The sequence below is a fragment of the Myotis myotis genome, unplaced genomic scaffold (genome assembly GCF_014108235.1).
Source record: "Myotis myotis isolate mMyoMyo1 unplaced genomic scaffold, mMyoMyo1.p scaffold_m19_p_1, whole genome shotgun sequence".
In the NCBI taxonomy this organism is placed as follows: Eukaryota; Metazoa; Chordata; class Mammalia; order Chiroptera; family Vespertilionidae; genus Myotis; species Myotis myotis.
Genome location: NW_023416313.1, coordinates 150,056,464 through 150,184,290, shown reverse-complemented (window position 1 = coordinate 150,184,290; position 127,827 = coordinate 150,056,464). Strand labels below are relative to the sequence as shown.

The 127,827-nt window shown below is 42.5% G+C and overlaps 7 protein-coding genes and 1 pseudogene across 9 annotated transcripts; 6 read left to right on the top strand and 2 right to left on the bottom strand.

Annotated features, from left to right (window-relative positions):
- Positions 1-6: 6 nt before the first annotated feature.
- Positions 7-7,261, top strand: LOC118649101 (annotated as a pseudogene).
- A 17,849-nt stretch (positions 7,262-25,110) lies between these two features.
- RNASE1 (ribonuclease A family member 1, pancreatic) lies at positions 25,111-27,785 on the bottom strand. The gene is made up of 2 exons (XM_036324062.1): positions 27,571-27,785; positions 25,111-25,772 (listed from the first exon to the last, which is right to left on the bottom strand). The coding sequence occupies exon 2, from the start codon at positions 25,745-25,747 to the stop codon at positions 25,280-25,282; it is 468 nt and encodes a 155-aa protein (XP_036179955.1). The 5' UTR covers positions 25,748-25,772; positions 27,571-27,785; the 3' UTR covers positions 25,111-25,279.
- A 20,357-nt stretch (positions 27,786-48,142) lies between these two features.
- On the top strand, positions 48,143-69,201 carry LOC118649079 (ribonuclease 4-like). 3 transcript variants are annotated; one of them, XM_036295877.1, is made up of 3 exons: positions 50,096-50,141; positions 60,345-60,442; positions 68,523-69,201. In XM_036295877.1, exon 3 carries the CDS (start codon positions 68,540-68,542, stop codon positions 68,978-68,980), a length of 441 nt encoding a protein of 146 aa, XP_036151770.1. In that variant the 5' UTR covers positions 50,096-50,141; positions 60,345-60,442; positions 68,523-68,539; the 3' UTR covers positions 68,981-69,201. The 3 variants fall into 3 exon arrangements, with proteins under 3 accessions (XP_036151779.1, XP_036151761.1, XP_036151770.1); XM_036295886.1 differs by lacking the exons at positions 50,096-50,141; positions 60,345-60,442 and adding an exon at positions 48,143-48,257; XM_036295868.1 differs by lacking the exon at positions 60,345-60,442 and having other exon boundaries at positions 50,061-50,141.
- On the top strand, positions 48,159-56,575 carry LOC118649094 (angiogenin-like). The gene is given in 3 exon segments (XM_036295898.1): positions 48,159-48,257; positions 55,939-56,070; positions 56,073-56,575. Coding segments are annotated over 2 exon segments (432 nt in total). The 5' UTR covers positions 48,159-48,257; positions 55,939-55,955; the 3' UTR covers positions 56,390-56,575.
- Positions 69,202-69,333: 132 nt separating the features above from the next.
- Positions 69,334-73,237, top strand: EDDM3B (epididymal protein 3B). The gene is given in 5 exon segments (XM_036344770.1): positions 69,334-69,343; positions 70,654-70,758; positions 72,777-72,801; positions 72,803-73,188; positions 73,191-73,237. Coding segments are annotated over 5 exon segments (573 nt in total).
- Positions 73,238-91,436: 18,199 nt separating this feature from the next.
- On the top strand, positions 91,437-92,980 carry RNASE6 (ribonuclease A family member k6). The gene is made up of 2 exons (XM_036295856.1): positions 91,437-91,692; positions 92,054-92,980. Exon 2 carries the CDS (start codon positions 92,058-92,060, stop codon positions 92,520-92,522), a length of 465 nt encoding a protein of 154 aa, XP_036151749.1. The 5' UTR covers positions 91,437-91,692; positions 92,054-92,057; the 3' UTR covers positions 92,523-92,980.
- Positions 92,981-106,705: 13,725 nt separating this feature from the next.
- On the top strand, positions 106,706-108,164 carry LOC118649068 (tubulin polyglutamylase complex subunit 2-like). The gene is given in 2 exon segments (XM_036295843.1): positions 106,706-107,448; positions 107,450-108,164. Coding segments are annotated over 2 exon segments (999 nt in total). The 5' UTR covers positions 106,706-107,164.
- Positions 108,165-114,385: 6,221 nt separating this feature from the next.
- LOC118664196 (ribonuclease pancreatic-like) lies at positions 114,386-115,769 on the bottom strand. Its single transcript, XM_036324048.1, has 2 exons — positions 115,613-115,769; positions 114,386-114,926 (listed from the first exon to the last, which is right to left on the bottom strand). The coding sequence occupies exon 2, from the start codon at positions 114,899-114,901 to the stop codon at positions 114,434-114,436; it is 468 nt and encodes a 155-aa protein (XP_036179941.1). The 5' UTR covers positions 114,902-114,926; positions 115,613-115,769; the 3' UTR covers positions 114,386-114,433.
- Between the last annotated feature and the right edge of the window lie 12,058 nt (positions 115,770-127,827).

Below are 127,827 nucleotides of genomic sequence, written 5' to 3'. Positions count from 1 at the left end.
GCCACAATGGCAGATACTGTGAAACCATGATGAGGAGATGAGGCCTAACTTCACTCTGCAAAGACACCAGTAACAACATCAAGGTCATCTGTGAAGATGAGAATGAAATGCCTTACAGAAAAAAAATTCAGAATAAGGAGGTCTCCTTTCCAGGTCACTACTTGCAGGCATAAAGAGGGTCCCCCTGGCCTCCCTGCCGATGCAGAGACACATCAGGATCCAGAGACATAGATGTTGCCTGTGAACATGGCTTGCCTGTCCCTTTGATGAATCTTTATTCCATTCCTGGCATTTTCCCCACACACTACAAAGCAGTGGTGACTACATTCATTGCCAGGGGCACAGAAAATGAGCTGCCTTTTGTTTTCTGTTTTATATGTTAATAAATAAAAATGTCTCTGAAATCAGTTAGAATCAAAGTCTTCTCATCAATTCTTGGCCTATTGATTTCTTTCCCCATTTTCTCTACTCAGCTGCCCCCAGAGAGGATGGCATGGAATACAAATGCCCTTTTCCCTATCAGTTAGTGCCTTCTCAGGCAATAGGGAGGTAGACTTTCCCTTCCTGTGAGTGGAAGGATGGATGTAAATTCATCTTACAGAGAGAGATGGGAAATTCCAGGGCTCATGGGTGCTAAGCAAAATTTTCAGGAGGGGCAAATTGTCCTGGCTGTCAAATAAGCCAATATTAGTTTTACAAAAGTTGAGCTTTGAGGAGTAGTTTTTAGAACTAAATAACAGCAGACTAATTAAACTTTCTGTCTACCTCCCTCTTAAACTCTCTCTCTCTCTCTCTCTCTCTCTCTCTCTCTCTCTCTCTCTTTCTCTCTCTCTCTCTGTCTGTCTCTTTCTCTCTAACACACACACACACACACACACACACACACACACACACACTCCTGCATGAACACCAAAATTCACTCCTAGTATGCACCTCTTGTCTTAGGCAGGAGGTAATTTTGAGTTGCTTTGACTAGACTGCTCCCAGGGTATTCTCCTGGTTATAAGCATAACCAATGAACATAAGACACTGGGGGGTAGGGGAGGCCAGGGGATTATCAAGGGCGGGGGGGGGGGGGGAGGACACATATGTAATACCCTTTGTAATGCTTTAAGCAATAAAACACACACACACACACACACACACACACACACAAATAAAAAATAAAAATAAAAATTTGATAACTTTACATTATTTTCTCTTTAAACTTTTACTTTATCAACGGATGTCAGGCAACTGTGAGGTCTTTGGGAATTTATAGAAAGATTCCAAGCTTATCTTTTATTCTTCTTCATCTATATTTGTTTTCAAGTAAACACATACTTAGGTGAATAGACACTTTCTTTATAAAATAGACTAATCTTTATGAAATAGACTAATTCACAGATTTAATGGTTAACTTCCCCTTACCTAATTTCTATCAACAGGTGCCTGAATATTTTATTTATAATTTATAAAGTGGTTGTTAGTATATTAAAGTTATGAGTGGTCACTAGTTTTGCTGTCTTGTGAACATATGACTGTACTAGTCATGGTATTCACAATGGTGCCCTCTCCTGCTGCCTACATTGCCCTGAAATGGGCCAAAAGCCTTGCTTCTTCAATACCCAGGTTATAGATCAGTGTCCAGGTGCCACCTGGGAGAGCCCAGTCTCACTGAAAGTATTTAAATTTATGGAGGAAGAAATGGAGAAGTAAATTACTGGTGCACACTCAGCACATGAATCTTTCTTCCTTGAGTGAACCTATTTCAAACTTCATATCACTGTCATTTCCTAAGAAAGTAGGAAGAAGAGTTTTCCAAACCTCTCCTAATAGAAAATTTGCCTTATTGTAAAATCTCAAAAATCCCTTAGGAAGTGAGAAAGGTTCAGATTTTGGCAGAATATTTGGACCCTTTGCTCAGGTTCTCCAACCAGTACCTCCACCTTGATATGATGCAAGATGACTTCCATAGAGATCATTGACCTACTCCAGGCCTTGATAGGAAAGGCCACAAGTATGGACCATTATTATATTGAGTGCCATAGCTGTGAAAACACATATCTTCTCCAAACATCTGCTTAGGGTATTATCATTGGATTCTCTGCTCTGGTGTTAGGGCAAATGACTGTTTCTTAGGAAATCACATGGCAATGGGATGGGGCTGCTTGCTGACCTGCTGATGGAACTAGCAGCTGGGTAGCCAAGCCTAGCACTTTTTGCTCTCAGTCTCTTGTGCTCTCACAACCTAAAGCTGCTTAAAATGAAATGTCATGTGACAGGCAAGTCAGTCTTTATCTCAAGTGAATTATTTAAGGAATTGAAGTCCTGGTCAACTTTGCAAGGAAAAGAAAACAAAAACCTCAAAATGCCCAAGCCCTTTGAAGAATGGTGATATGCAAGGAAGAAAATTCCACTCAATGTGCCAAGGAAATTTTTCTGGAGGACACAGTATAAAATCTAGTAGCTGAGATATTTCAACATAAAAACAGCCTTCTAATTTGCAGGTACTCTACACAATAAGGGAGAGGGGAATAATACACATCTTGGTGTAGTCATTCATTATTTTATCCAGATTGAAGGAAGTAAAGGAAACCAAGAAAAATGGAAATTGCAAAAGTGACCATTGCCAACACTTACTGTGTACTTACCATGTACCTGGCATTATGATAAGCACTTAACATTGATTTTATCATTTATTCCTCATAACATCCCTAGAGGTAGCTATTATTATACTCACTTACATGAGGAATAATGCTGAGTGAGGCTAAGTAATCTTCCCAAGATCATATAGTTAAAGTGGCAGAGCTAGGTCTTTGGGATCACAGTATCAAAAGAAGTTCTTATTGAGAATCAATGTGGTAGAGTGGAGAGAGCCTTTGAGGCAAGCTCTGACCAAAAAGTATGTGTTGGGATGGTTTGGGGATCATTTCATTTTCTGTTGTAGCTAGAATCTTGAGATACACCCATTGATGGCTACATTGGACTTCTGTTGGCAAATATTTGTTGATGTCTTGTTAAATCAGTTGGTTATTGTGGCTGAGGCTGTGGGTTTGCTCTTGCATGAATAGTTTAGGTCTTCTCTCTAGCCAGTTATCTTTCTAAATCATATCTTGGACACAAAGAAGCAGGATGAGAAAAAGATAGATAAAACCATGCAAAATCAGAGGTGCAAGATTAACCATGCAAGATTAGATTTGGGGAAAATAACCCAAAGTACATTGTTGTGATGAAGCTATTACCCAAGTGCTAAGTGTACCTTCAGAAGTTCTATCCATTAGTCTAAGGATGAGGAGTTAATCAGCATCATTTCTCCCTGTTACTCTTCTTCCCACAACTGTTCCCTTCTCTCTCTTCCTAAGCCCATATCTCATATCTATAGCTGTAGGCACTGAAATGTGACCTAGAGCTTTCTAGCTTTTTGTATACAAGCAAAAGGTGGCTGTGACTATAGGAGATAGCGTTTTGAAGAATGAAGTTATGTTTGAAACTGGTATGCAGGTTCTTAATCAGCCATTTCAGTCACCCAGACAGTGTGACCTGCCATCATGAAGCAGCATCTTTGAAAAAAGAGGACAGTAGTACCCATATACATCACACCAGGACTTCAGCTACTATCAGCCCTTGGACTGCATATGTAGAAATGGGCCTGTATGACCCTCAAAAAACTGTCCTTTCTGTTTTGGGTTGCTCACTTCCTGTTGAGTCAGAGATTAATTTTATTTGTTCTAGTACAGCGATTTTCAACTGGTATGCCCCAAGAATTTTTAAAACCTGCAATACCTGACTATTTAGTCAGTAGCACTGACCTCTTTTCCCTTAGATTGTCAAATTAAAAAATGACAACCAACACAATAGCTGCCTGGTGTGAATGAATCAAAATTATACCTATTTATTTTGTCAGCTTGACAGATAATATATTTTTCAGTGTGCTTCAGAATTTAATAATTAATTTATGTCTGCCATGAGATGAAAAAGGTTGAAAATCACTGCTCTAGTGAGTCAGCCCTGCCTCATTGTCACGGTCGAGATTCAGTTCATGAGTTCATGCCAATCCCAAGAGAGACTGTCAGATGGCAGCATCTAGCTCAGTGGTTCTTAACCTTCCTAATGCTATGATCCTTTAATACAATTTCTCATGTTGTGGTGACCCCCAACCATAAAATTATTTTTGTTGCTACTTCATAACTTCAATTTGGTATTGTTATGAATCATAATGTAAATATCTGATATGCAGGATGTATTTTCGAACGACCCCTGTTAAAGGGTTGTTCAACCCCCAAAGGGGTCGCTACCCACAGGTTGAGAACCACTGAAGCTATTCGGTGTTGGTGAGCGATTCTCACTTCCACTCCTCCCCTATTCCACCCAGGATTAAACTCTGTTGCTAAAGAGAAGCAACTCTGAACATAAATGTCTTTAATATCCTGATTATTTGGGGAGTGGAAAGAGAGAGGGAGTAGAAGATGTGGAAAAGGCACTGATTTTAGAGTCAGATAGGTCTGGGTTCCTTCCTTTCCTAGATCAATAGAAGCAATGTTCTGACACTATATGGCAATGCTTTCTTTGTTGTAGCTCTGAAGGTTTTTGTTTAGTTTTTGTATTGTTTTTAGAAAAATATATTTAATTGATTTTTTACAGAGAGGAAGGGAGAGGGATAGAGAGTTAGAAACATCCATGAGAGAGAAACATCCATCAGCTGCCTCCTGCACACCCGCTACTGGGGATGTGCCCGCAACCAAGGTACATGCCCTTGACCGGAATCGAACCTGGGACTCTTCAGCCCACAGGCCGACACTCTAGGCACTGACCCAAACTGGTCAAGGCTTGTGTTGTTTTTAAACTCTATAAAACTTATGTTTATTTTCCACTGCCAAAAGTGCCAAAAGGATTCTGCAACTAGAGACAGAAAACTAAAAACAGCTATTGACAAGATAGACACAGCATGAAGGATACATGCATGATGATGGAATATATCACCAAGGCCTAGTTTTTGGTTGTGCATAGAAACAGCAAGGAAAAAAGACAGTCTAAGTCCTCTTTTGTGGAGATTGTGCTGTTGAGATTTATTTTTTAAATTTCTTTTATCAGTCAATTCCACAAGCCATTTTGTTTCATTTGTTCACTAGTTCACTCAACCAATATTTATTATATTCAGAACACTTTGGCTGGATACTCTGGGGTATTCTTTTTTTATATAGGATTAGCAAGATTTCCAAAAAGACTTGATTTTAATACCATTAAAAGAATGCCAACTGGGTGAAAAAGGTGAAGGAACTAAGAAGGACAAATGGCCAGTTTTAAAAATAGCCATGGGGATGCCAAGTCAGCATAGGGAATATAGCCAGTAGCATTGTAATAACAACATATGATGTCAGACGGGTGCTAGACTTACATGGTGATCACTTCTTAAGCTATATAAATCACTATTTAGTATACCTGAAACTAATATGTCAACTGTAATTGAATTTTTTTTTAATTTAAAAAAATAGACACATGAGAGGAAAGGCTAACCCTAAACATTACTCTATCCTTTTTTCCCTACACCTTCCTCAATTCCCAGATGTCAGGAATTAAAATCAGTTCACAAACTCTCATTGGCATATCCTATCTATCCAACCCTTTGGGAATCAGAGTCTCTAGGGAACAAAACACTCTCTAAAGATCACATGACTAGATAATTTCCTCAAGAGACAGACAACTCTAGTGTCATTTGATCTGCCTTTTCACACCCTGGCCACACAGGACATATATACCTGGGCTTCCACTTGTTCAGTCTCTGCCCTGAGTCACTGTGTCTCTATGAAAGAGTAAAGCTCTTGCTTTCAGAGATCATATTTGCAAACTTTTAACTCTTGGGGAAGCTGTGATGAGAAAAGTTGTGAGCAGAGAAGTGAGGAGGAAAGAGTAGACTGTAGAGTTGAAAAATATCAACTTGCCATTCTCCATACCTCTCTCTGGTGTCCATTTCTTACCTTCCTTTCTCCTTCCCCTTGGTTTCTCTCCAGGCACCTCCAAGGCAGTGATGGCTCTCCAGAAGACACTTTCATTGCTTCTACTCTCACTGCTGACCCTGCTGGGGCTGGGGCTGGTGCAACCTTCCTATGGCGAGACTATGTACGAACGATTCCAGCGGCAACATGTGGATTCTAAACAGAGAGGTGTCACCAGCTTGTACTGCAACACAGTGATGCCAAGACAGGGGATGACCAGGCCTAGGTGCAAGAAATTCAACACCTTCATCCACGAAAACATCGGGACCATTAACCACATCTGTAGGACCACCAATATCCAGTGCAGGAATGGCAGGATGAACTGCCATGAGGGTGTACTAAGAGTCATAGTCTGCAAGCTTACAGCAAGTTCCCGGCAAAACTGCAGATATCAGGGCAGGGGCAGCTCTATGCGTGTTGTCATCGCCTGTGAGGGTAACCCCAGGTGTTGCCTGTGCACTTTGACAGCTAGATGCTACCCTGCAGGGGTTATGGCCCCGTGGTTGACCTTTTACTTATTCCTTGAATAGCAATGAGTAATGCATTTGAGCTGTCTCAGGCTCTGCCTCCTCTGCTTATTACTCCTCTTCTCTATATAATCCATTCTGTTAAATGCATCAAAGAGAAATGGAGACATAAACCTATAATGGGACTGGGCTTTCTGTAATAAAATGTTCGATAAACTCTTCTGCTTCCTTTTATAATACTGGTCAGCTTAGCTCTCTCAAATCCTATCCTCTGGAATGTAGTCATTATATGTATGATATAGCATTTCAAGTATTTTAAGGTGCTTCCATCTCAGTTATCTCATTTTAATACCACCACACCCCTGTGGTGCTCATGTTGCTACAAAAAGGGCCCAAAGTTAAAGGATTTGCTGAAGATCATGAAGATAGTGGAAAAGCTGACACAAAAAATCCATTCAAAAAAAAAATCCATTTCAATTGGCTACTAATCCAGGGCTTTTCCTACTTCATCACAGGGAGTGCTTTAAAAGTAACTGCTTTTTTATATTCTCAAAAGTCAGCTGTTGAGGGAACAATTAAAAATTTAGGAATATGAACTAGCAAAATGAGAGCTCTGTCTGTATAATTTGACAACTTTGTTTGTTTGTAACTAATAAGATTAAGAAATTATACAGGACTTTCTTTTTCTCTTCACAAACTTGAATCACTGTAGTAAGTCAGAGTATTAACAACGTAGTAGATCACTAAGACTCACTCACTCTTCCTGACTGGAAATGTTTTTCATGTTTTCTTTGCAATAAAGAACTCCAACCACAGATACCTGTGAAGATGGTGCTGTGGTTCTTGTGTGGAATTTTTTTCTTTTACCCTCTTTTAATCCTTTTCTAGTTTATAAACATGCACCAACAACTTAATAGCCTCATAAACTGGTCCTGATTGAAACTATTGGATCAATGACCACAACACAGAAATATTTATGTCATTTACTAAAGACAATTCTCTTACCTCTCCCTTTTCCCTTTGATTATTTTGAAACAAATTGGGGAACAGAGATGTATGAAGACACTAGAAGTTAAAAAATGAAAGTATGTATGTGAGAGTGTATGTGTGTGTGTGTGTGTGTGTGCACGTGAAAGGACTAAACTGAAAATATTTGAATTGCAGCAGATACAAATTATTTATATTTAGAGTGTGCAACCTGATTCAGTATACATTTGCATTGTGAAAGAATCACTACAATCAAGCTAATTAATGTATCAGTTAACTCACATGGTTACCAAAAGTGACCCCATTTTGGATTGTTTTCAACCATTCTTTTCAACACTACTGACCATCATAGCTTAGCCCACCAGTTTCTTCTGACTACATATTGCTTTCACACCATTGTAAAGTTAAAAAACCATAGGCATGAAAATCTTATATAATAAAAGCGTAGTATGCAAATTGTCCCCTCGACCAGGAGTTGGAATTATCTGATCAGCACTGGTGAGGTAATCTGGCTGATAAGACCCTCTGCCTTCCCCTGAATGAAGGTGCCCTTGCTTAAAATAATCCAGTCTTCTAACTATGTAGTCCCACTGTGCTGGGCTGCATATCTGGTGCTTTGGCCAGGCGGGGCACACTGTGCTCTCTGTTCCTAAAACACATAGATAGGAAGGTAGTCACTGCACTGATGCTGTACTGTCAGGAACACATTGTGTAAACAAGGCTTTGTAACTGACTTTGTAGTTTTTGCAAATAAAAACGCTGTAACTCCTATAGTCGGCAAAGCAGTTCAACCCTTACTTCAGCAGGGTGCTGTAGCTGTAGTCGCTGGCCAGCTTAATAAAGGCTCCTAAATCTTGATCTGAGTCCCTGGTGGTCATCTCCGCGGGTTGCCCCATAACATTTGGAGGCCCCAGCAAGATCCACTCTGGCCAAGTTGCCGGTGGACATCCTGGATGCCCCAGGCGAGGACACTCCAGTCTCCGTCCCGGGTCCCAGGGAGGCAGAGTGTTTTCCTCCCAAAACTGCAATCTGAAAATGATGAGCCACCTGGACCTCCAGCGGGGAGGTAAGAATCTGGTATCTGTCTATGGAATGTTCCCTTTAGAACTCAAAAGAGGGCTGGACACAGCGGAACCTCGGAGTCCGACCGCCCAGACGCTACGGCATCTGGGGGTCCTAGTCTGGGCAACCTTAGGTTGCATTTGTCTGGTTTGTTTTGTCTTTGTTCCTTGTTGTCTTTGTCTTTGTCAAAATGGGTCAGGGTCAGTCGTCTTCGTCGACCCCCTTACAATGTTTTCTTGAGAAATTTCAGGACTTCAAGAGACGTGGAGAGGACTACACCACTCCCGTTAATTATTTTGACTTACAGAAATTTTGTTTCATCAGGCCCACTCCAAGTGAGTGGAAGGGGAGCTTGATCACCTCCCTGGAAGTCAGCGACTTCCTCAGGCAAATTAATCAGGAATCAGTTGGACTGTTTAAACTCTCAGTAAATATCTGGTAGAAGTAAAAAACTCGGACTTTCTGGTGTATGAATGTAAGTGTGAGAGTCTGTGTGAAGCGAAAGCTACTTTGTGCCATCTGGCTGTACACATGAGAGTATTTGTTCTGTTGTTTAATTTGTTTAAAGATAGGGCAAACCCTGCTTTAAGGAGAAGAAAGTAGAGAACTTTTAGTTGCTTTCCCCTAATGTATAATTTTGCAGTGTTAGGTTAAAATTTTAGAAGTCTAGCGTTAATTTAAAGGTATAAGTTTGCAACCCCAACAAGTTTAAACAAAGGCTTATTAGGTTAAGATTAGTACATTTTCTCATGGCCTGTATAGGGTGAGGGAGAGGGACTGCTGGATTTTTATCATGTGGTCCCAAGACCTGCGACCTGCCTGTCCTTCCTGATAGATTTACAGTAGGTCTCTGTTGGGGACAGCATCTGCTCTGACTGGGGGATGAAGAAACCCAAAAACTGCTCCGGAGCAGGTGTGAGATGGGGTAGTGGTGGTAGGATTTGCTAGATAGGGTAGTAGGCTCTCATCCTGCTGAGATAGAGGAACCTTAGGCTGGGGGGCAGGGGGATAGTCAAAGAGGTCAAAAGTGGTAAAAGAGGAGAAGGATTTGAGCCTCTGGGGCTTAATGTAAAGAAGGAAAATCTAGGAGGGAGAGCAGCTAAGGACAGAGTAAATGGTTAATGCAGAAAAGGGGGGGGGGGTGTCGACAGGAAGAGCAGGGAGAGAGAGTTTTTGTTGATTTTTACTTATCTGAACTATGCTGGACTCAAGGCCACAAGCTGCTACTAAGCACAACAGATTTTTCTCTGTCCTGTTTTGCTCTCTTTAACCCTTCCAATACTAAATTAGACTTATACAATATAATTGAAATTATATAAGGAAACAGTTCTTACCTGCTCTTAGTAATCTAAGAAATGCTAGCTGTTTACTTTACAGTAATCATTAAAAGATTGAGGTTTCTAAAAATAAGGAATTAGTGAATAGAAGGTCTGAGGCATAGTTATGCATTTTTAAAGGACATAGAAAAAAGGTTTAAAGGATTATTTGAAAGTATAAAATTTATAAAGGTTGTATATATAATAAGAAGGAGAAGAGAAATGTTAAAAAGGAAATTAATTAAATAATACAGGCCAGTAAGCCAGAAAGAGTAAATAACTTATATTCTGCCTCCCTAAACAGAGGGTAAATAGTTATGCCAAAGTACTTAGGGGGGACTGATAAAAGAAATCCAACAGTTACTGTTTTGTTATAACTCTGGAGAATCCATAAAAAGTACTGACAAGAAAAATCAAAAGATCTTAAGGCAGGTCAGTAGCTTTTTCTCCTTATATAATTCCTCTGAAATTTGGCAATGCTAAATAAATCATGGCAATACATTTCTTTGCATAAATTCAATAAGACCGGTTTCCAATAGTGGTTTTATTGACCGAAAACTTTGACTGGAGTATCATCTTTTAAAGAGCCCTGTCTGAGCTGTAAAGACTTGAAGCCAATTAGAGTGCCACAGAGAAAGCCTGGTATCTTGCTTGGTAGCCCTGAAAATAGCTGGGGCTGGAGCGTCAGGCCCATGCCCTACCCATCACTGGCTGTTGGTCAGAGTACAAGGGGAGCAATAAGGGCACCTCTGCATCCCTGCAGAACCCCCATGCACTCTGGGCTGTAATGAGTAGGAGGGCTACTGAGAAGGGCCTTAAAGCAAGGACAATGGGCCCAAGCAGAGCCACTGCAGGTGAGGAATTCACCTAACTCAGCAGATACTGCAGGCAGGCCTGATGGCAGCTAGATGGCTTGGCTTCCTGGCCCTATGGGGCACATTAAGATTCAATCATAAAATTCCAGCAAAGGTAATCAGTTACCATTCTTGTTGTATTTATGCAAACAATCAGGCCAAATTGAATACAGTAAATAAATTAGTATTTTAATAAACAGAGGGATAATTTTAAGGAGAAAAGCTCTATTTCAATAGAGGTTATTAAAACTGAAATGTTTTCTTTCCCTCCCATCAGACCATTTGTTAGTTTGTCTCTGCCAGGTCACAAGCCCACCTCCTTCTGTGCCCAGGCCTCATCGTCCCTCTGACAGACAGCAGGGATCTCTTGGCTCTGAGAGAAAACGCCGTCCCTCCTCAGCATAAAGCCGCTACAGAAGAAATTCAACATCCATTTTCCCTGAAAGAATTCAGAGCCAGAATCCTTGAGGTAATATAGTAGGCAGTTAGACAGACATGAGCAGAGCAAGGATGATGGGCCAATTGGCACTGCCAGATGTAACTAAGTCTTTCCACCTCTATGTATGTAAGACAAGGGGACTCCCCAGAAGCAAGAGGGAACTAGGCTGCAGACGACGCAGACCGGGAGGCTCCCCTAAAACCAGTGGGGCCTCTACAGATTCTCGTGACTCTTCCAGACCCTGAACTACCCATCTCACCAGCTTACATGGAAACCCAATCTAGAAAAGCTGAAATACATAACCAATCTGTACTCAAGTTCTTACAGGCTTGACAGTCTACCCAGAAAGCAGACCAGAAGCACATCCAAGATACTCTGCCTGTATCCGGTTCATCCCTTCCAATCTGGTGACTCTGTTTGGGTAAAGAATTTTGCCACCCAAGGACTGACTCCTACCTGGAAAGGACCACTCCCATGGCAGTCAAGGTCGATGGAATCCTGATGTGGCTTCATCACACCCGGCTCAAGACAGCCCAGGCAAAATAGAGAGTCTAGGACTCTTCGCACCCTCTTGAGATTACTCCTGGCCCTCATTCCAGGCCCTTATCTTATAAACAGGCCCACTGACTTTATTCGGCAAAGAATTAATTCTATCAAGCTTATAGTCCTCAGGGGTCAATATAACTCCCTTCCCATCAATGACCCAAAAGAGTCAATGATTTAACTCATGTACATAAAACCAGTGGAGAATGTGCTGGGCTGCATATCTGGCGCTTTGGCCAGGCTGGGTGCGCTATGCGCTCTGTTCCTAAAACACATAGATAGGAAGGTAGTCACTGTACTGATGCTGTACTGTGTCGGGAACAAATTATGTAAACAAGGCTTTGTAACTAACTGTAGTTTTTGCAAATAAAAACGCTGTAACTCCTATAGTTGGAACTGCAGTTCAGCCCTTGGCTTCAGCAGGGTGCTGTAACTGTAGTCACTAGCCAGCTTAACAAAGGCTCCTAAATCTTTTTTTTTTTTTTGGTTGGTCCAATTTTTTTTTTTAATTAAATCTTTATTGTTCAGATTATTACATTTGTTCCTCTTTATCCCCCCATAACTCCCCTCCTCCCAGTTCCGGCCCCACCCTCTGCCCTCACTCCCCACCCACTGTCCTCATCCATAGGTGCACGATTTTTGTCCAGTCTCTTCCTGCATCTCCCACACCCCTTTCCCCCCCAAGAATAGTCAGTCCATTCCCTTTCTATGTCCCTGATTCTATTATAATCACCAGTTCATTCTGTTCATCAGATTATTTATTCACTTGATTCTTAGATTCCCTTGTTGATAGATGCATATTTGTTGTTCATAATTTGTATCTTTACCTTTTTCTTCCTCTTCCTCTTCTTAAAGGATACCTTTCAGCATTTCATATAATCCTGGTTTGGTGGTGATGAACTCCTTTAGCTTTTCCTTATCTGCGAAGCTCTTTATCTGACCTTCAATTCTGAATGATAGCTTTGCTGGATAAAGTAATCTTGGTTATAGGTTCTTGGCATTCATCACTTTGAATATTTCTTGCCACTCCCTTCTGGCCTGCAAAGTTTCTGTTGAGAAATCAGCTGACAGTCATATGGGTATTCCCTTGTAGGTAACTGAGTTTCTTTCTCTTGCTGTTTTTAAGATTCTCTCTTTGTCTTTTGCTCTTGGCATTTTAATTATGATGTGTCTTGGTGTGGTCCTCTTTGGATTCCTTTTGTTTGGGGTTCTCTGGGCTTCTTGGACCTGTAAGTCTATTTCTTTCACCAGGTGGGGGAAGTTTTCTGTCATTATTTCTTCAAATAGGTTTTCAATATCTTGCTCTCTCTCATCTTCTGGCACCCCTATAATCCTGATGTTGGTATGCTTGAAGCTGTCCCAGAGGCTCCTTACACTATCTTTGTATTTTCGGATTCTTTTTTCATTTTGCTTTTCCGGTTGGGTGTTTTTTGCTTCTTCACATTTCAATTCTCTGACTTGATTCTTGCGCTCCTCTGGTCTGCTGTTGGGTGTCTGTATAATATTTTTTATTTCAGTCAGTGTATGCTTAATTTCTAGTTGGTTCTTTATCACAACATCGAGGGTCTCATTAGATTTCTTGAGGATCTCACTACATTTATCGGCAGTTTTTAGAAAATTATTGAAAGACCTTAAAAGTGTGGTTTTGAGCTCTATATCTTCCATTTCTGACATCTGCATCCTGTTTCTTTGTCTCCGCATTTTTTATGTTTTCTTGGTGCAACCCCTAGTGGTCTTTATGCGCAGTCTTGTTGTAGTTAAGCCTAGATTGTTGTAGGTAATACTGGCAGGGATTTGACCTCAAGGCCAACTGGCTATGAGAATCAGCTGTGTCTGCAGTGAGAGAACTTCTGTCCTCTAGGGAGGTGCTAATCTAGCCTTTGCCTGAGGCTATCCGGCAAATGCCTCTGTGAAGGGCTTGGGTGGGGCGGGTCGCACAGGATCAACAGGGTGGGCCGGAGCGAGCAGTTATGGCTGCCCTTAGTCCCGTCCCCAGAGGCTCTGCCTCTCAGAGTGCCAGCAACCACTGCAAACCTCAGAGAAGAAAGCTGCCCTCCTGTTCCGACTGATGCCAGACAGTCCCACTTCTCTCATTTGAGTCTGGGTCCCTAGAGACTCTCCCGGAACTGGAGCTCAGCGCCTGAGCCACCCTCCTAGTTGAAAATGACAACCACGCCCTCAGCCACCAGCCCGCTCTGCGTGCACCTCCACACCTTTGTATTTTCCGCACTGCGCCTCCTCTGAGTCTCGGTTTGCTGTTCTCTTTCCTTCTAGTTGAATAATTTCCCCTCAGCCAGCTTTCCTGTGGTTCTGGGTGATGTCCATTCCGTCTTTTAGTTGTATTTTTTGAAGTGGTTGTTCGAGGCAGCAAACTCCGGCGTTAACCTATACCGCCATCTTGGTTCTCCCCCAAGGTTCCTAAATCTTGATCTGAGTCCCTGGTGGTCGTCTCTGCGGGTTGCCCCATAACACCACCCTCTTTCTGCCTATAAAAACCTTCCATTTTGTACAACTCACCAAAGCACCTTTCTAGTTGCTAGATGGCATGCTGCCCAATTCCTGAATTGTTTAATACAGCCAATTAGATCTTCAAACTTACTTGGTTAAATTTTGTTCTTTAACTCCTGCCTCCAGGGCCTTGCCATTCCTTTGTACCCAGAAGATTGTCTTTGATGTATGACCCCTTTGCTCCAGGATCTTCTCAGAGTGACCCCCAGTGTTCTAGATGAGGAGATAAACAGGTGCACAGAGTAAGGCTGTCCCCTCTTCCTCCACCACTGCCAATCAGTTGGAACACTGCACTTCCCTCATCTATTCCTTTCTTAGCTCTAAGAAACAGGAAAGGACCTGGCTTTGCTCTTTAGATTCACACACTAATGCCCATGGACCTGTGAATGTGAGTATGGAATCGGAATAGGGCAAGTTAGAGTTAGGAGGGGTGGTACTGAGCATGGCTGGGGGAAAGGCACAAGAACAGTGGAAGGGGTTTGCTTGACCTTCTAGGTGGTAGAGTTGAGAATGCAGTGATCCAACTTGTAAGAAGCATAGACCCGAATTTAACTCAGCATTAATCTCACTAATTCAACCTCCCTCCCTCCCCAATAGTTTCAAGCATAATTCATTGAAGCAGCTTAAATCTTGGTCTTCTCCTCCTGTTTAGGACATTTGAGCTAGGGATAGGGTGCCACAAATGAGAACTTGCCTATCCCTTATTCTGTGTCTGATAGAGCACTGGAGACCCTCAAAAGTGCTCTCACGCAAATCCCATTAGACTCTCACAGGTCAGTAAGGGAGCTACTATTAGGCTCATTTGAGGACACCAATTCTGAGATATTGAGAATCAGGTTAGAGTTTCTGTAGGGCCAGGTTAACTCCTTGTGGTCACTGAGGACAGAGAGCGGGTTTAAAGGGGAGACTATTTCAAACATCTCTAGTCCCTAATTTTGACCAGAGTAGGTCCTGTGAGGGCAGTTTCAATCTTGGTACTTGGTTGCTTAGAATACTATTTAAAAACTTTATGATGGTATTCTTACTGGCAAATCAGATCATTCAGCATGATAATAATTAGGAAAATGGCCTCAGAGAAGGCAAGTGGGCAGTGTGAAGTGCTACCATGTTTCAGGCAGACATTGGGGAAGTGCTATGAGGAAGTCAAGATGAGCTAAGCACCACTTGCAGAGTCAGTTTTAATTGCAGCCTGGGATTTCAGGTTTCCAAAGCTTCCTGCTTGCAAAATGTTTCCCAAGTCTACTCATCTTCTACATTCCCTTAAAGCAGTGGTTCTCAACCTTCCTAATGCTGCGAATCTTTAATACAATTTCTCATGTTGTGGTGACCCCCAATTTCATTGTTACAAATCGAACATAATTAAAGCATAGTGATTAATCACAAAAACAATATGTAATTATATATGTGTTTTCCGATGGTCTTAGGCGATCCCTGTGAAAGGGTCATTCGACTCACAGGTTGAGAACCGGGGTCTTAGAGGAACTTATTAAACACCCTTGGTTACCACAGCAGTTTTTGTAAAGGCAAACTAGCTCAATCCCTGGGGGACAGAGGGATCCATGACTATAGGGAAAACCCTGAGCCTCTCCACTTCCCTCCTTCCAGATGATTTTGGCTGGCTCCTCACTCAGGGTCCTTGCCTGCCACACCAGAATCCAGTGTTGTCATCCTTCAACTCTCAGTCTGAAAACAGTGTAGGAATGGCCATGGCACTGTCCACCTGCCACAAAGCACACTGGCTCCAGGCCAGCCCCAGGACTCTGACTGCTCTCTGATCCCTTTAGAGGGGTGTTAAGCAATGTTTGCAACATTAATATTTAACACAAATCTGCTGAAGGACTGCTGTTGCAAGTTACTGTCCCAGGGTGAAAGACAGGAAGTTGGGAGCTGGCTAGAAAGTGGGCTATTTGAGAATGTCTTGTTTTAGAGCAGCGGTTCTCAATCTGTGAGTCGCGACCCCTTTGGGGGTCGAACGACCCTTTCACAGGGGTGGCCTAAGACCATCGGAAAACAAATATATAATTACATATTGTTTTTGTGATTAATCACTATGCTTTAATTATGTTCAATTTGTAACAATGAAAATACATCCTGCATATCAGATATTTACATTACCATTCATAACAGTAGCAAAATTACAGTTATGAAGTAGCAACAAAAATAATTTTATGGTTGGGAGTCACCACAACATGAGGAACTATATTAAAGGGTCGCGGTGTTAGGAAGGTTGAGAACCACTGCTCTAAGTAATTCTTTTTCTCTTGATTTTCTCTTATTTATTACAAAACCTTGTCTTGCATTCTGGGCAATTATCAAAAGTCTAGATATGCTTGGAGGAAACTATTTTTTCCTTGGTGGAGGAGTAAAGAATTTTTGTGAGTTTATTTGAGCCAAACTCTTGACATATGCCAGGAAGCAGAACCTCAACAAATTGAGATAATGCTCCAGAGAATGGTGGGTTACATCTATATTTATACACTAGTGTCCCAGTGCATGGATTTGTGCACATTGAAAGGAAAGTAATTAGAAGAAATATTTTAATAACACTATTCTCCTTTTCTCTATAATAGAAGTGTCAACCAAATTCACAATTGACAATGACAGATTGAAACACGTGTGCGATTGGCACCAACGAGAGCTTTATATGTATCGCGCATGCACGAGTCAACATTTATTTTTAAATTTCCAGTGCATGTCATATGTGCTGGCTGGTCAGTTGGATGGTCAGACTGACATACAGTCGGTTGGTCACTTAGCCTTTTATATATATAGAGGTCGGAGGATGAGTTATTTTTATTGGAATTATGTTTCTCAGGTTGCAAAGTCCCATGCCCCTTAACACAGTCCTGAAAGAAATGTAGCTGGGGGTCCAGCAGAGCCAAAAGCAGGGCCAGTGTTCAGAGCCTCTGTTCTATGTTGCAGCCTGGCACAGTTCAGGATCAAGGAGAATCAGTCTATTAATCCATTGTGTAGAGACAACATGGCCATGGGCCTCAGGGAGGAATGCAGGAAAATGCACCCCATGAAACAGGAGTCCCAAGAAAGCTAGAAGGCCAAGGGCCAAGAACCAACAGAGAAGGCTCCTTTGTCCAGGAGTTTAAATATTCAGGTTTCTCAAATTTGCAGTGGCCACGCCTACTCTGGCCACTAACTTGTTTCCTGGTGTGACTGACAGATAAGCACCTTCTCACGTCACTCAGACCTTACTGGGTATGTGTCCAAACTGCTTTTGTCCAGCCCCTTACCCATTGATCTGTGGGGAACAAATTTGCAGAATGTTAAATTACAGCTATCTAGCAAGGCTGTATAAAGGGCATGCCTATATTATCTAGTCTTCCCTTTATTCCTTTTCTGTTACCTAGTAACCATCCCCCCTCCATGCTTATCTTCTTTCTCATCCCCTTAAGGTCTTCTTAATTAACAACAACAAATAAGGTATCATTCATCTGAATGGTCATAGTCCCACTGTTACATACCTTAAACACCAGGTTCTTGAGTCTCCATGTCATAGAAATAAGCACTGAACTCTGTACAAGATCAGGCATATTGATTTTTTGCAGACAACTTGTACACAAGGGAGGGACCAGTAAAGAGAAGTTGAGCTATCTAAGGGGTTCTTGTGGATGGCTTATATAGGGGCCTTGGTGTGGATGTAGGACTTTGGAATGAGGATGAGATCAGTTATCCATGATCGATAGTCACTTGGTAGTAGTTGATCCCAGGGAACCATAAGAAGGTTTCCATGGTCAGTGGGCCACTTGGAGGGCATGTGAAATAATGTTTGCACAAATATTCTAGTTACTGATGCAGGTTGAGGGTCCAGGACCTGAAGGTCTGAGACCCACTGTGGGTTCTCAACTTCATACAGGAAAGAATTCAAACACAAGCCAGCAAAGAGTTTAAAGTGAAAGTGAGTTTACTAGTGAAGCCATGAGACAGAATGAGTACTCCACAAATAGAACAGCCCTCTTTACAAGAATTGCTTCCTGTATTAGGCTCATTTAATCAGGGGTTGGATATTCAATAAGAGAGGAAATATTCAGGATCTTCTGGGGAAAGAGGTGAAGCTCTGTCAGACACTTTGTGTTCTTTTATGGGCTTTCCATGCCTGATCAGGGCAGCTCAGGGTATGTTGTTTAGCATGCTAATGTATTAAAATGATAGCATTTTGAGGGTAGGGATTACCTTTCTCAATTCTCGACTTTCCCTAAAATTAACTTAATAAAATTTACTTAAAGTTTTAAGTCTTAGTTAAACTATAGGTACATTGAATAAAACTTGATATCATACTTAATAACAATATTATTTATTGATAAAATTAAATTCCTTACAATTTACCTTACAATATCCATAAAATTAAATCATGACAATGACTGACAAACACTAATGTATACAATGGCCTTGAATCTCCTTGGAAAGTTTGGGTAAGTCAGGTTTGTATGTTGTTGTTTTTAATTTTAGGCACGATTCCAGGTTCTCATCAATAAGATGACTTCTCAATTTACTCTTGATAAGGTTCATGCTTGAAAATGATTGTTCAAATAAATATGTAGACCTGTTTAAGGAAAGAACAGCAAACGATAGTTTTTTCAGTTGATTATATGAGTCAGGAATACTATTCCAGGTGTTAAAAATCAACATATCTTCCTTCTCAAGGTCTTTCAAAGTAGACCACTTGTGCTGTGAACTAAGTTCACATTTGTGTTTCTCCAATATTTCTATATCAACACAAAGACGTTCAAAGTTTGAGCTCCACAGTTCTTTGTTTTTTAAATCCAGCAATTGGATTTCAAAGTTGCCAACGTCAATATTAAAGGGAGAAAAATTTAATTCTGTTACAGTAGCATTAAGAGGTTTTTTAACAAAGGCTAACATTGCTTTGCTGTCTCTGAGTTCCTGAAACCTGTTGAGAAAAGCTTCCCTCATATTTAAAAGTGTTGTTTTGAAATAGCAAATGTCAATATCAGAATTATTTTCTTGGCGATGTTTCAACAGGCTTGGAAAGTGAATCAAAGTTTCTCTTTCAAAATCTTGAGTAAAAAGAGGTAATTTGTTTTCGAATGAAATAACTTCTTCTAACATCAAAAAAAAAAGTTTCATTTTATAATAATAAAGCCACCAACACAAAATAATTACAATTCTTAAATTGATGACAAAAATACCTGTAGGATTTGCAGCTGGTTGGAAAAATACAGGTAACTTTATGCTTTGAGTAGGTACTTTTGTCACACGTGCGCGATTTGGGGACACAACTAGCACTAACCACTGCACAATGAGACTGCTGACTGACTGGCTCACTCAACTTGTGCATGAGTCGCACGCGCCTCCCCCACGCTGCGTACCCCACTGCACGCCTGCGCCGTGTCTCCTGTCGTCTGACCAACCCACACCCCCCACTTCTTCTAACGCCACTTCTTCAAAATAGACTCGCCCAGGCCGAAAACCGACTTCTGCGCATGGGCCACAAAGTTTCAATCGCACTGTACGTGCACGCCCACATGTGGTATTTTGTGGAAGAGCCACACTCAAGGGGCCAAAGATCCGCATGTGGCTCACGAGCCATGGTTTGACAACCACTGGGATAGGGAAAGGTATGGGAGAAAGAGAGACAGAGACAGAGAGAAGAGAGGGGGGAGGGGCTGGTCCTTCTTCATTTTGAGGGCTTCTATTGAATTTCCAAAGGCGTGGGTTTTAGAAGAGGTCTCAGGGGAGGATTTCAATACAATCTTCATCAGCTTTTCAAGTGTGTCCTTTCAAGGAAGTGATCTCTACTTACTGATTGACTGTGCTAGGGTAAGAGATCCTTAGTCATTGCATCTGGTCCCAAAGTCAGGATGTCATTGCTACTTCTGGTATTGCTGCTTTTCTAGGCCTGGAGCTGAAACACAATTGAGGCCTAGATGTTTTCTCTAGTTTGATGAAAACTCTCTCCTTGGTCAACAGATCCAAGGCTTTGTTCCTAAGATTATTAGATGCGGGTCAGAACCTCATTGTTCTGGGGGCTTAATGCTTAAGGGAACGGTCATACAAGGGTCTTATGGGAGTTGTATGATGCTATTCTCTGGCCTCCTTGTTCTGTCTCCCTCATGACTAGCAACATTCCAAGGAATGAAAGTTCAGGGGAGAATCTGAACTGCATGACCAGTGCTATGAAAGGTCAGGATGTGTAAACTGCATGACCAATGATATGTCAGGGGAGGAAAGGTCACCTTGGGGGTGAAGTCCCACCATACAATACTTGTTTACGAAATTTTCCCCATTGCTAGACACCTGAGACTTTCTATCCTGGTAACTTTCTGTACCTGGCCTGTAGTTTCTACTCTGGTCATATCTGTCTAACTGCCTACTATATCAGATACACTTAAAGTTGCAGGGGTAAGGAAGAGCTGGGAAACTAATATGTGTCTATCTGTGTACTGAGAATGTAGAATTATTGAAGGTTGTTTGATTTAAAGAATATTATGAAAATTAACATTATTCTTCATTGGATATGATCATTTCAGCCTGTAAGCAGATTCCCATGTTAGTACCTCCATTTTAATGTTAATTTGCCTGGGTTAGTCTTCTAGTAACAGAGTAGGCATCTAGACAGGCATGAGCAGAGCAGGAACCAAAGGCCAGAGTGGAAATTCCTGGGTGCCTAACAAGGGACAAAGCTAGAGAAAACAAGTGTTATAGGCTTGGACCATACCCCCAAGGTGACCTTTCCTCTTCTGGCATGTCACTAGTCATGCAGTTTAGATCCTTTGACCTTTTGTATCATTAGTCATGCAATTTAGACCCCCTTGCAGGAGGAACAAGGGGGCCAGAGAATAGCATCATACAACTCCCATACCAGCTCTTGCATGACCGTTCCCTTAAGCATTAAGCCCCCAGAACAATGAGGTTCTGACCCGCATCTAATAATCTTAGGAACAAAGCCTTGGATCTGTTGACCAAGGAGAGAGTTTTCATCAAACTAGAGAAAACATCTAGGCCTCAATTGTGTTTCAGCTCCAGGCCCAAAAAAGCAGCAAAATCAGATGAACCAACAACATGGCTGACACCAGGACCAGAGGTAATGACTAATGATCTCCTACCCTACCACCAGTCAATCAGTAGAGACCATGACCCTGAAAGGACACACTTGGAAAGCTGATGAATATGCTATTGAGTTCCTCCCATGAGACCTCCCCTAAAATCCCCACCTTTAGAAAACAAATAAAAACCCTTAAGATGAAGAACCCAGCAGGTGTTCTTCCTCTCTTGAGCACACTCACAACTCTCCACACCCACTTTTGTCCCCAGACACACTCTCTCTGGAGCATAATAGTGTCTTCCCCCATCTTCCCTCAGGTGCATTATCTTTACCTTTCTTTCTCCTAAGCTCCAAGGGCCCTTCTTTTGCCACTGCAATTTGTTTCTTAAGTCATGCAGCACATTTGACTCATTTCTTCTACCCCTGTGACTTTCTAAATAAACATTTGCTTGCATTTCAGTTCTTTGGCTCTGAATTCTTTTTCAGCTGAACTCAAGGACTGAGGTGTATTTCTGACATTAACATCAGGAGGAACTAGTACTCCTTTTTTTGTGGGGTAGCAATAGGCTCCCCACAGAACAGAGACCTCTGATTTGTCTCCTGATGGCTGTTTCTCTTCTTGACTGAACTGGACCCCTCCAGGACAAGACCCCATCTTTCTTCTCCCAGTCTTCACCTCTTCAGACCACTTTCCTTCCCTTTGGCTCCTGGCTGTGCAAGTCTGAACCTTGACCCTCTGTTGTCACTTATCACTTTTTTCCACAAATGGAGGTCTGAGCAGTCTCATGGCCCAGGTAAAAGATAACATGAGTGGAGCCATATTAAAATAGAGTCTAAGCAGCCATTTCTGAGGAACTGCTCTGCATGTCTTATTTTTCTTTATCTTACAAGCTGATCCAAATCACCATAATTCCAAGAAGGCCAAGACTATCCTATTTTTAAAGACTGATGAAATTAGACTTTGAGAATGACCAAATTTCTAACCAACAAATTAAATACAATTTCAGGTGAATCTCAAGTCAACCCATGAAGTACAAATCTAACCCTACCTCATCTAGTACCAATAAATCTTCTTTAATACAACTTTTGTCATCTTCCTCCCTTTTCCCTATAAAACCCTGAGTCCCTATAAAGGGGGAACACTATTTGGGTTTCTGCCTGAATTTGTTCTCCCAAATTGCAATTCTTTTGGATCTTAAAGAAATACTTATTGCTTCTCATTTTTTTTTTTTTTCAGTGAACACCCAGGAAGCACAAAGACCCAGAAACCAGAGATGGTGATATGCAGTAGCAAATGTAGCAAAACACCAAGTTAGCATTCTTAGAAGTTCCACTAAGAAGGAGGAAAACTGAGGATCTTCAGGCTTGGGAAGAAGGGTGAGATAAGAAAAATTCTGTCTCCAGAAAAAAAAACTAAAAACTTAGTTTCCTTTTTTATACCCTCCTGCCAGAAGCCGGTCCATCCTTGCTGCTTGACACAGTCGCTGCAGGGAAGAAACATCTGTTTCAAGGGACCTGGTGTATATGGCATACTGTTCTTAATATGTTTGCTCCCCTTCTTAGTGCTATGTGTTTTAACCAAGGTCACCTCTCCGATAAAGGTTGTTTCCCCACGTGGGGATTTTTCCCTGGAGTTAGGGATTAACAGGACTAAGGAAGGGAATAAATCAGTAAAACCCCTTAACTAAGTGCCAGGCGGGTAGTTAATCACTTTAACTATGAAGAATCATGCTTAAGCTACATAATCTTTACTTAGGATAATCTCCTTCAGTTACTTCCTTGTAGCTTAACAGAACAATAGAGTGGTGACCTTGGAATGGAGATAACAAACACCCTAAACTTTGGAGTAGAATGGATAGGATTAACATCAAATGGTATAAATACAGATGTAACAGGAGAATAAAGAGAGAACCTGGCTAGAATCTGTCTAGAGAACCTGGCTAGGCTGCTGACCAACTGAACCCTGTCTCCATGTCATTCCTTCTTGGCCGACTCCGTCCAAACCTTTGGGAACCCTAGGCCTGCTGGGGTTGGACCCCAACACCCTCCTGCATCCTCACTGCTGATAAAGAGTGAGACTCCCATTACCTCAGAAATGCAGGTATATCTGACCACTCTCACCTGCAGGCTTCCTCCTTATATAGAAGCTCCCAGGGCTAAGAATTCAGTTTACAGGAGAAAATTAGCCATTTCCAACATTTATAAGTGTAGTATATAAAGACAATGACAGAAGTGGTGAAACTGGTTGGAAGTAGGTCCTTTCTCTCCCTATGACCTTGTCTAGAGTCAGATACAGCTGTAAACAAAGGGACAAATAAAATGACTAAGTGATGACAGAAGCTGAGTCTAGTCTGTTCAAAAAATGAAAGGGATCTTTGCCAAGAACTAAACAGACTCACAGGCCAAGTACCCTGGGAATCTGTGAGAGCCACCAGCTCAGGAAGAGCCACAAGTCCACAGCATGTAGTGAAGCAGGAAGACTCAGAATTTTTTTCTTGAGTTGACTCTGGTGGCAGAAAGGATGACTGGGAAGCAAGGAAACCTAGGGTCTACTCCCAGCTGTGCCACAAATTAGCGGAAGCCCTGAGCAAGCCACTTAACCTTTTTGAAATTCAGCTTGTTCCTCTGTAGAAAGCAGGGGTTACAATAGACCAGGGGAGGCAAATGGGAGGCATGTATATCCTTACTTCTCTCCTGCCTTCCGCAGAGGCTACTGTTCAACTACATTATGGCTTAGAAGTTCTCCTACAGCAGTCCAAATAGGCACTTCCAATTAAAGTTTGCACCCAAGTTGAAATCTAGTTATTTTATCCTAAAATTCCTTCTAGCTCCTAAATGGAAGGTCCAATTTTCCAAGTCAGAGAGGACTATTTTTCTGATTTAGTGGCAAAGAAAGAAAGAAAGGAAGAAAGAAAGAAAAGAAAAGAAAAGAAAAGAAAAGAAAAGAAAAGAAAAGAAAAGAAAAGAAAAGAAAAGAAAAGAAAAGAAGAGAAAAGAAGAGGAAAGGAGAGAAAAGGAGAGAAAAGAAAAGAATATTTAACACTCCTCCTCCCCACCTTGAGGCTGGGCAGGGTCTTCCTGATGTCACACTGTCCTTCTTTATATGTCAGAGATTTTAGTGTTTGGCCTTCTCCTTCTGTCAGTTCACCAATCAGGAGTGTCCTCTGCAGCACGCTTTTATCTAACCAGCCCACACTTGTTAGTACATGCAGGGAAAGGTCCTGGGACTGAAAACCTACTTCCCTAAGGGAAGGGCAAGAAAATACCAATGAAAGAGGCTGGTCACTCCAGTCTGGTAATTAATAGAATTCACTAAGGGAAACTTACATACAAGGCCCGTCTCGGGTGGCTGTGAGACAGAGTGGATCTCCAGGACACCTGGCAGGTGCCAATGAATTTACTTAGGCTAAAACTGGTAGGGGGTTAATCAGGGATAATAATACGTGAATGCTACCAGGTACAGAAATTACTTTACATGCTTGACCAGATCAGGACAATGGCCTGTTCCAGGAAGGAGCAAGTCACTGGAGGCAGGGGAGGGGTCCTGATTTATTTCAGAAAGGACATCAATTATGATCTGACAGTCTCTAAGGGGGATTTCTGGGAAGCAATCTCTCTTCTGGCCCAGGTCCAGCTCACGGGACAGGAATCATATCATGGAATAGTCTTTCTTCCACACTTAAAATTTTATGTTTGGCATCAAGGAATCTACTTGAAAAGAGATTATCTCCAAAAAGAATTCTCTAAAAGCCAAAAGTCAGAAGAGGAGACATTTAATGATTCTACTTGATGCTCACCAAAGTTAACCAAATTTACAGTTCTCACTTTTTGGCAGGAAAGCAATCACATTAACAGTAACCTGAATGGAGACAGCTTCAGGAAGCCAGGTAGTTGCAACTGAGTTTTATTGAAAGAAGCAGTAAAGCGGTTCACATGGTTCCCACCTCACAACCCACCCCTCACCCTCAAACCACGCAGGACAAAGTCTCAGGCCAGGGAAACACTTTAGTGTTGGATAGGAGCCCTAACTTGAGTCATTTCCCTCAGTGGTAGCCAGGAGGAGGGAGAGACAGGTGACATGATGAGGTGGGGCATCTCACTGCTCTGGTCTCAGGTGGAGACCTCTACTGAAGCATCAAAGTGGACAGGCACGTACGGGTTTCCCTCACAGGCCACGATGATGTGCCTCTCTTTCTGGCTGGTTCGGTAGTCACAGTTGGGGTACTTGGAGCCACTCGTCACACGACAGTCTGTGATCTTCATGCTGGAGCTGCTCTTGTGGCAGTTGGGCTGCCCATTCTTGCAAGTGATGTTTCCCTGGAAGCAAATGGCCTGGACATCTACCAGAGGCTCGTGCACAAAGGTGTTCACTGGCTTGCACCGTCCTTCTGTCATATTCCGGCGCCTCATCATTTGGTTGCAGTAGTTGGGGTTGTTGCTGGGGCCGTCTGGGTCCATGTGTTGCCGCTGGAACTTCTTGGCCCGTGATTCCTTGCCCAGGGAAGGCTGGACCCACCCCAGCACTAACAGCACCAGGACTAGCAGTGGGAACAGGATGAGGGACTTCTCCTGAGCCATGGTGGCCTCAGTCCCCTGGAGGAGCCTAGTCAGTGAAGGGAGAGAGGAGGAAAAGCATCACTTTAGACGAGAACCCCAGGTGCCACCTGTGGTCTCCCTGGATTACAATCTCCCTTCAGGTCAGCCAGAAAGACACTCTTCTTCCTGCAAGATTTTCCAAGTGGTGTGACACTCACATGTACTCACCTCCAAAAGCATTTGACCCCTACTAGTGACAGAGAGGTGGGTCTTCCCCTCAGGGTGGTGACCCACAGAGTGACCTAAAATCTCAAGGGTCCTGTTTTTGAATACTGGAGGTTTTTTATCTAAAACTAGAGGCCTGGTGCATGAAATTCATGCATGGAGGGAGGGGAGAGGTCCCCTCAACCCAGCCTGCACCCTCTCCAATCCAGGACCCCTCGGGGGATGTCTGACTGCTGCTTTAGGCCCGATTCCAGGGATCAGGCCTAAAGCGGCAGTCAAACATCCCTCTCACAATCCTGGAGCGCTGGCTCCTGATCACTCACCTGTCTGCCTGCCTGGTTGCATCTCACTGCCTCTGTGTGCTGGCTTGATCATCCCTAACTGCCCACCCACCAGCCTGATCACCCCTTACTGCCCTCCTTGCCTGCCTGGTCGCCCCCAACTACCCCCCTCTGCCAGCCTGGTCACCCCTAACTGCTCCATGCTGCTGACCAGGTCGCCCCCAACTGCTCCCTCCCTGCTGGCCTGGTTGCTCCTAAATGCCCCCCCACCAGCCTGGTCACCCCCAAGTGCCCTCCTTTGCCAGCTTGGTTGCCCACAACTACACCCCCCACTGCTGGCCTGGTTGCCCCCAACTGACCCACCTGCTGGCCTGGTCTCCCTATGCTGCCTGCTGTTCAGTCGTTCGGTTGTCCCTCACTAACCCCCTGCTGGCCTGGTTGCAGCAGCCATCTTTGTGAGGGTGTGAGGGTTAATTGCATATTACCTCTTCATTATATAGGATACTTTTTAAAAAATGTTTTTATTGATTTCAGGGAGGAGGGGAGAGGGAGAGAGAAACATCAACGATGAGAGGGAGTCATTGACCAGCTGCCTCCTGCACACCCCCTACTGGGTATCAAGCCCATAACCTGAGCCCACAACCCCGGCATGTGCCTTTGACTGGAATTGAACCCAGAACCCTTCAGTCCGCAAGCGGATGCTCTATCCACTGAGCCAAACTAGCTAGGGCTAAAATACATTTATACTCAGTGTTCTAGTGGGTCAATAGAAGATCTTTTTTTAAAAATATATTTTATTGATTTTCTACAGGGAGGAAAAGAGAAGGATAGTTAGAAACATCGATGAGAGAAACATCGACAGGCTGTCTCCTGCACACTCCCCACTGGGGATGTGCCTGAAACCAAGGTACATGCCCTTGACCGGAATCGAACCTGGGACCCTTCAGTCCACAGACCGACGCTCTATCCACTGAGCCAAACCGGTTAGGGCAATAGAAGATCTTTTTGTATAAACCATGAGCCAAATTGTATTGCAATTATTGTCATGACATACAGGGTCATGGTGGACAGAGCTCTGTTATCCTACAACACTAGGGAAACTCAACCCAGTGCCTGGCACTGGCATCATAAAGGAATACCATTGTATTCCAAAGAGAGATGTTTGCCTCCCCAATGTGGGACTGCTCCTTCTCCAGCCCCATGTGTTCTCTGCAGCCAGAATGCTCGCTCCCATCCCAGCTATGCCCCCAGCTACATTTGCCTAGCCCAAGCTTAGGTTTTAGCCTTGCCCACCCTGCCTCCCTCCTCTCCAGACCCCAAGCAGAATCTGTTCCCAAGACCACCTCTTGGGCCTCTTACCTGGGACTCTAACTTGGATTCCAGGCAAGCGCAAGTGGAAGGCCGGTTTCTGCAGTCACTGGATCCCTGAGGAGTGGAGCTTATGTAGATTACAAAGGGGCTTGGCTTCCAAGGTGAAAAGGGTGGGAGGAGCATTTGGGTTTCAGTCCAGAGGAAAACAAAGGCACCCTGAGGAATGAGTCTGCCTATAGGAGTCTTCCTTGCCATGGGAATCTCATCTCCCTGCTGGTTCACAGGGGTAGCAGGGAAAGTCACTAAGGCCCTGATGCTCAAACCCCAACCAAGTCTTTGTTATCTCTTTGGGGGCCATTTCACCAAATAGCCTTTGGAAGTTAGCAAAGGGCACATAATATGTAATCAAGGGAGAGTGAGGGGGAAGGGAGGTCCTCTCTCTCCCCAGGAGTCCTGGAGTGGTTTTGACCAGAATTACCAATCTCCTAACATCAGCTCTCCTGTGGAAAGTAGGAGAGGTATCCAGCTGTCTCTTGCTGGCAGGCTTCCCAGATCTGGAGAAGGAGGGGAGAGAGCCTGAACAGTTTGGGTAAGAAGGAAGCCTCTACATGGCCTCACCCAGTTCTGGTCACTTCAACATTCCTGAGGTGAGTGTGTGACAATTTTTATCTTCAGTGACCACTCATCCTGTAGGTCAGAGTTAAGTAGAGAAACTGAAGATAAATCAAAACCCAAATTCTCTTTCAGAGAAAACATAGAGAGCATCAAGTTTCTTAGCAGCAGAATTCCCTCCTAGGTAGAGATCTCTTTTTGTTGTGACAATTTTGGTACTGTTTGAGTGAGAAATAGCAAAATCCCCTCCATGCTCTAGATTTATTATTTTTTTCTAGGAAAATTATTTTATTTAGCTATAATAACAATCTCCAACAGCTTGAAATAAAAATTTCCATTCTTTTACATGGAATGGTATGGTTTGTATGTCATTTTCTTTCAGAATGTCCTGTTTTTCATTAAAATAACTTATATACCATTCAATGTGTTTCACTTTCTATTTAACACTCAGATATGGGCTTTTGGAAAAGACATGTTAGTTCTGATTAAATAATTGAACCGATACTCCCTCCCCTGGAAAATGACCTTGAGGCCACTTCACAACCGACATTCCCTCTTGCTTAGACCACATTCCACTTGCTAAGAGCTAAGACCATTACCTCTCCCCTCCAGATCTTCCTAGGATCTGGACCACCCAGAGATTTCTCTGCCCCAAAAAGTCCGCCTAGAGTCCTTTAAAATCTCTGACTCCCTGTCCCTGTGTGCTGGCACCATTTGGGGGCTCAGCCCATCTGGTATCCAGATGACCTAATAATTTTAGAATCCCTTGCCACTTTGGCTCCATGTGCTCCTCCTTTGGCGCCCTATCAGGCCACCGGTCACCAGCTCCATGAAGTAGTGAACTGGTCTTTGTTTTGGAAAGTACTGCAGGTATTTATCCAGAAATTATGTTCATTAAATTCTGAACCATCATCAAAACTTGTTTCATTGTTAATTGGCAACTCCCACAGTTTCCCCTCTTTAGTTTACTGGCTCATCTTTTCAAAACCATTCCGAAAGGGCTGTTCATTCACTGCAGCTAACTGCTTAGAAATTCCACATCCCAACATGAAGGTGCTGTTTCTGTTTCAGGTGCCTCTTCAGTAACTGCTTTAACATAAAAAACATTAAGTTTCTTATGAATATATTTTTCCTAAAACAGCTGACAGACTCACTGGCTCTGAACTGCAGGGGCATTCGGGGAGGAACTGGCCTCAGGGTGAGGGCTGTCCATGCTCTGGATTGAGACTGTCTCCGTCCAAATTGTAGTTTAGCACCTTAAGAGCTGGGCAAATTACACAACTTGACTTATTTCCCTGCTTCTCAGTTTCCTGGTCTCTAAAATGGGGATAATGATATGTACCTTTTAGATTTGTTATTACACTGAAATAAGGTCAAATGTACAAAGCACTTCAAGTAGTGCTTAGAAAGCATTTATCAATGGTAGGTCAGTGATTGTTCATAGGGAGTGGTGTTGAAGTTCTGTGCAAAGGAAACTGTTTAAATAACATTGGGTGATCTCTGAATTGCTTTTTACAGGGGGTGGAGTCAAGTAATAGGCAGACCTTGGTTTTGCTAAAAACCTGAGCTTAAAATAGCAGGCAGTTTTGAAATCCTGGAGAGAGGAGGAAAGAAGTAGAAGAGAGAAGAAAAGGACCTTCTTAGAAAGAACAGAATTCTTTTAAATCAAATTTCAAAATTGTCTTGCCTGTGATAGCCAAGACATCTTTAGTCAAGTCAACATTATTGGCTCAAGTATAAAAGTTTGAAAGTAGCAGTGGGGCTAAGGAAGCCATGGCATAGCATGAGCTTTTAGTTTCATGTTTCTGTAGTTCACCCACCACCTCACCCTCCACCCATGTTTTGTTTGTCTTAGTCCTTAGATCAGTGGTTCTCACCTTCCTAATGCCACCAACCTTTAATACAGTTCCTCATGTTGTGGTGATCCCCAATTTCATTGTTACAAACTGAACATAATTAAAGTATAGTGATTAATCACAAAAACAATATGTAATTATATATGTTTTTTTCCGATGGTCTTAGGCGACCCCTGTGAAAGGGTCGTTCCACCCCCCAAAGGGGTCGCGACCCACAGGTTGAGAACTGCTGCCTTAGATAGTACTCTTATCATCTTGAGTGGTGTTGGGAGGAAAAATTTTCCTACCCATTTAGGTTCCTGCTTGTGGGCCTGTGAATTAGCTGGTGAAAGTCAGATTAACAGAAGAGACCAGTCAAAGTTTATTCGCGTGCAGATGAAGATGCACAAAAGAGTGGAAAGAGGATGAACTGAAGTGTTCAAGGCAGGCTCCCAAGACCACAGGACATTATGAAGCCACATCAGTGACTGGCCTGATCCCAGGTGCAGGTGGGAAAGTGAAGGGAAGTACGTTTTTGCCCCTTCCATCGATGCCTGGAAATTAATCTCTGAAATCCTCCTAGAGCAGTGGTTCTCAACCTTCTGGCCCTTTAAATACAGCTCCTCATGCTGTGACCCAACCATAAAATTATTTTTGTTGCTACTTCATAACTGTAATGTTGCTACTGTTATGAGTCATAATGTAAATATCTGATATGCAGGATGGTCTTTGGCGACCCTTGTGAAAGGGGTCGCGACCCACAGGTTGAGAACCGCTGTCCTAGAGCCAAGGATAAAATGCTTTCAAGGCTGTGCAGGTTATCATTCCTGTTGATGATTCCCATTTTATTAGACTTCCCATTTCTCTTTCCAAGCCCATTTCACTTCCATCCATCCAACAGTGTGAACTGGGAAAGAAAGGGGTTCCAACATCTGAGCCCTTGTTTGAGGCCAACAAGGTACAGGTTGCACTTTCCCAGAGGGCGGCTCTGACCTGTGTGTGAGTCCACCAGGTGCAGTCAATAGTCTGATCTCTAGAACACACAGAGAAGGGCCCAGTCTCCTCCCTCTCACTCTAAGCCTCCCAACACTATCAGTTTTCCTCAGCCCCAAGGACAGAGTGCATCTTCCCTATGTCCTTTCCCACCCGAGTGCCACCCTGGGTCTTCTGGAGGTAATGGAGGTCAGATATTGCTCAAGGTGTCTGAGGGAAGACAGAGACTTGGGAGAAGACCTAATTACCTTTCAGCCTAGTTCATGGTCCTCTTGGTTCCACCCATTTTAGGAGACTCTCCCCTGCCCTTCCCTTGTAGGGTGGAGCACCAGTACTCCTTTCCTTATTTAAGGGTAACCCACTTGTGCCAGCTCTTGTGATAGCTTATCACAGTGGCATTAATTATTGACCTGGATTTCTGAGTGAAAGAAAACAGCTGATAGCCCTGGCCTGGTGGTTCGGTTGGTTAGAGCATCATCCTGTGCACCAAAAGGTTACGAGTTCAATCCCTGGTTGGGTTGTGTGTTGGGAGGGGAAGATGGGGGATGACCAATGGATGTTTCTCTCTCACATCAATGTTTCTCTCTTTCCCTCTCTTCATCTCCCTTCCTCTCTCTCTAAAAAAAAAATAATCAATAAACACATATTTTCAGGTGAGGAAAGAAAGAAAGAAAACAACCGATAAGAGAGGAGAGCAGGACACCTGAGGGAGCTGGGAGCCTGGACTCTGCAGTTTTCACGAGAGCCACAGACCTTGTCTTCTCCTGAGAAGAGCTCAGCAGTGAATGCAAGGACTTTGTTTTAGATCCAAGTGCTGAGAATTCTCTCCGCAGAAGCAGCCCCTACAGTTGTAATGCAAATTAGACCTTGATAGGAGCTCAGTACAGGTGAAGATGGGGTTATCAGAAAGCAATGGGAGAAAAGGGGTTGAGTGGGGGAAATCAGGGAAGATTTCAGAGCAAAGATTACCTTGGGAAGACTTTTAAAGATAAATAGGTGATTTTTTCTAGGCATACAAGAAGGGCAATTCAGATTTTTATTTTTTTTTAAAGGCCAGAAAGAGAAGAAGACGCTCATGGTAGAGCACTGTGTATTTCCCTGCGACTGGGAGGAGGTGAGGGATGGCACAGAAAAGAAAACTCTGGGCCCAAATAGAAGTACCTTCAATACCAAGCAAAAGATTACAATATGTAAGACATATAGACAGTTACTTTGAACTCAAGGAATGGAAGGACACAAGCGATGGAAGGGAACTTCCATCATTTTCCCATTATACACACAAGGAGACTGAAGGTCACAGCAGTCCCAAGGTCAGACAGCACCTTGGCAGCAGAAACAGAAACCAGCCTCAGGTCCCCAACTTCCAGGGCAGTGTCCTCACTACACTGTGCTGCCTGATGTGCCCTGGGTGGGGAACATGTCCCCAGGATGTGCATCCAAAGGACTGCAATATCTCGTGAAGTTGATCTCTTCTTCTAGTTCTGATTTACCCCAGAGTTCTCCCACTGCCCTTCCTGCTATGAAGTGTGGTGGGAGAAGGCAGGATAGCTTTGCTGCTGCCCCACCCTGTGGAGTTCTGGGGGCTGGGGACTCATACTGAGGTACCATCAGGTGTAGTTCAATTGCAGCAGCTGGGGTGAGGGAAGTGGAGGCAGGGAGGGAATGAGTGGCTCGGGGCTCCCACCTCCAGGCTCTGGGGGCATTGGTTGATTCTACTAGAGACGCTGGAGGAAGGGGAGCAGCTTAGGAGGAAGAGGTTCCCAGGAGAATATCTACTCCAAGCAGTATCTCTCTTTCTCCTCTCTTTAAGAAGCCTCACATGCTGGCTCCATCAAGAAAGCAAAGTCTTGAGAACACACATTTGCTTAGAAATTTTGGGGTCTTCACATCTTCCATCTCCTGCTTTCCTCCTTGAGTTAATCATCAAGACTGGCACAATGAGCACAATAGTGCTTCTTTTCCCAAAGCTGGGAGATATTATCAAGAACAAACCACGTGGATGAGTTTGTTCATGCAGGCATATCAAGTGAAGAAAGTTCAGCTTTAACCTTTTAAGGGGACGACTCTTACATCTGTTAACATAAAAACCATTTAAACCTGTAAAGAATTTTTGTGAGTTTATTTGAGCCAAACTGTAGACATATGCCAAGAAGCAGAACCTCAACAAATTGAGATAATGCTCTGGAGAATGGTGGTTTACATCTGTATTTATATATTGCAATCTAAGGAAGGGACATAGGTGAGTTACATGAAATCCATTGGTGATAGATTAGAGAGGTTGGAGAAAGCAAAGCAAGGGGTGGGGGAAATCCCTGTGATGGATAAAAAGTAAAATGATGCACACATACTTAGGTGGGTGCAGGAACAATACTATCTAATAAAGAGGTAATATTCAAATTGACCATCACTCCAACACACAAGATGGCCTCCCCCATGTGGACACAAGATGGCCTCCAGAAGATGGCCAGCAAGGGAGGGCAGTTGTGGGCAATCAGGCCTGCAGGGGAAGTGAGTTGGGGGCAACAAGGCCTGGAAGGGAGGGCAGTTGGGAGGGACCAGGCCTGCAAGGGAGGGCAGTTGGGGGCAATCAGGCCTGCAGGGGAGGGCAGTTAGGGGTGACCAGGCCATCAGGGGAGGGCAGTTAAGGGCAATTGGGCCAGCAGGGGAGTGATTAAGGGGTGATCAGGCTGGTGGGCAGAAGTGGTTAGGGGCAATCAGGCAGGCAGGCGAGCTGTTAAGAGCCAGCAGTCCTGGATTGTGAGAAGGATATCCAAATGCCCATTTTGGATATCCCTTGAGGGATTCCAGATGGGAGAGGGTGCAGGCTGGGCTGAGGGACACTCCCTCCCACCCCACATGAATTTTGTGCGCCAGGCCTCTAGTTAACATGATAATAAAGGAATTTGTGGTATCTGTCCTGGCGCCCAGCACATTTGGTTGTGCCCCAGGGGGTCCAGAAAAAGGGAAGTTACAAGTTACTCAGACACTTCAAGGGTATGTTATCATAGATGCAAAAAGACACATAGGCTCAGTTAAGGTAAAGGTTGACCTTGTCAGTGAAGATACCGGCCTAGGACATAACTGCCCACCAAAACTGCTTTTAGTTAAACTTCAATTTTAGACCATCCTTTGTGGTTACTTTACGTCTCTGCCCTGCAGGCCTTCCCTGAGCTTGTCAGGTTAGCATGTGGCCCCTTTCATCCACACATCTAATTAAGTGGAGCCTTTTATTGACTCATTAAGTCCAACCTTCTGACCAAATGGCTGACCTGCTTTAAGTTGTGTATTAAACATTCCTGATGTCATCTTTCATTGCACAGTGATTTGGCAGGAGTTCCCTCTTTCTAAATATGGGCCTCACTTCTCCAGAAAGGCTAACACTAAATCCCTTTCTGTTATTCTGTACTGCCCCAAACTGACCTCTACCTTTCCCCCCTTTTTGCCAGTTTATCTCTCACAGAGGATCTAGAAAAGCAGATCTCAGCAGTGCTATGGTTGTTTTATAGGAGCAGGAGAGAGTATCCCACTGTCAGCAAGCGTGTGTGAGCATAAGTGTTGGTGCAGGACACCCAGCCCCCTCCACCAGCTGGGACACAAGGCCTCTGTCAGCAGGTCATGCAGTGACTGTGGCCCAACCATGTGACTTCTCTGAGCCTTAAAATTGTTTTCTGAGAAATGAAAGCTTGAAGAAAGATGATTTCTAAGATTGCACTCAGTTAAAACAATTTTTCAGTGTTTTCTGTTTCTAAAGATCTTCCTATCAATACTTCCCAGAAAGAAAGATTGGATCTCAATATAACATCTACAGTATTTCCATAAGATTTTTCAAAGAGCCAATGTGTTTCAAAGAGCCAAAGTTGCTTTTGTGGCAGTACTCACCAAGTATTTGCCTTCAGTTTAAACAAAAAAGAAATTCATTCACACAGAAATGCAGAAAGGGAGAGAAAAATTCTTATTTACCCCCACTCCCACCCTCCTGAATTCCTGTCAAAATACCAGCAAAAAAATGAATTTTTACCCCAATATGGATATTAGTATTTTTTTCTTTAAAAATATGTTTTTTCATTGATTTCAGCGAGGAAGGGAGAGGGGGAGGAAGAGAAGCATCCATGATGAGAGAGAATCATGGATTGACTGCCTCCTGCATGCCCCCTACTGGGGATCAAGCCCACAACCCTGGCATGTGCCCTGACTGGGCATGGAACCTTGACCTTCTAGTTCATAGGTCGATGCTCAACCATTGAGCCACACCGGCCGTGCTTAATATTTTTAAAAAGGCACAAACTCTGACCTTTTATTTAAAAAAACAATGTCTTCAGAATAGAAGTTTAAAGCTTTAATTGTAGAGCTGAGGTGCACAAAAAATAAGTATTGCAATTTAATACACTAATTTATTACATGTTGATTTCTATAGTAGGAGAAAAACAATGCCAGCCTGTCTATGGTTCCAGCATCAATTCAATGAGTAAATGAAAATTTCAAGAATACAGTCTTATCAGAGACCCAGAAATTAGAGATAAATCTAGGAATAGATTTCATAGAACTAGAAGCTCTCATTAATTAATTTTGGGAACAAGTCAATAGTAAGTAATTATTCAATTAGAAAGTTCCAGTATATATTTCTGTAAGTTACCAAGTGGGTGGTAAATATTGAGAAGGCACAAAATAATAAAATACCTGATAAACAAATAGAAATATGTTACTTGTATTTTCATCACCTATAAAAACATTGATGTTTTAGTGCCTAATTCTCCACACTTTTATCTATGCTATGTATATGTTTTTATAAAATACGGGATATTGTATACTATGTATATACTACTTTAGATTCTGCTTTTTTTTAAATGCATCTGGGCTTTTGTTAAAATTAAGTTTCTTAACTTAGATAGTAGTGAACAAATATTATGTTCACTTTGGATTAATTTATTGAGTTTTACACTTAAAATTGGTTCATTTTTCTGCAAATATGTTATATTACATATGACAAAAAAGATTATTCAAAAATATGCATCATAAACATTTATTCCAAGTCAACAAATATCTATATTATTCTGAAGGCTCTGTAGTATTTCATGTTAGGGATGTAGCATGATCCATCAAACAAATTCTCTATTGTTGGACTTCCATAACATTTACAACTTTTTACATGTATGCATTCTAAAAATAAAAACCCATCTAATCTAGCCGGTGTGGCGCAGAGATTGAACATGGAACCATGAACCAAGAGGTCATGGTTTGATTCCATTCAGGGAACATGTCTGAGTTGAAGTCTGGATCCCCAGTTGGGAGCAAAGAGGAAGCAGCCAATCAATGTTTCTCTCTGTCCCTCTCCCTTTTACTAATACTCTCTCTGAAATCAATAAAAAGATATTGAAAACAAACAAATAAAATAAAAAACAACATCTAGCCCTCCCCGGGTAGCTGTTGGTTGAAGTGCCATCCCACACACATGACGTCTTTGTTTCTAAAGGACAGTAAAAGCAGTCTCAGCACCATTGTGGGGACTAGGGAAATCTTAACTTAGCCAAGACCCTCCCTTTGTGTCATTAAGAACCTTATAATCAAGTCATAAATGTAATCACTAGAAACCCAAGTGATTAATTATCTGAACAGCAGGTAGCCAACTTCCCAGAAGCAGCCTCAGGTATTCATAGAGCTACTTAAACTGCAAGGCTACTAACTAGTTAGTGCAGAATGATAATTGTGTTACACTTCATTTCAAGCAACTTTATTTTTTTAAGATAAAGTAAAATATTTTTTGAATTCAGGGAAATACTCAAAGTAGGTTTCCCTTAAGCAGTAACTTTCACAGGCACCTTTAAACAACATTAGCTTTATTTTCTAGAAATTACTAGTTAGAAACTGAAAGCTGTTTTGTGCATTGGAAAGCTTCTACTCCTAGGAATCTTAGATGTTCCTTGGCCATACATGTTGTCTCTCCCTGTCCCTCAGTTTCCTCATCTGTAAAATGAAGATTTAACACAATGGTCTCTGAGGTCTCTCTTTCTTATTCTATGACTGCAGGGAGTGGCCAGGTATTGTAACAGGACTCATAGAAAATAAAGGTATTCCAGTAATTAAGGAGAAAACTATAATTTGGCAAAGAGGATAGGAAAAGCCATTCCAGGAAAAGTGGAATTTACCAGTGTGTTCCACAAATGAAAGTAGGTGGCTAAGAAAGTGGGCCAAAGCAGGCTGGAAAAACCCCTCTTTAGGAGTTTCCATTATTCTGTATTTGAGCAAAAACACGATCTCTGTAAATAGTTATTCTCAGACGAACACCTTGAAACATTTGGTTAAAAGAGAATGGGCATAAAGCCCAGAGTTTGTGAAAAAGTGAATGATTAATTATTTTCTGTTTGGAAATAGAGCCATGTCAGCAGGCCTGTGCCCCATTCTCCCTCTATCAGAACTGTCTCCCCTTCCTGGAAGTGGAGGCATGATCCTTCTTTTCACATGAGCTTCATCCGCTTTTAACCATTACTTCTCTTCTTAAGTAAGTTTCATGCCTATAGACCAAAACTATGTAAGAGTTATAAAGAAATGTGGAGATTAACCTCTTCCCTCCATCACAAAATTTTACTATTAGTTTTTAGGACAGAATTAAACATGTGTACTCTGTATAAAGGGGGAAAGTGCACCAGCACTAGAGTCCTTAGAAGGACAACCCAAGCTTCCCCTGTCTGTGCAGGGAAACTATTGGCTTGAAGAAGAGACATAGAAAAACATTTTAGTAAAAGGAGAATAACTTTCAAGTTCAAGCTGTCAGAACATTTTTAAATATATGAATATATTTTTCAATTGGCAATTGTTTCACATTTATTACAATCACTGGCAAAGATATAGTGTTTATTAATCATAGACTATAATTTCTTATATTTTGAAACACAAATGGATAAGCACTTAGATGCACTTTAATAAAATTGTAAAACTTTTTTGTCAAAAAACCTAATTTTCTGTTTACTCCTCATAACCTCATTGTGCCAAGTTGAAAATAAAACAATTAGAATGAAAGCAACCATTCACCATTCACTTGACTGCACTGTCAACTGTGTAGGCAGGTTGTGGGTTTCCCCAAGGTTGCTCAGTGAAATCCCAGAGGCAGAGAAGGGATGTGGCTGTGTTCAGAGGCTGGAGGCTGCTCCCCGCCATCACTGCCAAACTAAACCCAGAGGCTGATCTGTCTGTGTGAGCTGGGCTGGAACTGGTGTTTCAGGCCATGGGACTGTTTGTGTGTGAATGTGACATTGGAGTGGAGTCCCTTGTCTCTGTTGTTAGGGGATTCATCAGAGAAGGGTTGTGTTGATCAAGTCCTCTTGTCCCCAAAGGCTGTGGGAGGTGGCTGCTGCCTCAGTGTCCTGGGACTGCTGAGGCAATCAGGGTGTTGGAATGGGCCTGGCAGCCATCTTCCCTAACAAGTGACTGGTTGATAACTTTTTAAAAAGAATAATACTTTATTGTTGAAAGTATTACACATGTCCCCTCCCCATCCCCCATTGACTCCTTCCAACCTTCCCCCACTCCCCGCCCTGGCCTTCAGCACCCTCTTGTCTGTATCCAAGGGCCATGCATATATGCATACAAGTTCTTTGGTTAATTACCTCCCACCTACCCACTCTCCCCCGCCTTCCCTCTGAGATTCCACACTCTGTTCCATGCTTCCATGTCTCTGGATCCATTCTGTTCATCCATTTATTTTGTTATTTAGATTCCACATATAAGTGAGATCATGTGATATTTGTCTTTCTCTGACTGACTTATTTCACTTAGCATGATATTCTCCAAGTCCCTCCATGCTGTTTCAAAGGGTAAGAGATTCTTCTTTTTTTACTGCTGCATAGTATTTCATGGTATAAATGTTCCACAGCTTTTTTATCCACTATCTCCTGGTGGGCACTTGGGCTGTTCCCAGATCTTAGCTATTGTAAATTTTGCTGCTATAAACGTAGGGATCCATACATTCTTTCTGATTGGTGTTTTAGTTTTCTAACGATATATTCCTAAAAGTGGTATCACTGGGTCAAATGGAAGGTCCATATTTAATTTTTTTAGGAACCTCCATACTGTTTTCCATAATGGCTGCACCAGTCTGCATTCCAACCAGCTGTGTACTAGAGTTCCCTTTTCTCCACATCCTCCCCAGCACTTGTCATTTGTTGATTTGTTGATGATAGCCATTCTGACAGGTGTGAGGTGATACTTCGTTGTTGTTTTAATTTGCATCTCTCTGATGATCACTGACTGAGCATTTCGTTTTCATATGTCTCTTGGACATCTGTACATCTACTTTGGAGAAATGTCTATTTAGGTCCTTTGCCCTATTTTTGTTGGATTGTTTGTCTTCCTTTTGTTAAGTTGTATGAGTTCCTTTTATATTTTGGATATTAACCCTTTATCAGAAGTATCATTGCCAAATATATTCTCCCATACAGTGGACTCCCTTTTCGTTTTGTTGATGGCTTCTTTTACTGTGCAGATGCTTTTTTATTTTGATGTAGTCCCATTTGTTTATTTTCTTAGTTTCCTTTGCCCTAGGAGATGTGTCAGTAAACATATTGCTATGTGAGATGTCTGAGATTTGCTGCCTATTGTTTCTTCTAGGATTTTTATGGTTTCATGACTTACATTTAAGTCTTTTATCCATTTTGAGTTTATTCTTGTGTATGGGGTAAATTGGTGGTCTAGATTCATTTTTTGGCATGTATCTGTCCAATGTTCCCATCACCATTTATTGAAGAGACAATCTTGACTCCATTGTATGCTCTTGCCTCCTTTGTCAAATATTAATTGAGCTCAATGGCTTCCATCAATTTCTGGGGTCACTGCTCTGTTCCATTGCCTATTCTTGTGCCAGTACCAGGCTGTTTTGATTATGGTGGCTCTATAGTATAATTTGAAATATGATATTCTGATTCTTCCAATATTGTTCTTCTTTCTCAAGATTGCTGCTGCTATGTGGGGTCTTTGTTGATTCCATATAAAATTTTGAAGTATTTGTTCTAGATCTGTGAAATACACCATTGGTATTTTAATAGGGATTGCATTGAATCTATAGATTGCCTTGGGTAGTATGGACATTTTAATGATGTTTGTTCTACCAGTCCATGAACATGATATATTCTTCCACTTCTTTATATCTTCTTCTATCTCTTTTTTCAATGTTCTGTAGTTTTCTGAGTACAGGTCTTTTGCCTCCTTGGTTAAGTTTTTTCCTAATTAGGTTAATTTTTTGTTGCAATGGTAAATGGGATTATCTGTTTAGTTTCTCTGAGGATTCATTATTGGTGTATAAAAAGCCATCAATTTTTGGGTGTTGATTTTGTATCCTGCTACATTGTGATATTAATTTATTAAAACTAGTAGTTTTTTTGTGGAGTCTTTAGTGTTTTCTATGTATAATCATGACATCTGCGAATAATGAGAGTTTTACTTCCTTCATTCCAATTTGGATGCCTTTCATTTCTTCTTCTTATTTGATTGCTGTGACTAGGACTTAAAGTACTCTGTTGAATAAGAGTGGTGAAAGTGGACATCCCTGTCTGTTCCTGTTCTTAGGGTAAATGGTTTTAGTTTTTGCCCATTGGGTATGATGTTTGCTCTAGGTTTGTCATATATGTCCTTTATCATGTTGAGATATGCTCCCTTTATTTCCCCTTTGCTGAGAGTTTTTATAAAAATGGGTGTTGGATTTATAGAATGCTTTTTCTGCATCTATTGATATATCACACGATTTTTGTGTTTCAATTTGTTTATGTGATGTATCACATTTATTGATTTGTGAATATTGTGCCAGCCATGCATCCCTGGAATAAATCTCACTTGGTCTTGTTGGATAATCTTTTTAATATATTGCTGGATCCAATATGCTAGTATTTTGTTGAGGATTTTATCATCTATACTTATTAGGGATATTGGCCTATAATTCTCTTTCTTTGTAGTGTCTTTATCTGGTTTTGGAATTAGGATAATGCTAGCCTCGTAAAAAGAGGTTGGAAGTATTACTTTATCTTGGATGATTTTTTTTTAATAGTTTTAGGAATATAGGTGATAGTTCTTCTTTGCATTTGGTAAAACTCCCCTGTAAAGCTGGCCAGACCCGGGCTTTCGTTTACTGAGCGTTTTTTGATTACTGCTTCTATTTCATAAGTTGTTATTGGCTTATTAGGTTTTCTGATTCTCCCTGATTTAGTGTTAGAAGATTGTATTTTTCTAAGAGTTTCATCCACATTGTCCAGCTTGTTGGCATATAGTTGTTCATAGTATTTTCTTACAATCCTTTGTATTTCTGTGATGTCAATGGTTACTTTTCCACTTGCATTTCTGACATTATTTATTTGGGTCCTCTCTCTTTAATTCTTAGTGAGTCTGGTTAATGGTTCATCAATCTTGTTTATCCTTTCAAATAATCAGCTTATGGTTTCATTAAGTTGTTGTATTGTTTTTCAGTCTCTGTGTCTTTTATTTCTGCTCTAATGTTTAGTATTTTCTTCCTTCTGCTTACTCTGGGCTTTTCTTGTTCTCTTTTTAGTTCTCTAAGTTGTAGGGTTAAATAGTTTATTGTTATTTTTTCTTGTTTTTTGAGGTAGGCTTGTAGTACTATGAACTTCCCTCTCAGGACTGCTTTTGCAGAGATTTTGGATTGTTGTGTGTTCATTTTTATTTGTTTTTAGAAGGTTTTTGATTTCTTTCTTGATCTCATTGGTAACCCATTCATTGTTTAATAACATGCTAGATAGCTTCTATGTGTTTGAATGTTTTTGGGTGTTTTTATTGCAGCTGATTTCTAATTTCATTCCACTGTGATCTGAGAAGATGCTTGATATTATTTCAATCCTCTTGAACTTGTAGCACTTGCTCTGTGTCCTAACATGTGGTCTTTGTGAATGATCCATGTGCAGTTGAGAAGAATGTCTATTCTGCAGCTTTGGGATGAAATGTTCTATGAATGTCAATTAAATCCATCTGATCCAGTGTGTCCTTTAGAGTCACTGTTTCCTTGTTAAATTTTTGTCTGGAGGATCTATCCAGTAAAGTCAGTGGGGTGATAAAGTCCTCTACGATGACTGTATTATTAGTTCCTTCCTTAAAGTCCTCTAGAAGTATATATATATATTTAGGTGCCCCTATATTAGGTGCATAAATGTTTACCAGGGTTATATCCTCTTGTAGGATTGATCCCTTTAGTATTATGTAGTGACTTTGGTTGTCTCTTGTGATGGCCTTCATTTTAAAGTCTATTTTGTCAGATATGAGTATTGCTACTCCAGCTTTTTTTCTTTTCCATTTGCATGGATTTTTCCATCCCTTCACTCTCATCCCATGTGAGTCTTTTGTTCTGAGGTGGGTCTCTTGTAGACAGCATATAGTTGGGTCATGTTTTTGTATCCATTCATATATCCTATGTCTTCTGATTGGAGCATTTAAGCCATTTACATTTAAGGTTTTTATTGATAGGTACTTACAGATTGCCATTTTAATTCTGTATGCCTAGGTTTGTCTCTTTATTTTTTCTTCTCATTACAGCAGTTCCTTTAGCATTTCTTATAATGCTGGCTTGGTAGTGATGTACTCTTTTAGCCTTTCTTTGCCCAGAAAGCTCTTTTTTTTGACCATCTATTTTGAATGGTAGCCTTTCTGCATATAGCAATCTTGGTTGCAGATCCATGCTTTCCATTACCTTGAGTACTTCATGCCACTCCCTTCTGGCCCATAGAATTTCTGATGAGAAATCAGGTGTCAGCATTTTGGGAGTTTTTTTGTAGGTAACAGTTTTCTTTTTTCTTGCTGCCTTTAAGATTCTCTCTTTGTCTTTAGTTTTTGACATTTTATTTTTTTTTTTTTTGTATTATTCCTGAATTTAACTGCTAAAACGTTAATCGCCCCCGCCTCCCCGCTGCCGGAAGCCGGTCCATCCTTGCTGCTTGACACAGTCACTGCAGGATAGAAACATCTGCACAGCATATGTTTCAAGGGACCTGGCGTATATAGCATACTGTTCTTAATATGTTTGCTCCCCTTAGCGCTGTGTGTTTTAACCAAGGTCACCTCTCCGAGAAAGGTTGTTTCCCCAGGTAGGAATTTTTCCCTGAAGTTCAGTTTTTGACATTTTAACTATGATGTGCCTGGGCATGGGCCTGTTTGGGTTCTTCTTGCTTGGGGTTCTCTGTGACTTCTGAAATTGTGTGACTTTTTCCTTTATCAGGTTAGGGAAGTTTTCTGCCATTATTTCTTCAAACATGTTCTTTCTTCCTTTCTGCCTCTTCTGCTATTCTAATATTGTTACATTTCATGTTGTCTCACAGCTTGCCTAAGCTGTCCTCCTATTTTTAATTGTTTTTTCTCTTTGAGTGATTTTTTTCAACCCTGTCTTCTAATTCACTGATTTGATCCTCAGCTTCCCCTAATCTGTTCTGTCTTCCTTCCAATGTGTTCTTTATTTGTGCTATGTCATTCTTAATTTCTGTATTCATAGTTACTATATCTTTTCTCATGCTGTTGAGTATCTTTACCATCATTACTCTGAACACTATGTCAGATAAATTTCTTTTTTTAATAAATCTTTATTGTTCAGGTTATTACAGTTGTTCCTCTTTTTTCCCTCCATAGCTCCCCTCCATCCTGTTTTTCACCTCACCCCATGCCCTTACCCCCACCCCTCCATTGTCCTCATCCATAGGTGTAAGATTTTTGTCCAGTCTCTTCCCGCACTCCCCACACCCACTTCTCCCCAAGAATTGTCAGTCCACTCCCTTTCTATGCCCCTGATTCTATTATATTCATCAGTTTATTCTGTTCATCAGAATTTTTATTCACTTGCTTTTTAGATTCACTTGTTGATAGATATGTATTTATTGTCACTTTGTTGTTCATAATTTTTATCTTTACCTTTTTCTTCCTCTTCTTAGAGAATACCCTTCAGCATTTCATATAATACTGGTTTGGTGGTGATGAAATCCTTTAGCTTTCTTTTTAATCTGTGAAGCTCTTTATCTGACCTTCAGTTCTGAATGATAGCTTTGCTGGGTAAAGTAATCTTGGTTATAGGTTCTTGCTATTCATCACTTTGAATATTTCTTGTCACTCCCTTCTGGCCTGCATAGTTTCTGTTCAGAATTCAGCTGACAGTCGTATGGGTACTTCCTTGTAGGTAACTAACTGTTTTTCTCTTGCTTCTTTTAAGATTTTCTCTTTGTCTTTTGCCCTTGGAATTTTAATTACGATGTGTCTTGGTGTGGTCCTCTTCAGATTCCTCTTGTTTGGGGTTCTCTGTGCTTCCTGTACTTGTAAGACTATTTCTTTCACCAAGTAGGGGAAGTTTTCTGTCATTATTTCTTCAAAAAGGTTTTCAATATCTTGCTCTCTCTCTTCTTCTTGCACCTCTGTAATTCAGATGTTGGTACACTTGAAGTTGTCCCAGAGGCTCCTTACACTATCTTCATACTTTTGGATTCTTTTTTCTTTTTGGTTTTCCAGTTGGGTGTTTTTGCTTCTTCATATTTCAAATCTTTGACTTGATTCTTGGGATCCTCTAGCCCAGCGGTTCTCAACCTGTGGGTCACAACCCCTTTGGCAGTCAAACGACGCTTTCACAGAGGTCGCCTAAGACCATCCTGCATATCAGATATTTACATTACAATTCATAACAGTAGCAACATTACAGTTATGAAGTAGCAACAAAAATAATTTTATGGTTGGGTCACAACATGAGGAACCCTATTTAAAGGGTCAGAAGGTTGAGAACCACTGCTAGTCTGCTGTTGCATCTCTGTACATTATTCTTTATTTCAGTCAGTGTATGCTTAATTTCTGATTGGTCTTTTTTCATATCCTTGAGGGTCTCACTAAATTTCTCGGAGGTTTCTAGAAGATCCTTGAGTAACGTTATAACTGTGGTTTTGAACACTATATCCAGTATTTTGCTTTCATCCATTTCTTTCATTTGTGATTTGTTTCTTTGTCTCTGGATTTTGGCTGCTTCCCTGTATTTGTTTCTATGTACTGGGTAACTGCTAAGTCTCCTTGAGTTGATAGAGTGGCCTTGTGTGGTTGGTGTCTTATAGGGCCCAGTGTCTTAGCCTCCCTAGTTATATGAGGTGGACGCTCTTGGTGCACCCCTTTGTGGGCTGTGTGCACAGTCTTGTTGTAGTTAACCCTTGATTGCTGTTGGTATCACTGGGAGGAATTGACCTCCAGGCCAATTGGCTGTGATGACCAGCTGTGTCTACACTGGAAGATCTGTTGCGCAGGAGACACCCTTATGGGGCAGGATTTGCTTCAGTAGGGCTTTGGTGTTCACTGAGTCTGCCTCTTGAGTGTGTCTCTTATGGATGTGAAGAGTTGTAATCTGATATGGTTTTACTCTGACCACTGGGTACACTGGCTCTTGGATCTCCAAGGAGGCACAAGGTCTGCCACTGTCTGCGGCCACCCAGCAGGAGCTACAGAGAGATCTGAAGATTCCTCCTCTTTGTATGGGATTTGGAAGTTCCCAGATGAGGCACAGTTGTGAAGCAAGGCCACTGCTGCTTCCAGGTAGTGGGCCTTCTTTTGGAATCTCTGGGGCTCTCTCACCCAGCTGCAGTTTGTTTTAGGCAAAAGAACAGGCCATTCATATGCAAAAGCCACTTCTCACAGCTTGGGTGTGGTTGTAAATTGGGTGGGGCAGAGTCTCTGGAAATCACTAGGGTGGAGCAAACAGCAGTGGCTGCCCTGAACCAGAGAAGTCCCTGGTTCTCTGTGTCCCATGCCCCTGTGCAGGAACAATGATTGCTGAGAACACCTCTAAGTGTAAGCTGCCCTCCTGTTCCTGTCCCAATGCCAGACAGTCCAGTTTCTCCCTGTATGTGTCTGGGTCCCCCAGAGTCTCACCAGGAACTGGAGTTTAGAGCAACGGGAGCTTGTATCTCCTTCCTGGCTTAAAAAGCTGCACATCCAGGTGCAGCACTTTCCATGCCTCTGCACCTCTTACTGGTTTCAATGAGCTTTCTTCACCTCTCTAGTTGTGGAACTTCCACTCAGCCAGCTTTTCCACAGTTCTGGGTGGTAGTTGTTCTTCTGTTTTGTGGTTTTGATGTGGTTGTGAGAGGCAGCAAGTATAGGTAATTACCTATGCTGCCATCTTGATTTCCAAGATAAATTTCTTATCTCCGTTTTTCATTAATCTGTTCTTCTGGAGAATTCTCTTGTTCTTTCATTTGGGGGTTGTTTCTTTGTCTCCTCATTTTGGCTGCCTGTTTGTGTTTGTGACTATGTATTAGGTAGATCTGCTATGCCTCTCAATCTCTAGTGCAGGACAGTGTCAAACTCTATTTCAGACTAATTAGATCAGGCAAAGATTCAAAGCCTCCAGAGAACACTTCTGTCTACAGATAAGATTCTGTCTTGAATTGCCCTCAGGCAATTGTCCACAAGTGTGGCAAGAGTTTTTTTCAACCTGGTGGAGCAATTGCTTCTGCTGGGAAGCTAACTGTGATTCTAAGTGTCTTAATTGGCCTCATTATCTCCCCAACAGAGAGGCAAGGTGTTTTCCAATAGGGTGTGTCAACTGTCTTCTCCCCAGGCAAGGCTGCCTGAATAGCAAATGTCTGCATGAGAAAGATGACCTCTGCAGCATGAAGGAATGACTCAGCACAGGAAACCCAGTGTCTGCCTTCTGAACTCTAACCTCAGAGCCCCCAATCCTGGCTTCTGCTCACAGAGCTCTAGTCCATTCTGCCCTCCCTCTGCCAGAGCACAAGGTGAGTGGCTCCATAGGAAATGTTGTGCCTTGGTCCTTTGAGAGGGTGCCTGAATTTCCAGCCATTTATCCCTGGCAGACAGCAACCCCACTGATTTTCACAGCCAGATGTTATGTGGTTCCCTTCTCAGTTCCAGTGCTCTCTGCTGGAGGGCCAGCTTGGGGATTAGACCCCAGCATTCTCACTGGTAACTGCCCACAGCTGAGATATCGCTCCAAAACTTCAGTTGCTTCCAAGCCAGCCCTTTGGTGACTCCACCCCTCTTACCAGTCTCTATGCAGTTTCCACTTTTAGTGTTCCTTAATAATTTCTTAGAGCTCACTTATTCAGTGTCTCTTTAACCCTTTGTATGCCATAAGCATCTATAGACACTTTAAAAATCATTTTTCATGAGAATTTTCAACTGAAAATATTCAAGTACACCTGAATTGTGAGTTATATTTATTTTTATAATATTCATTGCAAATTGATTTTTTAATTAAATTCAAAATATCGTGGCATGTGGGGATGGTTTCCATTTTGGACATGTGGCAGTTAACTGGTTAAAAAGTGATATGTGATTAATTTAAAATAAGTTCCACTCTCAAGTAGCTTGTCTGCCCACAAAAGGACAGTGAGGATTTGGGTGCTCTGCTAGGTGCCAGTAGAGGCCCCACTCTATGAACCCCATATCCTGTTACTTCTCTTTGCTCCTAAAAGACATTGAACTTTGGTGTTTGGTAAAACAAATGTTCTGGTTAAGTCATGCCTGTCCCTTCCTCTAGAGCAGTTGTTCTCAACCTTCTGGCCCTTAAATACAGTTCCTCATGTTGTGACCCAACCATAAAATTATTTTCGTTGCTACTTCATAACTGTAATGTTACTACATGAATTGTAATGTAAATATCTGATATGCAGTATGGTCTTAGGCGACCCCTGTGAAAGGGTCGTTCGACCGCCAAAAGGGTCATGACCCACAGGTTGAGAACTGCTGCTCTAGAGGCTTCAGTAACCCTGAGGCACCAAGTACTGAGGGAAAGCTGTTTATGGCAGTTTGCTTGGTCCTCTTCTCACTACCTTCAACTTTTTTCCTTTTAGCTCAGGATTTGGTTGGGGATGCAGGGAAGAAGGGAGAGGACGGGAGTTGGGGGGATAGTGAAGCTCAGGTAGGACTGTATCCCAACACAACTGAAAAGAAGGTGAAGTTTGTCTTTTTTGGGTTCTCCATGCTGCCCATGTCACCAGAAAGGGATAGGACTGGGCCAAGGCAGGTTTGCCCAGGCACGGTCTGGGATTTGTGGGTTTTTTACTTCATGTAGGAAATAATTCAAGACACAAGCCCAGCTGATTTTGCAACTATGTTTAATAAAGGTTCGGTTAGTAAAAAAAAGGAAGGACTTAGGATAGAAGAAGCAAGATGACAGTAACAGAAGTGACCCTCGACTGGGCTTGCCTAGACTCAGGAAAGGAAGTCAGAGTAACAGAAGTGAGCCTGGGCTGGGCTGCTAGATCACTGAGAAGTAAAAGTCTGAGTGACAGAAGTGAGCCAAGTGGGGACTGCTTTTGGCTCACTGAAAAGGTAGGCAAAAGGAGGGCCCACAGAGCTTCGGAGAAAATATTATTACCCACATGAGGAAAGGGAGGAAAGGGTGTGCTCAGGGGAGAGCATGCACTCGGTCCTTTGTCTTGAGGATTTTATGTGTTTTCTGTAGATGGGAATTTTGGGGAGGCCTCAATCAGATTATTCATTACCTTTGTAGGTGTGTACTTTAGCATGCTTATGTATCAAATGAGCATATAGTGGGCTTTGGGATCATTCTCTGATCATCTTTATCTCTATCTTGGATTTGTCTGGCCATGATTACTTTTTTGTTGTTGTTATTTATTCCCCTGACTTCCTTGGTTCTTGGGTTTAGTTGGCACTAATGGCACCACAGGGTCTCTGTTATTTTTCTACCTGACTGGGTGATTTAAGCAACTCACTCTCTGGTTGGGGAGTAGAGGTGTAAACCACTTGCTCCTACATGTCCTTGATTGGGGAAGATAGAGTCTTATGATTTATTAGCTGGCTGTTGATTGCTTGGCCCTTTGTTTAAATATTTTGTCTCCATTTCCCTTATTCTATTGGCAGAGAATTTTCCTAGTTTTTTATTAACCTGCCTCATCCACTTTTCTTGCTCCTTAAATCCTCAGGCCCTTCCAGTTACCAAAACTGTTCCTAAGATAGGCTCCAGAGCAGGTGCCCAAGCATGTGTAACCCACTGAAAGCTGTTTAAAGAGTTAATCTCTCCTGGGAGAGAGTGCTTTGGAACAGGGAACAATACCTCCAAAGCGAAGGTATATCCGTGGGTTTTAAGGGTTTATCAGTAAGCTAGAAGCAGAGCTTCCTGGGACTCTTGGAAGTCTTTCTACTCTACCTGCCTTGTTTGGTAACCATTACCAAACCCAGTTGTGCTGATGAGCCCTGAGAGAAGCCAGGAGAGTTTGCATGGTTGGGGTCCCCAAAGTGAGATCAGAGAATGCATTTTTAGACCATGAAGATGATAAAAAGCCCTTGGGACCTAGGTGTCAGCCACTGTTTTAGAAACTAAGACTGCAGAGATGAAAAAGACAATTATTCTTTCTCAGGGTGTTCTATCTAATAAAGAGACAATGAGATCAATTAGCCATTAAAGGAGTGGTGGTTACCAGAGGAGATAATCAGTTTTGCAGCTGTGCTACAGGGAACAGAATTGGGACGGGGGAGGGGAGAGGCTCCTGGTTAGTCTCTTTTGAACAGCTGAGGATGAAAGTAAGAAGAAGCCCAGGAAATATGGCAAGAATGTTTCTGAGGCTTAGTAGCTGGGAGGTTGAGGTCAAGGGCAGTGGGTACTAACCACTCTCACATAACCTTCTCTACAAGTGCTTTCCTGGTTCTGTGAAACCTATGAATAACCTACTTATTGGCATGGCATCCTTTCATGAAATCAAATTATGTGGGTAAATAGACAGGGCAGGGGAACAGCATTCTGCTGGGAGACCAGTTCTTGGAGTGGGCCCATAGATCAGAAACAGCCTCGTTTGGATCCAGATCATTTATGTAACAATGAAACCTTGGTCCTGTCATGGGCAAGAGTAAGAGCCATGAGCATCAGAAAAAGGGCAGCTGCAGGACAAAGGACCATGCTTATCAATATCAAACATTACCTCCTGGAACAAATCTTTAATCCACTCCAATGGGTAAATATTTGATCCAGTCATGCCCAGAGAAAAGGTGAATGACTCTCCTTGTTGTGCACAAGCAGTGTCCTTAGTTTTCATATCTCTGCCAGGATTAGGGGTCTTTGGAACTAGTTTCCCCACCCAGTTCATTTGATAGCTATACAATCAGAACCACAGGGGTCCAGTTCCCACAGCTGGAACCCATCTACAGGAACAAAGAGCTGGAAACCATCTTCAGTTGGAGGGACTCTTCCAGATTTTTGTAAGATTCTTACCCCTGAGTAACCTATTTCTGTTTGTTTATATATACATACTATTTCTAGCCATCTACCAACTTCAATGAAACATTTTTTCTTCTCCCTTTAAAGATTCTGGGTCTAAGCTTATGAATTAAGAAAAAACATATATCAGATTGTAAAGTTTAAAATGAAAGCAGATTTCTTTTGGGATTGTCTATATATGTGTGTGTGAAGGGACATTAGTGAGACTGGGAGCAAGTGGAGGTTTAGGAGGGATTCCTGAATTGTGATAAAATCCCCAAAGTCCTGGGGAAGCCATTTGCTGAAGGGCATCTGAATTCCCCCAGGGAATAGGCATTAAATCTCGCACAGTGAGGAAAGAAACCAAAAGTATGCTTTTAGTTCTGTTTTCTTCTAATCTTCCCTACTAATTTTTTTCTTTAAAAAGTTTTCATTACTCTTTAAGAGCCAAGTGGAACACATCCAAAATCAAAAGAAGGTACATTGGCAGGTTGAAGGGAAGAAAGAAGGAAAAGAGATAAAGGGAGGAGTATGCATTGGGTGTTATGCTTTCACTTTGAGGGATACTGCCCTAGAATATATAAAATTGTGAAGCCATGTGTATGGAAATTATAACCATAGTTACTTATCATAGACTGTCAAGTTAAATCCCTAGTGTGTCAAGTTGGATGGACCTCTTGAATACAAAACATTGCCTGTGGAGAGAGGAAGAGAATATTAATTCTTGTGAAGATTAAAGGGTTGGTTTGAGACAGATGATAAAGTTAGTGTGAAGAACAGAGGGGACATATTTCACTGACAAAAAGCTGACTGACACTTATGTGCTTGAATATGGAAGGTTATGTGTGAGTGAGTTTGACGACCAGATGTGAGGTTCTAAACCCTTGGCCTAGGCAGATTCACTTCAGCACCACAAATAATCTGTCTCATACTTGTTTTCTCCCAAATTCATTTTACCTCTTTTGGGGAAATTTAGGATTGAATATATGAGTGTGCAAGTTGTGAGTGGGGGAGCAGATATTAGACACTGGTGGCCATGGTGTGTACCAACTGGGATTTGCTTTCTGGATGTCTTAGGAAGTCAAGATTACAATAAGTCTGAGAAAAATTTAGCTGAGTTCTTACAGAATTAATGTGCAAATACTGCAAGTTAGAAGCAAACAATGATTTTTTCCTTTACCTCACCAGGCTGGGATGGGAGGCCTTCAACCTCCTACCAGCAAGTTGCTTTGTAGGATAGAAGCCCCTGTGTGGCATCAGTCTAGGGCCTTAATTAGAGGTGGTCTGTGGATTTGGCTTATACACTGAGACTTAAGAAATGATACATTTCAGTGATATTGGATCACAGGTTTTCTTATCACCTACTAGAGGCCCAGTGCATGAAATTTGTGCAGGAAGAGGGTTCCTCAGCCCCTGCTGGCACAGTCTCCAATCCAGGACCCCTTGGGGGATGTCTGACTGCCGGTTCAGGCAGTCAGACATCCCTCTTGCAATCCGGGACTACTGGCTGCTAACCACTCACCTGCCATCCTGTCTGAACACCCCTAACCACCTCTGCCTGCTGGCCTGTTGCCCCTAACTATTCCCCTGCCAGCCTGATCACTCCATAACTGCTCCCCTGCTGGCCTGACGCCCCTAACTGCCCTCCCTTGCCTGCCTGATCTCCCCCTAATTGCCCTCCCCTGCCAGACTAATCACCCCCTAACTGCCCTCCCCTGCCAGCCTGATTACCCCATAACTGCCCTCCCTGCCAGCCTGATTGCCCCCTAACTACCCTCCCATGCAGGCCTGATCGCCCCCTAACTGCTCCCACCTGCCAGCCTAATTGCCCCTAACCACCTCTGCCTCGGTCCCTGCCACCATGGCTTTGTCTGGAAGGACGTCTGGAAGATGTCTGGTCTAATTAGTATATTACCTTTTTATTAGTATAGACTTTTTTCACAAGGTGTCTACCAACTAAACTTATACAACCTTGTGTCTGTAATTCTGCTACACTTTCACTACTAAAACTGGAAAAGATTCTCTTATGCTTAATGAGAACCATGGAATTTCAGACTTTAGAGATAGCAAACCTCTCTTTCTATAGATGAACAAACTTAAGTCTTAAGAGAAAAATTAAGTCAATCACTAAAAAAAAATTAAAAATATTGTGGGTCTCCTGTGAGGCAGGCACTGTGATTCAAGGTGAATAAGATGGGCTCCGCCCTCCTGTAGCTTATACACCAGTAAAAAACACTGACAAGCAGACAGGTAATTGTTTGCCTGGAATACATGGATTAAGGCTTGGAAATTATACCCAAGAAAATTGGAAATAGGTATATCTTTATTTTGTGACATCCTTGTGGGCAGATCCTGAGCTTTATGACTTTTGCTTTCACACTGTATCTAATGGGGTGTCCTTGGTCTTAATATTTAAGCATAGAGTATTTAGACAGAAACTCCAGACAGGCCCAGCAGCTCAGACCCCCTTCTTTGAACAACAATATCCCCACGACCTGTACAGCACTGGCACCTTCTACCAGGAACCCTGGTCTCCAATACAGCATGGAAGACATTGGCAACATTTCTATCCACCACTGCCACCTAAGGACTCTTTTGGCTACTACAGCTCTGGTTCTATTTCCTGATTTTGAACTCTGGGTTTCTGGCCCCAGGCAGAGAGGTGTTGACTTGGTGACCCTAAGGTCCTGTTCCATCTTGGGAGTCTGAGATTCTATAATTGCCTTTGACGTTAGAAGACAATATTTGTCTGTCGAAGAACAAGAGACCTTAATGAATCCAAATCAATAAAACTTTGATGAGGTCTTCCACAAAACTAGAAAAAGAAAACACACCCAGAAGACTAAAAAGCACCATGTAAATGTAAAGAGCTTGGCAAATGGGGAGCATGGCAGGCCAGCAGCTGTGCTAAAGCAGTGGCCATGTATGAATACTTGTTATTCTTTTAGGGCTGGCTCTTCCCTCTTCAGTCATGTACCACATTTTTGCTCAAGTCCCAAGAACATGCTTTCACTTGATTCTATCATAAATTGTAATTGATGTTCTTAATGGAATTTTTCTCAGCTGCTATTTATTTCAGTATTGTGGAATGACCAAAAATTTTCTTAGTGTATAATTTGGTATTCTTCAACAGTGTGCCAAATTTGTGTATCATTATTATGAAACAGACAAGATGTATCACTGCTAAATGATGATGAGAAAGAGTATTCACTTTGCTCCCTCTCTCACATGCCTTCCCATGAAATCATCAGATCCCTGGATTTACTGGTCTTTCTAGATTTACAGTCATACCCCAAGGGCTGTTTAGTAATACCACAGGCTTAATGCTAGAACCTGTGGCATTTTTAAGTATGTAAAAATATTTGACATAAAAATGTTTATTGATGTACATATAAGAAACATTCAAAATAAAGATTACTATTTAATTTAATGTACATGAAAATGTACCATTTGTTTTCTTTTAATTCAGGATTTATATGAATCACATCACACTTGAGAATAACTTGAAGGTCAAATTTTTCTTCCGTAGTAAGAATTTCTTATTATGTGTGATGGTTGCTAAGAAATCATAGCCAATCATAAAGTAAATAAGTTGCTCATTCACAAACAATTTGAAAAACAAAATTATAAAAATCAGTTTCAAATTTATAGTGAAAAGTCACTTTTATTATTGGATGTGGGAACACTGACATATATTTGATATAATGTGGGGGAAGATATGACAGTTTTTTTTTAAATATATTTTATTGATTTTTTACAGAGAGGAGGGGAGAGAGATAGAGAGTTAGAAACATCGATGAGAGAGAAACATCGATCAGCTGCCTCCTGCACATCTCCCACTGGGGATGTGCCCGCAACCCAGGTACATGCCCTTGACCGGAATCGAACCCTGGACCTTTCGGTCCGCAGGCCGACGCTCTATCCACTGAGCCAAACCGGTTTCGGCGATATGACAGTTTTTATAGGCTCTGAATGTTCTTTAAATTTTTATCCAAAGAACTGAAAATATTGTTATAACTTACCAAATATTTTTCTGGAAACACCAAATATTTTTCAATTCTCAAATCTTCACATTTCTTAACACATAAAGTTTTTAACATTAATATGAAATTTGTTTTCTATTTTGTTATAATCTACTAGTGGCCTTCTGCACGAATCTGTGTGTGAGTAGCTCACTGCCGCTTGCCTCAGCTGGCCGCCCCCTCCCCCCACTGCTGCTCATAGCTCTTGGCTGCAAGTAGCTTGCTGCCCCACCTTCATGTAGCTCTCAGACACTTGTAGCTCGCTGCCTCTCCCTCCTGCTGTTTGGTCGTTATGTGATGGTGTCCAGGCCAATTTGCATATTATCCTATTAAAGTATAGATGCTTGTTTAATTCTGTTTTTAATAGCTATCATTGAGATGAAATCATACTCCAGAAAGAAGCATTCTATTTACTTGATCGGTACGTTTGAGTGTGTGTGACACACTACCCCTGGGAAGGGAGAGTTCCACAGTTTAGACAGAATTCGCTTGAGAGATGATGGCAGCAATCCTCTTCTCTTTCTTATTCTTCTTTTGTGGAAGATGTTACAAAATCATTACAGCAAACTGTAAATGGCTTGATGAAAGCTTTCTTTGTTGTTGTTTTATCACATAGTAACATCATTTGCCTATTGTGTAACAGTGTATGTACATTTATTGGGAAAACTAGAAAATATGAGTGTTCTCTGAGAATAGTCCACCTTGTTCCTAAGAATAAGCTTGAATTCCTCTTCCTCCAGTCTTCTGTAAAATTTGACCCAGACCCACTTCCAAATATTGCATCAATTCTTCCATGCTCCTCTCTGCTTTTTTTCTAAGTAGTATATAATAATTCCACCTTTGGCCACAAACCAACTAATTCTTAGGGAATTGGGTTTGTCTCCCTTCACCTCAGGGCAAAACTGCTCTCAACTGCCCTCCTTACAGCCAGCTGATTTATGGACTTGAATACTTAGAATCTTGTCTTTAACAAACCTCTGATTGACGCTTCCCTGGGCTAAGAAGACCCTCTTTGCCCTGGCCAGTGTGGCTCAGTTGGTTGAGTGTCATCCCATCCTCCAAAGGTTGCCAGTTTGATACCTGGTCAGGGCATATACCCAGGTTGTGGGTTTATTTTCAGTCTTGGTGCATACAGGAGGCAGCCAATGGATGTTTCAGTCTCACATCAATCTCTCTCTCTCTCTCTCTCTCTCTCTCTCTCTCTCTCTCTCTCTCTTTCTCTCCCCTCCCTTCCTTTCTCTCTAAAATCAATAAAACATATTTTTTTAAAGTCCATCTTCTTTATAGGCTTCCTATCTTACTGTTTTATTTCAATGAACTGGAGCTCCTATTCCTTCCCCATGGATGCTACATCTCCTTTTAGGGAGGATTTGGGTATATCTTAATGGTCTCTGTGTGCCAGGACCTAGCACAGTGCCTTGTACCCAGAGGAGCTTATGTAACGTTTTTTATTCAATTAATTAACAAATGAATTTAAAAGACTGTGAATGGATAGTGCATGCTATGACTGATAGAAAGGTAAGTACTCAGTGAGTCTTAAGGAATATGAAAGAATGGTTGGGACAGGAAGTTGTGTTCAGGAAACATTGATTTTCCAAATGAATGGATTGACAAGAAATGTGAGATTAATGAAGAATAGAAGAGAAAAGATATAATTTAGGTGACTGAGGATACTGGACTCATGATGCGCTGTCACTAGCCCAGCAGGTCCCTGTCCTTTTAGTCTCATTTGCCCTTTTAGCCTAATTTGTCCTACCATACCTTTTGCCCTGGGCAGGAGCCTTGTTGGAAGAGATGATGATAGGCCTGGGTCCCCTGTTGTTGGTCTTCATGCTGGGGCCCTGTCTGACCCCACCGACCCTGGCTCAGGATGACTACAGGTACAGACACTTCCTGGACCAGCACTATGATGCAAACCAAGTGGCCGGAATGACGCATACTGTGATACCATGATGAAGAGACGAGGTTTGACTTCACCCTGCAAAGCAACCAACACCTTTATTCATGGCAACAAGAATAACATCAAGGCTGTCTGTGGAAATAAGAATGGAGTGCCTCATGGGGCAAATTTAAGAAGAAGCAAGTCTCCTTTCCAGGTCACTACTTGCAAGCACAGAGGAGGGTCCACCCGGCCTCCCTGCCGGTACAGAGCCACAGCAGGGTCCAGAAACATTGTTATTGCCTGTGAACATGGCTTGCCTGTCCACTTTGATGAGTCTGTTTTCTAACCATAGCCAGCAGGCCACTAGCCCAGAGTTGGCTCTGCTCTCTATCCCTGGCATTTCCCCTCCACACTCTAGAACAGGGGTGGCCACATTCATTGCCAGGGGCCCAGAACATGAGCTGCCTGGATCTTTTGTTTTCTGTTTTACAATATATTAACAAATAAAAATGTCTCTGAAATCAGTAAGAAACATCAAAGTCTTCTCCTCAATTTGGCCTATTGATTTTCCCCCATTTTCTCTACTCAACTGTCCGCAGACAGGATTACATGGAATACAAATGTCTTTTTCCCTATCAGTTACTTCCTTCTCAGTCAACAGGGAGATAGACTTTCCCTTTTTGTGAGTGTAAGGATGTTAAATTCATCTTACAGCAGAGCTGGGAAATTCCAGGGCACATGGCTGCTAAGCAGAATTTTCAGGAGGAGCAAATTATTTTTGCTGTCAAATAAGTCAATATTACTTTTACAAATGTTAAACTTTGAGAAGTAATGTTTAGAACTAAATACCAACAGATTAATTAAACTTTATCTACCTCTCTCTTAAGTTTTCACAGTTTTAAAGATATATTTCAAATAAAACAAAAGGCATATTCATTAATGGATTCAAATATATCCTCTAAATTCTCTATATGAGGCAAACTCAGATGAATATTTCAGTATCCCATTATTCCAACATACCTAGATCTTTAAATTTTTTTACTATTTAACCCAGCAAACTCCAAAGTTTTAAGGTACCAAAATACTTTGGAAAACTATATTTAGGTATGTATATATATCATTGAAAAAGCTTTATCATAAACCCTTTATTTTAATTACATCTGTTTATTATGTTTTAACAATGTTGTGATTTTAAAACTAATTGTTTTTATCCAAGGCATTTTCTTGGCAGATTTTGTAACAGGGATAACTCATTGGCCTTCAGTGGATTTAATGTGAAAATGCAATTTTATTTTATTTTCCTTTATGAAAACAGGAGTTGCCTCTCCCCTGCCCACCTTCACTGCTATTTCTGGAGGGTTTTTCTATAGAGCTGTTCGCCCCAGTGTTATGGGCAAAAATAGAACATTGGGGACTAGTAATTGTTATGGGAAATATTAATCTGTTAGACATGATTGCCTAACCAGGACATACCACCTGGTTGGGTGTCATACATCCCCTCCCTCCTTGGAATGTGGTACATTCTTATTTAAGAACTGCCTATTACCATGGAAACATTAACCTTGTTGCCCAAACAATGGAGTCCCAACCCAGACTGCATTGCTCACTTCCCCATGCCCATAATTCCTACTTCCCTGTGTAATCTTGGTCCCTATATTCATAAACCAGTGAACAGAAAACTAAAGTCCCCAAAAGATAGAAAGCCACAATTACATTAGACACACAGACAGAAATCTCACTAGCTAAGAGTTTCTGGTGACTGACACTCTGAGAGGAAGAGCAGGAAGAGTACATTCTGACAATCTCTGTCCCGTGTTCATCCTCGATACACATAACTGGGCTTCCCCAAAGCAGGACATGCCCCACCTTTAAACAAATTAAACTAAACAATAAAGAAACACAAAACACCAACAGAACCGCTCTTATCCAGGTGCGCACAATGCACTAAAATTTATACCACAGGGTGCCCTGCATTAAAAAAACCACCAAAGCAAAGCAATATCTCCTGACCCTGGTTCAGGGACTGTCCCTCCACTGAACCTCAGCATTCTCCAAAATAGACTATTTGGGGAAGAATTCTATCTAGGCCTAGATAGAATTTTTGTTCCCCATCCTCGGAAAGTCCCTTGTGACTCTGTTCCTGCTCAGTCCCCCATATTGAAGATGTCTCGCACTGTGCTCAATCCCCCAATTAGATGTCTCACACACCCCAAGATCCGTTTTGTCCCTCTCTGGCCATTTCCCTTGTGGGAGAGCAGAAGAGCAGATCAGAACTCCGCACTTGCTTTATGTGTCAGACATTTCCCAGTCACATAGACCCAACCTCCAAGGATACCCAACCACCAAGATGGTATTTCCACCTTGGCCCATGCATGAGACTTGCCTGGTTGCTGGGAATGTACCCTCTTTGTATCATTTTCACCACCTTCCAAAGAAAAACAGTCTCGGACTTATCTATGGCCACTGCAAAGAGACAGGGCCCAGGCAAAGGGCTACCCAAAATTGGGTGGGACGTGCCTACCCTTCAACCAGGGTCCCTTCCTAGTCTGGGCACAGATATCCCAGACACGCCCCCAAATTTTGAGAAATGGCTCACCTGTCTGAATTTGAAATGATAGACTGAGAAACAGAAACATGGCAAAAATGAGACTTTTAATAACACTCTCAAGAGTGGGTGTCCATCATATGGCACACAAGTTGGGAGGGGAACATAGACTATTTATGAGTCCCTCCTTTGGTTCCTCATTGACTGAGTCCTTTGTGGTCACCTGTTTCTTCATACATTGCCTAGGTCTTGTTGTCTCCCATTTGCCATTTAAAATGTTGGCTGAGACCCTTTTCTTTTCTTCTTTTCTTTTCTTTTCTTTTCTTTTCTAATTTTGGCTGAGACCTTTCTAGTTGACTCCACCTCCCTTTGTTTAGGGGTATCTTCTTGGAAAAATGTGCTATCAGCCACGTGCACAGTTCTCATACCTTCTCCCCACTCCCCACAACCTGTTTGCTCTAGGGAAATTCAGTAACTGCCTGGCCACGTGATATTTCTTTTCTATAAAGTCTGAATCAGAGGCATGTTTCTGACACTGAGCACCTACCATATACCTGGCATTATGATAAGTACTTAACATTGATTTTATCATTTATTCTTTCTAAGATCCCTAAGTGAAACGTATTATTATGCTCACTTACTTAAGAGTAATAACGCTGAGAGAGGTGAATCAATTTCCCCAAGATCATATAGTTAATGTGGCAGAGCTAAGTCTTTGGGATCACAGTATCAAAAGAAGTTCTTATTGAGAATCAATATCATAGAGTGGAGAGAACCTTTGGGGTAAGCTCTGACCAAAAAGTATATGTTGGGATAGTTTGGGAATCATTTCATTTTCTGTTGAAGCTACAGCCTTAAGATACAATCATTGATGTCTACATTGGACTTCTGTTGGCAAATATTTGTTGATGTCTTGTTAAATTAGTTCGTTATCATGGCTGATGCTGTGGGTTTGCTCTTGCATGAATAGTTTAGGTCATCCCTGTAGCCAGTTAACTTTCTAAATCATATCTTGGACACAAAGAAGCAGGATTAGAAAATGTAGACAAAACCATGCAAAACTGGAGGTGAAAGATTAACCATGCAAGATTAGATTTGGGGAAAATAACCCAAAGTGTATTGTTGTGATGAAGCTATCACCCAAGTGCTAAGTGTGCCTTCAGGAATTCTATCCATTAGTCTAAAGATGCGGAGATAATCAAGCATCATTTATCCCTGCTCTCATATCTCATATCTACAGCTATAGGCACTGGTATGTGGCATAGAGCTTTCTAGCTTTTTGTATATAGGCAAAAGGTGGCTGTGACTATAGGAGATAGCATTTTATTTTATTTTTTTTTTTTTTAAATAACACCAAGAAAAATCCATTTATGTCTTATTTACAATTTACACTTCACTTAGACAGTTCCGAATCATAAAAGCATCCACAGAGAGAGATTTAAAAATCATTATTTGACAATATTTGTATAATAGAAAGTGATGGCTTAAATGTTACAATATGTTTCTTGAATAGCTCCACATTAAATAGTAATTGAACAAAAAGCCCCCTGGTTCTGCTCAAGGGCAAGTCCCACAAAGCTCCTCATTATTGGAATTTCCAACTTGGAAGCCAAACTAAATAACAAGGAGTAATTTGCCAATTAGAACTTCCTGCTCTTTTCTCTTTATTCCTTAAACACCATTCAGAGGCTGAACCGGTCAAACACTTTTAGCTTCAAAACAGCAACTGAAAGGATTTAATTTGTGTCTCTCCAAGGTGAACCTGTCAAGAGGCAGTGGTGATGCAGTCCATGTCCCCGGCAGCAATTTCCCTTAAAGACAGAGAAGTGGATTTCCACTCTGGCAGACTCTGAGGTTTCCTTTTCTCATTTCCCTTTATTTCGCTTCAATTAATGACCTCCAAATTTTATACTTGCGTAACGCCTGGGCTTAAGAATGTTGAGTCAATGTGTCTCTGGAATCCAACAGTGCCTTCAGACCAAACCTGTATACATAGTGGAAGGACATCAGTACCTCACGGGGGCCTGATACCAAGATGGAAACAAGAACCACAAAAACTGGGTAAAACCCCAAACAGTGTGGGCCTACAGCAGATCACAGTATTTTTATTAGCACCAGCCATGGCAGGAGATCAAATAACCCTTGACACTTGCATTTCTCACATGCATTTTCCTCATCGTAGTCCGACCTTGCATCTCCGTCTGGTTTTCAACTTAAAATGCCCAACGACGCACAGAATTTAGATGCAGACTTCTAAACTGCAAACATGTTCACAGATTAACACTAAATCAGTGAAATCCGGTCATCTTTTCCAACCTAAGGAGACCTGACAGGAAGTCCTGGGTTCCCCCTTGCTTTCCAAGTTCTGGGGGCTCCTTCTCTTTAGCATGATATTCAATGACTCTTCACACTCCAGCTTTAACCTCTAACTAGTTTCCTCTGCTGCAGGAGATAGCATTTTAAAGAATGAAGTTATGTATGAAACTGGTATGCAGGTCCCTAATCAGCCATTTCAGTCACCCAGACAGTGTGACTTGCTGTCATGAAGCAGCATCTTTGAAAACAAAGGACAGTAGTACCCATGTACATCAAACCAGGACTTCAGCTACGATCAGCCCTTCAACTGCATGTGTAAAAAATGGGTCTGTATGACCCTCACAAAATTGTCCTTTCTGTTTTGGGTTGCTCACTTCCTATTGAGTCAGAGGTTAATTTTATTTGCTCTAGTACAGCGATTTTCAACTGGTGTGCCGCGAGAATTTTTAAAACATGCAATACCTGACTATTTAGTCAGGAGCACTGACCTCTTTTCCCTTAGATTGTCAAATTAAAAAATGACAACCAACACAATAGCTGCCTGGTGTGAATGAATCAAAATTATACCTATTTATTTTGTCAGATTGACAAATAATATATTTTTTGGTGTGCTGCAGAATTTTAGTATTTAGTTTATGTGTGCCATGAGATGAAAAAGGTTGAAAATCACTGCTCTAGTGAGTCAGCCCTGCCTCATTGCCATGGTCAAGGAGATTCACAGTTCATGAGTTCATGCCAATCCCAGGAGTGACCATCAGGTGGCAGGATCTAGCTAGCTGGTGTTGGTGAGCAATTCCCACTTCCACTCCTCCCCTACTTCACCCTTAATTAAACTCTTTTCCTAAAGAGAAGCAACTCTGAAGATAAATGTCTTCAATATCATGAATATTTGGGAAGTGGAAACAGAGAGGCTGTAGAAAATGTGGGAAAAGCACTGATTTTAGAGCCAGATAGGTCTGGGTTTTCTTTTCTTGGTCAACAGAAGCAATGTTCTGACACTATATGGCAATGCTTTCATTGTTGTGGCTCTGAAGGTTTTTGTTTAGTTTTTGTGTTGTTGTTTTTAAGCTCTATAGAACATATGTTTATTTTCCACTGTCAAAAGTGCCAACAAGCCCTGACCGGTTTGGCTCAGCGGATAGAGCGTCGGCCTTCGGACTCAAGGGTCCCAGGTTCTATTCAAGTCAGGGGCATGTAGCTTGGTTGTGGGCACGTACCCACTAGGGAGTGTGCAGGAGGCACCTGATCGATGTTTCTAACTCTCTATCCCTCTCCTTTCCTCTCTGTAAAAAAATCAATAAAATATTTTTTTTTAAAAAAAGTGCCAACAAAATGAGTCTGCAATTAGAGACTACAGAAGACTAGCAACAGCTATTGATAAGACAGACACAGTATCAATGATACATGCATGATGATGGAATATATCACCAAGGCCTAGTTTTTAGGTTGTGCAAAGAAACAGCAAGGAAAAAAAGACAATCCAAGTTCTCTTTTGTGGAGATTGTGCTGTTGAGATTTATTTTTAGAATTTATTTTATCAGTTAATTCCACAAACCTGGGAAACATCTTCATTCTCTATACCCATTTTATTTCATTTGCTCATTCCCTCATTTTGTTTATTAGTTTACTCAACCAGTATATACTGTCTTCAGAACCCTTTGGCTGGATACTCTAATTTTTATTTTGTGAGGTTTTTTATAGGAGTAAGAAGATTTCCAAAAAGACTTGATTTTAATACCATAAAAAAATATAGCCCATGAGTGAAAATATCAAATAATTAAGAAATACACATGGCCAGTTTTTAAAATAGCCATGGGGGTGTCAAGTAAGCATAGGGAATATAGTCAATAGCATTGTAATAACTATGTATGATATCAAGTGGGTACTAGGTTTATGGAGAGACCACTTTGTAAGATATATAAATGTCTAATCATTATGTGGTACACCAGAACTAATATAATATTATTAGTGGCCCAGTGCATGAAATTCGTGCACATTAAAAGGGAATTAATTAGAGAAATATTTTAATATTTCTATTTGCCCTTTCTCTCTAATAGAAGTGTCAGAGATGAAAGAAAATTAGTAAAATGTATATAAAATAATATATAAATTTATTAATAAATAAACAATAACAAAATGATATAATAACAACAAAGACATGATATAAAAACAACAAAAACATGATATAAAAACAACAGTGATACAAAAATGACTGATAAATTGACTAAACTTATTCTAATATCTCCCTGTATACCACATTAAGAGTGAAAACACTTTCAGAGTGCTTGACTAATTTCCCTTGTGATGAAGTATTTACAACTTTAACTTTAACATCACATGTTCTTTGAACTCAAGAGAAAGCAACATATAACTGACCATGTCCAAAAACATGGGTTCAGGTAGGAATATTCCTACTCTGTCTAGAGTTTGTCCTTGTGATTTATTAATAGTCATCGCAAATTCTGGCACCATGGAAAACTGTTGTAGAATTAATTTAAATGGGAGGTCAGTGTCAGATGGGGACAAATCAATTTTTGGAATCAGAACAACCTCTCCCTCTGCAGATCCTGTTAATACATCAGCTTTGATAATGTTAGGTCGTAATCTTTTTTTTTTCTTTTTTTTTTAAATATATTTCATTGATCCTTCACAGAGAGGAAGGGAGAGAGATAGAGAGTCAGAAACATCGATGAGAGAGAAACATTGATCAGCTGCCTCCTGCACATCTCCCACTGGGGATGTGCCCGCAACCCAGGCACACGCCCCCGACCGGAACCGAACCTGGGACCCTTCAGTCCGCAGGCCAACGCTCTATCCACTGAGCCAAACCGGTTTCGGCAGGTCGTAATCTTTTGATAATAAATCTAGTAACATTACAAAGACCCCATTTACTACTAAGATTTCTCAATAACATGATGATTTGCACCCACTTTCAATTTTAATTTATGACACGGCATTCCCAAAGGAGTGATACTATTAAGAAATTCAATGGGAAAAATTTCCTTTTCATCATCTGTTGAATCAATGGAATCATCACTCAATTATGTGTGAAAATCTCCATCGAATATATCCAAAATTTCTTCATTTTATTTTTGAATGTGCTCATTTTTTGGATAAAGAATTGCACGTTTAGATATCTTTTTAATATTATCTATAGATATAATATTTCCAAAGGTGGCTTCAATAATAGATCCGTTACAAATCATTTCACAGGGGATTTCAATAATATACATTCCTAAATGAAAACTACTATCAAGTTTGCCATCCCCAAGTTTTCCTAACCATCTACTATAAGCAGAATCCTCTGATCTCATGTTTGTTTTAAGAGACAACTTTCTGAAACATCCCCAAACATTACAGTACCTTAAATTTATTTGTACTATGGCTGATCACATAGCATGCGGTACAATACTGAGACATTGTCGAAAATCCCCTGCGAGAAGGAGAACTTTCCCACCAAATGCAGCATCCAAATTCATAATTTCTCTTAGTAATGGCATTTCTAGCATGACTGGATGCCATGGTGCATTCATCAATAATGAGACAGTTGGCTTTTTTTTTTTTTCCAAATTCTTATTTTATTCTTATTAATTCGGGTTTTAAAATATCCCCTTTCTGATAGGAATAAAACTTGGTTCATATCCAAGGCCCTAAACAGAAGTGTGTGCTTATAATTTCGGTATTTGAATCCTTGGCTGAGAAATCAATTTTTAAACACAGAGATTTGGCTATCATTGGCATTTCTTTTTTTTTTTTTTTTTTTTTTTTTTTTAATAGTACAGCAACTTGCATTTCTTTCTTTTTTTAATTAAATCTTTATTGTTCAGATTATTACATTGGTTCCTCTTTTTTCCCACCATAACTCCCCTCCACCCAGTTCCCACCCACTGTCCTCATCTCATAGGTTCACAATTATTGTCCAATCTCTTCCCGCACCCCCCACACCCTTACCCCCGCACCCCAAGAATAGTCAGTCCATTCCCTTTCTATGTCCCTGATTCTATTACAATCACAGTTCATACTGTTCATCAGATTATTCATTCACTTGATTTTTAGATTCACTTGTTGATAGATGTGTATTTGTTGTTCATAATTTGTATCTTTACCTTTTTCTTCCTCTTCCTCTTCTTAAAGGATACCTTTCAGCATTTCATATAATACTGGTTTGGTGGTGATGAACTCCTTTAGCTTTTTCTTATCTGTGAAGCTCTTTATCTGACCTTCACTTCTGAATGATAGCTTTGCTGGATAAAGTAATCTTGGTTGTAGATTCTTGGCATTCATCACTTTGAATATTTCTTGCCACTCCCTTCTGGCCTGCATGGTTTCTGTTGAAAAATCAGCTGACAGTCGTATGGGTACTCCCTTGTAGGTAACTGACTTTCTTTCTCTTGCTGCTTCTAGGATACTCTCTTTATCTTTTGCTCTTGGCATTTTAATTATGATGTGTCTTGGTGTGGTCCTCTTTGGATTCCTATTGTTTGGGGTTCTCTATGCTTCCTGGACTTGTAAGTCTATTTCTTTCACCAGGTAGGGGAAGTTTTCTGTCATTATTTCTTCAAATAGGTTTTCAATATCTTGCTGTCTCTCATCTTCTGGCACCCCTATAATTCGGATGTTGGTACGCTTGAAGCTGTCCCAGAGGCTCCTTACACTATCTTCGTATTTTCGGATTCTTTTTTCATTTTGCTTTTCTGGTTGGGTGTTTTTTGCTTCTTCGTATTTCAAATCTTTGACTTGATTCTTGCGATCCTCTGGTCTGCTGTTGGGAGTCTGTATAATATTCTTTATTTCAGTCAGTGTATGCTTAATTTCTAGTTAGTCCTTTATCACAACATTGAGGGTCTCATTAGTTTTCCTGGGGATCTCACTACATTTATTGGCTGCCTCACCAGTCTTTTCAAGGGCCTTACTAAGTTTATCGGCGGCTTCTAGACAGTTCTTTAAAGACCTTAAAAGTGTGGTTTTGAACTCTATATCCAGCAGTTTGCTTTCCTCCATTTCTGTCATTTGTGTCCTTTTTCTTTGTCTTGGCATTTTTTATGCTTCGCTGTGTCGACAGAGTGACTTTCTGTGCTAAGTGTCCCAATTACCTGAGGTAGACACTCTTGGTGCACCCCCTTGTGGGCTTTGTGCACAGTCTTGTTGTAGTTAATCCTTGATTGTTGTAGTTACCACTGGGAGGAATTGACCTCCAGGCCAATTGGTTGTGAGAATCTGCTGTGTCTGCAGTGGGAGAACTTCTGTGCTGGAGACACCCCTCTGGGGCAAGACTTGCTTCAATGGGGCTTTGGTGCTCACTGAGTCTGCCCCCTGAGTGTGTCTTTTATGGTTCCAAGGAGCTGCAAACTGGATGGTCCCACTCTGACCTCTGGGCTTCCTGGCTCCTGGATCTCTAGGGAGGTGCTAATCTAGCCTTTTCCTGAGGCTATCCAGCAAAAGCCTCCCTGCAGGGCTTGGGCAGGGCAGGTCCCAAGGGATCAACAGGGCGGGGCTAGCAGTTATGGCTGCTCTGAGTCCTGCCCTCAGAGGCTTTGCTTCTCAATGTCCCAGTAATTGCTGCAAGCCCCTCGGAGAGAAAGCTGCCCTGGGGTTCCAACCGATGCCAGACAGTCCCACTTCTCCTGTATGAGTCTGGGTCCCTAGAGACTTGCCCGGAACTGGAGCTCAGAGCCTGAGACTCCCTCCCAATTGGCGCCCTCAGCAGCCAGCCCACTCCACATGCACCTCTGCACCTTAGTATTTTACTTCCATACTGCGCTTCCTCTGAGTCTCGGTATGCTTTTCTCTTTCCTTCTAGTTGTAGAATTTCCACTCAGCCAGCCTTCCTGTGGTTCTGGATGATGTCCATTCCGTCTTGTAGTTGTATTTTTGAAGTGGTTGTTCGAGACAGCAAACTCCGGTGTTTACTTATGCTGCCATCTTGGTTTTTTCCATTTGGCCTTTATAATGGCTTTAGCAACTTCACTCTTTCTATCGAGTCTAGAAATTGAAGTTTCCTTTAATGGAATTGGTAATTTATATTGGGAATGAAAGGTTCTTCCACCATGAAGTAAATTTGCAGCAACTCCTATAGATACTGTGGGTAAAACAGTACTACCACGACCTCTAATATAATGTATTAAAACTTTATAAAGGTATGTTTTTCCACTATCACCTGGACCATCTAAGAAAAAGCATTTGGGGTGTACAGTTTGATCTTTGATGGCTGAAGTTATAGTCTGAAAGGCTGCCAAATGTTCATCATTCAGAGAATTTATCAAAACCCCTGCCTGTCACCCTAACCGGTTTGGTTCAGTGGATAGAGGGTCAGCCTGCGCACTGAAAGATCCCAAGTTCGATTCCGGTCAAGGGCATATACCTTGGTTGCAGGCACATCCCCAGTAGGAGGTGTGCATGAGGCAGCTGATTGATGTTTCTCTCTCATCAATGTTTCTAGTTCTCTATCCCTCTCCCTTCATCTCAGTAAAAAATCAATAAAATATATTTTTTAAAAAACCTCTGCTTGTTGTCGCTCATATGATTCATCACATGTATTTGTATTCATTAATAAAAGACAGTCCAGAAGTTTGAAATGTGAACATTTCATTCCATGTAATGTGAATACCTCTTGAATTTCATTAAGTGCATGCATTACACAGTTTATACAGGCACCTTCACTTTGGTGTAATTTCCAACAAAAATCTTCAATAAAATGAGATTCATTCTCATCCCATAATTTGTCTGCATCAGAAGGACATCCAAACACACATATGTATGCAAAAAGTCCCACTAGCTCTTGCCTGCATGTGCCTCCCTCGGGAGCTGCCTCCGCCTCCGTGGCAGCGTGATGTTAGAGCTGGGCAGGCCTGCACACCCCTCTGCTGGGGGCAGAAGTCCCCACCCCCGTCCCAGCCCATGAGCTCCTCTGAACACATAGCCCATTGACCAGTAGTGACTGGGACACTGTTAGGATCAATTAACATATTACCTCTTTATATATATATATATAGATAGATAGATAGATAGATAGATAGATAGATAGATAGATACGTCAACTGTAATTGGGGAAAAAAATACTTAATTTAAAAAAAAAAGACTCATGAAAGGAAAGGCTAACCCTAAATGTTACTCTATCCTTTTTCCACACCTTCCTCAATTCCCAGATGTCAGGAATTAAAATCAGTTCATAAACTCTCATTGGCATATCCTGTCTATCCAAACTTTTGGGAATCAGAGTCTCCAGGGAACCAAACACTCTCCTAAGATCACATGACTAGAAAATTTCCTCAAGAGACAGACAACTCCAGTGTCATTTAGATCTGCCTTTTCTCCCTTTTCACACCCTTACCATACAGGACACATACACCTGGACATCCAGCCCATCAGTCTCTACCCTGAGTCACTGTACTGGCTACAGCGCCATCTCTCTATAAGAGAAAAGCTCTTGCTTGCAGAGAAGATCCTGTTTGCAAACTTTTTACTCTTGGGGAAGCAGTGATGAGAAATGTTGTGAGCAGAGAAGTGGGGAGGAAGAGTAGACTATAGAGTTGAGGAAATATCAGCTTGCCATTCTCAACTCCTCTCTCTGATGCCCATGTGTTACCTTCCTTTCTCCTACCTCTTGGTTTCTCTCCAGGCACTTCCAAGGCAGTGATGGCTCTCCAGAAGACCCTTTCATTGCTTCTGCTCTCGCTACTGACCCTGCTGGGGCTGGGGCTGGTGCAGCCCTCCTATGGCCAGTCCACGTACCAACGATTCCTGCGGCAACATGTGGATCCTACAGTGACAGGTGGCGACATTAAATACTGTAACTTGATGATGCAAAGACGGAGGATGACTCAGTTTCGTTGCAAGCAGTTCAACACCTTCATCCATGAAGACATCTGGAACATTCGTAGCATCTGCAGCACCACCAACATCCAGTGCAAGAATGGCAAGATGAACTGCCATGAGGGTGTAGTGAGTGTTACAGATTGCAGAGATACAGGAAGTTCCCCAGCCCCCAACTGCAGATATGGGGCCAGGGCCAGCACTAGGCGTGTTGTCATTGCCTGTGAGGGTAACCCCCCGGTGCCTGTGCACTTTGACAGATAGATACTACCCTGAAGGGGGTATGGCCCTGTGGTTGGCCTTTAGCTTACTCCTTGAATAGCAATGAGTAATGCATTTGAGCTGTCTCAGGTTCTGTCTTCTCTGGTTATATCTACTTCTTTTTCTCTATATAACCAATTCTCTTAAATGTATCAAAGAGAAATGGAGGCATAAACCTAATTTGGGTGTGGGCTTTTCTATAATAAACTTTTCAGTAAATTCTTCTGCTTCCTTTTATAATACTGGTCAGCTTAACCCTCTCACATCCTATTCTCTGGAATTAAGTCATTATGTGGATGATATACCATTGCAAGTAATTTAAGGTGCTTCCATCTCAGCTATCTCATTTTAATACCATGACACCCTGTAATGTTGATGTCACTACATATAGGGCCCAAAGTTAAAAGATTTGCTAACAACCTTGAAGTTAGTGGAAAAGCTGAAGCAAAAAATCCATTTCAACTGGCTACTAATCCAGGACTTTTTCTACTTCAACACATAGGAGTGTTTTGAAAGTATCTGCTTTTTGGTATTCCCAGCAGTCAGCTGTTGGGGGAAGCATTAAAAATTTGGAAATATAAACTGGGAAAATGAGAGCTCTGTCTGTGTAATTTGTCAACTTTGTTATGTTTGGGTCTAATAAGATTATGATACAAAGAATATTTTTTCTCTTCCCAAACTTTTCTATCACTGTAGCAAGTCAAAGTATTAACAATGCACTAGACTAGGTCATTAAGACTCATTCACTCTTCCTGACTGGAAAGATTTTTCATGTTTTCCGTTTAATAAAGAACTCGAGCCCAGCCAGCATGGCTCAGTGGTTGAGCATCGATCTATGAGCCAGGAGATCAACAGTTCAATTCCAGGTCAGGGCACATGCCCGGTTGCAGGCCAGTCCCCCTTGTGGGGCATGCAAGAGGCAACCAGTCAGTGATTCACTCTCATCATTGATGTTTCTATTGCTCTTCCTCTCTGAAATCAATTAAAATATATTTTAAACAAAAACTTAAACTACAGATATCTGTGAAGATGGTGCTATTGTTCTTGTGTGGGATTTTTTTTCTTCTACCCTCTTATTTTCTAGTTTATAAACATGCACCAACACTTTAATACCCTCAAAAACTGGTCCATGAAAAAAAAAGCCTATAGGATCTATGACCAGGACACAGAAACATCTGTGTTATTTACTAAAGACAATTCTCACACCCCTCCCTTCTCCTTTTGAATATTTTGAAACAAATTGGGGAACAGAGATGTATGAAGACACCAGTGGCTAAATAAGGGAAGTATGTATCTAAGAGTGTGTGCGCGCACATGTGTATATGTGTGTGCATTTGCATGTGTGTGTGTGTGTGTGTGTGTGTGTGTGTGTGTGTGTGTGTGTGTGTGAAAGGACTAAACTGAAAATACTTAAATTATAGCAGATATACATTGTTTATATTTAAGATGTGCAACCTGATTCAGTATACATATGCATTGTGCAAGAATCACTACAATCAAAGCTAATGTGACTCCATTTTGGACTGTTTGCACCTCCATTCTCTTCAGCACTACTGAACATCATAGCTTAGGCCAGGCAGTTTCTACTGAATGCATATTGCTTTCACACCATTATAAAATCAAAAAATCATAAACATGAAAAATCATCAATAAAATTGTGAGTCATTTTTGTTAAGCCTTGTCACCAAACACAAACTTAATAAATAACCAAATTTCAGTTTCAGCCTCTTCCAGAGGTGGAATTGTAAACCAATCAATTTGGAATTTCCTGATCAGCACTGGTAAGGTAATCTGCCTGATATGACCCCCTGCCTTCCCCTGAACGAAGGTGTCCTTGCTTAAAATAATCCAGTCTTTACGTACACAGTCCCACTGTCTTTCTGCCTATAAAAACCTTCCATTTTGTACAACTCACCAAAGCACCTTTCTAGTTGCTAGATGGCATGCTGCCCAATTCCTGAATTGCTTAGTACAGCCAATTAGATCTTCAAACTTACTTGGTTGAATTTTGTTCTTTAACTCCTGCCCCCAGGGCCTTGCCATTCCTTTGTACCCAGAAGACTGTCTTTGATGTGTGACCCCTTTGCTCCAGGCTCTTCTCAGAGTGACCCCCAGTGTTCTAGATGAGGAGATAAACAGGTACACAGAGTAAGGCTGTCCCCCCTTCCCCCTCCACCACTGCCAATCAGTTGGAACATTGCCCCTCCCACATCTATTCCTTTCTTCACTGCCTCGACTTCTTAGCTCTAAGAAAAGGGAAAGGACACTGACTCTGCTCTTTAGATTCACACACTAATCCCCACGGACCTGTGAAGGTGAGTATGGAATCTGAATAAGGCAAGTTAGAGTTAGAAGGGTTGGTACTGAGCATGGCTGGGGGAAAGGCCCAGGAACACTGGAATGGGCTTGCTTGACCTTCTAGGTGGTAGAGTTGAGAATGCAGTGATCCAACTTGTAACAAGCAAAGACCTGAATTTAACTCAGCATTAATCTAACTAATTCACACCTCTTTTCCTCCCCAATATTTTCAAGCATAATACATTGAAGCAGTTTAAATCTTGGTCTTCTCATCCTGTTTAGGCCATTTGAACTAGGGATAGGGTGGCACCAATGAGAACCTGCCTATCCTTTGTTCTGTGCCTGACAGAGCACTGGAGACCCCCAAAAGTGCTGTTACACAAATCCCATTAGACTCTCACAGGTCATAAGGGAGCTACTATTAGGCTCATTTGAGGACACCAATTCTGAGATACTGAGAATCAGGTTACAGTTTCTGTAGGGCCAGGTTAACTCCTTGTGGTAACCGAGGACAGGGAGCTGGTTTAAAAGGGAGACTTTTTCAAACATCTCTAGGCCCTGATTTTGACCAGAGTAGCTCCTGTGATGGCAGTGTCAATATTGGTACTTGGTTGCTTAGAATACTATTTCAAAACTTTATGATGGTATTCTTAATGGCAAATCAAGATCATTCAGCATGATGATAATTAGGAAAATGGCCTCAGAGAAGGCAAGTGGGCAGTCAGAAGTGCTACCATGTTTCAGGCAGGCATTGGGGAAGTGCTATAAGGAAGTCAAGATGAGATAAGTACCCCACTTGAAGAGTCAGTTTTAATTGCAGCCTGGGATTTCAGAGAGCCAAAGCCTTCCTTCTTGGAAAACGTTTCCCAAGTCTACTCATCTTCTACATTCCCTTAAAGCAGTGGTTCTCAACCTGTGGGTCGCGACCCCTTTGGGGGTCGAATGACCCTTTCATGTGGGTCGCCTAAGACCATCAGAAAACATACATAATTACATATTGTGTTTGTGATTAATCACTATGCTTTAATTATGTTCAATTTGTAACAATGAAATTGGGGGTCACCACAACATGAGGAACTGTATTAAAGGGTTGCAGCATTAGGAAGGTTGAGAACCACTGCCTTAAAGGGTGACAATCTTTTCTACTTCACAGACATAAAATTTAAAATAACATTCTCTTTCAGACACACTTTCTTATGAGAACCCATCTGGACTGTAAAACAGAGCTAGCTAGAATGCTCCTTGTTTTGGGTAAAGAGGTGTTTGGAATTCTCAAAATAAACGTCATCTATTTTCTACAATTTTGTGCTTGTCTCACTCAGGCTCTAGCATATTTTCAGTAATTGTAAATGTAATTATCTAATGAGATTTATCATCTTCTACTCTGCAACCAAATAGTAAAATTGAGCCTAAATATCTACATTGGCAGGGAACGGAATTTTAAGGTGGAGCTCAGCTCAGGGCAGTGTTGCAATTATGTTTTCCTCTCTCTTCCATGTAGACCCACAAGTGATCCTAGTGACAGAAGTCATTCTCTCTAAAGGTCCTAGGTCCTCTCTTGCTCCTGCTGTTCCCCTTATGTAGAATCCATGTACATTGCCAGAACATTTCAGGTAGGGAATTCATGAAATAATACCATCTGAGCGCAAGCTGGGAATTCAATGAGTACAGATGCAATGATCTCATGAGAGAAAGAGAAGCTCCAAAAGACAGGAACTATCACCTCTTCATCTATACCTTCTGGCACAAAATTGAGCACATATGCATCAGGAACTGGAGAGATTACTACAGAAATGTATATATATGGGTCCAGTATCCCTTCAAAATAATCAAGTGTTACCAGGGGAATAACAAAAAGGGCTACAAAGAGCACAGGGGCCACAGCTACATTGAATTCCATTGTGGCATGAATGGGTTGATAGCATAGAGGACATCCTGTTGTTAGAGGTTGTCAGTAACTAGAAAGTCTACCCACACCTGGTTTTAATAGAGTAATTAGTGTTTTCCAAGTGGTGGGCCCTGCTCACATGAATAGCCCTTACTAATCACTACTTTGCATTTATGTGCCAATGTTTTCCAACCACTTAGAGTTATTTATCACAACTTTACCTATGTTGGTTCTCTGCCTGGAATACCCTTCTGTTGTCATTTACCTGCTATATATATATATATATATGTATATATAGATATAGATATAGATATAGATATAGATATAGATACAGATACAGATACAGATACAGATACAGATACAGATACAGATACAGATATAGATATAGATATAGGTATAGATATAGATATAGATATAGATATAGATATAGATATAGATATATACACACACACACACATTAGAGGCCCAATGCACAAAATTCTTGCAAGGGGCTCGGCTCTCGCAGCCTCAGCTTTGTCCAGAAAGTCGTCCGATCGTCTGGTCTAATTAGCATATTATGCTTTTATTATTATCAATAATAATAGTATATATAATAGTATATATACTGAATCATATATGCATATATATGCATATATATCCTATATAATAAAGAGGTAATATGCAAATTGACCCCCACACCCTCACATCACAAGATGGCTGCCCCCACATTGTCACAAGATGGCCAGCAGGGGAGGGCAGTTGGGGGAGATCAGGCCGGCAGGGGAGCAGTTAGGTATCAATCAGGCCAGCAAGGGAATGGTTAGGGGGTGATCAGGCTGGCAGGCAGAAGTGGTTACAGGCAATCAGGCAGGCAGGCAGATGAGTGGTTAGGTGCCAACAGTCCCAGATTGTGAGAGGGATTTCCTAAACCAGCAGTCGGACATCCCCTGAAGGGTCCCAGATTGGAGAGGGTGCAGGCTGGACTGAGAGACACCCACCCACCCACCCACCCCGCCCCAGTGCACAAATTTCATGCACCGGATATATATATATATATATATGATTCAACTCACATGGCATCTCTTTTTCACTAACCCAGGAATTTTCCTGGTATTGATTTCTTATACCTACCCAAGCTGAATGATCCTCCCTTCACAATAAATTATATCATTCCAATGTGTGGACATTTATATATGTTATATGTGAAGAGTATGTGTGGTGATTGGTATAAGTATTAGATAGAGATTATACATGGGTGAGATTTATGCTGTGTGTAGTTTAAGGTATTTTATGTGTGTAATGTGCTTATGCATATGATGAGAATGTAAATGTTTATGTACTAGTTGGGGAAAAGTTGTGACCCAGCCATTGGTTGTGTTGATATGCTGAATTTCACTCAGATTTGGAATGTGGGGAAGGGCAGAGCTGATTTAGTATAACATGTATTATGGTCCTAGCTCATAGTGTGTGCTCTGTTACATTGGTCTTCTTCCTTTCCCATCTTTTGGCTTGGTACTTTTTTTTGGACTTAGATGAAATCAACATCACAAGTGCCCATCAATATGTCCTCTCGCTGGCTTCAGAAGATAGAGATTTCTAATATAAAAATACAGGCTGTCATCAGCATGAAAGCTATAAATTCCCAAGATTATAAAGAACCTTCCCCATCAGCTAGGGAATGACGGAGATTCCTACTGGACTCATTTATTAAGGCTGCTGTTGCTCAGTGGTTGATTGTGGACCCATGAACCATGAGTTCACTGTTCAATTCCCACTCACACACCAGGGTTTCAGGTTTGATTCCCAGTAGATGGCCTGCATGAGGCAGCCAATCATTGATTCTCTATCATCACTGATGTTTCTATTTCTCTTCCTTTCCCCTCCTCTCTCTCTAAAATCAATAAAAACATATTTTTAAAAATATCTCTAAGGAGGCTAATGCAATTTAGCTGGGTTAAGGCAGTAGTTTCCCAATGGATAATACACTCTGTAGAAGATATTAGCACAATTGAGTTTATCTGATAATAATCATTTTCACTTGACAGAGAAATAGGGTGGGGTTGGCAACTCTTCTCAGAATGAGGCTCCAGACTTGAATTTTGTTGTAAGGAAGAGGAAGTAAATTGGAGGATGAAATGTTGAGGACACAGTAAGTATAGTCCACTAGAATTCTGTTTGCTAAGTGAGGGAGAGAGATACAGAGTAAGAGAAATATTCGCTTCATGTAACTTTGCCTAAGGCAGGTATGGGGAGAAGACATACCAAACATTAAAGCATAGTACCTTGTGTTCTTTAGCCTCCTGTATTACGGAATGATTCCAGCCTTGAAACAATTACAGAAGAGGCCATGGTATTAACATTTCAACTAGGTGACTGCACACCTGCCTGTAACTCAGATCTCAATGAGTAACCAATAAATGTAGCTTGGTCATCATGTTTCAAGGGCAGCTCCTCAGCTTTACAGTTGTTCAGTGCACCTGGGGATGAGCAGACACCTGGGAGATGATGACCTATAGTATAGGTCGGCAATCTATAGGTCCAGTGGTTGGCAAACTCATTAGTCAACAGAGCCAAATATCAACAGTACAATTGAAATTTCTTTTGAGAGCCAAATTTTTTAAACTTAAACTATATAGGTAGGTACATTGTTATTAACTTAATTAGGGTACTCTTAAGGCTTAGGAAGAGCCACACTCAAGGGGCCAAAGAGCCGCATGTGGCTCGCAAGCCGCAGTTTGCCGACCACAGACCTATCCCAACCAAACTCACAAGAGACTAGTGTTCACCCAGTAGTTCTTCCTCAATAATCAATTCACATATGGAGAATACTGAATGTTTTTTCTCATTTGATAAATGCCGTTTCAAAATGTACTGGCATATTTTGAGGTGACATATTCTGGTCTCCTATAGGGGAGTTTCACAAATACCTCGTTTAAAAAACTCTTTAGAAGATGCTTTTATGAAAGGGTGAAAAGATGTTGGTTCAAAACAAGAAGAAAATGTATTTAAGTGTATTTAATATAAATAGCATGTGTTGTGTTGTTGTTTCTTGAGCATTCTCATATCCACTTACCCCCATTTGGATAGCTGCATATTCACTTCCCTTAGGGAATTATCCTTTCCCTTTCCATGTGCAGTTTGGTGAGGCTGTCCATCCAGGTTTCCAATGTCCTCTACAGAGCCAAGTGAGGATCATGAGAGTCAAGCGAAGCTAACTGGACACTCTTGTAGAAGACTAGAATATACCACCCCAACGTATGCCCCTTTGGCTTAAGAATTATTCTGAGAAACAGCAGACAAAGGAGAAATTCTGAAAGCAGAGTTTAAGTTACTCATTTGTGAATTTAAAAAATAGGGTCTATGGAGAGAAAACTCCTATGGTGATCTGACCATATATTCCTAACTGGGCAGGTCATGGTGGGTAGTCAGCCCCAGGCATTAACTGTTCAGTAAAAAGTCACTTATGTAAGCTCTGTCCAATTGTGTGTCTGTGTGTGTGCATGTACCTTTGAAAGAAGCAGTAACCACCCTCAAGAAGGCACAAAATCTTGTTAACTATCCTGTAATCCAATCACCACCATGTTTTCTCCCAGCTCTTCCTTATTTTCCTTTCTTAATTGCAAATGCATAAAGGAAGCTGTTATTCTCCAGATGTTTGAGTTCTTGCTCCCCAGCATATGTTGTCAATTTGGCTAAATAAAATAAAAATTCTCCACAGGTTTGGATGTTTGCTATGTAGACACTTTTGCAGGGTAATTTAGTTACAAATTATATATATAATTTGTATTTGTAAGGGTGTTTCCTTCTCTGTACCAAGAAGAAAAAGATGACTCTAAGTCACAAGAAACTTGTATTAATGGAGAATGCAAAGAGTTACATTTAAAAAAAACCTTATCTTAGTTTACTGTGCTGTTTCCTTGTCACTGATGCTATTCCAGACCTATACTAGATATCAGCACTTCCCTCAGTCACTGACTAATTATGGACATCTCTACATCCCACCTAAGCATGAAGAAGCTACATAAGAATGAAATCAGCCTTCATCAACCCCAGTTTACAGAAACGTCAGCTAACAGGGGAGGGGGGAATGCTGGGATGTTAGGCATATTTTCTACTTTTCCCCTGGGCTCAGTACTTTTCCATTATACTCCATTTGGGGCTCTCACCCTGCCCCTGCAGTTTTGCAAGATATGACTAATTATCCTCATTTCAGATTTTGCAAGATATGACTAATGGCTTCCAGTTTCCAGTAAATCACCTACACTCAGCTTCCCTCCAGCAACCAGTCCAAATGGTTGCTCTGACCTGCAACAGGAGATATAAATATCCCAAACTCCCTACTCTTGCTTGCTGACACTGACACATTGGTCTCAGCCTGCTGTGAGAGAATACAATAAAATTTCTTAAACTCTCTGGGCCTGGCTCCAGTCAACACAAACCTAATAGTCACCTGTCCATAACTTGCCTCTCCCACACTCTTCTTCCTTTATTTCACCTGGTAGCTGAAGATGGTATTTAACTCCAAGTTTTAGCCACATCTTTGAGTTTTTCTCATGTGTGTATGAGATATCCATGCTAATAACTTGTTTCTTTTTCTCTTGTTAATCTGTATTTTGTTACAGAGGCTTTATCTGAGAACCTAGAAGGACAAAAAACAAAGATTTTTTTTCTCCCCTACACTGTCCTCAGAGTCTGAATTTCAAGTAGTGATGCAAGGTTAAAAAAACAATTTGAGGTGGATTTATGCCCATTAAGCCCTGATTTTCAGTATACCTAAACTTATTGGGTTCCAGGTATTTCCAAAGACCAATTCTTCTGCTATATTTTTTTCATATTGTAATCTCTCCCACATTCTTCCAATAAATCCCCACCCTACTCTCACCACCATTTACACTTTTTCCCCCTTAAGTTACCTCAAATTGCTTTGTTTGCTTGCAACCAAAACACTAATGAATAAAATTAATTTGCAACATTTGTGATCTTCATGATCACCAGCATAATTATGCCATTCAAATTTTGGAATTTTTCATGTATACTAGATGCATACCCTACAAGAAATATCAACTTTCTTTAGTACAGCATATAATCTCTTCCATAATCTGACTTCTGCTCACCTCTGTGGTCTCATATCCTATCATTCACTTCACTTTTCTTTTAACAGCAGTCATACCTAGCCACTTACAGATCTAGGAATATACCATCACACATTTCAGCCACTGAAACTCTTTCCTTACTTATTGCTACTGTCCTATGTTTATATCTCAATTTAGTTCCATGACTATTGAGAAGCCTGTAAGCTCCAATTCATGGTGATCCCTCCCATCTGTTAAAAAACAAAATTCAATGGAGTAAATTTGAAGACCTAATTGGCTTTATTACACAATTCATAAATCTGGCACATCACATCTAGCAATTAGAAGAGTCCTCTGAGGGGTTGTCAAAAATGGAAGGTTTATAGGAAGCAGGATGGGGCATTGAAGCTATTAATGAAAGAAAAGAAAGATTTATTGTGGGTCTGGAACAACTTTTCTTTGGGAGAAGGAAAGGGGAAGGGATTTATTATGTAGAATAGAGGCCCAGTGCACAGATTCATGCACCAGTGGGGTCCCTCGGCCTGGCCTGTGGGGATCAGGCCGAAACTGGCTCTCCAACATCCCCCAAGGGGTCCTAGATTGCGAGAGGGTGCAGGACAGGCCAAGAAACCCCACTGGTGCACAATTGGGGCCAGGGAGGGAACACAGGAGGGCTCCAGGGCGTGTTCAGCCCGTCTTGCCCAGTCCCGATCTGCTGGACCCCAGCAGCAAGCTAACCTACCAGTCAGAGCATCTGCCCCCTTGTGGTCAGTGCATGTCATAGCAATGGTCAAACAAAAGGTCGGACACTTAGCATGTTAGGCTTTCATTATATAGAACTAGAGGCCCGGTGCACAAAAATTTGTAGACTCAGGAGGGTCCCTCAGCCCTGCCTGTGCCCTCTTGCAGACTGGGACCCCTTGGGGGATGTCCACCTGCTGGCTTAGGCCCGCTCCCCGGGGGATCGGGCCTAAGCTGGCAGTCAGACATCCCTCTGGCAGCCCAGGAGTCCTCGGGGGATGTCCACTTGCCAGCAGGGAGCAGACCTAAGCTGCAGTCGGATATCCTTAGCCCTGCTGAGGATGCGGGAGAGGCTCCCGCAACCACCGCTGTACTGGCAGCCATCAGCCTGGCTTGTGGCTGAGCAGAGCTCCGCTGTGGGAGCACACTGATCACCAAGGGGCAGCTCCTGCATTGAGCATCTGCCCCCTGGTGGTCAGTGTGTGTCATAGTGACCAGTCATTCCCAATCATTCTGCTTTTAGGGTCAGTTTGCATATTATTCTTTTATTATATAGGATAGAGACCTGGTGCACGGGTGGGGGCCGGCTGGTTTGACCTGAAGGGTATCCCGGATCAGGGTGGGGTTCCCACTGGGGTGCCTGGCCAGCCTGGGTGAGGGGCTGATGGCCGTTTTCAGGCTGGCCACACCCCCTGGTGACCCAAGCTCCCAGCCTCTCCTTTTCTTCTTTTTTTTTTTCTAGGATTTATTTATCTTCTATAATTGAAACTTTGTAGCCTTGAGCAGAGCCCAGGGCCAGCCAGGGCAGGTGGGAAGCTTGGCTTCCTCCATCACTGGGGGCAACCCAAGCCTCCTGCTTACTCCAGCTCCCTGGCCACCACCATCTTAGTTGGATTAATTTGCATATTCTCTCCTGAGTGGCTTGTGGGCATGGCTTGTGGGCATGGCTTGAGTGTGACAGAGGAATGGTTAGTTTGCATGTTTCTCTTTTATTATATAGGATTGTCTCTTCCTTCTATGGGGAATAGAGAGAGCCTACTAGACAGATTACTTTACTGGGTATGACCAAAAAATTCCACACTGGTTGATTAAGATTATGCTTATGGGACAAGTTAAAATTACAATTAGATCAGGTATTAAACCTATATTTGGTATTGTTTAAAAAAGAAAGAAAGAAAGAAAGAAAGAAAGAAAGAAAGAAAGAAAGAAAGAAAGAAAGACCCCATAGGCCCAAAATGGCATCATTTGTGCTAAAAGCCTATGATAACAAACTCAAATTCTTCCTATGAACTGTAGGGGAAGAAAAAGTTTTCTTTGACTGTCTTTGGGTCCCTGGCTGGTTCTAAAAATTAAACTGACAAAGACAGATCAATAGGGAAAAAAATTGTACAAATTTTATTAAATTTTTACATGTAGATGGGAAACTTCATGAGAGAATAAAGGCCCAAAGAAGTGACCAGAGCAGGAACCTTTTATACCTTTTAGGAAAAAAATAAATAAATTTGTGAAAATTTGACAAAACAAAGGGGTTTGGTCCATAGGTAGTAAATGGTAAAGATAAGGGTTAGTTAGGCAATCTGGTGCCTTCTCTGGGCTGATTAAGAGTCTGTCTTCACTAAAAGAATTTATTTCCTGCTTTTAGGCTGAAAAGGGAGGTTCAGGAGCTTTTTTAGCATTTACTGATTTTTAATTGCCTTCATCACAAAATAATGTTTGTATCAAAGAGCCATATTTTGGGGTGACATATTCTGGTTTCCTTCAGCATAAACGTAAAATATCTCTCCATTTATTTTCCATCTATTTTGATTTCTTCTATTAGAGTTTTATAGCTTTCCTCATAGTGATCTTGTACATATTTTATTAGATTTATACCTAAGTACTTCATTTTTCTTTAGTAAATATTTTTCTAACGTAAATATTTGTGGGGGGTTTTAAATTTCAAATTCCAATTGTTCATTGTTGATATACAAGAAAGCAATTGATTTTCATATATTAACCTTGTCTCTTGCAACTTTGTTATAAATAGACAACATTTTTACCTTGTAGATAATCAAAGTCATTAAAAGCATTATGATCCATAACCAGTTTGGCTCAGTGGATAGAGCATTAGCCCGAGGACTGAAGGGTCTGAAGGGTCTCAGAGCGTGTGCGTGAGGCAATCAATTGATGGGTTTCTCTTGTGTCAATATTCCTCTCTCTCTCTCTCTCTCTCTCTCTCTCTCTCTCTCTCTCTCTCTGAAAACAAATAGAAAAATATCCTTGGGTGGGTATTAACAACAACAATAAAAAAGTATTAGGCAAGAGTATTCCACTATTATTTTAGGCTGAAGGGACTAATCTTCAAGTAATATGTAGAATACGTTGTGTGGATGAAAGGGGCCACATATTAATCTGACAAGCTAAAGGAAGGGTTGCATGGCAGTCTTGCAAACTCTAAGACCTAAAGTAACCACAAGGATGGTCTGAAATTAAACTTTAACTAAAAGCAGTTATGGTGGGTAGTCACTTCCTAGGCCAATATCTTCCATGACAAGGTCAACCTTTACCTTAACTCAGTGGTTCTCAACCTTCCTAATGCTGCAATCCTTTAATACAGTTCCTCATGTTGTGGTGACCCCCAATTTCATTGTTACAAATTGAACATAATTAAAGCATAGTGATTAATCACAAAAACAATATGTAATTATATATGTGTTTTCCGATGGTCTTAGGCGACCCCTGTGAAAGGGTCATTCGACCCCCAAAGGGGTCGCAACCCGCAGGTTGAGAACTGCTGCCTTAACTGAACCTATCTGTCTCTTTGCATCTATGATAACACATCATTGAATGTCAAGGTAACTTGTAACTTCCCTTTTCTCTGGACCCCTCAAGGCACAACCAAATGCCCTGGGTACCAGGACAGATGCTCTTGCAGAATTTACCAGGCAGCTGAAAAACACATAACAAGTACTCAGAAGATTAAGGAAAAACCCTTTATTTGTAGAAGTACTAGTATGGTGACTCAGGGGAGTCCATTTCCAAAGCCTGAGTGATGAATATGTGCCGGGAGCCGGTCCATGCTTGCTGTTTCAAGGGACCTGGCATATATGGCATACTGTTCTTAATATGTTTGCTCACCTTCTTGGCACTATGTGTTTTAACCAAGGTCTCTGAGAAAGGTTGTTTCCCCAGGTAGGGATTTTCCCCTGAAGTTAGGGAGGGAATAAAACCTCTTAACTAGTGCCAGGTGGGTAATTAATCACTTTAACTACGAACAATCATGCTTAAGCTACATAATCTTTACTCCCTGGAATGGAGATAAGAAACGCCCTAACCTTTGTAATAGAGATTGGTAGGATTGAATCAACTGGTATAAATACAGATGTAGTAAGACAGCAAGAGACAGAACTTAGAATACGGAACCAAGAGAGACAGAACCTAGGCACAGAACCTACACAGAACTAGAGACAGAAGAACTTCGCTGGAGAGAACATGGCAAAAGATCCTGGACTGAACCTGACTACAGAAATGGGCAAGAGAACCTGACTAGAACCTGGTGACTGAACCTGGCTGGAGAACCTGGACTGAACCTGGCTGGAGAACCTAGCGAGAGAACATGGACACAGAACCTGGCTGGAGATCTGAAGCAGAACCTCTCTGGAGATCCAGACCAGAACTTGGCTGGAGATCCTGGCTGGAGATCCTGGCTAGGCTGCTGATCAACTGAACGCTGTCTCCGTGTCATTCCTTCTTCGCCGACTCCGTCTACGCCTTTGGGAACCCCTGGACCTGTTGGGGTTGGACCCCGGCAAATATGGACAAAGCTTTCTCTTTATACCTTAGTTTCTTTGTCCCCAAAATATGGATTAGGCTTCTGGACTTTTCACAGGCTTTGCAGCCCCCCATGAATTGGGATGGGGGAAGTGAGATTACACTCAGAGGCTTGTCCTGTCTGGCATCAGAGCTGCCAACCCCTCTGGAGGTTGTGTATGGATCATGGTTTATGGCCTCTGTAAAATGGGAGTATTCCAGGAAACAGGTTCTGCAAGGCAGGACAGGCATCACAGATAAGAATGGAGTTAATTATCGGCTAGCAAGAGTGTGCATCAGAATGCAGGTTACTGGCACAGATTCAGATAGCTAGCCCCCCCAAAAAAAAAAATATTTTATTTTCCCTTTTATTCCCCACTCTTGATCCTCAAGCTGATATTCAGCCTTGGAGATTCAATGGAAGACTCAAAGCTAGGGAGTAGGGTGTTCAGCAGCTCAAATCTTTTTCATCTTCATCATCCAAGGGATTGTAATGTCAGTCCAGAGATCGGTCTGGAGTAACTTCTGGGGCTTCAGGGCTTACCGATTCTATCTCTACTAGCTGTTCTAAAACCTGCTGTCTTTCTTAGAGGAAGGGAGGGAGACTCTACACAGGTTTCTTCCTTTCTGGCTTCAGAGCAGGTGGAGTGGTGAGAAGCACGTCTCAGGGTCCCATCTATTTCTCCTCCAGTTGGCCCATTGTCCTTGCTCCGCTCATGTCTGTCTAACTGCCTAACACATCCCCTCAAGGATCTTGGCTCTGAATTCTTTCAGGGAAAGTGGACGTCGGTGGGATCCTCTTAACTGTTTCAATGCTGAGGAGGGATGAAGTTTTCTCTCAGAGCCAAGAAATCCTTGCTCTCTGTCAGAGGGACTATGAGGCCTGGGCACGGAAGGAGGTGGGCTTGTGACCTGGTGGAGACAAACTGTACTATAAAATTTAGTATGATTGAGCAATTAGAAGAGCAAGAATCACAACAACTGGTCTGGTGGAAGGGAAAAGGAAACATTTTATTTCTCATAATTTCCTACTGAAATAGAATTTTTCTCCTTAAAATTACCCTTATTTTTATTAAAGAGCTGAATTAAGACCAATTTGTCTATTGGTTTAAGTCTAGTTTCAATTTGGCCTGATTGTTTGCATAAACACAACAAGAATGGTAACTGACCGCCTTTGCCGGAATTTCATGATTGAGTCTCAGTGTGCCCCTTAGGGCAGAGAAGCCAAGCCATCCAGCTGCCATCAGGCCTGCCTGCAATATCTGCTGGGCTAGGTGAATTCCTCACCAAAATCTGTACCTGCAGTGGATCCATCCAGGCTCACACCCTAAGCTTCGGAACCCATCTCAGCAGCCCTCCTACTCATCACAAGCTAGAGTGTGTGGGGGTTTGGCAGGGATGCAGAGGCACACTCGCTGCTCCCCTTCCACTCTGACCAACTGCCAGCAATGGCAGGGTATGGGCCTGACGCTCCAGCTCCATACATTGTCAGGGCTACCAAGCAAGATACCAGGCTTTCTCCATGGCACCCTTATTGGCTTCAAGTCTTCAGAGTCCAGACATGACTCTTTAAAACATGACACTCCAGTCAAAGTTTTCAGTCAATAAAACCACAGTTGGAAACAAGTCTTATTGAGTTTATGCAAAGAAATGAATTGCCATGATTTATTCATTAAGAATTGCCAAATTTCAGAGAGATCACATAGGGAGAAAAATACACTAACTTGCTTTAAGATCTTCTGATTTTCCCTGCCAGTTCTTTCTATGGACTCTTCAGAAGATGTAATATTTTTCCAGATGCACTATAACAAAACAGTAACTGTCTCCAAATGACAAGGAGAAATTTTAAATGACATGGTTATGGATTTCATTATAATGCAGATGACATGGAATGTTGTCCTTTCTGTAAAGCCCAACATTCTATAATATTATAATTAATAACCATTAGTTATAACTTTATTTGACAAAAGTTCCTATGTACCTTCAGTATAAAATTTTCCTTCGTGAGAGGCATTTCAGAGCCTACTGGGGTGATCTAAAGACAATTTTAGGTGAAGAGAAAGTTTTTTAAAATTGAAACTCCTGAAGGATTGTCAAACTTAATTTTATCAAAAGACTATATATCAAAGTGTATTAGACACAAACATAAGCTAGCATACTTCAGTTCCCATTATTAAAAGATGGTCTTTTTATTTATTTATTAAATACTTGATTAATATAATCATTTTACTAGAAAAAAAACTAACCAAAATAAGGCTTATTTTCTAACTTCATTTGTCCTTGACTGGAGTGTCATGATTTAAAGAGTCATGTCTGGACTCTGAAGACTTGAAGTCAATAGAGTGCCATAGAGAAAGCCATACAGCAAATGACAGTAATTGGATTCTACTATCAGTTTCCCTGTGTACATTGACATAAGCTATTTACCCTCTGGTTAGAAAGGCAAAATGCAAATAATTTACTCTTAAGTGTCCTTGGTTTAGGGAAGATAGGATTTTCTAGATGGCTGTAAACTACTGCTTTACTATCTCAGTTTCCTTGTTCTGCTTGTCCTAGTTTACTGTCCTGTGACATTTATTCAATTTTCTTTTACCATTTCTTCCTACAAACTTTCTATAACTTTCACCAACATCCTTACAACTTTCAGAAACATTTTTACAACTTTCAGAAATAACCAGCTTTACAAACCACCTTCTTTCTCCTTCAAAATGCATTTCCATGCCTTATGCTTTCTCTATTGCACCAAAGCCATACTTTCTTTCCAATTAGTTAGAATTCTTAACCTTAATTTTTAGGTGACATGTAAGTGATTAACATTCCTCAGATTAGCAATACATTTATATTTTAAGAGAGATTTCAAATAAAATACAAGATATTCATTAACAGATTCAACTTCATTCTCTAGATTCTCCAGAGGAGGCAAACTCAGCTTAGTTAATGTTTCAGTATCCTATTATTTCAAACTAGAGGCCCGGTGCACAAAAATTTGTGCACTCGGGTGGGAGGGGGGGTCCCTCAGCCTGGCCTGTGCCCTCTCTCAGTCTGGGACCCCTTGGGAGATAACGACCTGCTGGTTTAGGCCTGCTCCCGGGTGGCAGAGGGCAGGCCCAATCCCTAGGTGCAGCCCCTGGTCGGGCTCAGAGCAGGGCCGATTGGGGAGTTGGGGTGCCGCCCCCTGTCATGCACAGAGCAGGGCAGATTGGGAGGTTGCGATGCCACCCTCAGTCACTCTCAGGGTAGGGCAGATTGGGGGGTTGGGGGACCGCCCCCTGTCACACTCAAGGCAGAGTCAATGGGGAGGTTGTGGCACCACCCCCTGTCACGCAGGGCCCATCAGGGGGTTGAGGAGCTCCCCCCTGTCACGCACAGAGCAGGGCCCATCAGGGGGTTGAGGAGCTCCCCCCTGTCACGCACAGAGCAGGGCCCATCAGGGGGTTGAGGAGCTCCCCCCCGTCACGCACAGAGCAGGGCCGATCAGGGGGTTGGGGCACCTTCACCTGTCACGAACAGAGCAGGGCTGATAGGGAGGTTGTGGCCCTGCCCCCATCACACACAGAGCCACAGGGCAATCAGGGGGTTTGGGTGCTGCCCCCTGTCACACTGATCCCGGTGCCGGGAGGCCTCTCAGTTCCGCTGATCCCGGTGCTGGGAGGCATATTACCCTTTTACTATATAGAATAGAGGCCTGGTGCATGGGTGGGGGCTGGCTGGTTTGCCCTGAAGGGTTTCCTGGATCAGGGTGGGGGTCCCCACTGGGGTGCCTGGCCAGCCTGGATGAGGGGATGATGGCTGTTTGCAGCTGGTCACACACCCTTCAGGGTGGGGGTCCTCACTAGGGTGCCTGGACAGTCTGGGTGAGGGGCTGAGGGCTGTTTTCAGGCTGGGACTGAAGCTCCCAACTGCTCCTTTTTTTCTTTTTTCTTTTTTATTCTGGACCAGCTTTAGCTCTGAGGCTCCAGCTCTTAGGCCTCCGCTCCTAAAAGCAGGTATCTGGTTTGTTTCGGTTCTCAAAACTCTGTATCAACTCCAGCTCTGAGATCCCAGCCAGCTGAAAGCTGGTTTCTGGGGTTTTGTTTACCGTCTATATTTGTTACAATGTTTGAAACTGCAAGCTCAGAGGCCAGCAGCGGCAGGCGGGGAACGTGGGAGTCCTCCGTCACTGAAGCAAGCAAGCCTCATGTTAGTTTCAAGCTGCCTGGCTGCCGGCCGCCATCTTGGCTGACAGTTAATTTGCATATTGCCCTGATTAGCCAATGGGAAGGGTAGCGGTCGTATGCCAATTACCATGTTTCTCTTTTATTAGTGTAGATATTTAGAAGTTTATCATTTAACCCAGCAATGCTCTAAAGCCTTTAAGTTATCAAAGACTTTGGAAAATTATGTATAGGCCTAGGAGGCTGAAGAAAAAGGCAGGAGGGAAAGGGAGCAGGACCCACAGCCTGTTCCCAGACCTCAAGCTGCTTGGATTCAAAACTGCCACATTTTTCCTTAGAGATAACATGCTAAGATCCTGAGCCACTTGTTCTACAGTTGTGAGCATTATGTTAGTTTCCTGTTTCTGCCTTTCTTATCTTTATGTACATAGACCTTCTGAGCCTTTTATGACAGCTCTTCTGCACTTCTATCCCTCCAGTTCTCTAACTTTGCCGTGTTCTTGAGATGTCAGGCCAACTATTGGTGACAAAATGTAATTTTTAATATTTCTTGGCCCAACAGGTCCTCTTTGTCTGATCCAGAGTACTTTCTTATTTGATCTTTTAGTCTTGAAACATTCAGAAGGCCCTTCTTCTTTGCCTTGCTGAATATTGAAGGCTTTATTTAGGTTCTGAGACCGGGGAACTAATTCCCTAGTATCGTTAATTATTAGTTCCCTGAGAGATCTCTCATGTGCCTCCTATGGGCCTTGTTGTTAAGGTCCCACTGGGGCTCCCAGGTTTGGAAATTTTACATCTGCTGGAAGCACACCAGGGCCAGCCAGGTGCTCCCTTTCCCAGATAGCAATAGCCAACCTTCAAATCATTCCCCCCTTCTTTTCCTGAGAATAGTATTCCCAAGATAGACATTAACGCAGGTCTGCATATACACTTGTGGGCCCAAAGTTGGGTCTAGCTGGTCAGCTAAGTCAGGTGGGTTGTCCAGCAGAGGTTTTAACTTTTTCTTTTTTTTCCCACTGCTCCAACTCCTTTCGCAACCTGGAAAAGCTAGTTTGTGGAAGCACAGAGGCCTCAGGGCCAGTTGGATGAGGGGGAGGCTGGGATTGTAAATCGCCACCTTGGCTTTTCCCTCAGATTGTCCCCTGGTCACAAAGGGAGGGGACATTTCTCTGTCTGTCCTTGTTCTCTTTTAGGCTTCTCTACTTTTACACAGAAAAGGATGACTGGTCCCTTCCTCCAACAGAGAGAATAGTCAATCTCCTCTTGAGTAACTGGACTTTTATTATTAACATTTATAATTATTACTGAAAAGCTTTATCATAAATCCTTCCTTTTAGTTACATCTATTTATTATATCTTAGCAACTTTGAGATTTTTAAAGCCAATTATTACCAATTTTGTAACAGGGATACCTCAATGTGAAAGTACCACTTTATTTTATTTTTCTTTATAAAAACAGGAGTGCTCTGCTTCACAGCTAGAAGGTACTTCTATAGATCTGTTCCTCCCAATGTTATGAGGAAAAATAGAACATTGGGGACTAGTTATACTTATGGGAAACAGTAATTATGCTGTCAACCATGATGCCCTTTCTGTTCAAAGAAAGGACGTACAAATCTGGCTGGGAGTCATATGCTCCCAGGATCAATCCATCCTCATTCAAAAACTGCCCATTATCATGGAAGCATCAACCTTGTTGCCCATCTAAGCCTACAGAGTTTACTTCCCTATATAATTTTTGTCCCTATACATATTCATAAACCAGGGAAGAGCAAACTAAAGTCCCTAAAAGATAGAAAGCCAAAATTATATTATAGACACACAGACACCTCACTAAGTAAGAGTTTCTGGTGGCCAACATTCTGAGAGGGAGAGCAGGCAGGGTCCTCAAGATAAAAAATTCTTGGCAGCTGCTAGAACTTTCCTGTAGTCTCTGTCACATGTTCAGCCTCAGCACACCTAACTGGGTTTCCCCAAAGTGGGACTTGCCCCATCTTTAAACAACAAAGAGACACGAACACTCTTATGAAGGTGTGCGCAACACACTAAAAGTTTACACCACAGAGCAATGTCTTCTGTGTCTGGTTCAGGAACTGCCCCTCCCCAGAATGTCAGCATTCTCCCCAATAGACTATTTTGGGAGAATGTATTTCCTAGGCCTGGGATTTCTGTTTCTCCTCCTCAGCCATAAGCTGGGGGGCCCTGATTTCATGGAGAGGCATCTGCATTGCAGGTAACGGTCTGAACCCTTCTTAAAATTCTTTAGCATACATTCTAAGACAGCAGGTTTAGAGGAACTACTGCCCATGTTTGAAGTTAAACAGTGTAATCCCTCCCAGTTAACAGAGACACAGGACAACCACAAGGTAACTTTCACTTCACGCAGACTCTCACACTCACATTCACACACCAGTCAGTCCGAGTTTCAACTTCCACCCACGGAAAGTCCCTGAACTGAGGCAAATATTTTGCATAGGCAGTGATCGGTCGCATCTTCTGCGCCTAAAGGCAGGACTGAACTCAGACTGGGTCCCCGGGGAAACTTACTGATCAGAAGTCTGGTCCCGGAAAGGCTTTCCTGTCTTCCTTGGAGTCCACTGGAGCCCACAGCGGGTGGCCCGATCCAACTGAGTGCGGGGAAGACTGGGACTCAGTCAATCGCTGATGGCGCCATTCCCTTCATTGTGGGGGCTCGGTGGAGAGGGCCCACTCACCTACTCTCAGGCAGCAGTACCTCAAAAGGGCAACTCGGCTGCATGTTTCTTGGTCAGGGAACCAAATTATGTTGCAGAATTTACCAGGCAGCTGAAAAACAACAGGTATTCAGAAAATTCAGGAAAAACCCTATATTTGAAGCTGTACTAGTACAGTGACTCAGGGTAGTCTGTTTCCAAAACCTGAGTGATGAATATGGATGAAGCTTTTCCTTTATACCCTTAGTTTCTTTGTCCCCCAAATATGGATCAGGCTTCTGGACTTTTCACAGGCTTTGCAGCCCCCCATGAGTTGGGATGGGGGAAGTGAGATTACACTCAAAGGCTTGGCCTGTCTGGCACCAGTGCTGCCAACCTCCTTCAGGGGTTGTATATGGCTCATGGTTTATGGCCTCTGTAAAACGGGAGTATTCCAGGAAACAGGTTCTGCAAGGCAGGACAGGCATCACAGATAAGAATGGAGTTAATTATTGGCTAGCAAGAGTGTGCATCAGAATGCAGGTTACTGGCACAGATTCAGATAGCTAGCCCCAACAAATGTCTTATTTTCCCCTTCAATATCACAAATTCCTTCATTGTTATTGTTGCCATGTTAATTGTTGACTGCTGCAAACCACCTAAGTAATGTGTCTATGATTTCACTTTTTATCCAATCCCAGAGGTTTCTCCCCACCCTCCACTTTGGTTTCTTCACCTTCTTAATCTATCACCAATGGATTTCATGTAACCCTCTTACACCTCCTCCATTAATGTAAAGTGTAAATTAAGGTGAAAAACCACCATTCCCTGGAGCATTATCCCAATCCATCGAGATTCTGCTTCCTGGTAATTGTCGATAGTTTGGCTCAAATAAACTCACAAAAACTCTTTTCAGGTTTGAATGTTTTTATATTAACAGTTGGAAGGAAAAGAGGCTAGAGGTAGGGAGAACATGTAGGATGAGACAATGAGATTCTGAATAAGGGTATTGCAGCACCAATGGGAAGATAAGAATGGATTCAATAACCAAATATCCAAAATTTCCCTTCTTCTTCATGTGTATGGGTCTCTTCACACAGAGTTTCCTTCTGGGGATGCCCTTACCATCCTCTTCATCTCACTTCTGATGATCAAAACTCAGCTCAGGTGTTGTGCCCTCCAATGATCCCTCCTCTCTACTGTCTCCTCACACTTCCCTGTCTTTTCCTCTATCAGATCTGTCAGTGATGCTTATATTTATTAATATATAATGTATTTTTCTGTTCAACACTCTCTTTTATTAGAACACCAGTCTCTTTTATTAGAACACCAGTCTCTTTTATTAGAAGAGATTCGTGCAATAGGCCTTCCCTTCTCCTGGCTGCCGTCACCGGTTTTCCTCTGGCACCTGGGACCCAGGCCTTCGCTCTGGCCAGAGCCGCCTTCCGCCTTCCGTCTTCGCAGCTCCGGCTTACCTTCAGTCTTTGCTCCACTGCTTGAAGCCTACGTATGCAAATTAACCGCCATTTTGTTGGTGGTTAATTTGCATATCACGCTGATTAGCCCATGGGAGGTGTGGCGAAGGTACGGTCAATTACCTTGTTTGTCTATTATTAGGTAGGATGAAATCTGAGTAGCTCAGTATCTGTTCTAATAATTGTCCACATAAATGAATAATTTATTCAAGTCTGTTGTTGGTACTTACAACATTATCAAGTATGTGGCAGCTATTATATCAGATTTACTCTTAAGAAACTGAAATCATAGAACTTCAAAAAACTGAAGGTTCAAATCAGGAAGGAAGCAAACAACCCACATCAGGAAGTGATCAGTTCCTCAAACTGAGTTTTGAGTCACACTGTTTCTTTAAGTAAGCTTACTCTTCTTGTGCCTCTAGTGATATTGATACGATTTTAAACAGCGAGTTTGAAGATCTAAGTATCTCATCCAAATTGCACACAAAAAGGTTATCTTCCAAGCCTTTCTCTTTCGTAAGGGCTCTGAACTTTCCCTTGAGAAGGCAGGCAGCTCTGGAATGCCTGAGGAAGAAACAGCCTACAAAAGCCTCTGAGCCGGGAACTACTGCTTCTGTTTCCAGAGGGAGCACCAAGGTGGAAAGCTGGTAAGAGAAGCCTCAGGGCTGGGGAGACTAGGACAGTGAAGATGGCTGGCAGGTCCAAGTCAAATAGATAGAGGATAAATATTTCAGGAGAAAAGACACAAGGTTTCTTACATGGGGGCCATCAAACCCATGAGTATAAGACAAAGAGAAGAATCAGGCCTGGCCAATAAGAGGAAAGGTCTTCTTCATAATCCTCCTCAGGCTCATCACAGAATTGTAAGACTCGGGTGAGAAAGAAGATGGTTAGAAGAAAAAAGAATTATGAAATCTTAAAAATTACAATAAAAATCTAAATGGTTATAGATAATAATTTTGCTCTTATTGCTTCTACTACTACTGTTTCTTCCCTCTTCCTACACAGAAAGATGGCCCTAGATCTCTTGGAACGCTTTCCTCCTCTCCTATTGCTGCTGGGACTATGGGGACCAGTGTATCCACTTTATGCTTTGCCTAAGAATCTCACCAAGGCTCAGTGGTTTGAAATTCAGCATATACAACCAAGCCCTCTCCAATGCAACAAGGCAATGCATGGTGTCAATAATTATACTCAGCACTGTAAGCCTCAAAACACCTTTCTGCATGACTCCTTCCAGAATGTGGCTGCTGCCTGTGAGCTGCCCAAGACTGTCTGCAAGAATGGCCGGAACAATTGCCACCAGAGCTCAAAGCCTGTTAACCTCACTAACTGCAATCTCATTGCAGGGAAGTATCCTAACTGCCGCTACAAAGATTCTGCCCAGTACAAGTTCTTCATTATTGCCTGTGACCCCCCTCAGAAGAGAGACCCTCCCTATCATTTGATTCCTGTACACTTAGATAAGGTTGTTTAAAGTTCTTATCATTTTGCCTCTCACTTATTTCAGATTCCCTTCTGCCTTTTCTTTTGTTGATTCCCTGGTTCCCATAGAAGAGAAAAGGAAGATATTGGAAGAATTAAAGTGTCAAGGACACCAGACCAGCATTGGGACATAAAGAAATTAGGATTCTTTCCTGCTTTTCTGCCTGTTTCAAAGGAAGGCAACAAGAAAGAGGGCAAAGAAGTGTCCAGACCTCCATATTTTTAACCTGGAAACTTCTGCCAAGCTTTGTTATACTGTTTTAACAGCAATAAAACCACTTTCTGCTGCATTCTAATGAGAGTATGAGTGAGAACCCTTTTGTTACCAGAAGAGGACTGACACTAAGGCGGGTCTGTCCCAACACCCTTTGGAAATAGGCACTTCTGTTGGGTCACGGGAAAAGAATTTCAGGACACTCACATAGGAGGAGTTTAGCAATAGTGGCAAGATTTATTTATTTATTTATTTTTATCTTTATTGTTGAAAGTATTATAGATGTCCCATTTGTTTGTTTCCCATTGACCCCCTCCACCCCACACCCACTCTTCCAATGCCTTCACTACTCTATTGTCTGTGTCCATGGGCTATGCATATCTATCCTATCTAATAATAGACAAATAGGGTAATTAACCGTACCTCCAATACGCTTCCCATTGGCTAATCAGGGTGATATGCAAATTAACTGCTAACCAAGATGGCGGCCTGCAGCCACGCAGCTGAAGCGAACATGAGGCTTGGTTGCCCCCGTGATGGAGGAAGCCAAGGTTCCCCGCCTGCCGCTGCCGGCTCTGAGTTCCTGAAGCAACAGCTCCAAAAGATACAATGTTTCAATTATAGAGCTAAAAGACGGCGGTTAATTTGCATATACCAGCTGCAAGCGAAGACTGAGGACAACATGGAGGCCGAGCAGTACAGAAGGGAGCTAAGTAGAGGCCTCAAGGACAGAAACGGAGCTAAGGCTGTGGAGGTGGGAGGCAGGAGGTGAGAGGGCAAGCCCAGACGCAGTGGCTGCGAGTGGGAGGGAAAGCCCAGCCTCAGTGGCTTGTAGCAGGAGGGACAGTGGCTAGGAGGGGAAGGGGCAGCAGCTGGGAGCAGGAGGGCAAGCCCAGCCCCAGGGGATGGGTGTGGGAGGGCAAGTCCAACCACTGTAGCTGGGAGCATAAAGGGCAGCGCCTGGGGAGGGAGGGGCAGCGGCTGGGAGCGGGAGGGCTAGTTCAGCTGCAGCAGCTGGGAGCGGGAGCAAAGCCCACCTCAGCAAGTTTCTCTCCCTTCTCTGCTTCGCTCCAGCCGCATGAAGCCTTATTCTTGCAGGAATATTCCTGCAACAGGCCTCTAGTATATATATAAAAGCCTAATATTCAAAGTGTCCCCTTGGAGTTCGACAGTTCCGGAGCTCAATCACTCACTCTGACATGTGCTGACCACCAAGGGGTGGTGTGGAATGAAAAAAGGCCCTGACCAGAAGCCAGCAGCTGGGGAAGGGAGGTGCCAACCAATTGGCAGCTGACAGCCACTAGGGATCCTACCCATGCACAAATTTCGTGTCTGGGGCCTTTAGTATGCATGTTAAGTTCCCAGGTTAATCACTCCCCACCATTCCCCCAACCTCCACCTTCCCTCTAAAATTCATCATTCTGTTCCATGCTCTATGTCTCTTGGATCCATTTTGTTCATCAGTATATTTTGTTCATTAAATCAATGGCAAGATTTATTAGAGTGACAAGTGATAGTAAGCTTTCAGAGAGGCAGAGAGAGCAGACAGGCTATAGGACAGCTGCGTGGACTCAGAAAAGGAAGTTACAGAGGCAAGAGGAGAGTCCTTTGCTCTGTTTACTGCTCCCCAGATTGCAAGACTTTCCAGGACCCTTTGAGTTAGGAGAAAAGAAGGCAAAATTATGTGCCCAAGAGAAGGAAGGGCAGGAGTAAGCTCCAAGAAGGACACACATTGTGCTCTTTGCCTAGTTTCCATATATTCTCTTGGGTTCGGGAAAGTCCAATCTTTCTTTTGGACCACCCAACCCCTTTCCTGGCTTTTCCAGGCTGTCTTTGTGTCTTCCCCTATCCACTTTTCTGGATTCTCTGGGGCATGTGCCCTTCCTCAATCTGATCCTGTCCCCAAACTTTCCCAGGCTAGTGCCCTTCCCTTGCATGGCTTCTACTGCACATGCCTCACAGTTCTGCTTCATCACTTGGCTTTTACTGGACATGCACTATGTAAAAGGAATTCCCCCTTGCTGTTTTCTCCCTCCCCACCCCTCCATTAATCCAGTAAAATTAAGTCAGTTACCCTTTGGAGTGACTGTAAAGCTATCTTTCCTGCCTGGTCAACTAGGTGGGGTGTTTTGCTGTTTTGGCAGAACAATGCTAATTACTCCCCAGGGTGACTGTTCCATTCATCCCCTCCTCTTTTGTTATTACCTAACTAACTGTATGCTCTAATACTTTCACACCATTGTCAGCCTAGAGAGATCTTGGCTTGCATTTGCCAGTTTTCCAAGGAGAGCAATGTTAGCTCTAGATCAAGCACGTCAAACTCAAAGGCTAACACAGGACAAATAAACAAGGTTTAAGTTTATGTGGGCCACAAAAGAACAAAAGCTTCAATTTTCATAGAAATGTAGGTTTATTTCAATAGAGACATGCTAAATACAAAGGGCTGAAATTAATGAGTAATTGTTAACATAAAATAATAGAATATTTTAATAAAAATTAATATTTTTCTTGAACATTAACTTACCAGACACCGAATAACTACACAAATAAGCTTAAAGCAAATAAACCTATTTTTCTTGTTCTCCAAAAGTGAAATATTTCCTGTTGTGCACACCAAACAAGTCAGTCCAAGACTCATGACCTGGCAATCAGCTGCTAAAATATTTGCTGCTAGTATTAGTGGAGAGAAATAGTGCTCCTGCGTGTAAGGTGCCTAAGGGAAATGAATGTAACATGATGATAGCAATGAGTCATTACTGAACGTTGTAGTTCGTTATTAATAATTATGTATAACAGTATATTGTAAAAATTAAGTTATGAAATTTTTATTAAAGTGTTTCTTACATACTGTTATATTGTCTGGGCCACAAAAATATTTGTTGTGGGCTCCATGCAGCCCGTGGGCCACGAGTTTGACATGTTTGCTCTAGGTGTAAGGGAGGAAAATAATTTTTTTCTCTATTCTTCTAGGTTCTTGGTTGAGAATGCTCTGTAGTAAAAAGACAGATTAATAAGAGGAAACAATTTTAACTATATAGGTACATATGGGAGCCCCACAAAAATATGGGACTCAAAAGGTGGCAGAGGATTGAGCCTTATACACCATCCTGAACTAAGAAACTGGGTAGAAGTCTGGGACTTCAAAGAGGTAGAAGACAATTCACAGGAAGGTGAGAAGAGTAAATGTATGGTAGACAAAGGTTGCTGTGTGATATAGATAAGTCTCCCAAATAAAAAAGGAATCTCTGGTAATAGCTTTTGCCTGGAACAGACCCCACTTTTTTATATAAATTTCCCTTATAAAAGGGTAACTTCCACTCTGTTTTCAGGGCTTCTTCTGTGTGTGCAGTTCCTCAAAGTAGTAACCTAAAAATAATTTTTATTCCAAAGAGGTATATTTTGGGGTGGCATACTCTGCTCCCTTTCACAGGTGACTTTCACAGAGGGAGTTTCAGTGTCTTTGTCAATCTCACGTGTTATTGAGCAATGACCCCCATGGTTAAAAGGATAATATAATTCAAAGTGCTTTGTAGAGTGGCAATCTTTAAGTGGCACTCGAAGACAATGCATATTGGAAAGGCCAAATATTGAAGCAGTTACAAGTCTGTCAATTACCAGTGCTACAGAAAGTTCTTTCCAAACCAGACGATTCCTTCATAGTTGTCCTAACTGGGCTCACCTTTTTTTATACCACACATTTATGTCATGTCTTAGAAACAAAGAATGAAATATGACATTTTAGGTTTCAGGTGCCTGGGATCCAAGGGTGATAGATATTCAAGGGCTCTCCTCTTGGGAAAAAAAAAAACAGGCCAGGGCCACTTGACACCTGAAAAGGTGGATACCCAGTAGGGGTGATAGCAGGGAAGAGTTTGGGTCCACTCTCCCAGTTGTTGCTGTGCTTGTGATATCCCATAAAAATAATTTTCTGAGACTAGCACGGGAGAATGAGTGGTTTTTATTTCTGTGGAATTAACATCACTTGTTTTCCAAAGTCCCATTTCCCTTAGGCCTGTCATAGAAGAAATATCTATAGATGAGATAGAGATAGAAATAGAGATAGAGATAGAGATAGAGATAGAGATAGAGATAGAGATAGAGATAGAGATAGAGATAGATAGAGATAGAGAGATATATGGGTATAGATATAGATAGATTGATAGAGATAGAGATATAAATATATAGGTAGAGAGAGAGAGAGAGAGAGAGAGAGAGAGAGGTTTAGATAGATGGGGTTTCATTAGAGCTAAAATCAGAGTCACTGTCCTGAATGCTTTCCATGTAGGAGCCTGGTCCAGGTCAGCATCAGACTATTGTTGCAGTACACTAGTCCATTGTGTGTTGGGGGTCCACATGGCTGTTGGCCACATGGGAGAATGCCAAGAAGCCAAGCATTAGTCATGAGCCAAGAATGCCAAGAGGAACCAAGAGAATGAACTTCGGGGATTATATATCCCAAATCTTCGTGCTATGTCAGTGGCCATGCCCATTCTGACCAATAATCTCTGTTCCTAGGTATGACTGGTAGGCAAGTATCTTCCCTTTGTCAGCACAATTTTACTGGGCATGCATCTATCTTCCCTATGTGGTTCCCTCCCCAGTGCTTTGCAGGGAATATACCTATAATGTCTGCCCTTCCCTTTGCTCCTTCCCTGTTATTAACAACTAGCTAATTACAATGGTATCAGGGTGAACTCAATGGTGTGACTTGAGTTCTCCAATTTAGAACAGCTCTTAATAATATAACCTATTATTCTTTGAAAAATTAGCTTCCAATTTTGTTAAGTTTCTGATCAGTTATTGAATCCTTTAAAATCTATTTAATACAATTCTTATAATCTTTTAACTCAATAATCTTTTAAAAATTTCCACCTTAATGGAATGTCTCTAACTTTTCCTTCTACATTTGAAAAAAAAATTATCCTGTTAATCTAATTAACACTTGTAACACCCAGAAAGCAAAATAGCTAATTCAAAAGTCTCAAGTTATATTTCTGTGTAGGGTGGGGGGAGGGGGGCGCGGGGGGGGCTTCTTCTAAAGTGCTAGGCAATTGTGCTTCCAATGACCTAATTTTTACAATATCTACAAATTTCTGGAAGTAAATAGGAAGGGGTCTGAGTGGACTTTGATTTTTATTCTAATTTCTGTCCTTCCATCTTATTAAGGGTATCTTAATGGCTAGTTATTATACCAATATGAGAGCTCTATAAAAGTTTTCATTTAAAAGTTTTTCAATTCAAAACAAATACCATCTAGTCAATGACAGTAGGATTTTAATAGTGACCCCATAGTCTTTTACAGTTTAACCAAGGAAGCAGAAAGGCTTACACAAAGAGTGCAAAAGGTGCAGCTCTCATAGCTACACAAGTTCACTCTCAGAGAAAGCACAGACCTTCATTACACAGGAAGTCAGAAAGATGGAGTGTATGCCACAATATGTGAGATGCCTCCAGCCACACCCTGCTCATTTGTGGCACCAGGCAGGAGCTACTGGAATGGGATTTTTACAGCACTAACAAGCAACAAAGGTTTAGATGACAAATACCTGTTTGGGGCTGGGGCCCCTTCTGACAAACTTCCCACAGCCAGACAGACATTTTGAATGTCACCAGGTGCAGCCCAGTAAGGGTCTTCCAGATGATGGAGACCAGAGAAAATATTTTCCCTGGTCAGAAACCAATATCTTAGGACATAGAATATGAAGGACAAAAAACCTCATCTGAGTCTTATATAAAGGCTCACAGCAATGTTTGTCTGGATGAGAATCATTACCTCCCCAGCCTGTGAGGTCGGCTCAAAGAACAGGCTTATTGGGAGTCTGTGCCATGTTCTATCCTTATGCTATTTCCTTTTTATGACAGAATGACATAAAAGACATAGACATAGAGAAACAAAATAACCATTTCGGGGAGAAAAGGATCAATTAAAAAAATAATATTTAATTTAAAAACCCCAAGAGTCATTAGGCCCAAGAGTCTAGATCCACAAATATTTTCTCCTGCCAATCTAATTTAGAAGAGAGAGTTTCACCACTTCCAATTTCCACTGGACCCTGCAGACAAGAGATCAGAGAGGCTGACAGGCTAAAATGCTAACCACCTCTGCCAGCTGTGGTCAGACATCCATAATCTGTCACCTGCAGAAGCAGTCCAGGAACCAGCAGTGTCCCAGCCAGTATTCTCCTACCTGGCTCGCTAAATAGTGGGAGTGTAAAAAAATATTAATACTCTTCCTCTCGCTTTCTAAGTTCTTCTAGCTGGACTAATAACCAAATAAAAAGAGATAGATAACAGGAGAAAAATCAAAGTTTAATGCATGAACATGGGGAATTCACATAGGCATAAAATGTTCAAAGACAGTGAAGTAACATTGTGTATGTATAGGATATCAGATTTCAGGAGTGAGAATGGGCGATCTATAGGTAGTGAGGAAGAACAGAACACACAGGGCAGAAAAATCCTTGTGATGCAACTCAGAAACAGGGAGACACAGGGGTATCTGGCTGACAGGTCCTTGTATGAAGCCCTCTTGTTTACCACACTCAATTGAAATGAGTCCAAGTCCTCAGTCTGAATCTTTTGGGATGGGAAAGGAAAGGGGTCAAAGGCCCTTTCCGAGTCTTTTGTTTTGTAATAAACATCTTAAAATCAATATCCCAAAAAGGTATCTATATCCTTTTTTAACATCATGTTCTGCAAAATAGATGTTTTGTCAATTAAATGGTAATGAGAGAGGATATTTGGCAAAACAACTATAATAGATAAAAGCTATAGAACTGTCAAGAGGATAGTAAGACCAACTTCCACCAAATTTGTGGCTTAAAACCAGCAAAGACCAGCTTAATCCAGCTGTTGTGGGAGAAATGAGTGGGTAAGATTTCCCTGACACTAGTGGGCATGGAGTGGCTCTTGCTACAACTTCAGAAAATGAATTTCCTAAGACTCCCACAGGAGGATGAGTTGTGTTTGTTGAAATTATATGTCTCAGGTTGCAAAGTACCATGAAAGTACTTCACACAGTCCTGAAAGAGGTGTAGCTGGGGGTCCAGCAGAACCAAAAGCAGGACCAGTGTCCAAAGCCTCTGTTCCATGTTGCAGCCAGGCACAGTTCAGGATCAAGCAGATTTAGTTGATTAATCTATTGTGTGGAGTCCACATGGCCATGAGACACATGGAGGAATGCAGGAAAACACACCCCCTGCAACAGGAGTACCAAGAAAGCAAGAGGACCAAGGAACAAGGGACAAGAGAGAGGGATCCTTTGTCCAGGAGTTTAAATATTCAAGTTTCTCCCACTTACAGAGGCCATGCTTATTGTGGCCCTGACTTGTTCCCAGGTGTTACTGACAGATAAGCACCTTCCATATCACTCAGACCTTACTGGGCATGGGTCCAAACAGCCTTTGTCAAGTCCCTTCCCCCATTGACCTATGGGGAACAGACTTGGAGAACTACAGCTATCTAGCAAGGCTGTATAAAGGGCATGCCTATATTATCTAGTCTTCCCTTTACTCCCTTTCTGTTACATAATAATCAGATTATGTCAATGGTATCACAACTTGGTGACTAGTTTCACCTAACCATAAACCATTATGCAATCATTTTAATACATTAGCATGCTAAACAACACAACCTGAGCAGCCCTGATCAGTAATGGAAAGCCCATAAAAGAACACAAAATATCTGACAGAGCTTCTCTAAGAAATCCCCATCCCTTTCCCCAAAAGATCCTGAATATACCCCTTCTTATTAAATACCCAATCCCTGATTAAATGAACCTCAATAAAGGAAGCAATTCTTCTAAAGAGGGCTGTTGTGTCTGTGGAGTACCCATTCTGTCTCATGGCTTCACCAATAAACTCACTTTCACTTTAAACTCTATGCTGGCTTGTGTTTGACTTCTTTCCTGTGTGAAGTCAAGCACCCACAGTGAATCTCAGACCCTCAGGTCCTTGGACCCACAGCCTACATCGGTAACTAGAATATTTATGCAAGCATTATTTTACAGGCCCTCCAAATGGCCCACGGACCATGGAAAACTTGTGGTTCCCCAGAATCGGCTACTACCAAGTGACTATGGATCATGGGACAACTGATCTCATCCCATTTCCAATTCCTACACCCACACCAAGGCCCCTATATAAGCCATCCACAAGAACCTCTCAGAGAGCTCACTTCTCTTTTCTGTTTGCTCCCTTGTGTACAAGCTGTCTGCAAAAAAATATATGTGCCTGATCTTGCACAGAGTTCAGTGCTTATTTCTATGATATTGAGACTCAAGAACCTGGCTTTTAAGATAGGTGTTAATGTAGAAAGCATGTAAAGAATTTTGTGGTTTATTTGAACCAAACTATCGACATATGCTGGGAAGCAGAACCTCAACAAATTGAGATAATGCTCCAGAGAATGGTGGGTTACATCGGTATTTATACATTGCAATCAAAGGAAAGGGACGTAGATGGGTTCCATGAAATTCATTGGTGATCGATTAAGGAGGTGGGATAAAGCAAAGCAGGGAAACCTCTGGGATAGAGTAAAAAGTGAAATGATGGACATATGTTTCTTTTAGATGGATGAATACAGGATAGTTTAACATAATTAACAGTTGACAATCAACTTGATAACAATAACAATGAGGGAAAGTCCTGGTGCCATTTGTTGTGCCCTGAGAGGTCTGGAGGGAAAAGGAAGTTACAAGTTACCCAGACATCTCACACATATGTTATCTTAGAGGCAAAAAGGTAAATGGGCTCAGTAAAGATCTAAGTTGATCTTTGTCAGAGAAAATACTGGCCTAGGACACGACTACCCACTATAACCTGTTTGTAGTTAAATATTTCATTTTCAGACCATCTTTTGTGGGTTTTTAGGTCTCTTGAGTTTGCAAGACTGCCACGCAGGCCTCCCCTGAGCTTGTCCGGTTAGCATGTGGCTCCTTTCATCCACACAGGTAACAGTAAATGATGCCTTATTTGTTGTTAATTGTTAATTAAGAAGACAGTAAGGGGGTGAGAAAGAAGATAAGCTACAAGGCGCGGCTATAGGGTTAAGCCTCGGACTGACGTGTTGGCAAAGCCACAAACAAGTCCCAGCTTAGAGGGCACCGTCCTCTTAGCATAATTAGGCTTGACCTTATGACACTCCCTAGATCTTATCTGGGAAGCTAATGGGCTGAGGGAGATGTAGCAAGTGCTGCCAAAACAAGTGAAACTCACAAGAACATTGTAACTGTGGTGACCACTACCTTGTTTACCTCTGACTATAAAATAAAGGCTCAGCTTGCTTCTGGATCTCTCTCTGTGGCCTCAGCCAGGCACAGAAAGATCCACCTAGACCAGTGATTCTCAACCTTCTGGCCCTTTAAATACAATTCCTCATGTTGTGACCCAACCATAAAATTATTTTCGTTGCTACCTCATAACTGTAATGTTGCTACTCTTTTTTAAAAAATATATTTTATTGATTTTTTACAGAGAGGAAGGGAGAGGGAGAGAGAGTTAGAAACATCGATGAGAGAGAAACATCGATTCAGCTGCTTCCTGCACACTCCCTACTAGGGAGGTTCCCACAACCAAGGTACATGCCCTTGACCGGAATCGAACCCGGGGCCCTTCAGTCTGCAGGCTGACGCTCTATCCACTGAGCCAAACAGGTTAGCCAGGGGTGGGTAAACTTTTTGACTCGAGGGCCACAATGGGTTCTTAAACTGGACCGGAGGGCCTGAACAAAAGCATGGATGGAGTGTTTGTGTGAACTAATATAAATTCAAAGTAAACATCATTACATAAAAGGGTACGGTCTTTTTTTTTTTTTTTTTTTTTTTTTAGTTTTATTCATTTCAAACGGACCGGATCCGGCCCGCGGGCCGTAGTTTGCCCGAGGCTGGAACCATTAGGCAAATGTTGCTACTCTTATGAATCGTAATGTAAATATCTGATATGCAGGATGGTCTTAGGCAACCCCTGTGAAAGGGTCATTCAACTGCCAAAGGGATCGTGACCCACAGGTTAAGAACCGCTGACCTAGACCCAGCTTATTCTCTTTGTCTGTCATTTCTTCATCCATTCACCACCCTCACTCAGGCTTATGAACCCTTGCCTGAGCTGGCTCGGCCCAATAAGCATTGGAGGGAGGAAGGTGAGAAAACACCTTTCCATCTACACTTACTGCAAACCACAAAGAAACCCAAAGTACATGTGAACTCACTGAATGATTTGTCCCCCAGAAAGTGGCTCCTGGGAAACAGTGTTGAGATGCTTCCAGGCGTGCCACTGTCTAGTCTTCAAGAGGTACACTTTCATTTTGTACCTGAAACGGTGAAATGCTTGCTCTCTCTGATATCTTAATTTTAATCCAAATTTCTCCCATGGCCTTCCGGCTAATATCTCCCACTATAGATATGCTAACTAACTGGTGGAATTCTGCTTAAGGTTTGAGTTTTTGTAAGAGCAGCCACTTGTCAGAAGGAGCCTTTTCCAAAGAGGTGGGGATATATATACAAAGTAATGACAGTTTATCAAAGATTTACAGGAGTCAGGCTCAGTTACAGACCAGGCTCAGTTCAGCTGGGGTCAAGGGACAGATAGGAACAAAATAATTTAGAAATTTCTTGCTCTTTCTTGGACCCTGGTCATGCCTAACTATCTAAGATCCTACCCACCTCCCCCATCCCTCCCTTTCCTTGACATAAATGAACCTGAAATCTGGGTTCTCTTAACATGGAATTGTGGAAGCTATAAGGCACCCTTCCCCCTCCATCTTCTTGAGCTGGATCTTCTTGGTCAATGAATATTTGCTTACTTCAAACTCTGATGTTTTAAATATTGTTCTTGTGTGTGTTTTTAAGCATTGGGCACACAAACCTTGTACAAGCAACAAAACTTCCAGGTAGGACCTCCATCATAAATCATGAATTATTCATGTGGAGAGCTATATCAAATCCAAAAAAAAATATTAAAGTGCTTTCTACCATGAGTGAATAGATTCAGAGCCCCTAGTGATCCCACTTGCTCTGTGAGGCCTGAATCAGACTAAGAAGGCAAGCATGGGGATTGGGAGCAGGCCTTCACTTCACAGAGAGAAAGCTCAGCATACAAATACTGATGCGGCAGCTCTTGGAAAGAAGGAGTCTGATATGACGACCACTTACTGTTACTTGAAGGACTCATTTTAATTGTGAATTTAATACTAGACTGGGGGACAATTTTCTGATGGAACTGAAGGAAGAATTTACCACAGAGAGAGGCAGAACACAGTATGATTTTCTGGATATGTAATCAGTGGAGGACACCAGATGTTGCACCTTGATCCTTGACTTGGGCTAAGAAAAAAATTTAGAGCCAAGGAACTCCAGTACAAGCAAAAGTTTATTTAGGAAGTCACAGGAGTAGAAGTAATTCATGGAAGAACTGAGCCAGCTAGACTGCACGGACTCAGGAAGCAAGTTACAAGAGGCAAACGAGGGCCCTCGGAGCTTAGGAGAAAGAAAGCAAAGATAATGCACCTGAGGGAAGAAAGAGGGAAGGAAAAGTTTGGGCATGCTCTAGAGCAGTGGTTCTCAACCTTGGCTGCACATTAGAATCACCTGGGGATCTTTTTAAAATCCTGATTTCTGGGCCCCATCCTCCGGAAATTCTGTTTCTTTGTTACTAATGTTGTGGCCCCACCCCATAACAAAGAAACAGAATTTCCGGAGGATGAGGCCCAGAAATCAGGATTTTAAAAAGATTCCCAGGTGATTCTAATGTGCAGCCAAGGTTGAGAACCAGTGCTCTAGAAAGAGAGTGCACCTGAGGGAAGAAGGGGATAGGGAAAAGTATGGTTATGAGAGAGAGAGAGAGAGAGAGAGAGAGAGAGAGAGAGAGAGAGAGAGAGAGAGAGAGAGACCTGGTCCTTCATCTTGAGGGCATCTATTTCCCAAAGGCATGGATTTTAGGGGAGATCTCAGGGGAGGATCTGGTTCCAAAGTCAGCCATGTCATTGCTTCATCTGGTTTTGCTTTTCTGGGCCTGGAGCTGAAACACATCTGGCCTAGATGTTATCTCTAGTTTGAACAAAACACTCTCTGTGGTCAACAGATCCAAGGCTTTGTTTTTAAGATTATTTGATTCGGGTCAGAATCTCATTGTCCTGGGGGCTTAATACTTAAGGGAGTGGTCATGCAAGGGCTTGCATGAGAGTTGTATGATGCTATTTTCTGGCCCCCTTGTACCTCCTCTAAGGGTGTCTCACACATGACTAGCAACATTCCAAGGGATGAAAGTTCAGGGGAGAATCTGAACTGCATGACCAGCGATATGAAAGGTCAAGGCATATAAACTGTATGACCAGTGATCTGCCAGGGGAGGAAAAGTCACCTTGGGGGTGAAGTCCCACCATACAATACTTGTTTACGAAGTTTCCCCCATTGCTAGGCACTCAGGACTTTCAATCCTGGTAACCTTCTGTATCTGGCCTGTAGTTTCTACTCTGGTCATATCTGTGTAACTGCCTACAATATCAGATACACTTAAAGCTGCAAGGGTAAGGAAGAGCTGGGACACTAATATGTGTTTATCTGTATACTGAGAATGTAGAATTATTGAAGCTTGTTTTGTTTAAAGAATCTTCTGAAAATTAATATTATTCTTCATTGGACATGATTATCTCTGCCTTCAAGCAGATACCCATGTTAGTACCTCCATTTTAAGGTTAATCTGCCTGGGTTAGTCTTCTGGTAACAGAGTAGGCATCTAGACAGGCATAAGCAGAGCAGGAACCAAAGTCATGAGTGGAAATTCCTGGGTCCCTAACAAGGAACAAAACTAGAGAAAACAAGTATTATAGGCTTGGATCATACTCCCAAGGTGACCTTTCCTCCCTAGCATGTCACTAGTCATACAGTTTAGACCCTTTGACCTTTTATATCATTAATCATGCAATTTAGATCCCCTTTTTAAGAGGAACAAGGGGGCAGGGAATAGAATCATACAACTCCCATACAAGCCCTTGCATGACCATTCCCTGAAGCATTAAACCCCCAGAAAAATGAGGTTCTGACCCGCATAAAATAATCTTATGAACAAAGCCTTGGATCTGTTGACCACAGAGAGCGTTTGGTCAGACTAGAGATAACAGCTAGGCCTCAGTTGAGTTTCAGCTCCAGGCCCAGAAAAGCAGCAAAACCAGATGAAGAAATGACATGGCTGACTTTGGGACCAGATTTAATTACTAATGATCTCCTACCCTAGCACTAATCAATCAGTAGAGATCACAACCCTGAATGGACACGCTTTGGGAAGCTGATGCATATTCTATCGAGATCCACCTCTGAGACCTCCCCTAAAATCCCCACCTTTAGAAAACAAATAAAAGCCCTTAAGATGAAGAACCCAGCAGGTGCTCTCCCTCACTTGAATACACCCACACCTTTCTGCACCTTTTGTCCCCAGGCACACTCTCTCTAGCATGCCTGTGCCTTTCCCCATCTTCCCTCGGGTGCATTATCTTTGCTTTCTTTCTCCTAAACTCCAAAAGGCATTCTTTTGCCTCTGTAATTTGTTTCTTAAGTCAAGCAGTTCAGCAGGCTCACTTCTTCTAACTTTTGCTTGTATTTGAGTTTTTGGCTCTGAATTCTTTCTTAGCCAAACCAGATGTAATTACTAATGATGCCCTACCTCCTAGCACTAATCAATCAGTAGAGATCACAACCCTGAAAGGACTGGGGTGTAATTCTGCCATGTTAATCAGAAGGGACTAGATCAGTGATGGTGAACCTTTTGAGCTCAGCGTGTCAGCATTTTGAAAAACCCTAACTTAACTCTGGTGCTGTGTCACATACAGAAATTTTTTGATATTTGCAACCATAGTAAAACAAAGACTTATATTTTTGATATTTATTTTATATATTTAAATGCCATTTAACAAAAATCAACCAAAAAATGAGTTCGTGTCATAAGTTCGCCATAACTGGACTAGATAGTACTCCTTTTTTTGTGGGGTAGCAATAGTCTCCCCACAGAACAGAGACCTCTCATTTATCGCCTGATGACTGTTTCTCTTGCTGTGCCTGACCCCTCCAGGACAGGACCCCACCTTTCTTTTCCCAGTCTCCACCTGTCCAGACCACTTTCCTTCCCATTGGCACCCCGGCTGTGCAAGTCTGAACCTGGACCATCTGTTGTCACCTATCACTTTATTCCACAGATGCAGGTCCCAGTGGTCTCATGACCCAGGTGGAAGATTACATGAGTGGAGCCATATTAAAATAGAGCCTAAGGGAGAAAACCAAGATGGTGGCATAGGTAAACACCTGAAATTGCTGCCTCGCACAACCACTTCAAAAATACAACTGAAAGGAGTGCAGCTCTAGTCAGGGCCACCAGAACGAGAGCCCCAGAACTGCCTCAGCACCTAGGACTACAACTCCCGGCATGCCATGAATGCGATGGCTGAGGCTCAGGGGCGGAGCCCGGCCCTGTGGCGCTACCCGCTGGATGGCCCCAACCCCCTGCCTGGCCACGTGCACGGAGCGGGCTAGAGAGCCATGGAGGAGCCGCCGCTCCGGCCCAGCCCGGGGCTCCTGCAAGTCGCACCTGGAGAAGCTGACCCTGGGGGTCACCCGCATCCTGGAATCATCCCTAGGTGTGACAGAGGTGACCATCATAGAAAAGGCACCTGCTGAACGCCATATGATTTTTTCATGGGAACAAAAAAATAACTGTGTTGCCTGAGGATGTCAAGAATTTTTACCTGGTGACCAACGGCTTCTACATGGCATGGAGTGTGAAGCTGGATGAGCACACCATCCCATTGGGCAACATGGCAATTAATAGTATCACAAAACTGACTCAACTCAGCCAGTCTTCCATGTACTCACTTCCTAATGCACCAACTCGGGCTGACCTGGAGGACAATACACAAGAAGCCAGTGAGAACCAGCCAGAGAAGCCCCACTTTGACTCTCGCAGTGTGATATTTGACCTGGACCTTTGCAATGGGAATGGGAAGGTTTGCCGTGTCCACAAAAAAGGGAAACCAGCATTAGCGCAAGACACTGAGATCTGGTTCCTGGACAGAGCACTGTACTGGCATTTCCTCACAGATACCTTTACAGCCTATTACCGCCTGCTCCTCACGCACCTGGGCCTGCCCCAGTGGCATTATGCCTTCACCAGCTATGGCATCAGCCCACAGGCCAAGCAATGGTTCAATATGTATAAGCCCATCACCTACAACACGAGCCTGCTCACTGAAGAGACTGACTACTTTGTGAACAAGCTGGAGCCCAGCAAAGTGTTCAAGAGCAAGAACAAGATCTTAATCCCCAAAAAGAAAGAGTCTGCTCCATCTGAAGGCAGCCAGAAAGGGTCCTTGGGTCCTCCCTCCACCCCCTCCACCCCTAAATCCTCCTCTGGCTCTGGAAACCCTGTGCGGAAATGAGTCTCCCTCCCCCTACCCCCAGCTCCCTGCAGCCCCACAGTGATGATTTCCATGCACAGATGCCCAGGGGGGCCCAAGCCTGAGGGCCTCCTCCCATCTGAGTGACCAAACCCTAGGCCTCTTACTCCCATGAATTAGCCAGGAGTTGGAAGGGCATACTCAGGTCTCCCTGAGAGTCCTCCTCTCATGCCACCCCTACCTCCAGAAGCTGTGTAAAATTTTAGATCTTGTTTAAAGTAGCCAAATAGATCCGTTCAGAGGTTCCTCTCTTCCCAGAAGCAGCCCCCCAGCAGTAACTGAGGAGTGCCCCAAAGAAGCCGCTGGTTTAGAACCACGAGGCATTAGAACTGCAATGTTCTGAGAGAACCAAGATGGCGGCATAGGTTAACGCTGGAGTTTGCTGCCTTGAACAACTACTTCAAAAGTGAAACTAAAAAACGGAACGGACAACACCCAGAACCACAGGAACGCTGGCTGAGTGGAAGTCCTACAACTAGGAGGAAAAAGAAATGCATACGGACACTCAGAGGAGGCGCAGTGCTGAAGTCAAATTCTGAGGTGCGGAGTGCGCGGAGCGGGCTGGCGGCGGAGGGCGCGGTTGGTGTTTTCAATCGGGAGGGAGTCGCAGACTCTGAGCTCCAGATACAGGCGAGTCTTTAGGGACCCAGACTCAAACGGGAGAAGCGGGACTGTCTGGCTTCGGTCAGAGCGAGTGCAGCTTTCTCTCCGAGGTTTGCAGCGGGTGCTGGGACCCAGAGAGGCAGAGCCCCTGGGGACGGGACTGAGAGCCGCCATAACTGCTCTCTCCGGCCCACCCTGTTGATCCTGTGCGACCCGCCCCGCCCAAGCCCTGCTCAGAGGCATTTGCCGGATAGCCTCAGGCAAAGGCTAGATTAGCACCTGCCTAGAGGACAGAAGTTCTCTCACTGCAGACACAGCTGATTCTCATAGCCACTTGGCCTGGAGGTCAAACCCTCCCTGGTATTAGCTACAACAATCAAGGTTTAACAATAAGACTGCGAACAAAGACCACTAGGGGGTGCACCAAGGAAGCATAACAAAATGCGGAGACAAAGAAACAGGACAAAATTGTCAATGGAAGATATAGAGTTCAGAACCACACTTTTAAGGTCTCTCAAGAACTGTTTAGAAGCCGCCAATAAACTTAATGAGATCTACAAGAAAACTAATGAGACCCTTGATGTTATATTGGGGAACCAACTAGAAATTAAGCATACACGGACTGAAATAACGAATATTATACAGACTCCCGACAGCAGACCAGAGGAGCGCAAGAATCAAGTCAATGATTTGAAATGCGAGGAAGCAAAAAACACCCAACCGGAAAAGCAAAATGAAAAAAGAATCCAAAAATGCAAGGATAGTGTAAGGAGCCTCTGGGACAGCTTCAAGCGTACCAACATCAGAATTATAGGGGTGCCAGAAGATGAGAGAGAGCAAGATATTGAAAACCTATTTGAAGAAATAATGACAGAAAACTTCCCCCACCTGGTGAAAGAAATGGACTTTCAGGTCCAAGAAGCGCAGAGAACCCCAAACAAAAGGAATCCAAAGAGGACCACACCAAGACACATCATAATTAAAATGCCAAGAGCAAAAGATAAAGAGAGAATCTTAAAAACAGCAAGAGAAAGACAGTCAGTTACCTACAAGGGAATACCCATACAACTGTCAGCTGATTTCTCAACAGAAACTTTGCAGGCCAGAAGGGAGTGGCAAGAAATATTCAAAGTGATGAATACCAAGAACCTACAACCAAGATTACTTTATCCAGCAAAGCTATCATTCAGAATTGAAGGTCAGATAAAGAGCTTCACAGATAAGGAAAAGCTAAAGGAGTTCATCACCACCAAACCAGGATTATATGAAATGCTGAAAGGTATCCTTTAAGAAGAGGAAGAGGAAGAAAAAGGTAAAGATACAAATTATGAACAACAAATATGCATCTATCAACAAGTGAATCTAAGAATCAAGTGAATAAATAATCTGATGAACAGAATGAACTGTTGATTATAATAGAATCAGGGGCATAGAAAGGGAATGGACTGACTATTCTTGGGGGGGGGGAAGGGGTGTGGGAGATGCGGTTAGAGACTGGACAAAAATCGTGCACCTATGGATGAGGACAGTGGGTGGGGAGTGAGGGCGGAAGGTGGGGCGGGAACTGGGAGGAGGGGAGTTATGGGGAGGAAAAAAGAGGAACAAATGTAATAATCTGAACAATAAAGATTTAATTAAAAAAAAAAAGAACTGCAATGTTCTGTTGGTAGCGACTAATCACATGTCGCTATTTAAATCTAAGTTATACTACAAATCCATGTCCTTATAACGTATCTTGCATTATAGCCACACTGAATATTCATGTGGCTAGTGGATTCCACATGTACAGTGCAGAGATACTAGAACATTTCTATCACCACAGAAAATTCTATTGGATGGCACCCCATTATAATCTTGCCACTGTTCTTCCTCAGTTCAATTAATATTTGTTAGAGAATGTTGATACCTTAGTTTGGTGATTATAATGTTCCATGGACACTCTTGAAAATATAATTGTATGTTCTTTATATCCTTCACCACAAATCTGCATTTTTTTCCAGGTTTTTTTTAATAAAGTTTCTTGCTTCCAAAAAAAAATAATCAACTAAAAGACAAAATGGACATCATCCAGAACCACAGGAAGGCTGGCTGAGTGGAAATTCTACAATTAGAAGGAAAGAGAAAAGCACACTGAGACTCAGAGGAGGTGCAGAAGTAAAGTGCAGAGGTACGGAGGCGTGCACGGAGAGGGCTGGCAACTGAGGACATGGTTGTCTTTTTCAATTGGGAGGGAGGCACAAGCTCCCAACTGCTCTGAACTCCAGTTCCGGGCAAGTCTCTGGGGACCCAGACTCATACAGGAAGAAACTGGACTGTCTGGCATCAGGCAGAACTCCAGGGAGGCGTTCTCTCAGAGGTGCTTGCAGCAATTACCGCAGGACACTGAGACCCTGGGCCTCTTAAGGCAGGGCTGAGGATCAGCCATAGCTGTTTGCTCCACCCTGTTGATTCCCTGAGACCTTGCCCCACCCAAGCTGTATGCAGAGGCTCTTGCATATGAATGACCTATCCCTTTGCAATCTAAAATTACCTAAAAACCTGCAGCTGGATCAGAGAGAACCAGAACTTCCAAAAGAAGCCCCAAGGCCCCACAGCAGCTTGCATTGCTTCATAGCTGGGCCTCATCTGGGCACCTCCAAACCCCAAACAAAGAAGAGGAATCTGCAGATCTCTCCATAGCTCCTGCTGGGTAGCCTCAGGAAGAGGCTAAATTACCACCTCCTTAGAGATCCAAGTGCCAGTATACCCAGTGGTCAGAGTGAGACCATCCAGATTACAACTCTTCAGATCCATAAGGGACACACTCAGGGGGCAGACTCAGTGAGCACCAAAGCCCCACTGAAGCAAGTCTTGCCCCAGAAGGGTGTCTCCAGCACAGAAGTTCTCCCACCGTAGACACAGCTGATTCTCACAGCCAATTGGCCTGAAGGTCAATTCCTCCCAGTGATACCTACAACAATCATGACGTAACTACAACAAGATTGTGTACAAAGGCCACAAAGGGGTGCACCAAGAGTATTCACCTCAGGTAATTGGGGAGGCTGAGCCACTGGGCCTTATAGGACACCTAGCACAGAAAGCCACTCTATCAACACAGGGAAGCAGCCAAAATGCGGAAACAAAGAAACAGGTCACAGATGACAGAAATGGAAGAAAGCAAACTACTGGATATAGAGTTAAAATAAAGTCTAAGTAGCCATTACAGAAGAACTGCTCTGAACATTTATTTTTCTTTATCTTACAAGCTGGACCAAACCACCATAATTCCAAGAAGGCCAAGAATATCCTATTTGTAAAGACTGGTGAAATTAGACTTTGAGAATGACCAGATTGCTAACCAACAAATTAAATACAATTTCAGGTGAATCTCAAGCCAACCCATGAAGTACAAATCTAACCCTACCTCATCTAGCACCAATAAACTTCTTTAATACAACTTACCTCATCTTTCTCCCCTTTTCCCATAAAAACTTGAGCCCCTATAAAGGGAGAACACTGTTTGGGTTTCTGCCTGAATTTATTCTCCCGAATTGCAATTCCTTTGGATCTTAAAAAAATAAATAAATGCTTATTGCTTCTCATTTTTGCTTTCTATTTTTTCAGTTAGTACCCGGAAAGTACAAGGACCCAGAAACCAGCTCTGGTGATGTACAGATACAAATGCAGCAGAACACCAAGTAAGCATTCTTAGAATCTCCACTAAAGTGTTAACACTAGCAGGAAGAAAACTGATGAGTTTCAAGCTTGGGAAGAAGAGGAGATAAACTTAAGAAAAATTATATCTAAAGAAACAAATTTAAAAAATTAAAGTTTCCTTTCTCTCCCTCCACCCTCCACCCTCCTGCATCCTCACCGCTGGTAATGAGTGAAACTCTCATTACCCCAGAAATGTAGGGATGTCTGGCGGCTCCGACCTACAGACCCTCCTACTTATACAGAAGCTCCCAGGGCTAAGAATTCAGTTTACAGAAGAAAAATAGCCACTTCCATCATTTTTAAATGTAGTATATAAAGACAATAACAGAAGTAGTTAAACGGGATGGAAGTAGGGCCTTCCTCTCCCTATGACTTTGTCTAGATCAGATGCAGCTGTAAACAAAGGGACAAATAAAATGACTAAGTGATGACAGAAGCTGAGTCTAGTCTTTTCAAGAAATGTAAGGAAGCTTTGCCAAGAACTAAACAGACTCAAAGGCCAAGTACCCTGGGAATCTGTGAGAGCCACCAGCTCAGGAAGAGCCACAAGTCCACAGCATGTAGTGAAGCAGGAAGACTCGGATTTTTTTTCTTGAGTTGACTCTGGTGGCAGAAAGGATGACTGGTAAGCAAGGAAACCTACTCCCAGCTGTGCCACGAACTAGCAGCAGCCCTGAGCAAGCCACTTAACCTTTCTGAGATTCAGGTTGCTCCTCTATAGAAAGCAGGGGTTACATTAGGACAGAAGTGCCATGTACATCCTTACCCCTCTCATGCCTTCTATAGAGGCTACTGTGAAACTACATCATTGTTTAGAAGTTCTTCTACAGCAGTTGAATGAAAGTTTGTACACAAGTTGAAATCTACTTTTTTTCCTTCTAAAATCCCTTCTAGCTCCTAAATGGACAGTTCCAATTTTCCAAGAGATGGTCATTTTTCTAATTTAGTAATAGCTCACTCAAACAGAAAGAAAAAAGAAAGAGAAAAGAAAATTTAGTATTATAATTTCATACCCTCCTCCCCGTCCCCACTCTGAAGCTGGGCAGGGTCTTCCTGATGTCACACTGTCCTTCCTTCTGTGTCAGAGATTTTAGTAGGTTCATCCAGCATGAGTGTCCTCTGCAGCACCGTTTTATCTAACCAGCACACACTTGTTAGTACATGCAGACCCAGGGAAAGGTCCCAGGACTGAAAACCTACTTCCCTAAGGGGAGGGCAAGGAAAGACCAATGAAAGAGGCTGGTCACTCCAGTCTGTTAATTAATAGAATTCACTAAGGGAAACTTACATACAAGGCCCGTCTTGGGTGGCTGTGAGATAGAATGGATCCCTGGGACGCCTGGCAGGTGCCAATGAATTTACTTAGGCTAAAAGGGGTGGGGAGTAATCAATTATGATCTGACAGTCTATAAGGGGGATTTCTGGGAAGCAATCTCTCTTCTGGCCCAGGTCCAGCTCACGGGACAGGAATCATATCATGGAATAGTCTTTCCTCCACACTAAAAATTTTATGTTTGGCATCAAGGAATCTACTTGAAAAGGGATTATCTCCAAAAAGAATTCTCTAAAAGCCAAGAGTCAGAGAGGAGGCATTTAATGATTCTACTTGCTGCTCACCAAAGTTAACCAGATTTACAGTTCTCACATTCTGGGAGGAAAGCAATCACATTAACAGTAACCTGAATGGAGACAGCTTCAGGAAGCCAGGTAGTTGCAACTGAGTTTTATTGAAAGAAGCAGTAACGTGGTTCACATAGGACCCACTTCACAATCCCCCCTCCCCCTCCCCCCCCAACCCCCCCCCCACCACCACCGTGCAGGACCAAGTCTCGGGCCAGGGAAACACTTTAGTGTTGGATAGGAGCCCTAACTTGAGTCATTTCCCTCAGTGGTAGCTGGGAGGAGGGGGAGACAGGTGACACAATGAGGTGGGGCATCTCACTGCTCTGGTCTCAAGTGGAGACCTCTACTGAAGCATGAAAGTGGACGGGCACGTACGGGTTTCCCTCACAGGCCACGATGATGTGCCTCTCTTTGTGGATGGTATAGTAGTCACAGTCGGGGTACTTGGAGTTGCTCTTCACACGACAGTCTGTGATCTTCATGCGGGAGCTGCTCTTGTGGCAGTTGGGCTGCCCATTCTTGCAGATGACGTTTCCCTGGAGGCAAATGGCCTGGACATCTACCAGAGGCTCGTGAATGAAGGTGTTCAATAACTTGCACCGTCCCTCTGTCACAAGCCGGCGCCTCATCATTTGGTTGCAGTAGTTGGAGTTGTTGCTGGGGTCGTCTGGGTCCATGTGTTGCCGCTGGAACATCATGGCCCGTGATTCCTTGCCCAGGGAAGGCTGGACCCACCCCAGCACTAACAGCACCAGCACTAGCAGTGGGAACAGGATGAGGGACTTCTCCTGAGCCATGGTGGCCTCAGTCACCTGGAGGAGCCTAGTCAGTGAAGGGAGAGAGGAGGAAAAGCATCACTTTAGAATAGAACCCCAGGTGCCACCTGTGGTCTCCCTGGCTCACAGTCTCCCTTCAGGTCAGCCAGAAAGACACTCTTCTTCCTGCAAGATTTTCCAAGTGGTGTGACACTCACATGTACTCACCTCCAAAGCATTTGACCCCTACTAGTGACAGAGAGCCAGGTCTTCCCTTCGGGGTGTGACCTCCAAAGTGACCTAAAATCTCAGGGGTCCTGTTTTTGAATACTGGAGGGTTTTTATCTGAAATACAGTTGTACTCAGTGTTCTAGTGGGTCAATAGAAGATATTTTTGTCTAAATCATGAGCCAAATTGTATCGCGGTTACTGTCATGACATACAGGGTCATGGCAGACAGAGCTCCATTGTCCTACAACACTAGGGAAACTCAACCCAGTGCCTGGCACTGGCATCATAAAGGGATGCCATTGTATTCCAAAGAGAGATGCTTGCCCTGACGTGGGGCTGCTCCTTCTCCAGCCCCATGTGTTCTCTGCAGCCAGAATGCTCGCTCCCATCCCAGCTCTGCCCCCAGCTACATTTGAAGCCAGCCCTAGCCCAAGCTTAGGGTTTAGCCTTGCCCACTCTGCCTCCCTCCTCTCCAGACCTCAAGCAGAATCTGTTCCCAAGACCACCTCTTGGGCCTCTTACCTGGGACTCTAGCTTGGATTTCAGGCAAGAGCAAGTGGAAGGCCAGTTTCTGCAGTCACTGGATCCCTGGGGAGTGGAGTTTATGTAGATTACAAAGGGGCTTGGCTTCCAAGGTGAAAAGGGTGGGAGGAGCATTTGGGTTTCAGTCCAGAGGAAAATAAAGGCACCCTGAGGAATGAGTCTGCCTGTAGGAGCCTTTCTTGCCATGCGAATCTCATCTCTCTGCTGGTTCACAGGGGTAGCAGGGAAAGCCACTAAGGCCCTGATGCTCAAACCCCAACCAAGTCTTTATATTTCTCTGGGGACTATTTCACCAAATGGTCTTTGGAGATTAGCAAATGGCACATAATATGTAATCAAGGGAGAGGGAGGAAAAAGGAGGTCCTCTCTCTTCCCAGGAGTCTGGCTTTGACCAGAAATCTCCTAACAGCAGCTGTCCTGGGGGAAGTGGGAGAGGTATACAGCTGTCTCTAGCTGTCTGGCTTCCCAGATCTGGAGAAGGAGGGTAGAGTGCCTGAACAGTTTGGGTAAGAAGGAAGACTCTACATCAAGCATGTCAAACTCAAAGGCTAACACAGGCCACATAAACAAGGTTTAAATTTATGTGGGCTGCAAAAGAACAAAAGCTTTAATGTTTATAGAAATGTAGGTTTATTGCAATAGAGACATGCTGAATACAAAGGGCTGAAATAAATGAGTAATCATTAACATAAAGTAATAGAACATTTTAATAAAAATTAGTATTTTTTCTTGAACATTAATTTACCAGACACTGAATAACTGCACAAATTAATAAGTGTAACACAAATAAACCTATTTTTCTTGTTCTCTGAAAGCAAAAGATTTCCTGTTGCACACACCAAACAAGTCAGTCCAAGGCTAATGACAGGAAATCAGCTGCTAAAATATTCTCTGCTAATATTAATGGAGAGAAATGGTGTGCCTTCGAGTAAGGCACATAAGGGAAATGAATGCAACATGATGATAGCAATGAGTCATTAGTGAACTTTGTAGTTCATTATTAATAACTAGAGGCCTGGTGCACAAAAATTTGTGCACTGGGGGGTGGTGTCCCTCAGCCTGGTCTGTGCCCAGTCACAGTCCAGGAGCCCTTGGTGGATGTCCACCTGTTGACTTAGGCCCACTCCCTGGGGCATCAGGCCTAACCTTGCAGTCAGACATCCTTCTGGCAGCCAGGGAGCCTTCAGGGGATGTCCAACTAAAGGCTTAGGCCCCCAACGGATCAGGTCTAAACCGTTAGTTGGACATTCTTAGTGCTGCCACGGAGTTGGGAGAGGCTCCTGCCACCACCACTGAGCTGGCCAGCCATGAGCCAGCTTCTGGCTGAGTGGCACTCCCCATGTGGGTCTTCTGGGTCCCACCCTGCCTTGCCTTTTTTTTTTTTCTAAGACATTTCACTTTATTTAAAAGAAGCCAATATACAGGATATAAAGGGTATGATATTTACAACAGTACAGTAAACAGGTTGGTTACCCGGTTGGATCAGTAGTCTTTCAGTAAGTTTAAACCCCCCTTCCCCTTGATGCTCTATCCAGCTGGCAGACAAACAGCAACAGTAGGGTGGGATGGGACTGAAGGATAGAAAGTCTCCCTGAAGGGATTAAAAATCACGTAGATGCTAAAATGTCCATGAAGGGGTCTTGGGGATGAGGGGTGCCTCTGCCTCATTCCTTTGAGGGCTTGGCAGCAGGAATGTTGAGGGATTGCCCCAAACTACCACACAGCCCACCCTGAGCCTGTAAATCTTCCACCCATGGAATATTCCCTTCCCGAGAGAATCAGCCCTAATCCCTCAGCCAGGGCCTGGAGGAGCAGCCCAGGCCATGGGCACAGCCAGGAATGTGGACATTTCATGGCATTTCCACTCCCACTCCAGCTGCCTAACAACTCTGCGCTGCTCCCCTCGCCCACCTCCCCCTTCACCCCATCAGGACCCCTGCATAGGAGGGGACACTGGTTTTCCCATGCCCATTGGGAACTGGCTGTTTCTGTTTTCTAGAGTTCCTGTGTGTCGGGTAAGCTCTCTGCTTGGCAAGAAGTTCTGAAACAGAGCCACTGACCACACCCACCTCCTCTGGGCATGGAGCAGCTTGGGCCCTCAGAGCTCATCTCTCCAGCAGAACTGAAGGGAAGACCATGTATACCCTTCTGTCCCTCACCCTTCACATGCCCAGAACCATTAGTGTCACACTTCCTAATTCCTATCACTGTATTTCATTAGTTTCATACTGTTTTACTAATCCTGAATCTAAACAGATTGGTTCAAAAAGAGATCATTCTATTTTTAAAGTATTTAGTGATGTACCTGTGAACTTTGCATAGATGAACTAAGCACATGACCCTTTCTTGTACATCAGAACCTGCCCACACATGTAAAAACAGGACCCGTTTTTGACAGATGTGAAACCACTGTTTATTTGTAATAAATAATTACACAATCTAAAAAAAAAAAAAAAAAGACCTGGCTTCCAAGTGTTCTGGGTCCCTCCCTACCTCGCCTTCTGGGACATAATCGGTCCCCTGCAGCCAGGCAGGACGGCTTCTGCATTCTGGGTCCCTCCCTGCCTCACCATGGGGATGCAATCAAGTCCCCCGTAGGCAGGTAGGAGCCTTGAGAAATATCAAAATTCCCTCTATGCTTTAGATTTATTATTTATTCTAGGAAAATTATTTCCATGGATTTCCATTGAACGTATGGACTTTCTTTTAGAATGTCCTATCTTTCATTAAAATAATTTCTAAACCACTCAATGTGTTCCACTTTCTGTTTAACACTTAGATATGGGTTTTTGGAAAGAACACAGGTCGCCAGCTCCATGAAGTAGTGAACTGGTCTTTGTGTTGGAAAATCCTTAAGGTATTTATCCAGAAATTATGTTCATTAAATTCCAAACCATCATCAAAACCTGCTTCGTTGTTAACTGGGAACTCCCACAGTTTCCCCTCTTTCGTCCACAGGATCATCTTTCAAAAACCATTCCGAAAGGGCATTCATTCACTGCAAATAACTCCCTAGAAATTCCACATCCCAACGTGAAGGTGCTGTTTTGTTTCAGGTGCCTCTTCAGTAACTGTTTTAACATCAGAAACATTAAGTTTCTTCCCCTTGAATATATTTTTCCTAAAAGAGCTGACAGACTCACTGGCTCTGAACTGCAGGGACATTCAGGGAGGAACTGGCTTCAGGGTGAGGGCTGTCCATGCTCTGGATTGAGACTGTCTCCGTCCAAATTGTAGTTTAGCACCTTAAGAGCTGGGAAAGTTACACAACTTGATTTATTTCCCTGTGTGAGAATAAGCAATCATCTTTTCTGTCAAAGAACAGTTTAGGCAGCCGCCATGTTGTTTGCATGATTTGCAGCTCCCCTGGGCACCACCATCTTGAAATAGCAAAGGCCAACCCCTCCCTTTGAATTAGCCAATCGCAAAAGACTGTGAGCCCGAGCTCCAATCAAGAGTGAGGGACAGGTCATGTGCATCAGAACTAAAAAAACTAAGCAGACGCCTACTCAGTGTGCCTGTGCTTGCAGTCCATGTGTGTGCGTGCCCTCCTGCAGAAGTAAAGATATTTGCCTAGCTGCCTGTCTCTGTGTTCTACCAGTGTGCTTTGTGTTCTACCAGCACCCCTGAATTTTGGGCCTTGCCTTATTTCTAACACCTGCCCCTCAGTTTCCTGGTCTCTAAAATGGGGATAACAATATGTACCATTTAGATTTGTTATTACACTGAAATAAGGTCAGATGTGCAAAGTGCTTCAAGTAGTGCTTAGAAAGCATCTATCAATGGTAGGTCAGTGATTGTTCATAGGGAGTGGTGTTGAGATTCTGGGCAAATGAAAATGTTTAAATAACATTGGGTGATCTCTGAATTGCTTTTTACAGGGGGTGGCGTCAAGTAGTAGACAGACCTCGGTTTTGCTAAAAACCTGAACTTAAAATAGCAGGCAATTTTGAAATCCTGGAGAGACGAGGTAAAAGGTAGAGGAAGAAGAAAGGGACCTTGGTAGAAAGAATAGAATTATTTTAAATGAAGTTTTAAAATTGTTTTGCCCATGATATCCAAGACGTTTTTAATCAAATCAACTCTTATCATCGTGAGTGGTGTTGGGAGGAAAAGTTCTCCACTCATTTAGGTTCCTGTTTCAGGGCATGGGAATTAACTGATAAAAGCTAGATTAACCGCAAAGACTAGACAAAGTTTATTCATGTGCATATGAAGCACAAAGGGGTGGAAAGAGGATGAAATAGAGTGCTCAAAGCAGGCTCCCAAGACCACAGGACCTTATGAAGCCACATCAGTGACTGGCCTGATCCCAGGTGCAGGAGGGAAAGTGAAGGGAAGTACATTTTTGCCCCATCCATAGATGCCTGGAAATTAATCTCTGAAATCCTCCTAGAGCCAAGGAAAAAAAGTGTAAAATGCTTTCAAGGCTGTGCAGGTTATCATTCCTGTTGATGATTCCCATTATATTAGACTTCTCATTTCTCTTTCCAAGCCCATTTCACTTCCATCCATCCAACAGTGTGAACTAAGAAGAAAGGTTCCAACATCTGACCCCTTGCTTGAGGCCAACCAGGTACAGGTTGCACTTTCCCAGAGGTCGGCTCTGACCTGTGTGTGAGCCCACCAGGTGCAGTCAATAGCCTGGTCTCTAGAGCACACAGAGAAGGGCCTGAGTGTCCGCCCTCTCATTCTATGCCTCTTGACACTATCAGTTTTCCTCAGCCCCAAAGACTGAGTACAACTTCCCTATATCCTTTCCCACTCCGAGTGCCAGCCCTGGGTCTCCCTAATGGAGGTCCGATATTGCTCAAGGTGTCTGAGGGAAGACAGAGACTTGGGAAAAGACCTAATTACCTTTCAGGATAGGTAATTCAGTGGTCTCCTTGATTCTACCCATTTTAGCAGAGCCTCCCTTCCCTTGTAGGACCAGCACCAGTGCCTCCATTCCTTATTTAAGGGTAACCAACTTGTGCCAGCTCTTCTGATAGCTTATCACAGTGGCATTAATTATCAACCAGGATTTCTGAGTGAAAAAAAAAGAGCTGATGCCATGATTTGATGGTTCGGTTGGTTGGAGCATCATCCCAGGCACCAAAAGGTTGTGAGTTCCATGCCAGGTCAGGGCACATACTGAAGTTGTGGGTTCAATCCCTCATTGGGGTGTGTGTTGGGAGAGAGAGATGGAGGAAATGACGAATGGATGTTACTCCCTCACATTGATGTTTTTTTCTCTCTCTCTCTCTTTCTCTCTCTCTCTCTCTCTAAAAAAATTAATAAAAACATATTTTCAGGTGAGGAAAGAAAGAAAACAACTGATAAGAGAGGAAAGCAGGACACTTGAGGGAGCTGGGAGCCTGGACTCTGCAGTCTGCACCAGAGCCACAGACCTTGTCTTCTCCTGAGAAGAGCTAAGCAGTTAATTTAGGGGCTTAATTTTAGATCCAAGTGCTGAGAATTCTCTCCCCAGAAGCAGCACCTACAGTTGTAATACAAACAAAACCTTGATAAGAGCTTCGTACAGGTGAAGACCAGGTTATCAGAAAGCAATGGGAGAAAAGGGGTGGAATGGGGGAAATCAGAGAAGGTTTCAGAGCAAAGATTTCCTTTGGGACAACTTTTAAGGATAAATAGGTGTTTTTTTATTAGTCATAGGAGAAGGGCAATTCAGATAAAAAAAAAATAAAAGTCTACAAAGAGAAGTAGACGCTCATGGTAGAGCACTGTGTATTTAGAAAATAACAAGTTCTTCCATGTGACTGGGAGGAGGTGAGGGAAGGCACAGAAAAGAAAACTCTAGGCCCAAATAGAAGTACCTTCAATACCAAGCAAAAGACTTCAATATGTAAAAGATATAGACCAGTGATGGCGAACCTTTTGAGCTCAGCGTGTCAGCTTTTTTAAAAACCCTAACTTAATTCTGGTGCCGTGTCACATATAGAAATTTTTTGATATTTGCAACCATAGTAAAACAAAGACTTATATTTTTGATATTTATTTTATATATTTAAATGCCATTTAACAAAGAAAAATCAACCAAAAAAATGAATTCGCATGTCACCTCTGACACGCATGTCATAGGTTCGCCATTACTGATATAGACAGTTACTTTGAACTCAAGGGATGAAGGACACAAGCAATGGAAAGGAACTTCCATCATTTTCCCATTATACACACAAGGAGACTGAAGGTCACAGCAGTCCCAAGGTCAGACAGCACCTTGGCATCAGAAACAGAAACCAGCCTCAGGTCCCCAACTTCCAGGGTGGGCCCTGCCTGGGTGGGGAACATGCTCTCAGGATATGCACCCAAAGGACTGCAATATCTCATGAAATTGATCTCTTCTTCTAGTTCTTATTTCCCCAAGAGTTCTCCCACTGCCCTCCCTGCGGTGAAGTGTGGTGGGAGAAGGCAGGATAGCTTTGCTGCTGCCCCCATCTGTGGAGTGATGGGGACTGGGAACTCATACTGAGGTACCATCAGGGGTACTTCCATTGCAGCAGCTGGGGTGAGGGAAGTGGAGGGAGGGACGGAATTAGTGGCTTGGGGCTCTCAGCTCTAGGCTCTGGGTGCATTGGTTGATTCTAGCAGAGACACTGGAGAAAGGGGAGCCAGCTTAGGAGGAAGAAGTCCCCAGGAGAATATCTACTCCAAGCAGCATCTCTCCCTCTCTTTTTTTAATTTTTTTTTAAATTCTTTATTAGTTAAGGTATTACAAATGTGTCCTCATCCCCCCATTAAATCCCCATCCCCCTTGAGAAGAACGTATATTCTGTGGCTTTGGGGTGAAATGTTCTGAAGAGGTCAATTAATTCCATCTGATCTAGTGAGTCATTTAGGATTGATGTTTCTTTGCTGATTTTTTGTTTAGAGGATTTGTCCAATGGTGATAATGGGGTGTTAAAGTCCCCTACTATGATTGGATTGCTGTCATTCTCTCCCTTGATCTCCTCCAGAAGGTTTCTTATATATTTGGGTGCTCCTATATTGGGTGTGTATATGTTTACCAGAGTTATTTTTTCTTTTTTTTTTCTTTTTTTTTTGTTTTGTTTTTTTTTTTTTTTTTGTTTTTTGGTTGTTTTTTTTTTTTAATTAAATCTTTATTGTTCAGATTATTACATTTGTTCCTCTTTTTTCCTCCCCATAACTCCCCTCCTCCCAGTTCCCGCCCCACCCTCCGCCCTCACTCCCCACCCACTGTCCTCATCCATAGGTGCACGATTTTTGTCCAGTCTCTTCCCGCATCTCCCACACCCCTTTCCCCCCCAGCAATAGTCAGTCCATTCCCTTTCTATGTCCCTGATTCTATTATAATCAACAGTTCATTCTGTTCATCAGATTATTTATTCACTTGATTCTTAGATTCACTTGTTGATAGATGCATATTTGTTGTTCATAATTTATATCTTTACCTTTTTCTTCCTCTTCCTCTTCTTAAAGGATACCTTTCAGCATGTAATATAATCCTGGTTTGGTGGTGATGAACTCCTTTAGCTTTTCCTTATCTGTGAAGCTCTTTATCTGACCTTCTATTCTGAATGATAGCTTTGCTGGATAAAGTAATCTTGGTTGTAGGTTCTTGGCATTCATCACTTTGAATATTTCTTGCCATTCCCTTCTGGCCTGCAAAGTTTCTGTTGAGAAATCAGCTGACAGTTGTATGGGTATTCCCTTGTAGGTAACTGAGTTTCTTTCTCTTGCTGTTTTTAAGATTCTCTCTTTGTCTTTTGCTCTTGGCATTTTAATTATGATGTGTCTTGGTGTGGTCCTCTTTGGATTCCTTTTGTTTGGGGTTCTCCGCGCTTCTTGGACCTGTAAGTCCATTTCTTTCACCAGGTGGGGGAAGTTTTCTGTCATTATTTCTTCAAGTAGGTTTTCAATATCTTGCTCTCTCTCATCTTCTGGCACCCCTATAATTCTGATGTTGGTACGCTTGAAGCTGTCCCAGAGGCTCCTTACACTATCCTCGCATTTTTGGATTCTTTTTTCATTTTGCTTTTCCGGTTGGGTGCTTTTTGCTTCCTCGCATTTCAAATCATTGACTTGATTCTTGCGCTCCTCTGGTCTGCTGTCGGGAGTCTGTATAATATTCGTTATTTCAGTCCGTGTATGCTTAATTTCTAGTTGGTTCCCCAATATAAGATCGAGGGTCTCATTAGTTTTCTTGTAGATCTCATTAAGTTTATCGGCGGCTTCTAAACAGTTCTTGAGAGACCTTAAAAGTGTGGTTCTGAACTCTATATCTTCCATTGACAATTTTGTCCTGTTTCTTTGTCTCCACATTTTGTTATGCTTCCTTGGTGCACCCCCTAGTGGTCTTTGTTGGCAGTCTTATAGTTAAATCTTGATTGTTGTAGCTAATTCCAGGGAGGGTTTGACCTCCAGGCCAAGTGGCTATGAGAATCAGCTGTGTCAGCAGTGAGAGAACTTCTGTCCTCTAGGGAGGTGCTAATCTAGCCTTTGCCTGAGGCTATCTGGCAAATGCCTCTGTGCAGGGCTTGGGCGGGGCGGGTCGCACAGGATCAACAGGGTGGGCCGGAGAGAGCAGTTATGGCGGCTCTCAGTCCTGTCCCCAGGGGCTCTGCCTCTCTGAGTCCCAGCACCCGCTGCAAAGCTCAGAGGGAAAGCTACACTCGCTCTGACCGAAGCCAGACAGTCCTGCCTCTCCCGTTTGAGTCTGGGTCCCTAAAGACTCGCCTGTATCTGGAGCTCAGAGTCTGTGACTCCCTCCCGATTGAAAACGCCAACCACGCCCTCCGCCGCCAGCCCGCTCCGCACACTCCGCACCTCAGAATTTGACTTCAGCACTGCGCCTCCTCTGAGTGTCCGTATGCGTTTCTCTTTCCTCCTAGTTGTAGGACTTCCACTCAGCCAGCGTTCCTGTGGTTCTGGGTGATGTCCCTTCCGTTTTTTGGTTTCACTTTTGAAGTAGTTGTTCAAAGCAGCAAACTCCGGCGTTAACCTATGCCGCCATCTTGGTTCTCTCCAGAGTTATTTCTTCTTGTTGGGCTGCTCCCTTTAGTATTATGAAGTGGCCTTCTTTATCTCTTTTTATGTCCTTCAATTTGAGATCTAATTTGTCAGATATAAGTATTGCTACCCCAGCTTTTTTTTCATTTCCATTCTCCTGAAAAACCTTTTTCCATTCCTTCACCATCAGTCTGTGTGCATCTTTTTTTCTGAGGTGGGTTTCCTGTAGACAGCAGATATATGGGTCATGTTTTCTTATCCACTCAGTTACCCTATGTCTTTTGATTGGGGCATTTAATCCATTTACATTTAAAGTTATTATTTATAGATACTTGTTAGTCTCCATTTTTATTCTTTACCCCTGTGTTCCTTCTTTGTTTCCTATTTTTTCTTTTTACAGCAGACCCTTTAGCATTTCTTGCATTGCTGGTTTGGTGGTAATAAACTCCCGAAGTCCTTTTTTGTCTGTGAAGCACCTGATTTCACCCTCAATTTTGAGTGATAGCCTTGCTGGGTACAGTATTCTTGGATTCAGACCCTTTCTTTGCATGACTTTGTATATTTCATTCTATTCCCTTCCTGCCTGATGTGTTTCTGTTGAGAAATCAGTCGCTAGTCTGATGGGGGCTCCTTTGTAGGTGACTTTCTGTCTCTCTCTGGCTGCTGTGATGGCCTTTCTTGATGTGCTGTTTCAAGTGCATGAGAGTACCAAGGTGGGATTTGTTCTTAAAGTTCTTGTTCTTGATTTTAGTTTAGAGAGTTAACAACATCCCTCACTGATGGCCCAACAAAGATGCGGTTAAATACTAAAGAGCACAAGCACATAAAGGCTAAGGTAAACTCAGAAATCTGTTCTTTACAAGTTAGGCTCAACTCCCCTGTCTAAAGGGAAGAAATTCTGGTCTTCACTTGGCTCTCCGAATTCTGGTGGCGCAGCGCCCCCTGCGGGCCAATGCGGTGTCCGCAGGCACCGTACGCCGACTCCCAAGGCTCTGCTGAAGCATGCAGTTGCCAGGCTGGCCACCTCCCCTCCAAGAAGTGGCTCCTTCCTGTGCTTTGCCCCTCGATCAGGGTTTATTTCTATAAAGGAATCGGGTTTCCCTCTCCGGTGTCATCCCTAATCCCCTCCGCAGTAGTCACTGGGGAGAAGAGAAATGAAGGTTGGGCAGGGAAGAACCCAGACCAGTGCCACAGGGGGTTCTTATTAAAGCAACTCCTGGAAAAATCAACCCAGCCAACCCAGGGCTGTGTAGCCTCTCAGTGAGTGCGAGGCTTTTCCAGAGTAGATGACTTAATGTGGGCTCCCTCCACCCTAACTTCTCCACCCCCACCTAGTCCTGAACCAAAAAACCTGGATACAGTAATAGGAGTGTGGGGTGGAGAGCAGAGTTGTGGTGGAAGGAGAGGCTGAGAGATGCAGGAGCTGGTGACTGGGAATAAAGAGGGATCCCTATGTAAAGGAAGAAGCATTTACAGGGAAGACTGGCTGGGCCTCAAATATTAGAAGGTATACAGTGCAAGTAACTGAGCCTCCCATGCCAGGTCTGGGCGGGGCCTAGTCATCCAGGTGGATAGGTGTCCCCTTCTCACAGGCCACAAGGATGGGCCTGGTGGAGTCCTTGTTATGGTAGTGGCAGTGTGTGTGTGTATGTGTGTGTGTGTGTGTGTGTGTGTGTGTGTGTGTGTGTGTGTGTGTTGGAGGGCACGGGGGTGGCATCTCTGCACTAGCAAAGCAGTCAGTGACTGCTGTGGTACTGTTGTGACCATTCTGCACGGAATGACTGTTGGTGCAGGGCACACATGGAGTTCTACAGAAATCTGCTATGGTGGCCAAATCCTCCCGAATAAAGGTGTTGATCTGCTTGCATATATACCTATGGATCGGCCAATATCATCTCATCATCATATCACAGTATCTACTAGTGGTGTCCTCCAGGAACCCGTGACCTGGAGTGGTCTACATGTTGTGGCCTGGAGTGAAGACAGTTTGCTCCAAGAAGAGGAGGAAAAGCAGGGTTCACATCAGATTCATGTTTCCTGTGAAAGCAGGTCAATAAAGAGCAGAGTCAGAGACCTGGCTATGGTCCCTTTCTAAGAACTCTTGACCCAAACACTTGAAGTTGTAAACTTTCCCCTCTTGCCACTGTCTACAATTATTCTCTTACACTCATGGCAGCTACTGTTTCACATCCTCCTCCCAGCTCACACCTCTTCTTTTCTCTAGGTAAGAGGTGAGGAGATGAGAGAACTACTTGTCAGTAAAGGAGGTTCCTTTCACTCACTCATCCCTTTTTGGGGCAGTCATACAAGGTTACTTTAAATTCAAAGTGATTTTTGCTCCTCACTTGAGCAAACCAGCTAACCTATAAACTTCCATTTCTAAAGTGTTTACATCCATCAGCCATCAACACTACAGCCTGTGATGGAGGTGAGTATCACTGCCAACCCTTTTCAACAATGCACTGGCTGGGAAAGGAATTGACAGATCCATAGCCCTTGCATCTTACAAAATATTTCCACTTCCATGAATATGTATGCCTGTTTTAACTTCTATGAAGAAGAAAAAATTGTGAGCATTTCAACTCAAATGGGTATGTCATGTTTCCCCCACATATTTCTCTGACTCAAAATAAAAATTCCAAATGCTTCCTTGTCTAGGGCCCATCATTAGGAAACTTCTCAACTGGTGATCAGGTTAGCTGAGTAATGACTGGGTGTCAGGTTCCTGGATCTAATACTCTGACTCCTTTTTTTTAATACCTGGGAGTTCCAAGGAAGGGTTTTTGCAGAACAGATGACATCCACAGAGGCAGATATGTCCCTCTCAGAAATAGATAGTCCTAGCACAAATGGAACCTCCATTGCCTCTGTCCTTTCTCTAATCCCATAGAAATCATATTGTGTATATTTTCTTCCCAGACCTTAGCATGAAGGCCATAAGGAAAACTCTCAGGCCTGTCAATAATCTTAAACAGATTGTCTAGTAGGACTAACTAAATGTTTACTATTTCACATCTAGAGTTTTTATCAGCATCACACAGACTGCCTATGACATTACTACAAACATGAAGATAAAAACCTGTATCGTGGGGCTTGTCCCAGCTTGCTATAGGCAGTCTGCAAATCACCTCATTCTTCTACTCCTCATCTCTAAGGTGAAGGGTATAGAGTGACTAAAGATCACTTTCAGTCTTGTCATTCTCTGTCTTTCACTCCCTAGTTTC

Excerpts from the sequence above, each read along its gene's own strand:
- RNASE1 (XM_036324062.1), bottom strand. The coding sequence starts at position 25,747 with ATGGCTCAGGAGAAGTCCCTCATCCTGTTCCCACTGCTAGTCCTGGTG.
- LOC118649079 (XM_036295886.1), top strand. The coding sequence starts at position 68,540 with ATGGCTCTCCAGAAGACCCTTTCATTGCTTCTGCTCTCGCTACTGACC.
- LOC118664196 (XM_036324048.1), bottom strand. The coding sequence starts at position 114,901 with ATGGCTCAGGAGAAGTCCCTCATCCTGTTCCCACTGCTAGTGCTGGTG.
- RNASE6 (XM_036295856.1), top strand. The coding sequence starts at position 92,058 with ATGGCCCTAGATCTCTTGGAACGCTTTCCTCCTCTCCTATTGCTGCTG.